The following is a 144,179-nucleotide window of genomic DNA, read 5'->3' on the forward strand; positions in this document are numbered from 1 at the left end:
TGGGATTCTGGGAAACATTAATATATACTTAAAGGACAGGTTAGCCAATACCTGCTGGTGTATTCATTTAGTTGTTTTAAAAATTCTGTTCTGTAGTTTAAATTATAAATTGCCTACAGAGATAATGTTTAGTCAGCAGAGCACTTTGTCTTTTGTTACAGTAAATAATTGTGCTATTCTTTTAGATAAAAATTGGAAGTTCAAATTTATTTTTAAAAGTTATCTGTCTCCATGGGAATTGTAATGATTTGTTCTCTCCACAAGATTTTTTGTCTTATAAACAGACCAGCTATGAACTTACCGAACGGCAGGGCAGATTGGAAGGGCTGAAAGGCCTACTTCTACTCATATTTCATATCTTTGTATAAATCCAGTTGGTGGAAGTGTGTCACTTCCTAAGATCCTGGTGTGTACCAAGGAAGGACACATTGAAGATTTTACCCTTTCCCTCAATCCACTGCGCCACTCAGATCTCTAAGATCTTTCTGTCATTATGGAAAAGATCATTGGTCACCATAAAGGGCATCCTAATATAAAGACAAAATATTGTGGATGCTGGAATCTGAAAGAAAACAGAAATTGCTGAAGAAACTCAGCAAGTCTGACAGCATTTATGGGGAGAGTAGAGCCAATGTTTCGAATCTGGATGACTCTTTAACAGAGCCCTGGCATCCTGATAATAGGCATCCTGTTGGCCTGCTCTCTAGCACAATCCTTTAAATGATCTCAAAATCCCTACTGAAAAATAGTCCCACTGTGTTTTCACACCAGTATCACTATTAACAGCAATATTCTTCGTTGTAGTTCACCTTCCAGAACAAGATGTGAGTTGGGGTCACGGTAGCTGAAGAACTCTGTGCCCATTACAGGTTGCTCTTACATCAAAGACACATGCACCATGCTTTGAACCCATTCTATCTTGACTCTGTTGTACCCGGATGAAGTACCAGTCGAACTCAAGGGGTGTTAAAATGAGAGGCTGAAGTTTAGTGAAAATGGTTTATAACCCAAAATGTTTGCACAACATCCTGAAAGTCCTACAATTGAAAAGGCACAATTATACAAACGACCAGTCCATTGCCAAGGCATCAGCGACAGGCTGTGTAATACCGCCATGTGTTAACACATGGGATGCACGATGCAGTTTTGAATCAATGATTCCAACATGATGACCACCTGGCTGGGGATTTTAAATGGGGGATAAAAATAATTTAAAGCTAATGATTCTGAGAAGGGAGAGCTGAATTAACCGTCACATATTTTTGATGGAGAATCCATCCAGTGAGCACACTCTGTAACACTGGGAAACAATTGTCTAATGCCTGAAGACAGCTGGGTTTCATTTTGAGTGTTTGAACACAGAGAGGCCCAATGATGTAAGATGAATCAATCACTCTGTCATGTACTTGAAATAGTTGCTCTTTGATTGTCTTCTGTTTCCCACCCACTGCCTACAGCTTACTCATATAACTATGCCACTCAATAAAACAGCTGTACACTCAGTACTGCGATCTGTATGAAAGACATTAGTCCCCATAACATTGATGTCTGGGTGCATATTTTCCATTTTAAATATTGGAATGTGACCAAAAAGGGAAATCCATCTATCCACAAAACAGCCTTTATCTTATCACTGTTGCTTGGGGGTTAAGGGATAAATGTCACTGCTGATGTTGCTGGTGAAAGGCCACAGGGCTTGGCTGGGGGCAGTGGCCCTGATCATTGTGCTCAATGGAGTGTGTTGTTAGTCAGGCTTGTACAGCAGACTGCTGGGGAGAGATTCGTCTCATGCGTCGCTCTACTCCCTTATGAAGCTGTGAATGGGATCAGTGTTCTGTCACTTACTTATTATTCAGCCATATTGCTGCCATGGAGATGCCGCCTCCCTCACAGCGATGGCCGACAATAGGACAAAGACATCAATTCTGACCAATGTGTTTATGTAGACAAAGGCTGAAAGCTTCAGATCACTCAGTAATAAAAAGACGAAGGAGGCTCCATGCCAGCCAGGGAAGTATTTAATGAAAAGCAGCACTGTGATATACCATTGGTAAACACTTCCAGTGTATTGCCCTTTATTATCATTAGAATAAAGTTGCTATATTTGCAGAGCATTACACTGCACCAGCAAGACTTAAGGTGCTTAATGTTAATGTTAATTGCTTGTTTCAATGGTAAAGTACGTCACATTTATAAAGTGACCACTAGCCCTGAAAATGGATGGCGCTGGAGCGGCGGGCCCACACCCGGACGTCACTGGCAACGGAAGGCCCGCAGGGGCTATGACGTGATGAGTAGGAGGGCCGCTGCGGTGAGCACGGAAGCCTAGGGCGTGAGCCCGGGTGGAGCCGCTGCTGGTGCAGATCTTGGTGGTAGTGGCAAATATTCAAATGAGAATTTTGAAGGACGAAGTGGAGAAAGGTTCCATGTGAACAGCAGTTGAACATGTGTCAGTCGGTCCTAAGACTCTTGGTTTGTCTAAAACAAGTCTCATGTCTTTATTATCTAAGGTCCGTGTCCACTGAGCTCTGTTGGTCCTTGATCTTATTACCTTCATCAGCTGAACAGAAAGTGTACACAAACGTCACTTTTCAACTGAAAAAAATGTAAATTATAGAAGCTTTTAAAAAGTGTAGATTGGAAGAGAGAAAATTGGTCAGAATAGAAAATTTACAGAATGCTGAGGCTTAGATAGAGTGGACATGGAGAGAATGTTTCCACTAATAGGAGAGATTAGAACTCAAGGGCTCAACCTCAGAGTGAAGGGATGTTCCTTTAACACTGCAATGAAGAGAAATTTGTTCAGACAAATCTGTGGAACTCATTTGGAAGCCAGGTCATTGAGTGTCTTTAAATAAAAGATAGATGGTTCTTCATCAATAAGGGGATCAAGGATTATGGGGAGAAGGCAGGAGAATGGGGATGAGAATCACGTCAGTCTTAGTTGAATGGCAAAGCAGACTCAATGGGCTGAATGGCCTAATTCTGTTTCTACATCTTATGGTCTTATGGTCTAAAACATGCTTAACATACAGCTTGTATGTGTGGCCACTATCTCGACGGTGAAATGTGCATTTCTCAACTGCTTTGGTTTTATCATGACCTTCATCTACTATCTGACATTCCCACTTCCCACAAATCCTTCATTTGAGATTCACCCAATGGTTTTTGCCAATAACATTGTTCTTTAACAAACTGGGCTGTAGAATTGTGTTCCCAAAGATGCATCATTAAAATGTTTTTCCCATGTCTCAAGTCAAAGCTCAAATGTTTCTATGAATATCATTTGGACCCTTGGGTGAACTGAAAGAATCAAAGAATCGATCACAAATTTGGAGTTCTGAATGATTTCGGTAAAGTTTTATTTGTGCATCAGATCTTTTCACGAACAGCCAACAGCACCAGCCCTTGGCCAGAGCCACACCCGACCTTTCCTCACCTGGTGAAATTTTGTTTCATGAAATGCTCCAAAGTTACACTCAAATTTTGTCCTTTTAACGTACATTTTTTTTTGTCCACGGCTTTAATTTATACTTTTGTAAACTTTCTTGAACCGATAAACAATGTGCACCTCCTCCTGAACTACATTCACAGAACAAAGTGTTTCTTTTTTATAATGCTAATACTGACTTTCACTGTAGACTGTGGAGGCTTATCTTTGTAAGAATGTTTTAACATAGTTGGCATCCAATGAAAGAAGCATGAAAAGTGTTGGGAATTATTTGGCACAAAGGATATTGTCAGATATTGTAACCATGTTCCAATTCCACTTTTGATCTTGCTAAAATGTACGGACATTTTTCAGTTCTGTACAAAGCTTTCCCTCTATTGCTTAATTTAAGATAACAGTGAATGCACAATTTCTATTGAAATATCTTTGGATTATGTTCAATTCAGTCAGTGTGTGTTCATCATGTTTTGATGTCCTGATGGTTTACAAGTTGGAGTTTCATGTCTGTCCACATCCTTCTCACTTTTGTTTATATTGGAGATGCTTTTTCAGCTTTGTCGCTGGTGTGAGAATTTCACCAATTGCCTACATTACTGCTGTGTACAGAGCTTGGAAAATAAAGACATGTGTTTCAAATAAGGCACAAGTAACTGTCCCAAGAAGAAGGAGATTCTCAACCTGAACCCTCCCCACCCCTCACTGATTTCAGTTCACTTTTTGTTTTTAATCATCCATATTATTTTCTCATTGTATTTGTTAACTCAGCTAAATTAGTAAACAGAAGCTCGAATATATTCCGTAAATCTTCGTGGTGATGTGTAAAGTTCAATTTGTGCTTGATTTTACGATGTGGTGATATTTATTCTCCTGGAATCGCATATAAAGAAAAGCTAATGTTTTATAATACAAAGTTCAGATCAGCTAGTCTACTGCAGTTTGATTTAACTTCATGAATCATCATCTTTATAATACTTTTCAACTTCAGTGTCATTCTGGACATAGAGCTCAGCCCTTCACCTTGGCCCCTCTGTGTGTGAAAAATAATAGCTGCAGATAAGCTTTACCATTCTCCTCACACACTCACACACATACACACTACATTGCATCATTCTCTGTCTCAAAGACATTGCTGTCGATGCTGGGAAAAGACCCCATTCAATTCTGGCCTTGGGTCACTGTCTGTGTGGAGTTTGCACATTCTACCCATGTCTGCATGGGGTTCCTCCAGAACACCAGTTTCCTCCCACACTCCAAAGATGTGCAAGTTAGGTGGCTTGGCCATGCTCAATTGTCCCTTACTGTCCAGGGATGTTTTGGTTAGGGGATCAACGGAGCACATACATGGAGTTGTGAGATGGGGTCTGTCAGAGAGTCTGCGCAGATTTGATGAGCCAAATGGCCTCCTTCTGCAGTGTAGGGATTCTATGACTCAGTCTAGAACTGAAGCTGGCCAGTGGCTCTGATAATGTGCCAACGGTTACTGCTCACCATATGCCTAAAAATGAACACAACTGTATGACGTTGTTTGATGTATATCAATAGAAAAGAATTGAAGATGGCGTCCTAGCCAATATTCATATGAACATACAAAACAGGAGAGGTAGGCCATTCAAGCCTTCAATTCCACGATTCCAAAGGATAATGGCTGATCTATTTGTTTCTTGGGTTCCACATTCACATCTACCCCTGCTAATCTTTGATTCCTTTGCCTAAAAGAATATATCTACTCTGCAGTGACCCCATTTTCATCGCCTTCTGAGGCAGAGGTCCAAAGTCACACAATCCTCAGAGAGAAAATCTTTTCCTCATCTCCGTTCTAAAAGGGTGATCCCTAATTTTAAAACAGTGCCTCCAAGTTCTGGACTCACCCACAAGACGAAACATCTTTTCCACGTCCACCTTGTCAAGATCATTCAGTATTTTATCTTTTTATTCTTCAAACAATATCACTAAAACAGAGTGTTTGGTCACTATCACACTGCTATTTGTAGGAGCTTGCTGTGCACAAATTGGCAGCCATGATTCTACATTATAACAGTGATTACTCTTCAAATGTATTTCACTGGCTGCAAAGAGCTTTGGGATGTCCTAAGATCACAAAGACAAAGGGTGAAATTTTCCAGCCCAACCTGCCAGTGGGATCTTCCAGTCCTGCTGAAGAACACCCCCTCGGGTGGCAGAAAGGCACAATGGTTCGTACTGCCGCTTCACAGCGCCAAGGACTCGGGTTCAATTCCCAGCTTGGGTCACTGTCTGTGTAGAATCTGCGCATTCTCCCCATGTCTGCATGGGTTTCCTCCAGGTGCTCCGGTTTCTTCCCACAGTCCAAAGATGTGCGGGTTAGATTGATTGGCCATGCTAAATTCTCTCTCAGTGTACCCGTACAGGTGCCAGAGTGTGGTGGCTAGGGGTTTTTCACAATAACTTCATTACAGTGTGAACATAAGCATACTTGTGATGAATAAATTAATAAACTATGGGGGAATCCCATAACACCACAGACAGTGGCAGGACCAGAAGATCCCGCTAGCTGCTGCTGGAAAACACACCACAGTGTTGGGGGAAGGTGTGGAAAGGGCAGAAAATTCTGCCCATTATATAAATGCAATTTTTTTCTTTTCTTTTACTGAGGAGGTCACATCAGTATCTATATGTAAAATAGCAGGACCAAATGCAATTCTTGTAGTTTTTTTTACAAAAGCAAGACAGATTTTCACTTCTTTGGCTGTTTGCCCTTTAAATAATCATCTGCATTTTTCCCACCCTTCAAAATCTCCAACAGTAAATAAATAGTCAGCCTAGGAGGGCATATGTTGCATTGTGAATTATATTTCTGTTCACATATGTCCTTGTTGATGGAAGTCCTTTACACGTGGTAATGATGTGCGGTTTAGGGTGGCTGCACAACTAATTTTGACACTACTTTAAAGAGAGAAGCGCTGGGAAATGTCTCTCAGTTAACCTCTCCATTGCCATCGCTCTCTCCTTCCTGACCTGAACTACATTTTTTTCAGAACTTAATCTGGAAAACTCCACAACTGGCTCATGTCACCAAGGTGGCAACATGTGATCTGCCCTGAAGTAAAGTATTTATTTTTTGATTTAACTGTGCAGCTGTGGAGTGCTGCATCAGTTCCTCATTCATTATCTTAACATGTTACAAACGGCTTTTACTGCATGGTGGATAAGCTTATCGAGGTATGAACCATGGGCAAATAATCCTTTATTGGGCTCTCAATCAATGTTGCATCACTTTGCACTGCAGCAGAGGGCAAATGGCCCATTCTTTATAATAGAATCATAGAATCCCTACAGTGCAGAAGGAGGGCATTTGGCCCATTGAACCTGCACTGACAACAATCCCCATAACCCCATGTATTTACCCTGCTAATCCCCTGACATCAAGACTGGAATTTTACCACCTTGCAGAATGAAAATCTCTGTTGGCCTCAGGTGGGATTTTAAGACCTTGCCCAAGCAAAGTCGCAAAATCCTGCTCTGAGGGTTAATTTAGCATGGCCAATCGACCAAACCTGCACATCTTTAAATAGTGGGAGGAAACCAGAGTACCTGGTGGAAACCCCACGCAGCCACTGGGAGAATGTGCAAACTCCACACAGTCACCCAATGCCGGAATTGAACCCAGGTCCCTGGCGCTGTGAGGTAGTAATGCTAACTAACCACTGTACCACCGTGTTGCAATGGATAAGGTCAGAGGTTGGGATGGGCCAGGTTGGAGAGTGCTGACCATATGTCTCTGCAGGACAGCCATGTGATTGGTTAGATGTTGTTGTGGTTCAGGAGATCCTGCGGGATAGTCACGTTAAGTTCCTTCCACAAACCCTTTGTGTTTAAACTTTAATGAAAATCTCCTATTACTGCACTGATTTCCAGACGCTGAAAAGTGATGTTTTAAATTTCACTTTTGTTTTTTATTTCATACTTTTACCCTTGCAAACACCAGCTGACTATTAAGTTTCCCTGAAATTGATTATTTCTTTTTACACAGTCTCAAAACTTAATCTTAATCCCTCAGAGTACTTTATTTGTGTCTTGTTGTGGTTGCTTGGTAACAGCCCAGCATCTGCCCGGACATTAATATCTTTACAGTACATTCTTAATGATCTCATAGTTGTCCAACCTGTATATTTCCTCATGAAAATCAATTTCACAACTACAAATGCACATCTGGACTTGAGTAATTCCAATGCAATGCAAGTCATAAAGATGAAACAGGTGTACTGAAACCGATAAGGGGGCTACATAAATAAAGTTTATTTATTAGTCACAAGTAAGGCTTACATTAACATTGCAGTGAAGTTACTGTGAAATTCCCCCAGTCCAGCACCTGTTTGGATAAATGCACCTAACCAGCACGGTCTTTCGTAATGTGGGAGAAAACCAGAGCACCCAGAGGAAACCTACGCACACAGAGGGAGAATGTGCAGACTCCACACAGACAGCGATCCAAGCTGAGAATCGAACCCATGCCCTGGCACTGTGAAGCAGCAGTGCTAACGACTGTGCCACCGTGCCAAACCCAAGACAAGAATGATTGATTAAATAAGAATGATAGAAGTGTAAGATTTTAAAGGAATAAGCCACTCGCTGAGACTGTTTAAATAGATAAAGTAAACATTGGGAATTGGAATGGATTTGGAAATTTGCTGGTGCATTTACTTAGGAAGAAGATTCAGCAGGACAAGTTGGCTGATTGTAAGTTTGTAGGACCTTTCTAATTTAAAGTTATTTCCAAGTTTTATGTAACCTAGTAAACTGATCAATCGAAGCAAATAATGGCCAAATAAATAACACCAGAGAAAATTGTGACAGAGGAAGGATGGAGGAATGGGGATCCTTTGCTGTGGTGTTGGTGAGACATTTTGGGGGTAACAGTACACTTTACCCCTCAACTTTGGAGAAATATAACTTTGTGCAAAGATCACTCTGGCAACTCTACATCCATATAGCAAAGATTGTATCAAGTATAAAAATAACTGGGAGAACACTAGCTTATGCATTCCTAAGACATTCAGCAGAGTACTTGTGATCACATCCAAAAATTAGTTAGTGGTCCAGATAGCCGCTGTTATTTCATTTCTTTCTTATCTCTGAATATACCCTCTACAAGCTAGTCTTGTCCAGATGACTCAACTCCTGCTCCCTCGATCCGGTTCCCACCACACTGCTGGCTGGACAACTCCCTTTCATGGTCTCCATGTTTTCTGCTGTTGTTAACAATTTCCTTTCTTCAGGCACTGCTCCACCATTCAACAAATTACCCACCTTAGCTCCTCAATCTTTGCACGCTATGGTCCCATGTCAAACCACCCCCCCACCGCACCCCCCCCCCCCCCCCCCCCCCCGCCACCCCCATTACCTTGACAAAGTCCTTTAATATATTGTCATCTCTGGGATTTTTACATGGAAAAGACCCTGTTGATTTTTTTGTTGGCCTTACCTCAAGAGCATTCAATCATCACACATTAATGATAAGTTCAAACAGTTTTGTACTAACTGCAATTTGGAACAGATTTCTGTTGCATGAATGTGCAAAAAATAACACATTTGTGTCTGGTTTTCAGCAATGTGCAACTGATTTTATAAAAGGTTAATGAACCCCAGGGATATGACACACACCTGATGTAGAATCATAGAGTCCCTACAACACAATCCCTACAACGAATGCCATTCAATCCATCAAGACTGTACCGACTAACCTCACACATTTACCCAGCTAATTCCCTGACACTAGAGTCAATTTAGCATAGCTAATCAACCTAACTCACACATCTTTGGATTGTGGGAAAAAACCAGAACACCCAGAGGAAACCCATGAAGACACAGGGAGAACATTCAAACTCCACACAGACAATGACCCAAGGCCAGAATTGAACCCAGATCTTTGATGTTGTGAAGCAGCAGTGGTAACCACGGTGCCACTGTGCTGCTCTTGTATGGAACAGCCTCTTGTTAATGTGATGTCTGATCATCTGCATGAAATTGTAATACTTTGGCTATGAAATACATGACCTCAGATGTTAATATCAGGTGCTAGCAGCACTTAATATGCTGATCATGACTAAAACTGTCTGAATACAGTGCACACGTTTGAAAATAATACCTATTATATTGTTAAATTATTTGTAAAGAGCCAGGAAATAATTGTTATGTGAATTTATATCCTGGGGTACAGCATTCACTGCTGCACTGCAGACATGTACTGATGGACAATGTATCAGTCTAGCAACCATATGGAGATTTGAAAACATACACTCAATGAAACTTCAACATTTTGAATCTGAAGTGTGATTTCTTTCCACTTCCAGGAACCAGGAGACATAATAGCTGATTTAATGATGATGTTTTGGAGAACGTACTTAAGGAAATCCAGTGAAGGGCAGCCCTTTTTGAGGCTGAACACCCTCTTTTAGCAAAGGGCAGTTCCACCCACAGAAAGAGTTAATGCTTCTTACCTGTACATTGAACCTGGGAGCAGGTGGAGGTAAAATGTTCTGGTCTCAGGAAGTTTGCCAAGATAAGGCCTGTTTACTTTTCTCTCATTTGTATAATATTGCCCTACAAGATGTCATAGAATCCCTACAGTGAGGAAGGAAGTCCATCAAGTCTGCCAAATCTCCAACAGAACACCTTACCCAGGCCCACCCTGCACCATATCCCCATAATCACATGCATTTATCACATTACTCCACTTAACCTACGCATCTTTGGTCACTAAGGGACAATTTACCATGGCCAATCCACCGATCCTGTAAATCTTTGGACTGTCAAGAGAAAACTGGAGCATGCAGAGGAAACTCACGCAGACATGGGGAAAAGGTACAAATTCCACACAGACAGTCACTCCAATGCTGGAATCAAAGCCAGGTCCCTGGCATTGTGAGTCAGCAGTGCTAACCACATGCCATTCACAAAATATTTCAGCACAGTCCCACATTAATTTGTTTGTTTACTGCTGTGAAATTATAAGACTTGACCCAAGATTTGACCTAAGGCAAATTACTGATACATTGCAAGGATGGGATAGGTAGATTTTCACAAGTTACAGATTAAACTTTGAACAGGTAAACCATGTCAGGGGTCAATTCAAATGACCTTTCTTATAAATGTAGATGAAATGCCAACTTCCTGAGAGAAGGAGTGAGTGACATGCGTAGATGTAATGTGGTCAGCACCGAGCAATCCCATATATGAAAGAAAAATCCTCTAAAATTAGTTTTCAATGTTTTGATAATGAAGAACGCCCTGTTCAGACAGCTGCTATTTATTTCCTATGTCTATGGATATGTTTGAGGGATGCAAGTAATAATGTCATTTTGGATCACAGAGTAAACAAAAGCATTGTTTTGACTGGCTGCTGCCATGCTATAAAATTTTAATTAAATGCATTAGCAACATTTTATTTCTTTTCTGCACATCTTGTTCTGTTATCTGAACTTAAGTTCATCTCCTTCCTCTCTTAGACACATCTTCCAAATGTCAGCATTTCATGTTGATAACACAATGTTTTACAGTGCTGCTTGCTGAGAGAAACTAGTCCTTCACTACTTTTGGCATTTCTTGATAAAAGTTCACCTGGGATTTTCTACAATTTGGTTGTGTGCATGCAAGGGGATCCTATAAATAAATTCACTTCTGAGCCATTTCTGTTCTCACTTTGAAAAAATCTGTTCTTCTCTCTGATGGGATTTCCCTTTGTGTCTTTTGCCCTACTTAAAATCAGTTACAACTCCAACATTTTCCACTTCAGATGAAATAATAATACAATAATGTTTGCGAATAGCGGGCAGATGTTAGATGATTGGATATCAGGTGACCTGGTGTCAGGGGATCAGACTTCCAGGAATATGCCTAACCAAATTTGATGACCCAGTAGTGTAGGCCTCTCTACTGGGGTAGATCCTGACATTATGCAAGAGGGTCAGGAGTCAGCAGTCTGAATTAAACTCTTCCGTATTTATTTCAACTGAGCTCAGTAGAAAGAATTCCAAGGAGTGATGTAAAATGGGACGTTAATTTGCCTTTTGCTTTACAGTATTATACATACCCAGTCTCCTGTGCACTTCTTTCTTCTAGCACAACACTCAAAAGTCTCTTGTGACTTGTCATTTTAATATTGAAAATACCCATAATTATTTCAAATTAAACTGCTTTCGCTTTTAAAAGATGAATTGATGCAAGTTACAAATGGTGAAAAATGTATCAAAAAACAGCCAAAATTAACATTTTCTGATACTTGCATTGGTCTTCAGTGCTTATTTTCCACTTCACATTTTTCCAATTCTCCAGTGAAAAATGTAACTTTCCTTCCATCACAAAGTCAGAAGTGGGGATGTTGGCTGATGATTTCACAATGTTCAGTACCATTCACAAGTCCTGAGATACTGAAGCAATCCATGTCTAAACACAGCAAAACCTGGACAAAATTCAGGCATGCGTTGACAGCTAGCAAATAACATTTGCAATGGCCATCTCCAGCAAGTGAGAATTTAACCATCACACCTTGATGTTCAATGGCATTACCATTATCAACATTCTGGAAGTTACCATTGATTAAAAACTGAACTGGATTAGCCACGTAAATACTGTGGCTACAAGAGCAGGTAAGAGGCAGCTCTAAAAATACTCAAGAAGCTTGACACCATCCAAGACAAAGCAGTTCATTTCATTGATGCCCCATCCACAAACATTCACTCCTTCCACCAGTGGCAACAGGATGTACCATCTAGAAGATGCACTGCAGGAGCTTACCAAGGCACTGAGACAGCACCCTCCAAGCCTACAACCACTATAATCTCGAAGGGCAAGGGCAGCAGACACACGGGAACATCACCACCTGGAGGTTCTCCTCAAAGCCCTCACCATGCTGACTTGGAAATATATTGGACTTCCTTTACTGTTGCTGGGTCAGAATCTTGGAATTTCCTCCCCAAGAGCACTTTTGGTGACATCTACACCACAGAGACTGCAGCAGTTCAAGAGGCAGCTCACCACCACCTTCTCAATAGCAATTAAGGATGGGCAATAAATGCTGGCCTAGCAGAGACGTCCATATCCCAAGAATCAATAAAAATAAAGCCAATTGTGAGCTATTTCTGTTCTCACTTTGAAAAAATCTGTTCTTCTGTCTGATGGGATTTCCCTTTGTGTCTTTTGTCCTATTTAAAATCAGTTATAACTCCAACATTTTCCACTTCAGGCGAAATAATAATACAATAATGTTTGCGAATGGCGGGCAGATGTTAGGTGATTGGATAAGGGATCAGACTTCCAGGAATACGTCTAACCAAGTTTGGTGACCCAGTAGTGTAGGCCTCTCAACTGGGGTAGATCCTGACATTGTGCAAGAGGGTAAGATAGATAGAACATAGAACATTACAGCGCAGAACAGGCCCTTCGGCCCACGATGTTGCGCCGACCAATTAAAAAGCAATGACCCTCTAACCTAAACCAATCCCTTTCCATCCATAAACCTATCCACGGATCTCTTAAACGCCCCCAAACTAGGTGCATTCACAACTGCAGCAGGCAGGGCATTCCAATCCCTCACCACCCTCTGGGTAAAGAACCTACCTCTGACATCCGTCCTATAACTACTTAATTTAAAGCTATGCCCCCTCGTGCTAGCTTTCTCCATCTGAGGAAAAAGGCTATTACTGTCACCCTATCTAAACCTCTAATCATCTTGTACGTTTCAATAAGGTCCCCTCTTATCCGCCTTCTTTCTAACAAAAACTTTTTTTTTCATTTCTTTTTTTTCTTTTACTGAGGGATTTGAGGTTGTTTTCGTTAAAACAATGGTCAAGAATCAGCAGCTGAAATAAACTCTTCCTTATTTATTTCAACTGAACTCATTAAAAAGAATTCCAGGGAGTGACGTAAAACGGGACGTTAATTTGCCTTTTGCTTTACAGTATTATACATACCCACTCTCCTGTGCACTTCTTTCTTATAGCACAACACTCAAAAGTCTCTTGTGACTTGTCATTTTAATATTGAAAGTACCCACAGTTATTTCAAATTAAATTGCTTTCACTTTCAAAAGACGAATTGTTGCAAGTTAGAAATGGTGAAAAATGTATCAAAAAACAGCCAAAATTAACATTTTCTGATATTTGAATATTGGCCTTCAGTGCTTATTTTCCACTTCACATTTTCCCAATTCTCCAGTGAAAAATGTAACTTTCTCTACAAGAGAAGTTTTGGATACAGGCAAAATACTGCAGATGCTGGGATCTGAAAGAAAAACAGAAAATGCTAGAAAATCTCAGCAGGTCTGACAGCATCTGTGGAGAGAGAACAAAGCCAATATTTCAAGGGTAATCTTTACTGGAAATATTGGCTTTGTTCTCTCTTCAAAGGTTTTGTACACAGTAGTTTAGAACTAGTGTCTTAAAAGAGGTGGCATGGTGGCACAGTAGCTAGTCCTGCTGCCTCACAGTGCCAAGAACCCAGGTTTACTTTTAGCCTTGGGTGACTGTGTATGTGGAGTTTGCATATTCTCCCAGTGCCTCTGGGTATTCAGATTTTCCTCCCACAGTCCAAAGATGTGCAGGTTAGGTGGATTACCCATGCTAAATTGCCTCTTAGTTTCCCAAGGTGTGTAAATTGGGGGAATTGATGGGGTAAATGTGTTGGATTACAAGGATAGGGTGGGATTTGGGCCTGGATGGAATGCTCTTTCGAAGAGTTAGCACAGATGTGATGGGCCAAATAGCACCCTTCTGCACTGTGGGAGATCTTCTCATTCTATGTGGAGGTAGTGGATCAGTTGCTTTGCAGAAATCTCAAGATTCTAGAATGGTCCCTGTGGATTGGAAGGTAGCAAATCTGACACCAATGTCCCGAAAAGACAAGAGAGAGTAAATTAGAAGAAATAGGTCAATAAGCCTGACAATAATAGGAAAAAAAATGCAAGAGTATGTTATAACAGGCAGATGGAAAGTCACAATGATTAGGCAGTCAATCAGGCAGTGTTATGAAAGTCATGTCTGACAAATCTTTTAACATTCTTTGAGTATGTAACTGGCAGAGTAGATAAAAGTGGAACTCGTGGATGATTCATTTGTTTCAGTATACTTGCATTTCCAATAATATTTGATAAGGTGCTTCACAGGAAATTGTTAGAAGAGTGAAAGGGAATCTCATAGCAACTTGTAAAATTCTAACAGGGTTAGCCAGGGTAGATTCAAAAAGAAAGTTCCCAATGGTGGGGAAGTCCAGAAATAGGGATCATTGTTTGAGGATAAGGGATAAACTTTTTAGAGCTGAGGTGAGGAGAAATTTCTTCACCCAGAGGGTGGTGAATATGTGGAATTCACTATCAGAGAAAGTAGTTGAGGCCAAAACATTGTCTAATTTCAAGAAGAAATTAGATATAGCTCTTGAGGCTAAAGGGATCAAGGGATATAGGGGGAAAGGGGATCAGGATATTGAACTCGATGATCAGCCATGATCAAAATGAGTGGCAGAGCAGGCTCAAAGGAATGAATGGCTTACTCCTGTTTCTAGTTTCTATGTTTCTAAGAGACATTAAAACTCATTATACCACATCCAATACCTTGCTGGCAAGACAAGTTAATGAAACTCAGATTAAGAGTTAAATTTGGTTCCTACCTGCATTGTGCTGTTTAGTATCGCACCACATGGGGATGGGTGGGTACAGCAATGTAGTGGCAGTATTACTGAACCAGTATTCCAGAACCCAGAATAATGCTTCAGAGACACCAGTTCAAATCTGAACACTTGTGAAAACTAAATTCAATTAATCAATAAATCAGGAATAAATAGCAAATAAATAATAATGCCGATCATGAAATTATTACTTTGTCAAAAACCCCATCTGGTTCACTCGTGCCCTTCAGGGAAGAAAGTCTGGCATTCTTACCCAGTCTGGCCTATGTGTGTGACATTGGAGCCTCGGCAAAGTAGCTGACCTTTAACTGATCCCTGAAATGGCTCAGCGAACCAACCCATTGTCCACATGAATTGCAGCTGTTCAAGAAGGTGGCTCCTTCCTAGGCTGGGCGACAAATGCTTTACATTACACTCTGTTATTGGCATAACTGATGTTTAGAAATGTCCGCTGATTTTCATTGCACTCTGTCAACTGGCATAACTAGATGCCAGTGACACTCCCATCCCCGTGAATGGATAAAACAAAATATTGTGATTTGGCCACTGAGCTTTTGTTGAAGCCCTAAAGAGTAAGTAAATGTCAGTATAATAAAAACTAAATAAAATGCCTTCAAAAAACAATCTGCTAGAAAAAAACCATCAAAAAAGATAGGATCAAGGAAAAGGTCTACGTGTTTTCTTGGTTTCATTGTGTAATTCAACATTTCTCTCGTGCAATCCTTTTCTATTGCTACATTACTTATTTCCCAATATCCTAATTGGGATTTACTATTTAACTACAGTAATGCAGTTGTTGGTCAATATTACACTATTGCCTTGGTGCACAATGCCTCTAAGTACAACAACTGCTTATGGGGGAGGAATTGGATACCCTGTTAATCTTATGGCATGTTGGCAGAAAATGAATACGCTGATGTTATCAATCTGAATTGGAGTTGAACTCTGATCCCAGATGTGAAAACACAACGTGGTAATCCACAACTATCAGGTGTTATGTTAACATGGATTTCCTGCGGAATGTCTAGGACACTATAGCATTATGCTGTTGTGGTTATTCTACAAGATATTAAGTACAGTTTACATGAGATTATGTGACATAGGTATTAATCTCACGTTTACACTACAGGTAAGATAAGTTTAAATGTAATAAATGTTAAAAAGGTGTAAATATCCCAGCAATTTGGAATTGGGTTCAGAAGTGAGGTGAAGGAAAGGGGGGTTGGTTGGCAAAAGAGTGGCAGAGAAACACTTTGGATCTCTACACTTTATAATCAGGGTGGCCTCACATCACTAACGGTATCCACCCAGTGGTGGCAGAAAGCCAATTAAAGGAGATGTGAGATACTTACAGAGTGTCCAATTCTTCCATGTTTTGTGGTATTGCTTCACATTTGAGGCAACTGTTCCTTGTCCTGGATTGAATGTTTCTGGGACAATGGATTTGCTGTAACTTGATTCTTGACATCTCACAATATCCACCCCATCCTGTTTGCATGCACTCGCAATTCTGAGGGCATTCCCTCCTCTCTCCCTTGCTCTTAAAGGTCCAGCAGCTGTCCCTCCCCCTGTCTCCTGCTCTTACGGCTCCGGCAGCACCCCATTATCAATGGACCTAATGCAAGAGTGTTCATTAAGTTTCTCCACAGAGTATGTCACCTTGGATAATTATGTTGCATCTTTCCCTGGAGATGATAGGAGCCCTGCAGTACATATGGCTTGCAGCTCACAGGAGGCAGGTGCACATTGGAAAGACCCAGTGCTTCTAACTTTACATGAGATTCGCAAATAATCAAAAGTAGACTGAAGCCTATCAGTATATCTCACATGGAGTCTGCTGCTATTGAGAGTTCTGAGAATTAAGAAAATCAGTGCAACTTCTTCCTCCTCATCTCCCTTTCTTTACATTGCTCTCATTGTGTCCCAATCACTGTAGCTGCAATCTCACTGCAGCCACTATGCAGCTGTCATCCTTCCTATCAGTCTGGCTTCTGATTGATGTTCATCATTCCTATTGTTGATGGTGAACACAGTGTCTGCCTTCTAACTGGCTGCCTCCCATGAAATAAAGCAGCAGGTGTGCCTGAAGCGCCTATGGCCAGGACCCAGAAATGGTCCCAATGTGACCTCTACCTGGAAGGACCAGGGCAGCAGACACATGAAAAAGCCATCACCTTCAAATTCCGGTCTAAACTACACACAATCGTGACTTGGCACTATATTGCCCTTCCTTCATTGTTACTGGCTCAAAAACCTGGCATGCCTAGGCTATATGGACTGCAGCAGACCACTATTTTCTCAGGATGCTTACGGATGAGTAGCAAGTGCTGGACATGTCAGCAATGCTCACATCCCATGAAAGAGCACAAAACTACGCTTCAGATGACTTCATTGTACAATTCTGTAAATGATAGTCATGAAATGTGCAAGCCTTTATTTTTCTGTCACCTTGGTCTAAGGATAGTAAAATATTTCCTTCCTCCCAACGAATCATTTAGTTGCCATTAAGTGGCCAAAGGAGTTTGTCTGGATAATCTGTTAATCATTAACTGAATCTTGAAAAAAGTAGATTCTGACTATTAGGAAATGAGTCATGTAAGGTAGAAGACTGCAATGAGAGAAATTCCCAACAAGCAAAATAAACTCATTTGTATCATTTGGTTACCGATGCAGCTGTATCTCTGTGCGCAATGGGAATATTTTAAGATTTGTGTTTTATAAGATCATTGTGCTATTTATAGGATTCTTAGTTGCAGAGCTGACATAATTACAGAATGACATTGAGAAACATTTCCTCAATGTTTTTATAAAGAATAAATTCTGATTGCAATTATTTTAAAATCCAAGGAAAATACTTAAGTCAATATGTCAAAAGCAAAACAGTTCTATTTTCGTCCGTATGAAACCAATAAATGCCACAGTTCCCCACTCCTTGCAGTTGTTGAATGATTCCAGATGGGGTATCCCGTTGACAATAGTGTACTTGGGAATAGATTGTGTTATAATTATTGACAACCACAATCATGTAGTTAACAAAAATGTTCATCATATTTACTCCGTTCTTGTTCACAACTATGGCAAAGTTGTGAACAAGAACTATCCCTCCTCACCCTTCTCAATCTGTGAAGTTCCTTGGGATATTTTACTCCATCAAATGTGCTTTATAAAAACAAGTTGTTGTTGTTATTGTCTGAAGCTCTTTGATTTAAGATTTCGCTAAGTCCCTTCTCAATCTTTCTACTGCTGTCCTTTATGGTTTTTTTGGTCTGTATTCACACCAATGGCTTAAAAAGCATCCATATTTAAGACCAAGAAAGTTTCTGATGGCCCATGATGTTTTCTGCAGAGTCTTAAAACTGCTCGTCAGTTGTATAGGAATGATTTATTATAGACTTCACACACATCCGCAGCGCAATATAACTGCCTCACTAGACAGGTTTGGGTGCAAAAGCCATCTTGACTGTTTGACCCTTGTCATTCACTTTTAGAGCTTTAAACATATTTCCTATGTTGATGATAAAGGCTGAACAGAGTTTGACTTTTGACTCTGTAACAAAATAGCTTTTTGAATGTATGATAATGTCAGTAGGTGGTCTGGCTCTGGACTCGAGAGGATTAGTTTGATCTTGCAGCCTGCAAACTTCAGCAAAAAGATAAGTGTTTCCTTATTCAGCCTCTGAAAACTGTTTATGCCAAATGATATCATTGTTGATGTTACTGCCTGTCTTTGGAACCAGATTAATAACTGAAAAAAATAGCACAGGACAAAAGGAGGGAAATAGTCTTTAAAACAAGAATTAAATTCCAGCATTTAAATGGATTATTTGGTTGGATCTTCTGTGCTGTATTATTGGAATCTGGGGCTAGTAGAAAGACAAGGAAAATAAACTATTTTCTTATGGAATTGTTCACAAAGTGACTTTCTCATAAAGCCAAGAATTTAATTATTAAGTGCTAAATTTGCAGGTTTTCAAGTTACATTCCAATTCTCTTCCTGCACCTAATGGTGCACTAAGGCAGTTCCCCTTCCAAATACATAATTCTGTGCATTACTCTCTTGCTTCAGTTTTGTAGAACCGTCATTTAGACTTGAATTGTTAACTTTGTTTCTCTCCACTGCTGCCAGACCTGCTGAGTTTATCAGGCATTTTCTGTTTTTATTTCAATAAAGGTTTAGGCAAGTCTGGCATCTTTTAATGGTATAATTTTGTCTTAAGTACTACTGAACAGCCTCTCTGGCACTGAGGATTAATATTTACATGTTTAGAGTTGCATTCTTTTAGGTTTTAGATATAGTTGGTGATTTAAAATATTAGAAAAACATTTTATTTTACTTTTGCTTTCAATTTTTTTTTATCTTTCTTAATCGCAATGCCATACATCTTTACCCATTACAGATTTTACCTTCTGTACATGATTTGACTTAGAGTTGGATATTCTGACCACCAGTCTCTGAATCATGCTTCATTAAGCTGTTTATTAATTATTCCTTAATTGGTTAAGGAGATGCATAATTTCACATGTGTCCCAGATGCTTTTTAGATAATGTTGCATTTGTGGTACATTAACTTACAGTGAATTCCAGTGCAAAACCACTTACAAAGCCTATGGACAAATGCAAGTGTAACTTAGCCCAGTCAGAGGGATGTGAAATATCCCATGATACCATCTGATGAAGAGTCAGAAATGTTCTTAGCCAATATTCTCAATTAATAACACTAAAGAGTGATCAACTGGCTAATTTGTTCTGTGTAAAAAATTAGTATTACGATATAATCCACTGATTATGTTGATGATAAATGCTTTGGAATGCCATGGGGTCGTGATAAGATATTCTCACGCTTCAGTATATTGTGAACTAACCAAATAATGTTTCAAATCTTTGGAACCAAACAGTCAATTAAAATGGTCACTGTAAATCATGTGACCTTTGGCATTTTGAGCTCTGGATATTCCTGAGTTTAAGCAAATGACTAATTAAGTGTGGGCTTCACGGCCAGCTGGAAATTCACAAATTCCTTTGTTTAGGGATGGACTATCAACAATGGAACTACAATGTGGAGTTGCCGGTGTTGGACGGGGTGGGCACAGTAAAGTCTCACAACACCAGGTTAAAGTCCAACAGGTTTATTTGGAATCACAAGCTTTCAGAGTGCTGCTCCTTCACTCACCTGATGAAGGAGTAGTGCTCTGAAAGGTCATGCTACCAAATAAACCTGTTAGACTTTAACAGAACTACAGCATCCCAGGCAATTCATCTTTCTTTTTCACCTGGGGCCAAAGAAACATTGATACTCAATGTGTGCTTGATGCATATACAAGAGATCCCACTGACCTTCCATTATAATATGATAGTTTTTAACCAAATGGACAGGATGAATTTCAAAGTGTCCAGAGATAACATTGGATGTGCAATCAACAGGTCACCTTGCTTTGGACAAAGGATTTTTGAACTTATGCAAACCACATGATGATCAAAACCATGTTTTCTGTCAGCTTTTAAAACAGCAAAAGCAGAATGCTAAGGGTGAGTTTCACCAAAGTCCAACAGAGATCAGCTGCAAGTCAACTACTCAGATAATTAACAGCAATGCCTTGAAGTTGGGAAGAAGGACTCTGACCAGCCTGTTCACCTGAGAGCTAACATCCTGGAAACTCAAGTACAAGAAACCTCATAACTTACTGAGAATTCTCTGCTTGCTGAGCCTTTAGTTGAACTCAAAGTATCTACTCATCTAAGAAACTACAGGTCTGCCGTAAAAGAGAGATTAAGACAATTATACTTTGTAATATTGTTTTTTCTCACATTCATATTTGTATGTATGTGTGATATGTGTGGGTGAGTCCAGTGAATGAAACATTGCATCTTTAAACTCTGGAGCAGTATGGGATAACAAATAACCCTTATTTTAAAACTCAAAAAAAAGCTTGCAGTTGAAATTATTTAAATTGGGCAAAACTTTGAGGGTAAGAAAATACACATACCTCACGCACAAAAGTCATTGATCACAGGCAGTAAGAGAGCACACATATTTTGTCTGTATAATATGATTACAAGAACTGTACGTGCAGACAGGATACATCTGATTGTAACATGTTTCCCATTTATGGTATTATGCATGGTGCTGTATGCAATTTGAGATTTCTGAGAAATCCTGAAGTACAGGATTTTCCTTTAAGTTAATCTTCGACATGTTATTCAAATTAAAATATGAACTAGTAATAGTGACTTGAAGAATGCCAGGTGTTGTTAAATGTGACATTATTTCTGACCAGTTTGCTCATCCTCCAAATTGGCAAAGCAGCATCTTACAATTTCAGTCAACTGTGTGGACATAGAATGAGCAATGAATGGTTAAGTATTCGCATCCTACATACAGAAAATTTCAGCTGTAACTATTGGTGAATGCAGAGTATTCAACACATAAGGCAATCTCTTATATTGAGTTAAGCATTGAAGTGTATTTCCAAGCTTTAAAGGTAATAAATCATTGTAAACTTTAATGCGTTTATGCAGTTGTTAAGTATCTGTAAATTTTTGGAATTTGTGTCGTGACAGAACGCATAACATGTTTGACTTCTCTGTGATTTAAGAAGAATCCTAATTATATGGACATGACTTTCAGGGAGTCTTATAAATTTTAAGACAAATTGTTGTTGCTTAGCTGCTAGTTACTCTTTAATCTCTTATTGCACTCTTAAAATCCTTTTGAAAAACCTATTGAATGCACGCATGCTGGAGATTAACATCAACAGAATTCCTATATGACTGTATGTTGATGTGTAGAACTCATGCTGATAACACAATCACCTTTATTTTCTTAAACTTTAGAACTGTTACTGTACCGGGCACAAGTTCTGTAAGCAGCAAGATCTGGAACAAGTAAAAAGAATTATTCGAACATCTGACACATCTGTGTAAATCAGTGCTAGATGATTAATGGTGTGTCAAAATTAATCCCATTGTGACCTGGCAAACATTTTAATAATTTCTTAAAGTATGACTTAACATTATAAATTATCCTACCAATGTTATAATGGGAAAAAGTAACATTTTATATAAAAACACCAGCATGATATTTAATGTAGCCAGTAATTTCTTTGCTGCTGATCCTTTGATCCATGTCTTCTTGGATACTCTTACTATTAGTGTCAGAAATTTGGGATAGGCTAGACTATGGACAGTTTCATTTACTTCTGCTAGAAGACCTTTAGAATGCAATGGGCTATCCTTCCCCACTTGAACAAAACTAAGGAAAACTATCACTTGAATGTTTAAGTGTAAAATCAGGTATAATGGGGGGCTGGGGTTGATATATTTCATATGTGTACAATATTTCTTTTTGAGATTCCTCCCTTTTTCATTCATAAATATGAGGCAATCAAAGTTGAAGATGAGTCGAATCACTGGCAGCCATGCACCCTCTCCAATGAGCTCAATGCATTCTATGCTCGTTTTGAGCAAGTGGTCAGCGAGAGGATGTCATTTGCCCCTTCGACCTCAGTTGAGCCAGTATCCAAGGTCACCATTGCAGACATCAGATAGGCCTTCTTGAAAGTTAGCCAATGTAAAGGGGCTAACGCGGATGGAGTACTTGAACATTCATATCCTGAGCAGACCAGCTGGTGGAGGTATTCACAGATGTCTTCAACCTATCTGATCTAAGGTCCCTACCTGCTTCAAGAAGATAAGCATCATCCATGTACCAAAGAAAAGCCAGGCAGTGTGCCTTAATGACTACTGGGGGCTCTTACATCCATCATCATGAATTGCTTCAAAACGTTAGCCATGGCACTCTGTTCTCCTAGATTGCCCTGGACTCACTACTGTTCACCTATTGCCCTAACAGGTCCACAGCAGATGCCATATCCATGATCATACACTAAACGCTGGAACATCTGGATGAAAGAACACATATGTCAGACTGCAGCTCAGCCTTCAATACCATTATCCCAACAAAACTCTGTGGCCTAGGGCTTGGCTCCTCCCTCTGTGACTGGATCCTGATCTTCCTAACCCACAGGCCACAATCAGGAAGGATAGGCAACAACACTTCCTCCATGATCATCCTCAACACTGGTGCCCCACAAGTCTATGTCCTCAGCTCCTCACTCTATCCTTATACTCCTATGACTGCATGGCCAAATTTTGCTCCAACATCGTTTTCAAGTTTGTTGATGACACCACTGTAGTGGGTCAGATCTCAGAGACGGAGCACAGAAAGGTGATAAAATGGTGCAATGACAATAATCTCTCCTCAATGTCAGTAAACTGAAAGAGATAATCATCAACTTCAGGAAATGTGGTGGAAGACGCGCCCCTGCATACATCAATGGTGATGAAGTGGAGATGGTCGAGAGCTTCAAATTTCTAGATGTTCAGATCACCAACAATCTGTTCTGGTCTCTCCAAGCTGATGCTATGGTTATAAAAGCCCACCAACATTGCTATTTTCTCAGGCTAAGGAAATTCAGCATGTCCATCATGATTCTCAACAATTTTTACAGATGCACCATAGAAAATATGCTTTCCGGATGTATCACAGTTTGAAATGGTTCCTGCTCTGACCAAGACTGCAAGAAACTGCAAAGAGTTGGGAACACAGCCCAGTCCATCATGCAAACCAGTCTCCCAACCATTGACTCTATCTACATTTCCTGCTGCCTCGAGAAAGCAGCCAGCATGATCACGGACCCCATGCACCCCCAGACATTCTCTCTTCCACCTTCTTCCATCAAGAAAAAGATACAAAAGCCTGAAAGCGTGTGCCAATTGACTCAAGAGCAGCTTCTTCACTGTTACCATCAGACTTTTGAATGGTCTTATCACATACTAATCTGATCTTTCTCATCACCCTATAGGTAACTGCAACACTATATTCGACACACTATTGTTTCCATTTCCCCAATATACTGTATGAACAGTATGCTTTGCTTGTGTAGCTTGCAAGAAACAATACTTTACACTATATCTCAAAACATGTGACAATAATAAATCAATTGAATTGAGTTGAATTCACTTTGGTTGTCTGCAATCTCAGACCATACTGAGCCAGACTGTAAGCTAGTCATCCTTGATCCCAAAGGACAATCCAAGAAGAAGAGCAAGAATGGCAGGGGGGGGGGGGGCGGGTAGGAGGAGGAAAAGAACTTTAATTCACAATCATATGTGCAATTAATTCAAAATTGTAGAAAATTGTAGCTTCTTGTAGAGAATTATTTGAACTCATAGCCAGCAATGACATAGCAAACAATGTCTCAGAGAATATTGGTTCCTGAAGTTTTCAACACGAACAATTGCAAAATAGTCAATATTTCCGTATGAACAGAACTAACCCTTACATGCACAATTAAAATACAATGGTCACCATGGTACGGTATTAACAAATAATATATTTCTCTGTTGGGGCAGACCTAATGTACTTGTACTGAAGTGTGCTGTTCTATGCAACCAGCCAATAATAAACAAATATTGTATCTAAGCAGGTAATTGCCAAAGGTCATAGTCCATGTTACACAGTATGTAATGCCACAGATGCTTTCTTTGCCTGTTATCACATGACATACATAGTGCTAAGTTCAATAATTGCTTTGAATTTTTCGTCCGTCCAAATTGCGTGACATTTTGAATTTAAATGTATTTATATTAATAAACACCACATTGTTCAAACACCATGAAGCAACAGCACCACTTGCAGTGGATATTTCTAGGTACATTCACTGTAGTCAAATAAAAACTGTCGCATTAAACTTTTGTATGTCAATTTATTGAAATGTAATCATTATACTTCATTATGACAGTGAGTGGAAGAGGAAACTATTTATGCAGCCAGTTGTTAAGATTTGTAATGCAGTAACTAATAGGGTGTGGAAAAAGCTTAAGTAGCAAGTTCCAAAAGGGAAAAATACTTGACAATGTTGAGATTGCAGGAAACAATTGAAAGAACAGCACCTTATCTTCTGATTATGCACTTTACAGCCTTCTGGATTCAACATTAAGTTTAATAACTTCAGACTGCATTGTGGGGAAGGGGTGGCATAGTAGTATTTCTACTGGACTGGTAATCCAGAGACCCAGGGTAAAATCTGTGGACCAGATCCCACCAGATGGTGAAATTTGGATTCAGTAACAAAATCTAGAATTAAAAGTTCACTGATGATCATGAAACTATTGTTGTAAAATCCCATTGGTTCACTAATGTGAAGCAAAATCTGCACTCTGACTGGTACAGCAATGTAGTTGACTCGCAAATGCTCTCTGAAATGGAGGGCAGTTAGGGGTGGGCAATAAATGTTGGCTCTGCCAGTGATACTCACATCCCATAGATGAACTTCATTGCAGTGTTAACATAAGCCTACTTGTGACACTAATAAATAAAACTTTAAAAAAATGAATTAAAAAAACTTTCCTTTAATTTGATTTCCCCCCTACCCTTTAAGTGCTATATCTTGTTCTTATGTTTTTGCTTTTATACAAAGCTGACCTTTATACTGCCATTAACACCTTCTTTTGCCCAAAGATTTACTTACTTACTCCAATTTAATTTCCATTACCACTTCTTTAGCTTTTTGATCCTTGACAGGCTGAATTTTGCAGCCATTTACATAAATGGGATTCTGTGGTCCTTCTGCAGTGAATGGAGATTTGGCTTACAGTGGCGGAGTGGCGTGAATGGCTGGAATTTTCCGACTGATATCGTTATCATTTAATTTCCCTTGTCCTCTAACCTATCCCTGATCTTCCCTTTTGATCCACCTGACCCCTTTCTTTTTCAACAGCATAAAACCAAACACATTTCCATCTTGCTTCAGTTCCAAAGGGTCTTATGAGACCCAAAATGTTACCTCTGGGTGGAATTTTACCCACATGTCCACCCAAGGTTTGTACAATCCCACCCGAGGCCAATGGAGAATGCCTTTCTCCGACCCTTGCTCGTAAGGCAGGTTGTGCCTTACGAGCCTAGTTGAGTTCTTTGAAAATGTGACTGAACACATTGACAAAGGAAGAGCGGTGGATGTGGTTTACATGGACTTCAGCAAGGCATTTGATAAGGTCCCCCATGCAAGATGTCTTGAGAAGGTGTGAGGGCATGGGATCCAACGGGCTTTGGCCTTGTGGATCCAGAACTGGCTTGCCTGCAGAAGGCAGGGAGTGGTTGTGGATGGGTCTTTTTCTGCATGGAGGTCAGTCACCAGTGGAGTGCCCCTGGGATCTGTTCTAGGACCCTTGCTGTTTGTCATTTTCATAAATGACCTGGATGAGGAAGTGGAGGGATGGGTTAGTAAGTTTGCTGATGATACGAAGGTTGGTGGTGTTGTGGATGGTCTGGAGGGATGTCAGAAGTTGCAACGTGACATAGATAGGATGCAAGACTGGGCGGAGAAGTGGCAGATAGACTTCAACGCGGATAAATGTGTAGTTGTCCATTTTGGCAGGACCAATGGGATGAAGGAGTACAATATCAAGGGTAGGAGTCTTAGCAGTGTTGAGGAGCAGAAGGATCTTGGAGTTCGGGTCCATAGGACTCTTAAATCGGCCTCGCAGGTGGAGGATGTGGTCAAGAAGGCGTATGGTGTACTGGTCTTCGTTAATCGAGGGATTGAGTTTAGGAGTCGGGAGGTAATGCTACAACTTTATAAGACCCTTGTCGGACCCCACTTGGACTACTGTGCGCAGTTCTGGTTGCTTCACTACAGGAAGGACGTGGAAGCTATTGAGAGGGTGCAGAGGAGATTGACAAGGATGTTGCCTGGATCGGGAGGCATGCCTTATGAAGATAGGTTGAGGGAGCTAGGTCTCTTCTCCCTGGAGAGACGAAGGTTGAGAGGCGACCTGATAGAGGTTTATAAAATGTTGAGAGGAATAGATAGGGTGGATTCTCGGAGGCTATTTCCCAGGGCTGAAATGGTCACTACGAGAGGACACAGGTTTAAGGTGCTGGGAAGCAAGTACAGAGGAGATGTTAGGGGTAAGTTTTTCACTCAGAGGGTGTATCATAGAACCCTTCAGTGCAGAAGGAGGCCCTTCGGCCCATCGAGTCTGCACTGACTACAATCCACCCAGGCCCTACCCCTATATCCCTACATATTATACCCACTAATCCCTCTAACCTACACATCCCTGGACACTACGTGGCAATTTCTTAGCATGGCCAATCAACTTAACCCCCACATCTTTGGACTGTGGGAGGAAACTGGAGCACCCGGAGGAAACCCACGCAGACACAAGGAGAATGTGCAAACTTCACACAGACAGTGACCCGAGCTGGGAATCGAACCCAGGTCCCTGGAGCTGTGAAGCAGCAGTGCTAATCCTGCTAATCCACAGTGCTACTGTGCCACCCCTGAGTGGTGAGTGAGTGGAATTGGCTGCCGTCGGTGGTGGCAGAGGCGAACTCGCTGGGGTCTTTTAAAAGACTTCTGGATGAGTATGTGGGATTTAATTGGGAGTTACAGATAATTCTATGGTCTGGTAGGTATGGATATGATCGGCGCAAGTTGTGGGCCGAAGGGCCTGTTTGTGCTGTAGTGTTCTATGTTCTATCCCTGGAATCCGGTAAAATTCTGGACTGTTTCTGTTGTGGTAGGGAAATTATTGGAGAGGATTCTTCAAAACAGGAGTTATTCCCCTTGGAAATAAGTGGACGTATTAGTGAGAGGCAACATGGTTTTGTGAAAGGGAGGGCGTGTCTCATGAACTTGATCGAGTTTTCGAGGAAGTGAGGAAGATGAGTGATGAGGAAAGGGCAGTGGATGTTGTCTGCTTGGACTTCAGTAAGGCCTTTGACAAGGTCCCTCATGGTAGACTGGTGCAGAAGGTGAAGTTGCGTGGGGTCAGAGATGAGCTGGCAAAGTGGATACAAAACTGGCTTGGTCAGAGAAGACAGAGGGTAGCAGTGGAAGGGTGCGTTTTTGAATGGAGGGCTGTGACAAGTGGTGTTCCTCAGGGATCAGTGCTGGGATCTTTGATGTTTGTAATATATATAAATGATAAATGATATATATATATAAATATATATATAAATGATATATAAATGTGCGCAGTTCTGGTCGCCTCACTATAGGAAAGATGTAGAAGCTATTGAAAGGGTGCAGAGGAGATTTACAAGGATGTTGCCTGGACTGGGAGGCATGCCTTATGAAGTTAGGTTGAGGGAGCTGGGACTCTTTTCCCTGGAGAGACGAAGGTTGAGAGGCGACCTGATAGAAGTTTACAAAATGTTGAGAGGGATAGATAGGGTGGACTCTCAGAGGCTATTTCCCCGGTTTGAAATGGTCGCTACGAGAGGACACAGATTTAAGGTGCGGGGAGGGAGGTTCAGAAGTGATGTTAGGGGTAAGTTTTTCACTCAGAGGGTGGTGAGTGAATGGAATCGGCTGCCGTCAGTGGTGGTGGAGGCGAACTCGCTGGGGTCTTTTAAAAGACTTCTGGATGAGTATATGGGGTTTAATGAGATTGAGGGTTATAGATAGGTCTGTAGGTTGGTAGGTGATGTGGTCGGCGCAACTTGTGGGCCGAAGGGCCTGTTTGTGCTGTAGTGTTCTATGTTCTATGTTCTATGATTTGGAGGAAAATGTAACTGGATTGATCAGTTAGTTTGCGGACGACACAAGGGTTGGTGCGTTTGTGGATAGCAATGAGGACCATCAGAGGATACAGCAGGATATAGATCAGTTGGAGACTTGGGCGGAGAGATGGTGGATGGAGTTTAATCTGGACAAATGTGAGGTAATGCATTTTGGAATGTCTAATAAAGATAGGAAATATACAGTAAATGGCAGAACCCTTAACAGTATTGATAAGCAAAGGAATCTGGGTGTACAGGTACACAGGTCATTGAAAGTAGCCATGCAGTTGAAGAAGATAGTCAAAAAGGCATACGGCATGCTTTCCTTCATTGGCCGGGGCATTGAGTTTAAAAATTGACAAGTCATGTTGCAGCTTTATAGAATCTTAGTTAGGCCGCTCTTGGATTATAGTGTTCAATTTTGGTCACCACACTACCAAAAGGATGTGGAGGCTTTGGAAAGGGTACAGAAAAGATTTACCAGGGTGTTGCCTGATATGGAGGGCATTATCTACGAGGAGGGGTGGGAGAAACTTGGTTTATTCTCATTGGAGCAACGGAGGTTGAGGGGAGACCTGATAGAAGTCTACAAGATTTTGAGAGGCATGGACAGAGTGGATAGTCAGAAGCTTTTTCCCAGGGTGGAAGAGTCAGTTACTAGGGGGCATAGGTTTAAAGTGTGAGGGGCAAGGTTTAAAGGCAGATTTTTTACACACATAGTGGGTGCCTGGAACTCGCTGCCTGGGGAGCTCATGGAAGTGGATACGGTAGTGACAATAAAGATAATAAAGAACAACACAGCACGGGAAACAGGCCCTTCGGCCCAACGAGCCCGCGCCGCCGTCCTACTTTTAAGGGACATCATGCCAAATACACAAATAGTTTGGGATTAGAGGGATATAGTCCCTGGAAGGGTAAGGAGTTTTACTTAAGTCAGGCAGCATCGTTGGTGCAAGCTTGGAGGGCCGAAGGTCCTGTTCCTGAGCTGTAATTTTCTTTGTTCTTTGTTCTCTATCCATGGATGCTGCCAGATTTGCTGAGTTTTTCCAGCACTTTCTGTTTTTATTGTAGGGATTGCAGAATTACGGGGAAAACCTGCAAAGTGGAATAATTGCTTTCAAAGAGCTAGCACAGAGACGCTGGGCTGAGTGGCCTTTGATGCTCTATAATTTTGTTAATTCTAATTTAACATGAGAACTTGGAAAATGTTCAGCTCACATTTTGCATATATGAAGATTATAAGGTCTCTTATTTCAGCTTGTATTTGGAATCTTCATATGATAGAATGCTAATTCAGAATTTGACAGATGATATTTTAAACTGGTTAGGGTAGGGCAATGGCCATTTCTCTGTAAAAAATTGCAATAGCAAAGGGATTTACGTGCACTGAAGCTGATGCATAAAATGTGCATATAATTGATTGATCACATGCATGGTTCTTAAGTTTCCTTTAGCAACCTGGAGCTGCCATAATCATCATTTTGTTAACTTTGTTTGCCTGCTCAAGTTAGAGCGTGAAAGAAGACAAATTTATTTTAAGACAAATTTATTTTAAGAATTTAAATTTGTTTTAATTTTAAATTTGTGGATTTAACTAAAATAAGTTGTTTGTTACTTACATGTTTAAGGTAAGCTTAGGATTCCAAAATGCCTTCTTAACTTGACAGACAATATATCGCTGAATAATTTCACATTGCACTTTACATAAGAGACAACATTTTTCATAACATTTGTGCACTGTATGCACATCTTTCAAACCATTTTTCAGTTTATTAAGAAAGTGGAGCTATCGTAAGAATCATTCAGTTTGGCTGAAGTGCAAGTATTTTCCTCTGTAAATGCAGAAATCACTTGTTCAACATATTGGGAGGGATTTTCCAGCTGGACTTACCTCAAAACTGGAAAATCCCTCCTGAGGTCAATAGACCTTTCCACAGTTCATCCTTTGCCTGCCAGAATTCCCATCGTAGACACAATGGGAAAATTTGCCCCATTGTTTAATGCAAATGCATTTTATACCTCATAGCACTAAATTAAGTATTTCTATTATGGTTAGTTAGCAGGTCCACTGGCATCTTGCATTTAGAAGACAGAATGCTCTGGTGGGGCCTCTAACTCAATGAATTTTGTTTACTTTGGCTTCAATACTCATGTATTGAAAGTGTGAAATAGAGAACTCTATTTGAAAAAATACCAGGAATGGTGCCTGGTTATCCAATAGTGATAACTGTTTCTTTTTGCACACATACAGCAAAGAAAACTTAATTTGTCTTCCAGTTTTACCAACAAATTCATTTATATTCTTGAAATGTTTTATCAGCTTGTACTGAATGTTGCAGGGCACAAGTCCAGAGTGTAATGGGATACTCTCCACATGCCTGGATGAATATGGCTCCAACTATTCTCAAGAAGTTCATCATCATCCAGCACAAAGCAGCCCGTTAATCAGCATTCCAACCCCCAAACTAAGCTTTCATTCCCTCCACCACAGACACGGTTGTAGCAATGCATACATATACAAGTTGCACTGCAGCAACTAACCACGCTCCTTCAATAGCTCCATGACTTCTGCCACCTAACAGGAAAGGGGAGTAGATGCATGGGAAGACTGCAAGTTCCCCTCCAAGCTGTATACGACCTTGGCTTGAAACTATATCATTATTCTTTTGTTGTCGCTGTTAGAGTGGGCATTAAATGTTGGCCTTACCTGTGACACCCATGTCCTATGAAAGAATTAAAAACATTTTTTCTCTCTCACAATTCCATTACATAGCAAAGGATACACAACACATCTTCTTGATGAGCAATACCTCTTTCCTTACAAGTACATCTTGGAATGTGGATCAATGCTTCTGCTTGGTTGTGGAATCTAAACACACTCCAAATGGGATTTGTTCCATGCCTGAGCTGGAAGCAGTGACAGCTGGGTTAACATAACACATAGACCAAAAATGTAATCGTCATAATTCAATGGAAGCCTGTAGTCAACATTGGATCCACAACAAATCACTGTAAAATGCAACAGAAAAGTAACTTAATAATGGCTGTGAGGCCCGAAAATGACTGAAGTTCACCGGAATATACAGGGAGCCAGCAGTTTACATTTTCTATTACTAATCCATGCCACCTGGCAATTTCTGTAGCAAATTAAGGAATTCCATCGCTGATACAGAAGCTATGGAATTTCAGAATTTCAAAATCACTGATTTTTTTTGGAGGGCATTTGAGGTTTTGAAATATTCCTTGTCTCTGTACTGGCCCTTCCTCACTGATTTGGAACATTTCATCCTGCACCAGATGATAGGAGCAGGAAAGTGCTCTTTCACGTGATGGCAATGTATTGTTTTCTCAATCCAACTGCTGGGCCCACTTGCTACTTTTATTTCTCTGCTTCACCAATGAAAAGCTCATGTCAGTAAATACCGGCATATCCCTCTGTTTTTCCCATTCTCTGGTTAGGATTGACAGCAGATGACTGGCATGACCTCAGTAAAATTCCAGCCCTTGCTCATTGAATAATTCTAGGAAATTTCAATCTAGTTAAAACCATCCTTGGCATAAAATTAAGTTTAAATTTACTGCTAATTTGGAAACCACATTAAGCTGGACTGTGATGAATGCAGGAATCCTGCTTTATTTGCATTTGCCAGATGTATCTTTCGGGATTCTTTGTGGTTACCCTCACTCTGTGGCAAAGTTCTACAACTGGCAACATTGTGACGATGTGCATTGGGTTATTAAATGTCTCTCCCTAAACTAAATGGGTTTAATTGTTTCAACCTGTGTTGGATTAGTATAAACAAATCTTTGTTTAAAAGCAAAATAAAATGGACACTGGAAATTTGAAATAAAAACCAGAAAATGCTGGAAATACATTATAGGTGAGGCAGGATCTGGGATGTGGGTAACAGAGTTAACGGGGTAAATTTTCAGGTTCTGCCTGTCGTGGGAATTATCGCGGGTGGGATTTGATGAACAACTGAAAAGTCCATTGACTTTGGGCAGGGAAGGTGGAATATCCCATCCAGGGGCAGGTGGCACCAGGAAATCCTGCCCAATGTTTCAATTCAAAAAACAAAGAACAAAGAAAATTACAGCACAGGAACAGGCCCTTCAGCCCTCCAACCTGCACCAACCAGGCTGCCCGACTGAACTAAAACCCCCCTACTCTTCTGGGCACCATATTTTTCTATTCCCATCCTATTCATGTATTTATCAAGATGCCTTTTAAAAGTCACTATCATTATCTGCTTTTATTACTTCTCCTGGCAACAAGCTCCGGCTGCCCACCACCCTCTGTGCAAAAAACCTGAAAAATTCAATGACTTTTCAGAACCAGAACACATTTCTAACTTTTATTCTCCAACTTGTCTAGTTCTGATGGAAGGTCATCGACCTGAAATGTTAACGTCAATTAAGGGCTACTTAAGAACCTTATCCCACAAGTGCTGATCCGGATTTCCTGCAGTCCCAGCAGTGGCCACCACAACCAGTGGCGCTTGTTGGTACTGAAGTGCTGCTGATTGGCCATCAGTACTTGGAGGTAGGCCTCTTCTGATGAGCAGTGACCTGCCAGATTGAAGTTTAAATCCATTGGGACTCCTGCATATGGTCGTGGCAGGTCTATCACAGGCTTCCAGCCAGTGGATGAGACCAACACTGGGGTCATTAAAATCAGCACTTAAGTCCAGGCTTGCGATTCCTCAGTTTTTAAACCAGTGTGATTTGTTAATGAGTGGAACACTCTATGCTCCCCCCTATTATTATTTATTCCATCACAGGGTTTGAGATTCACTGGCTAGATCAGCTAGCAATTCTCCCGCATGGTACTCTTTTGAAGGGTAGATATACAAAATCAGGAGAAGTACTTCTGATCCAGTCCACTGTGCTTCATATTGGTCTGTCCTGGAACGTAGAAGCAAAGGCTAATTTAGGCTAACAAGGCTACTTATATCAAGATAAATGCCTGGCATCAAAGCATCCTCTCAGGGAAGGTAAGTACCTCTTTAAAAAATCATTTGCACAGAAATGATAGTCAAAACTTAAAAAAAAATTGAAATACAGACTTCATTAATTTACTGATCCATTCCAGTTATTTCACTTCATTGGATCTGTATTTCACTTTTAACTAGAGGTAATGATCACAGCATATGGTCTGAAATGGCCTACAAAAATAGGTTGAACCTTTGGACAATCTTCCACAGACTGAATGGAACGACTGAAATTAAATCTAAATGAGTGATGTAGTTATAAGTTTCTCATTAAAAACAAAATGCATACTGATCTGTCAAGTTTGTTTTATTAAAAATAAATCCCACAATTCAGAACAGATTGACCTAGATAACTAAATACACATGTTCAATTGAATTTGCAAACTTTGTACTTTAGAAGCAGTTATATGACAAAAAAGTTGGGCTAGGGCATTTTTAATTAAGGATAGCACTGCAGCTCTTCCCCGTAGCAATTTTTCAGATGTAGGAAATATTCTTAAAGCAAATTTATATATAGAATCCTTACAGTGCAGAAGGAAGCTATTCAACCCACTGAATCTGCACTAACTCTCCGACAGATCATCCCACTCGGATCCTATCTCCATGACCCCACAGATATATCCCAATAATTCCCCTAACCTACGCACTAAGGGCAATCTAGGGGTTTGGCCAATCTATCTAACCTGCACTGCCTAATCTATCTAATCTTTTGACTGTGGGAGGAAACCGGAGCACCCAGAGGAAACCCATGTAGAACACAGAGAGCCATCTGGGTTCCTGGAAGTGTGAAACAGCAGTGTTAGCCACTGTGCCACCATTCCGCCCTGAGTTTCTGGAGTTTCTAACTAAATGCCAGTTTATCAACATGTGAACTACACTAAAACTTCTGGAAGAAAAGAAACTCAATTACATTGTCACAAAAAAATTGCCTAGAATTAAAAAAAGATTTTTTTTAAGAAGCCTAAATGGTCTCATTCTTTAATATTCTAAACTAGTTGCTAAGAGTGCTAAAATGGCCTGAAATCAGCGCCGAGCTGATAATCAGATTGAAATAAGCATGTCACTATAATTAGTAAGCCTGGGACGGTATTCTCCAGGCAAGTCGGGGTTCGTCATGGGGGAGGGTGTGGTCAGGACTGACTGGACTGTTGGGCGTTTGGGGCTAGCCAGGATGGGCAATACTGGTCATGGAAAGGAGTGGGGATTGGGGTTGGGTATCAGATGGAGGGGAGTCATGGCTACCGGGCGGAGGAGAGGGTCGAGGCTGGTCACTGTCGGGTGGGGGGGGCGGGACTGACAGGACTGTCATGGAGATGGGCGCCGGTCATTGGGGGGGAGTGGGGGCTGGGCTTAGATATCAGTGTGGGGAGTCAGGCTACTGGGAAGTGGGGGGTCGGGTCTGGTCATGTGGGTTTTGTGACTGATAGGACTGACACGGCTGGCCAGGGGGTTTTGGGGAGGTGGTTATAGGGGCTTGGCCCGGTGGGTTTGGGAGACTAGCAATCAGGAGGGTGGGGGTCATAAGGCTAGTGATCCAGGAGTTGCATGGCTGACCAGAGATCAGGAAGACCAATGATTGGGAGGTTGGCAATGGGGGGGCCACTGCACTTGGGCCGATCTCCGTGCTGACAGATTGGCACATGGGCAGTGACCTGCTCAGCCCCACCCACGCAGGTAGCCATTACTCACCCCACCCTGATACCCAACCCCCACCCCCACTTCCTCCCATGACCGACCTTCTGAGGTAGAAGTGGCCCCTCCCCCTACTTTGCAGAGTGAATCACACTGAGGCACTCTGCAGTGCTCAGAGTGTCAGAAATTTATTCTGGAAATCACACTAAAAAAAGAGACAGGATTACTCCTGTTTTCCCGCACATTGGGAACTTAAAATTTTTTTGGGAGAATCCCAGCCAACATCAGGCATTGTTTGAAGTGTGTGCAACTCTGAAATAAAGTTCTTAAAATATGCAGAGGCTTTGAGTTGTTGTTTGCTAGTGAATGCAGATGGCATGCAATCTGATCATGAACATGCTGCCAAAGTTTAGTTCCAGCATGTTTTTCTCCATAGATGGCCGGGGGGCAAGAACAGCCTTGGGTTTTGATGATGAATCCCTCTGTGCCCTCCCCTAGGCTGTCTCCATCAGGCATGAGGTCCTAATATCAGCGGCAGGAAAGGAGACTCCCTCTATAACCCATTTAGCCTGGGAGGAGGTGGCCACAGAAGTCAGCAGCATGGGCATTGTGCCTCAAGCCTGAAGCTAATACAGGAATAAACTGAGTCACCCCTTGAGATAGGCAAGGGTGAATATGTCCTCATTATATTATTGTGTCAAGAAGCTCCAGGGAAGGTCTGAAAATGCTGGAGACTTTTAGGATGTACTGGGGCCCAAGGCAGCATTATGCAGCAATGCCATTGTTTGTGGCCTTGGTGCCTCTGTGGAGATATCTTTGTTGTTTCAGGGACTGGGGGCAGGCCTTAGACATGAAGAAAGTTCACAGCAACATGTCTGCTAATTGCTGTGCAGATTCCTCTTTTAACTTGGCTTTGGGTTGAAATTAAATTACCTCAGAGTGATAATCATTGCAATGCTGCAACTAATTTCAGGAAATGCAGGTTTACACTTCAAGAGAAAGAAACGGCTGGAGGTAGAGTGCACAATCTGGCAATCCTTATGCTGGAGGATGTTGTTTTGCCACCGCAAGGAATGGACCCAATCCATCATCAAATGTAAGATTGCAGGAAGGTTTGCAGCTGATGAAATTGCAAGGGGCTGAAACCAGTTGTGGGAAACAGAGAAGGAAAAGGCAATGGAGAAAATTACTAATGCCAGGCATGCTTGCAAAAATAGCACATGCATAATTTATGTGTTCAAATGCAGGAAATGTCATAGTGGAAATATTGTGGGTGCAATTTTCCCAAACTTGCACAGAGCTATTGATTAGGTGAAAGAATCTGTGTGAAACTCACTGGCTTCACAGGTGACTTTTCTCACCTGATTTAACAGTACTCTGTGTAATTTTAAAGTACTAGTATGGATCACATAGCCATCTGGTGGGTTGGGCCTAAATACAGAGATTGGAGTGCCGAATCAAAGCTAAATTTAACCCCCCCCCCTCCAATGGACATCAGGACCTCCCCCATGGACATCAGAACCATCCCCATGGATACCGGGATCCTCCATGAATACCAAGACCCCCCCAGTGGACAGTGGGAACCCCCCCATGGACACCAAGACCCTCCCCCATGGACACTGGGACCCCCATGGACACCAAGACCTTCTCATGGACATCGGGACCTCCCCCATTGATGATTTTGCTGCAAGTGTGGTAAATGGTTGCAATGTGTCGTATCTCATAATAAACATGTTGTTAATTGTGTTTAACATAATGACCATGCACAGCTGTTGAAGGCTCTCAAATTCCAGTCAGTCATTTTTCCTGTGCATCCTGCATTGATGAACCCGCCAGATTTGAGGGATGGACAATTGCCTCTGAGGTTGAAGAAGAACCCTCGAAGACTGCAACATCACATCCTTTCCCTGCACCAAGCGCCAGCTCAGATATAGGCAGGTCTTAGCATGTTGGGACAAGAGTGGGCATAATCCAAGGGGCACTTCACAATCGGACTGGGCAGTTGGATGAGGTGATCCAGAAATTGATTCCAAGTTGGGTGATGAACATTTGGAATCATCTGTAAGCTGGTACATGTTGGATGTCCAGCACAAAGTATGTGGAGATTTGGTGGATAAAGCAGAGGGGTTGTATAATCTGGCTTGGACTTTGGTACGCATCCAAATCATGTGCATTGTGATCACCCACCCTCTGAAGCATCAAGCTTACTCCATGGACAAACTGGTGAGAGCACATGTAATCATGGGTATGTATCTGACCTGAATCTTTTGTTAGGGAAAGAAATCTGCTTCTCTTATGTGGTCTGGCCCACATGTGACTCCAGATCCACAGCTATGTGGTCGACTCTTAATTGCCCTCAGGGATGGGCAATCCACGTTTCACGAACGAATAAACAAAAAAAAATCACCTGGATCTAGGCTCAGGTGCCCAGAGCCAGGTGACAGGGGGGCTGAGAGCCTGGACACTGATCCTGCTCTGAAACCTCATGGGAAGGCAGTGAGAAGCATTTAGTTGTTGTGGCAGAGAATCAGTAGATGCTACCACCATCTAGAAGAACCTTTCAGGGCACTTTGGATGGGGGCAGCCTCTCCTCCATCCATCTACCATTGACAAAGTCTCTCTTGATTGCCGCAGTGACAAAAGCTATTCTTTCAACTCAGCAGGAGTCTTCTAATGTAGCAGAACTCACAAGGCCTCAGTCACACAGAGGAAGTCAGTCAAAGTCATCCAGAGCAAGTGGAGTAGCAGATTAGTAGCTTCTCTGAAGTGAGGCAGGAGTACTGCACCAAGCACAAAGAAATAATTTAACAAAACTTCATATTAGTCACCATTTGGTCCATATGAGCACACCTTGGATAAAGAACAATAAAAATGTTACAGCACAGGAGGCCTTTTGGCCTCTCTTGCCCATACTGGCATGAGGACATCCAGGTGCCTGTTCAAATCCCACTTCCTGCATCTGCCCCATAGCCCTGTAGTTTATAGCACTTAAGTTGTGACAGTTAAATGTGCCATGGGCAAGATGTCAAGAAACTTTACATTTACAATCCCTCATGCATTGGTTCATTCAATGTATAAGTGCAGTTGAATTTTTACTGGGAAAATATATTTGATTTGATTTATTATTGTCACAGGTATTGGTGTACAGTGAAAAGTATTGTTTCTTGCCTGCCATACAGACAAAGCACACTGGTCATAGAGTATATAGGGGAGAAGGAAAGGGTGTAGAATATAGTGTTACAGTCATAGCTAGGGTGTAAAGATCAACTTAATACAAGAAGACACCAGAGTGTTGTGATTTCTTGCAAGCTGTGCCCAGCATACCTTCATAATTCTATGGGAAAAAGATACAAAAGTCTGAGGACACATACCAACCCACTCAAGAACAGCTTTTTCCCTGCTGCCACCAGACTTTTGAATATTGCGACCTACGTCGCATTAAGTTGATCTTTCTCTACACCCTAGCTATGAATGTAACACTACAATCTGCACTCTCTCCTTTCCTTCCCTATGTACAGTATGCTTTGTCTGTATAGAGTGCAAGAAACAATACTTCTCATTGTGTACTAATACAGTGACAATAATAAATCAAATCATATTTACCCCACTAATCTCCCTAACCTACACATCTTGGGACACTAAGAGTCAATTTGGCATGACCAATTAACCTAACATGTCCATCTTTGGACTGCGGAAGGAAACTGGAGCACCCAAAGGAAATCCTGCAGTCATGGGGAGAACGTGCAAATTCCATACAGTTACCCAAGGCTAGAATTGAACATTGGTTCCTAACACTGTGAGACAGCAGTGCTAATCATTGTGCCACTACGCATTAGGAGCATCAGGACAAGGCTCCACAGCAGCTAAAGAAATTCAGAAGGGTGATTAATTGAGTTTTGCTTGGAATACTGGGTGTTTTGCTGGTATGGAATGGATATTTTGTGGTGGCTTTTATTCTGGCTTTGTGGCCTAGAGGTTGCTCTAATTGAATGTACTTGAGGGATAATAGGTTTGGAATTGTAACACAATGGGGATCAAGAGTTGAATCAGATGCTCATGGATGTACTGGCTACCTTCTCCCTTCCTTCTCCTTGTCCAAAAAATTTTAAAGGAATGTTGAGTGAAGAGAATGGATTACACTAAATTGCTAATGTGGAGAAAAACACTTGTGCAGATTTGCCAGGAAAAGTTGTCTGTTTCAGGACAAAAGAACAAAAAAAATTACAACACAGGAACAGGCTCTTTAGCCTCCAAGCCTGCACCGACCATGCTGCCTGACTGAACTAAAACCCCTACCCTTCTGGGCATCATAACCCTCTATTCCCCTCTCATTCACGCACTTGTCCGGCACCCTTTGAAAGTCACTACCATATCTGCTTCCACTACCTCCTCTGGCAACGAGTTCTAGGCACCCACCATTCTCTGTGTAAAAAATCTGCCTCATACATCTCTTTTAAACCTTGCCCCTCACACCTTAAACCTATGCCCCCTAGTAATTGACTCTTGCACCCTTGGAAAAAGCTTCTAACTATCTACTCTGTCCATGCCTCTCACAATCTTGTAGACTTCTATCAGGTCTCCCCTCAACCTCCGTTGGTCCAGTGAGAACAAACCAAGTTTCTCCCACCTCTCCTCATAACTAATACCCTCCTTACCAGGCAACATCCTGGTAAATCTTTTTTGTACCTTTTCCAAAGTCTCCACATCCTTCTGGTAGTATGGTGACCAGAATTGAACACCATATTCCAAGAGCAGCCTAACTAAGGTTCTATAAAGCTGCAACATGACTTGCCAATTTTTAAACTCAATACCCCGGCCAAGAAGGCAAGCATGCTGTATGTCTTCTTGACTACCTTCTCCACCTGCATTGTCACTTTCAGTGACCTATGTAACTGTACACCCAGATTCCTTAAGGGTCTTGCCATCTACTGTATATTTCCTATCTGTACTAGACCTTCCAAAATGCATTACCTCACATTTGTCTGGATTAAACTCCATCTGCCATCTCTTTCCCAAGTCTCCAACTGATCTATTTCCTGCTGTATCCTCCAACGGTCCTCACTGTTATCCACAAATCCACCAACACTTGTGTCACCCGCAAACTTAGTAATCAATCCAGTTACATTTTCTTCCAAATCATTTATATATATTACAAACAGCAAAGGTCCCAGCACTGATCCCTGAGGAACACCACTTGTCACAGCCTTCCATTCAAAAATGCACCCTTCCACTGCTACCCTCTGTCTTCTTTGACCGAGCCAGTTTTGCATCCACCTTGCCAGCTCATCTCTGATCCCATGCGACTTCACTTTCTGCACCAGTCTGCCAAAGGTCTTGCTAAAGCCCATGTAGACTACATCTACTGCCCTATCCTCAGCAATCATCTTTGTCACTTCCCGAAAAACCTGATCAAGTTCGTGAGACATGACCTCCCCTTCACAAAACCATGTTGCCTCTCACTACTACATCCACTTATTTCCAAGTGGGAATAAATTCTGTCTCGAAGAATCATCTCCAATAATTTCCCTACCACTGATGTAAGGCTCACCAGCCTGTAATTACCTGAATTATTCTTGCTACCCTTCTTAAACAAAGAAACAACATTCGCTATTTTCCAATCTTCTGGGACCTCCTCTATAGTTATGATGTGGAGATGCCGGCATTGAACTGGGGTAAACACAGTAAGAAGTCTCACAACACCAGGTTAAAGTCCAACATGTTTATTTGGTCGTAAAAGCCACTAGCTTTCAGAACGCTGCCTCTTCGTCAGGTGAGTGGGAGTTCTATTCACAAACAGGACATATAAAGACACAAACTCAATTTACAGACCTCTCCACTCACATTGTCTGTACCTTTAAGACTTCATTACCTGTAAACACTCGCATTCCAATCATTATTTTGTAAATTGAGTTTGTGTCTTTATATGCCCTTTTGTGAATAGAACTTGCACTCACCTGATGAAGGGGCAGCGCTCTGAAAGCTAGTGGCTTTTGCTATCAAATAAACCTGTTGGATTTTAACCTGGTGTTGTGAGACTTCTGTTTGTACCTCCCCTGCAGCCAGTGAGGATACAAAGATTTCGCTCAAGGTCTCAGCATTTTACTCCCTTAGAGTTCTCTAACATTCTTTGATAACTTTTATAAAAGGTTGAGAGGAAAATTATTTAATTTAGAATTTTCCGAAACTACCTTCTTGGAACTATACATTATCTAATTAAAAAATAATATTCATAGCACTTTAATGAGCCAGTTTAATGTGTCTTGCGGAACAGCATGCTTTTATATGGAACTTTAGTGTACATTTCAAATCAACAGGACATTTTGGCCTTAGAACATAGGACCAAATCACATTCATCACTCAAGGTTAAAGGTAATAAATTGCTGAAGGGTGAATGTGAAATGAAAAATACAGAAGAAAAAGCTCCAATATATCCGTGTCATTTTCTTTTAAATTCTCATCTACTGATCACTTACATAGCCATTTCTCAGAAAAAACATTCTCAAGACAATAATTACATATTGCACAAATGCATTTTAAACAAAAATGATTGAGATGCAGTGTTGACAAATAACGATAATTCAGCACAGTTTTGGAATCTCCCATTATTTTTGTACATAGAAATATTCAGTAAAGAGAGCGTAGCAGAGCTAAGGTTGGCAAGACATTAATATCCTTCTTTAATTCTTGTATCTTTTTGTTCAGAGATAGTATAAATTAGACTTACTGTCTGAAGAATAACTAGCTAAAGTTTGCTAGAAAGTTTAAAGAACATCCTCCATCCTGTGGGCTCCTTCCTTGTTTCTTTCAAGCACATTTGTTCAGTTATTTATTCCGTGTTGGTCTGTGCCTGAATAAATGCATAGAAGTTTTAGAAAGTTACCCATATGTTTGGAGCATGTTATATGAACAATAAGCTGTATTTCAGCCTTTCATTAACATTTTATTCCAAGTTCATGGTTAGAAGTTAACTCGCACAAATCACCATGATGATAAGGTCAATGCTGAATAGACAGGATGAAGTTTTACAGAAAGGCTGTTTCAGACTCTATGACACCATGTTTCTGCATTGGATCTTGCATATTGAAATGTTTGCCAACCTTTATAGATTACAGTAAGTGGAACATGACTAACATTAGTTCATAGAATCCTTATAGTGCAGAAGGAGGCCATTTGGCCAATCGAGTCTGCACTGACCACAATCCTATCCAAGCCCCATCCCATCCACCTGCTAGTTCCCCTGACATTAAGGGTCAATTTACCATGGCCAGTCAACCTAATCCACACATCTTTGGACGGTGGGAGGAAATTGGAGCACTCAGAGGAAACCCACGCACTCATGGGGTGAACATGCAAACTCCACACAGTCATTCGATGCTGAATTGAACCCAGGTCCCTGTCACTGGGAGGTAGCAGTGCTAACCACTGTGCTATGATGCTGCCCGTTAATACTTCCCCGCCCAAAAATAATGAAGTTAAACATGCACAATGCAGCATAATAGACATTAACCACAGGTACCAGAATTTGCTATTTTGCACTGAAAAAATTACATTGGAAGTAACTAACCAAATAACAAAATATGATAACTGTCTTCACTGGCCATATTTTATTTTGAAATTCCATTCATGACAGTACTGAAAATAAAATACTGTTTTGTGTATGTAATTATTATGAGGTCTGAAGACAATTATGTTGACTAACCTGAATCTGTTAATCCATAATAATTGCTGAGTGCAGTAAATAGTTTTACTAAATTCATTCAGGGGATGTGGACTTCGTTGGCTGGGCCAGCATGTAATGCCCATTCCTAATTTTCCTTGAATTGAATGATTAGCGAGGCCATTTCAGTGGGCATTTAAGAGTCAATCATATTTCTGTGGATCTGGAGTCACACGTGGGCCAAATCAATAAGGATTAAAGTACATCAGTGAATGAGGTGGGTTTTTTACGACAATCAACAATGGGTTCATGGTCATCATTAAACTTTTAATTCCAGATTTTTATTGAATTCAAATTTCTCCATCTGCCATGGTGAGATTTGAACCACAGCATTCCCCCAGGTCTCTGGATTACTAGTCCAGCAACTATACACTGCCTCCCCTTTATGTAACATGCAACTGTCTACTGAATAACAACTTGTAGTGATGCACAATTCATTGTCCTTATTAACAGAAAATATGTGCAGAATAACTGAAATGGAATAATTTGTTTTTGTGCTCACATGGACACAACTATCATTGCAGTTTAAGCCAATCCACAGGTGTCTTCTGGACTCTGGGTTAAATCAGCGTGTATCATCATAATTCTTAATTTTCAACTGCCTCAAAAGTTGGCAGTTGCACTGCAGTTAAAAGCATTGATTATTGCATTAATAGGATTCATGAACAACACTATATGATCACATTTTCAAGGTTTAATGCAATTTAAAAAAACTTTGCATGTATTTACATTCAACTTTCTGTATTAATTTTCATTCAGTTTCTTCAAATTAAACTAGATAGAAATACCTATTCAGAATAAATTGCATGAAATAATTTCTGAAACTGATTGTACAATGCAGAATCCAAAGGAAATCTAGGAAATCTTGTCATCTTTACACCAGCTACATTAGAGCCAGATATCGAGATCAATTTTTGGCTGAAGTGAGCTACAATATTGTGGTTGTCAACTTGAGCTCACTTTCCACGTATGGTTGATTTGGGTGATATTGGCAGAGTCTCAAAGGCAGATTTTTCACCTGCAAAGGAATGGTATATTGGTCAGGAACCCTAAATAGTGCACAGGAAATGGCAGAGGAGGTGAATACTTGACACAAGCATCTTTCACAAGAGTTCATTAGCAGGATCAAAGAATTGGAAACTGGTTTGCCTGCTGCAACCACCAGATTATTCATAAGAAGGGTAATTTAAAGCTCATCAAACCCATCCATATTCCAAATAAAATGTAACTAAAACTAGATCTAGAAAAGACTGCTGGTGCCAGTTCAATTCTGAACAAATTTTTAGATTACCTCTACCTCCTACTTATGATATTCACATAATACTTAAGATCAAATCTAGGATGTTTTTCTAAATTCATTTTTGGTTTTTCATTCAAATTTAAAAAATTATTAAAACATTCCTGTATATTTGTAAATTTTTAGATACTTTGAAAGTGCTATGAACCTTCAAGTTTTGAAAATATGATTTTTCAACTTTCAACCGACTGGAACATTTACAATTTTAACAATGACAGAACAAACTACTTAGAAATGCAAAGCCACTTTCTGAGGTGAAGGTGAGAAACCAACAAATCACCCTCAATGGAATGCAAAGGTACATACATTTCTTATAATTCAGACCCTCATCTAAACTCGTAGCTGTCTATGGAGGGGACATTAAAAATGCAAAGCGTTGGGTATTGAAAGAATAGGCTCCTCTCAGGGTCTCACTCCCTCTCTACCTTTTGAATTAAGAGTATTGTCCAGTTTGAGAAGCCAACTTTACCAGGAGCCTATCAACAAACTGAGATCTTTTAATAATTGCAAAATCTTCTACATCTGACTGCATCCAAGAAACCAGTAAATCTAAATTGGCCTCAACATTTAAAATCTATACCTTAAAGACAATCAAAAGACACTTTACCACCATACATTCATTTATCTTTTGTTTAATGGACTCTAACTCTCCTGATTTCTCATACATGTGCCCTAATGATAGCCTGAGGGCCAAATGGTTGACACTGTGTTTTTATTATTTTACTCAGGTTTAGTGATTGATAAATTGCTATTTCACTGACCCAAGAAAACCTTGTTTGATTGACATCTTATTGCTCACAGCCTAAATAGTAAAATATATTCTGATTTGCAAAAGGCATATCTTCATAAAAGGAAACTTAAACCTTTATTGTGACCAACCAAGGAGGATGAATAGAAGGGAGCCAGTTCACTCTTTCTCAGCTGGTCATCACGCTGGTGTAGTATTACTAATTATTTCTGTAGTGACATCAAAGATTGCAGACATCTACAATACATAAATTATTCCTCACTTGAATAGCTGCCAAGCCTATTCCATATATCATTTGAATAATCTTAATTTTAGTATTCTTGTGCAGTGACAATTTTTTAAATACAGAATCATAGATTACAAGAGGCCATTGGACCATCATGCCTGTGATAGTTCTCTGAAAGACCAGTCCAGTGAGTTCCATTTTGCTGCTCTTTCCCCACAACCATGTATTTTTTTCTTTTTTCAAATAATTACAATATTTTTTGATATTTACTATTCAGTCTATTTCCACCACCTTCTCTAGCAGCATATTCCAGATTATAATGCACTTCATAAAATAACTACTCTACTGCTCCAATCTGGTTCCTTTGCCAATTATCTTAAATCTGTGTTTTCTAGTTACTGACCCACCTGCCAGTGGAAATAGTTTTTCCTTTGCTATTAAAATCCCTCATAATGTTGCTTTATCAAGTTTTCCCTTAACCACCCCTTAACTTCCTAAATAATCCAGTGATCAGCTTTTTAACTGGCAGCATTACTGGTTGGCATGTGGTGACTTATTTCAGGCCATATGTACCCTTTAAATGTATTGTTTTTGATGAATATCTTGAGGTTTATCCAATAAGTTAGTTTGGCCACTGACAACTTAGTATACTGGTTTCCATAAACTGGATCCAAAGATCTTTGTTGTCTCTTTGTCATTCAACAAGAGTAAAATTCTCATTTGTGTTGCACTGTGAATTGTTCATGTGTGTATTCTCTTGGAGATTGTGGATATTGTACAGTTCTGCTTCCAAGTCATATATGGTTAAATCAACCATTCGACGGTTGGCATAACTGTTCTTTAATGGTTGTGGATGGTTTAATCTGTTCCAGGGATCTTCCAATATTTCAGAATACGAATTTTGTTCTATTGAATTTACATTAACTGCAGGAGCAGGAAGACTCTTCCATGCATGTGTTAATTTTCCCTGCATCTGATCTTTGAGTTTACTACCAGGTGGATATGCCCAGGCAGAATCTTTGATGCAGCAACCATTCTTCTCTTCCTGCTTTGTTTTAGTATTTTTGTCATTCTGTTTTTCCTTTAAATCTCCATTGGATTCAGCAAGATTCTGTGGAACATCTTCAAGAGGCTCCCTGTGAGATAAGTTAAAACAAAGATTTTTCAAATGACAAATACCAGTGTTTGTACCAATCATTCCATTTCCAGCAATTTTCCTTTAAACTGCTAATTTTATAAACATATGCTCCTGAACAGAGGCACTATATTTTAAAAGGGAATGTTCTACTGATACCTCAAGGTATAATAGTTTAATGTGTCAATAGTGTGGGACTTAACCATATGCATTACCAAAGTTTCAGGTTCAGTTCCTGGTGTGTGCTGTGTTAAACAGATCGCCATCAGAATGAAGATGGAAGGAGTGTGGACATGATAATTAGACACACAACTGTGAGCTTAGGAAGGGACAGACTGGGGAGCTAGCAATTCTGCTTCTGATTGCTATTCAGTTCTTCCATCTCTCCATTACAACTGTCATTATGTGAATTTTGCATGAGAATAAACTAGGCATAATGGTCTATAAGAGTTAAATAGCCAATTCAGATGAAAAGTAGTGGCTTCGGTAAGTAGATTATCTATGGCACAGCCTGCACCCTGAAATTGTTCCCCCAGCATGTATCTTTCTCTCCCTTCAGGAGATGTGGGGCAACGAAAGTGACCACCAGAGTTCTCCTCACCCAAAGCTGGGATTCTCCAGTCCCACTGTCCCACTGCAGTGAATGAAGATTTGACTGAGTGCCAAATTTTCTATTCTCGCTGGCAGCAGTGGCGCTCGGCGTAAATAGCTGATGTGTTCGTGTCCAGGTTTCATTTCAGTAACTGCTTATAGGATAGTACAGTGGATGTAATGTATTTGCATTATCAAAAGGCCTTTGATAAGGTACTATGTAGTACACTCACAACTAAGATCAGTACATTGGAATAAGGGGACAGATAGTAGAATAGGTAGCAAGCTGGCTACAAAATAGAACACAAAGTGCAACAGTTAAGGGTAGCTACTCAAATTGGTAAAATGCGAGAAGTGATGTTCAACAGGGATTAGTGCTAGAACCAGTGTGTCATAATTTATGTTAATGATTTGAACTCAGGAATCATAAGTTAATTTTCAAAGTTTGCATAAACACCAAATTCGGAGGTGCAGTTAAAATCAAGGCAAGAGTGTGACAAGAAGATATTGATAAGCTGGCAGAATAAGCAAGTAATTAGCAAATTAATTTCAACATAGCTAAGTGTGAGATAATACGTTTTGAAGGGGTAAATAAGAAGCCTTCACACAGTCTAGATAACAAGAGCCTGAATGGGGTAGGGAGCAAGATATTGAGAAATACAGGTATACATTCAGTCATACAGATGAATTAGTCAATAAAAAAGCAAACAAATCACTGGGATTCATTTCTAGAGAAATAGAACAAAAAAAGCAAAGACACTAAGTTAAACTTGTATAAAATATTGCCTGGAACACATTGGAAATATTGAGCACAGTTGCAGTCTCTATATTGAAAAAAGGATATTATCGGTACCGGAGGTGTAAAAAAGGATGATACTAGAACTTATCAGGAAAGGCTAAACAGGCTGGCAGTCTTTTCTCTAGACAAAGAAAAATGAGGGGTGACCTGATAAAAGTCTTTAATGTAATTAAAGGCTTTGACAGGGTTTCCATTTTTGGTGAAGTCCAAAACTAGAATTCATAACTACATATTAGTCTTTAATAAATCGAATAGGGATTTCAAGAGGAGTCTTTTAGCCAAAGACTGGAGTAATTGAGGCAGAAAGCGCGTGTTGAGGAGAAGCTAATTACTTTATGGAGTAAGGAATAAAAGGATATTCTGGGCAAGTTAGATAAATTTGGCTGAGAGCAGTCGGAGTATAAAAGCTTGCAAAGACTAGTTGGGGACACAGTCTGCTTCAATGCTGTACACTCAATGGCCTGAATTTTACCACTCTACCCACATGGAAATTGGAGCGGATGAGGGGTGACCAATGGGAAGGTCCGTTCACCTTGCGGTTTTGGGACGAGCTCCATTACTATGCTTGCAATGCTTTGTCAAACTAAACACTCCTAAAATCTACAGTACAAGTCACCATGCTAATTAATGAACCATTAATTAAACCATTTATGCTTTATAAAAAAAACACAAAAAATTATCTTGTTAATTAGAATACTTAAAATGGAATTGGGATTATTATGCGTTTATCAGAATTTATTGCAAATTTGGATTGTTGAAAGTAAAACGCTATTGATCCAAATTTCACTTCAGAGAAAATATGCAAGAGTCAAAAAGATTGTCATCATTTAGATTACTACATTTGAAAAAAAAAATGCTCTTAGTAAACACTGACCATTTTGTACAGTACTTATCATAATTTTCTATTTTAAAAAAAAAAGTTCCTTTGGGTTTCATTGATTGCATTCCTATTGCAGAAGCATCATTATTTAGTACCCACAATTGCTTTTTGTTTTTACATTATCTTAATATATTTGTACATGTAATCACAATATTAACTTTATATGTATGCAATTATTGTCAAGAGGTAAATTGAAACTATTTTGTAAATTAGTTATTACAAAATAATTTTAATTAAGTTGATTCTTTACAATTTTGTCACGGTGCAGTTAAATTTGGACTTTTGCTGCCTGAACTTTGTCAACTGGCATTGCCTTCCTATATTAGTTGCTAATTTGAAACACTCACATTCTTTAAATTGTTTGTAATTAAAGAAATGCTGAAAAAAATTAAATTAGTCTGAACATTTAAAGAAACAATTCAGATTCTAATTGACTTCTCTGCAATTGGACAATTGCTATAACTCTGAGTACCAATTCATTTTTACCATTTCAAGGTGACTGTTAATAGCAATTTTCAGTTTTGGCAAGTTAATTTGCAGGCTTTTGTGATATAATGCTGATGTTGAAATTGGTGATTAAAATTAAGTAGGACTTCTATTGGGATTTCTTTTTGAAAGGGTAATTAGGTTATTTCCTGTTCGACAATGGTTATCCTGCACTTCTAAAAGGTTTCAAAATAAAGCAACAGAAACCACTGATTTTTAAAAGTAGTTGTTGATTTGTTCGAAGCAATAAATGGGAGTATTCACATTAAAGTGGTTTTTGCCTTTAATGATATATTTTCATGCCAGTATTTGGATTATTGGAGAGGATGTAGAGACGGAAGGGTGAGAGGGTGTAGACAGGGGAAGCGGTTGGGGCGGTGTGGAAAGAGGCTCATAATTCTCAGCATTAAATTGCATTTACCAACAGTCTTTTCCACTAAAAGATGCTTTTTATAGTCTGCTTCATTGTTTGCCAAACCCCTTACAGTTGCAGTTTGGATTTTGTAATCCTTATGCTATAGTCTAAAACAGCCATATATACCAAGTACAAAAATGTAATCCCAACGCTGACTCCTGCAATATTTCACTTCCAAACTTTCTCCAGTTTGAGGAACCCAACCAGATGTTTTATTTCTTTCATTTATTCTTCAGTGTTGTTACATTTCTTCTTATACCATATGCTTCAGTTTTTCTGGTAAGCCTGTCATGACTCTCCTTATAAAACACCTTCTGGATTTCTACATGTCACATTTTTACATTTACTCTATCTCACCAATTAATCACTTTTTCAAGAGACTTGATTTTTGTTTGTAAAAATGCATATTGGCTATCCTCACTTAATGATAAATTTCAAAATGTTCTACAATCAAAACTTCATGTATTTAAAATAATGAAAGCAAATTACTGCGGATGCTGGCATCTGAAACCAGGAGCTTTGACAAAGGGTCATCTGGACTTGAAACTTCAGCTCTTTACTCTCTTTACAAATGCTGCCAGACCTGCTGAGATTTTCCAGCATTTTCTCTTTTGGCTTCATGTATCTATTCCTGACTTTTACAACAGGTTAAGATACCTTAGACTCCAGTGACTTATCTATTTCAGTGCTACCATTTTTTTTGAGAACCAATTCCTTTTCCATAATTGGAAAGGTGGGTATTGCAATGGCAGCACTGTCTAACTGACCCTTGATGAAGTCTCTACTGGCTGCCACGTAAGCTCCACTCAGCACAGGTTGAGACCTCCCAATTCTCAGTGCTGCAGTGAAAGCTCAGATGGAGGTCATGAGATTCCAAGTCACTGGTATGCAAATTTAGGTTTCTGGTATGCAGATACACACAGCTATCATTGTGGATGCGGTTCTAAGTGTTTATGAGGCATGCATTGTCTGACAGCATTTCAGCAGTCTGTGCTGCAGTTTATTAGAATCAACGAGGTGGTGCCCTTAGAAATGGCAGTGGCATTGTGGAGCACAAACCTGCAATCCTATCTCAGGATAATGATATTTGTGCTTTGAAAATGGTATCCTTGTTGTTGCTTCACAGCTTGCCAGCTCAGCCCACTGTGATCCATGCTAAAGTCATGCCATGCAAAGCTGGGCCCACAAAATCAAAGACTGATTGAAGACTATTTGCACTCTCCTTCAGTGAAACTCAGCAGTCTTCCACCAACCATGCTGCAGCCACTGGGGTGGCACTGCATAGGCCAGGTAAGCACACCTGCAAGACAGGAACTAAGGGGTGATAAGTTCTATTTTTTTGCATTACTGATGTGTTTCTGGATAAAATTGTTGAGTGAAAGTTTTTGCTGTTGGCCTTTGTTGAATGATATTGATTAGGAGATTTTGTGATCGGGAATCAGAAGTGGATGTACTGTTAGGGAATGATGGATCCATGTTGGTGGTTGGGCAGCTCATTTCTACTGAAGCAAAACATCACTCTGCCGAGTTGCATGTGGTAGATGTGGTCTTCTCTTCCCTACATGGTTTCCTGATTCCATGAGGTAAATACCGAGCCCTCATAAGTGAAGGTTGCTGAGGGTAAAGCACCATCACAACATTGACATTTTCTCCAGAATGTACTGTACAGATCCCCCTTTACAAAACATTTTGTTTTGTAGACCGGTCACTTGTTCCACGGTGTTGCAGGTGACTCCATAGCTATTATTGAAGACCTTCTGACCTCAAGTGTTAGGATGATGAAAGAGAATCATGAACCATGCGTGTAAAGGGTGGCTTTTGTCACCAAGCAGCCATCCTATCATGTGTTTTAAAGGCCTGAAGATGGTTTATATTGCTGACTGCAACCACTTTGTAAAGCTCTTGCATTATTTCATGTACTTCAATTAAATCTTCCCTCAACCTCCCCTATCTCAAAGACAAAAAACCCAGCCTATCCAATCTTGAAGCTTGGCAAAGTTAAAAAACAAACAGACAGAGAAAAAAGTGGTAATACAAAGAAATATGAAGCTTATGGTTTAATGAGAAGATTTGCAGGTAAGAGGAAAAAGCCAATGGAAAAAAACGGCATTCAAAAGCATTTCTGCCTTTTAAGAAGGGTCAGAGATTTGAAAAAAAATGCAGTATTAAAAAATCAGGCCAGTCAAAACACGTTTGGTTGAAAGAGGAAGCACTGTAGGCTTAATGGAGTGTGAACCGATTGTATGAATAATGAACTCTTTGATTTGCCCTGTAGTTGTCAGTCAAGAAAGCTTTTAGCAGCTAGTGGACTACCAGTAAACAAACCTCAGCAAATCCCTTCTTTGACCTGCTCTGGAGCTGTCAATCAAAGCACTTTAAAGAGGTTTCAGAGCAGCTATGACTTATGAGAGAAAGCAAGGGGATCTCTCTAGTGAAACTGAATGCTCCTGTCAATCACAGCACTTTAAAGAGGTCTGGTAGGACCTGGAGCTTTTGAAATCTACCAAGGGTAATCTCTACTGTAGGATCAAGTGCTGCTGTGATTTTGAATGCTTCCAGATTTTCAAGGGGCATGTTTTTTTAATGAGATCACACCACTTCAAAGGTTTTACAGAACACAGACAATAATAAAGAAGTTTACCAGAAAGTTGCCTCAAATCACTCTCCTGAGAGAGATTCCCAAGTTTTCCTGGCCATCAAGGAGAAGTCAACCATGAGAGCTCCATCTTGAGGGATACCCCCGAGCTCAACCCCTACCCACCAATCCAAGTTCCCCCAACCTCCAGGTGCCTGGAGAGATCACTGCCCTCTGCAGCCTGGCAGCAGCAGAAGTGCCCTTGACTGCACTGCCCTCATCTAGTTCTTGGTTACCCCTTCAAAAAGCTCAATCAAATTCATGAGACATAATTTTCCACTCACAAAGCTATGCCGACTGTCCTTAATCAGTCCTGCCTCTTTAAATACCAGTAGATCCTGTCGCTCATAATACCTTCTAACAACTTACCCATTACAGATGTTAGGCTCACGAGCCTGTAGTTGCAGGCTTTTCCTGCAGCCCTTCTTAAGCAAAAGCACAATATTTGCCACTCTTCAATTGTCAGGCCCCTCACCTGTGATCCATTTTCTGGTTTTTAGTTGTTCCCTTCTATTTTTACATTAAATTTAATTCAACATGATTATCATTTCTCAATTGTGAGACCAAATATCTCTGTAGCGAATCAATGTTGGTCTTCATTTAAAAATACTAAAGATCTCACTACACCCACACCACTGTGGGTGCACCTACACCACATGGACTGCAGTAGTTCAAGAAGGCAGCTCACCACCACCTTCTCAACGGCACCTAGGGATGGGCAATGAATGCTGACCTAGCCAGTATGGCCCACATCCCTTCAATGAATAAAAACGAACAAGGGGGCGATCTTACCTTTCCGTCCCACTGGTTGATGAGCGTGGCCAGTTGGTAAGATTGCACAAGAGGCGAAAAATCAGGTTTACACCCGATTTCTTGTCTCTGGAGATCTTACCATGCCCAGATTTTTGGCGAGATCAGCCAGATACGAGGCTCATTAGAATATATAAATCCATGGTAATATGGATTTAAATATTATTTGTGAACCTGGGAAACTATCATCTGGGCTCACTTGCCTTAGCAGCCTCGCAGGTGAAAGGTCCTCATCAGCAAGGATCATGTATGGTCCCCATCAACGTCGCTAGCCTGGCACCCTGTCAATACCAACCTGGCACTGCCACTGCCACTGCCAAGGGGCAGGACCTAAGTGGGATGGGGCCTTGATGGGGCAGGATCTAAGGGGTGTGGGGGGAAGGTGATGCTATGCACTCTGCAACAGGGACCGGCCCGGGTGGGGTGGTGGAGCTGCATGCGCTGCAACCGGCAATTAGCCAGAGGGGTGGGGGGTGAGCGACTGGATTGGGGGGTGGGGAGATGATCGACTGGGGGTAGGTAGTGGGCAATACTCAGGGGGATGGGGGTGCAATCAGAGAGATCTGCACATATGTGATTGCACCCTCTCCTGTGAGCAGATCGCTTTCCAGTGAGCTTAGGCCCTGCTCCCTCCCCTACTGGCAGAAAACAGATTGTTATCTTTTTTTTAAACACAGAGTGGCTTAGACTCCATTTTCAAATTTACCCAAAAAACAGGTCTGAAACTCTCCCATTTTCAAATCCATTCAGCACTTAGACTCGGAGGATGCTGGACTATCTACCTCACTAACAAGACCACTTTAAATGCCAGTCTCTGCACTGGTGCCTGCACTAATGTGTTGTTGCATCAAGATGCATATCCTCAATATTTACTGTAAAATGTACAAAAGATATATTTCTAGTAATAAAATATCTTAAGGGAAATAAACCATTGTTATAAACTTGCAATAAGCTCAGAGTGTTTAAGAAGCTATACTAGTGAATAAGGTTAAAGAACACTATCATAATGGGTATGAATTGTATACAGCCGTTTCTCATGGTGGATTACAGCTGTGTCACACTTTTGGCAATGTTAATTATTGGATGAGAAGTTAAACCAAGGCACTCTGTCCTGTCAGCTATACATAAAAAAATTTCCATGGCACCATCTGAAGGACAGCAGGGGAATTCTCACAGTCTCCAGTCCAACTTCTACCCTTAAACCAACTTTACTCAAACAGATTAGTTGGTTGTTTATTTCATTGGTTTGGTAACCTGGCAGTGAGCAAGATGGCTGCTTTGTTACTCGACACAGTAACAGCAAATGTACTTCACACAGTTTTAATTGGTTGTGAAGCACCTTGCGACATTCAGGATACATGAAATGCATATACACACAAGTTTTTCTGTGGCAAAAAAAAACTTGTTCATATAGCATAATAGCTAAATGGCCAAGGTGACTGGCAGGAAGGACTGTAAAACAACTCACCAAATCTGACAAACAAAAATGATGGCTGATATGAAGGGTGATTAACCAACATTGAAGCTACCCCACATAACATGAGGAAAGCTTAAAGAGGAAGAAATATAGCATAATAGGATTTACCCTGTGATTGTGAACTCCTCTTCCTCTTGAGCATCATGGGTAGGCAGGTAAAGGTGAAGTGTTTCACGGACAATTTCAGTCTGCTGACAGGGTGTTTCCATCACAACTTCTTTCCTTGAAAGATGATCTTCAGCATCAAGATTAAGTTTTGTAATGTCTTCTCCTATTAAAATTGAGTCAAAATATCAATTTTGATCCAGAGTCTCAGAACTACAGATTCTTATTTCATGTACCCAAGTAAAAGGATGAAGGATTAAATTAGAAATTGAAGAGAAGTTGTGCTGCAAATGATTGGTTATCAGAAAGGAAGAATCTAATTCATTTGTTCTTTGTATTATGTGCTGGAATCCCTCATCTTCCCTTATGATCTCCATGAGCTGCCTGGTCTTTCTGCAGGCATGTCTGACATTACCATACCACACTGGTCCAGATGTGTTCTGGACCAGCATGAAAACCCTCATGGTGGGAAATTTGGTTAGGGAGGGGTGCTGATTCCAATCAGGATTTCATGTACATGCCATTAATTGGATGCAAAATAGTTTTACATTGACCTCTGGTGAAATGGCAACCTGCCATGAAAGTTGGGAGCACACATCCTTGCTGTCATTTACGCAGGTGGAAAACCGACTTTTCACCTTCGACTACATTGCATCTGTGCCCTCACCCGCCACCAACCTGTTGAGAAGCTTGGGGCCTTGGGGGCGGGGTCTGGAAAGTTCTACCATGTTTGCTGCACTCTAAGCAACAGGAGGAATAATTATGATGTAATTGCAAGATCTTCATCAAGACATAATATTAAGATTTTCAGCAGGGTATGTTATCTTTGGTATAGATACTATAGAAAATCATACCAGGAGTGATCAATCTCTTAACTGCAGAGGCTGGAATTTTACCAATTCACTAGAAGTGGGATGGGAGGCAGGACAGGTGGTAAAACAGCAGTGGAAGGAAGCCCAACATACTCCTAATGCGACACAATATTTCCAAAGGTGTGAATAGTTCAATTAAGAGAATTAATTGACCAATCAACAGTCAGTTCACAACTACCATGGTTTTGCAGTCACCTGTGCAGGTGTAGGACACACATTTGGTGCTGACAATACAACACATAGAGTGCTGTAAAATCTCTAGCAAAGTTAAACAAAAATATCTACACACTGCAGCATAAAGTTTGAGGTATTTTATAGTCTACCTTTCATTTTGCTTTTGTGTTAACATTAGCAGCAGATGCTATGAGCCTTGTTTTGATAAGGGTTGACTGTCACTCTAAAGTAGAGGTTCCCAATCTTCTCCTTTAAGTGAACCACTCGATCATAATCAAAAGCTTTTGTGGACCATAACGTATGCAAGCTGCTTTAAACTTTTTTTTTAACATAGCCTATGGTTGACGGGAGTCAAACTTGTATCTCAACAAGTATTAAAAATACAGCTATCTAAATAGCTTATGATGCATACTCACAAATGCATTGCACTCCTCACAGCACATTTACATGCAGTAGGCCTACCAGCAGAAACTATAATGCTTACCTAATGAGAAGGCTGATGTTGTTTCACAGACATCAAGGGCCCTATTTTACCATTTTGATTCTAAGTGCTGGGTGGACTTGAAACTGGGAGTGTTTCAGATCTGACTTTTAGACTCATTCTCAGGTGCCCCCAAATATCAGGGAGTCCAAATTGCACTGCAGAAGCCTGTGGGCAGGGCTTAACGCGTCCAAAATCCTGTAACTCCAATCGATGCCTTCAACTGCACAGAAAAAAAGTGATAGAATACGGCTCCCCTGCGACATCGCTCCTGGGCCAGAAAATGCTTCCCACGGCTCTCACAGACAGTGCTCCACACCTTCAACATTACTGATCCCCTTATCCCCCGACCCACTCTGCCATCCCCCAGACCAATCGTGGGCCCCTCCTCCATTTCCACCCCCCCCACCAACCAATCTCAGGCAGAGTGGCAGCGGACCCCGCTTTACCCTCACTGATTATAGGCAGGGTGACAACGGACTCCCCTTCCCTCCCACTATCTCAGGCAGAGTGGCAGCAGGCACTCCCTTGCCCCCCACTGATCTCAGGCAGAGTGGCAGCAGACCTCCTTCCCCCTCACTGATCTCAGACAGTACAGCAGTGGGCCCCCCCTTCCTCTGCACTGACCTCAGGCAGAGTGGCAGTGGACCCCCCTTCCCTCCCACCGATCTCAAGCAGACAGCCATTGGACACTCGGCACTTATCTCCTCACTACCTGGAGCAGCCGAATAGGACATTTTAGAGCATGTCTATTTCATGCCAATTCTGGATGGGCAAATGCGGTGGTAAAGGGGGAAATTCTGGTAAGGTTGCAGCACATTAAGTGCATGCAAATGCATTTAAATGTTGGATGTCAGTTTCCAGGGATCACAGTCTCAATCAGAGCTCTGTTCAAAGTAACGTTTTTTCCAACCATCTTCAATGTGACAAGCCCTGAACATCCAGTTTTGTAAAGTTAGGTTATAAGAAGTGGCATCAGAAACTTTACTGCCTTATGAGTATTCCGAAGGCACTTTCAGCCAAAAGTCAGTCAGGCAGTTCTGAGAAAAATCCAGCTCTAAAGCACAGTCACAGGACAGTTCCACAGAGCTGTCGTGCTCTCTTGAGATCAGGTTTGCAAAGATGTCATTAAAAGGCTCGCAAATGTATTTTTTATCCAGTTGGACTTCGTATTGGGAACAGGAAAGTACTTGCATTGCTGTGTTTTCAAACTTTGCAGGTGCTCTTTAATGTCATGTTTCATACTGTTTTGAAGTTGCATTTCTCTCATGGCCAAAAAATCTGACAGATTTGCAAATAAGTTGTAATTTGACAGCTCAAATCATTTGGCTCAAATCACTATTTTCTTGATTATCACTTTTATTTTGTCTTGCGCATGAAAAACTGTCACTGATTTTCCTTGAAGATTCAGATTAAGACCATTCAAATAATTGAAAATATCTTAAATATCTGCTATGTATGTTAATTTGGCAAGCCACTGAAAATCACTGAAGTGCAGTGAGAATTCAAACCTTGAGTCAAATAAAATAATTCTCACTTCATCATGCAACTCAAAAAGATGTGCTAATACTTTTCTGCACGAGAACCAGTGGACCTCAGTGTGCAGAAGTTGTAGATGGTGATCACTGCCCATCTTGCAAATATTTGCAAATTCAGTGAAAGAACCTTGATAAAATTAACTGTTTCAACCGCTTCCTCCAAAACAGTCATGCAGTTAAAACCTCCCTATGGATGCTGTGGTAAATTGATCTTGCAAATGGAGCCACCACTCTTATACGCATATCAGCCCCACCATGTTGGCATAATATTGCATGTGGCCCACCTGTGCTAACACCTACACATTTTGAACAATCAATCCCATTTTGAATTATAAAAGTGTTCAACATACCAAAAATAATCTCTGCAATTGAACGTTTGGGCAACGATTTACAAAAACAAAGTCCTCATGTGCAGATCCACAAGAGATGGGTGAGATCCTAGATGAATATTTCTCGTCAGTATTTACTGCTGAGAAAAGCATGGATGTTCGGGAAATTGGGGAAATAAATAATGATGTCTTGAGGAGTGTACATAATACAGAGGAGGTGGTGCTGGAAGTCTTAAAGCGCATCAAGATAGATAAATCCCCAGGACCTGATGAGGTATATCCCAGGATGTTGTGGGAGGCTAGGGAAGAAATTGCAGGTCCCTAGCCGAGATATTTGAATCATCAATAGTCACAGGTGAGGTGCCTGAAAATTGGAGAGTGGTAAATGTTGTGCCTTTGTTTAAGAAGGGCTGCAGGGAAAAGCCTGGGAACTACAGGCCAGTGAGCTGTACATCTGTGGTGGGTAACTTGCTGGAAGGTATTTTGAGAGACAGGACCTACAGGCATTTAGAGATGCAAGAACTGATTAGAGACAGTCAGCATGGCTTTGTGAGTGGAAAATCATGTCTTACAACTTTAACTGAATTTTTTGAAGGGGTAACCAAGAAGGTGGATGAGAGCAGTGCAGTTGATGTTGTCTACATGGACTTTAGCAAGGCCTTTGACAAGGTACTGCATGGCAGGTTGTTGCATAAAGTTAAATATCACGGGATCCAGGGTGAGGTATCTAAATGGATACAAAATTGGCTTCTCCACAGAAGCCAGAGGGTAGTTGTAGAGAGTTGTTTTTCAAACTGGAGGCCTGTGACCAGTGGTGTGCCTCAGGGATCAGTGCTGGGCCCATTGTTATTTGTCGTTTATATTAATGATTTGGGTGAGAATATAGGGGACATCGTCAGTAAGTTTGCAGATAACACCAAGATTGGTGGCATAGTGGACAATGAAGAAAGTTGTCTCCAATTGCAATGGGATCTTGATCAATTGGGCCAGTGGGCTGACAAATGGCAAATAGATTTTAATTTAGACAAATGCATGGTGATGCATTTTGGTAGATTGAACCAGGTTAGGACTTACTCAATTAATGGTAGGGCGCTGGGGAGAGTTACAGAACAAAGAGATCTAGGCGTACATGTTCATTGCTCCTTGAAAGTGGAGACACAGGTGAACAGAATGGTGAAGAAGACATTTGGCATGCTTAGTTTCATCGGTCAGAACATTGAATACAGGAGTTGGGATGTCTTATTGAAGTTGTACAGGACATTGGTAAGGCCACACATGGAATACTGTGTGCAATTCTGGTTACTCTATTATAGAAAGGATATTATTAAACTAGAGAGAGTGCAGAAAAGATTTACTAGGATGCTACCGGGACTTGATGAATTGAGTTATAAGGAGAGGCTGGATAAACTAGGACTTTTTTCTCTGGAGCATAGGAGGCTGAGGGTTGATCTTATAGAGGTCTATAAAATAATGAGGGGCATAGACAAGGTAGATAGTCAATATATTTTCCCAAAGATAGGGGAGTCTAAAACTAGAGGGCATAGGTTTAAGGTGAGAGGGGAGAGATACAAAAGTATCCAGAGGGGCACTTTTTTCACAGAGGGTGGTGAGTGTCTGGAACAAGCTGCCAGAGGTAGTAGTAGAGGCAGGTACAATTTTATCTTTTAAAAAGCATTTAGATAGTTACATGGGTACAATGAGTATAGAGGGATGTGGGCCAAATGTGGGCAATTCGGATTTGCTTAGGGCTTTTAAAAAAAAGGGCGGCAAGAACAGGTTGTGCCGAAGAGCCTGTTTCCATGCTGTAAACCTCTGTGACCCTATCTCTCCACTGTGCTCATCCCTTACATAGGGGAGCAAGTTCGGAAATGCAGACTTATATGTTAACGTTTTTGTCTTTTTATTCCGCAGGTGGAGGTCCACCTTGTTGTCAAACAAGGGGCATGCACACAGTGGGTCGTGTGTGGGCTGCTCTTGGAGGTTCCGGGAGTGGCCTAGTACTTTGTGTCGGTGTGTGTGCTTGATCCTGGACCGGTAGACGGGCGCCGCAACAGCTCAGTGACTAGCACTGCTAGCTGTGCAGATACATGGATTTGGGCCTGTGTCTGTGGGAGTTTGCGCATTCTCCCTGTGGTTGCGTGGGTTTCCTCCGGGCGCTCCGGTTTCTTCCCACACCCCAAAGATGTGCTCTTAGGCTGATTGGTATACCAAATTGACACTATTCTCCCCTGAATCTGGCTAAGTTAGGGGTTCCACTCGCATACACGCAGGGCAGGGTAGGTGTAGGAGGATGCGGCGGCGCGGGCTCGTTGGGCCGAAGGGCCTGTTTCCCGTGCTGGGTTGTTCTTTGGTTTATAATGTCCAGTTATTCATCCAGTTTAAGTGCATAAAATCAACTTGCTTGTATTCTTGTTTTTAGCTGATCATTCACATTGTGGGCCAACTCATTGATTCTGCGTTGGACTGTGTTATCTGAGAATGAAATTATGTTAATTTGCTTGCAGGCCTTCTCTCCCACAGTAACGCCCACCACCACATCCTTAGCTGCTGGTAATATCAGCTCCTCCCTGATTGTGTGTAGCTTCCCTGTCTGTTATGAGCAGAGCATCCAATGCAAGTCCTTAACCGCCTTAGCATTATCACTGCCTGTCATTGTGCAATCCATAAGTTTCTTGCTACTCTGAAATTCTTTGAACTTGTATTTAAAAACTTAATTAGCTTGATACATATTCTGCATGTTTAGTCTCAAGATGATGCCGAAGAATAGCAGGCTTTAAGCTTTCATTCAACAGAGTTTTCATAACACATGACGCAGGCAGTGATTCATTTTCAGTGCCTGTGTAAGTAAATCCCAGTTCAAAGTGTTTACTAAGATAAATGCAAAATAGTGTACATGCTGGAATCTGAAACAAAAACATAAGAATGCTGGAAAATCTCAGCAGGTCTGACAGCATCAGTGGAGAGAGCAGAACCAATGTTTCAAATGTAGATGACCATTCATCAGAGCTAAGAAGAAAGACAGTCAGCAGGATTTATACTGTTCCCTTCGGAGACCTCCGTTATGCACCTCATGCCTGAATGAAATCTCCACATTTTGATCGGATAAGTGATCAACAGTGCTGAGGAAGCTGAGTTGTTTTGAGTCATTGTTTATCTGTATGTGCTTGTTGGAGATAATAAACAGGAAGTGGTCCCTGATGCATATTCAACCATGTTTATTTCTTTATTATCAAGAGAGCTTTACAGCTCTTGCTTTTGTTCTCCAATTGTATTGCCAATTTCAGGACCAATTTCTTCGGTCAGGTCAAATCTCTTTGTACTTACATCCTCTGCGCTCTGTAAGATCCCACTGGCAGCACAACTCAAATCATATAACTGGTTATCTGGCTCTGCAGTGAAGTTCAGCGCACTTCCCATCCATTTATCATTATCCCTTTTGAATCAGGTCATCTATTTCAGTTTGCTCATGTAGATTAGACTCCAAGAGACAGCCTGCAGAGGCATGAAAAGTCAGCTAATTGCTACAGCCAGAGGAACCATCTCCATGTGTCAGGAGGAGGGTTTTGTAGCTCCTTCTGCAGAACCAGATGAAGTGTATGGATAAGCAATGTCATGAAATCTGGGCATGATAGTACTGCAGTGCTTGTCAAGGCTGAGCTCATTCTGGTATTTTTCATAATGCTTATTGTATTTCTTAAGGCTGCATTGGAAGACCTTTCTATCTGTCCTGCTTAACTTCTTCAGTGATTGAATCTTTGATACTTTCTCCTTGTCACACAACACCCAGTATGCTGAATACTTCTGCAACTTTTATTTCACTTCACATTCATATAACTTCATGTCTTCAAAAAAGTATTCATTTATATGAAGCACACATGATTGCATTTTTTTTCCCACCGACCACCAGCAGTATCTTCCCACAGGCTGGGAAATACTGCTTTGAAGCATCAATAATTAACAAACATTGGACATTTATCTAGGTTTGTATTATTTCTCCCTCTCTGATCCCTAGGCTGGATAATAATGGTCCAACCGATTCTTACGCCGAGGATCTCAGTCCACTCGCTACAAATCTGCCACAAAATGTTCTATTCCTGGGTTAGAATTCTACAGTTGCAATTGGAAAATAAATTGCAGTTGAATGCAATAAGGGAAAATCCTGTGCTCAGTAAACATATTCAGGACCACTAAAATAAATACATTTTGCTGGCACTCACCTTCTAACTTTAGACACAAATTAATTGCCTTCAACAACGTTTCGAATGATTATACTTACTTGCTATATGCTTTTCATCAATAAACTGCTGAATAAGTTTTTCTAGTTCATCATCTAAACTTTTAAATGTGCGTTCTCTGATTTCTGATTCATTCTTTGCGCATGTAGGACTAAGACATGAAGACGGTCTGCTGCTTGTTCGCTCCAAAAGGCCACATTTTGTCCCATATGCTGCATTTGGAAATTTGGGGAGGAGGAGAATAAAATCAAACAGAGAAAAACTGTATTAAAAGTTTATCATCAAGGTAAAGCATATTGACTGCCATATAGTGTAATACCACAGCTGGTTATTAAGGTACCAAGTATTTGTTCTTCATGGAACACTCCCCAATTCACGTGCATAATTAGAAAAAAAACTATAGATTTTAAGAACATAATAGAAGCAGGAGTAAGCCATCTAGCCCCTTGAGCCTGCCTCGCCATTCAATAAGCTCGTGGCTGATCTGATAGTGGTTCAGTTCCACTTACCCGCCTGCTCCCCATTACTCTTAATTCCCTTATTGGTCAAAAATTTATCTATCTATCTGTGACTCAAACACATTTAACGAGGTAGCCTCCACTCCTTCAATGGGCAGAGAATTCCAAAGATTCACTACCATTTGGGAGAAGACGTTCCTCCTCAACTCTGTTGTAAATTAACTCCCCCGTATTTTGAGGCTGTGCCCTCTTGTTTCCATTCTAAGTGGAAATAATCTCGCTAATTCTACCCTGTCTAGCCCCTTCATTATCTTATATGTCTCCATAAGATCTCCCTTCAACCATCTAAACTCCAATGAGTACAGGCCCAGTCTACTCAATCTCTCCTCATAAGCTAACCCCCTCATCTCCGGAATCAACCTGGTGAACCTTCTCTGCACCCCCTCCTAAGCTAATATATCCTTTCTTAAATAAGGGGACCAAAATTGTACACAGGTGTGGCCTCACCATTACCGTGTAATATAATTTTGTAATACGATTGCATGTGAGACATTGTGGACATTGATTTTCATACTGAATTCTGGAAATAAGTTTGGCAGCTGCACTGACTCATCGTCTCCATTCAAGAGACTTAAGTGTGGATAGATTTAAGTCATTCAAGTAGAGGTTTTGTTATCAGAACTACTGCGTAGGAAATTCAGCACTTAGTTTAATGTATAGTTTAATAAAATTCTAATTCAAGACATGATTTCTTTCCCACTAAGGAATCAAACATTTTTTTGGAATATAAATCTTAAATTCAATTGCATTAGTACCATTACCTGTCATAACAGACATTTTGTCCTCAACTGGTGTTTTGGCTTTTGGATTTGTTGATCTGGAAGGACACCTTTGAGATTCTGTCACTGTGTGTCTACTTTGAGGAGTTTGCCTATTTAGTGATGCAGGCATGGAGTTTATACTTCTCCTTATAATTAAAATAAATAGGTACAAATTATTTATCAGCTTTTTAAAATAATGTATTACTTCGCAATAAAAGCTCATATCTCTTTTCTGTAGTTATATGTACAGAATAGCTTGCTTCCATGCTACCACCAATGCCACTGTATTAGGTTCAAAACCTATCTTACAGTAACTCAATAATTTCATCTCTTCTGGGTTTCATTTCTCCCAGTGAGAATAAGTAGAATTTCCATTCTTGGTTCCATGACAAAGAGGCACAGAGACCTCAATTCTTGGATAGTCGCACACCGATTTTTCTTTACATTTCTTGATTTAGATTTGACCACAAACATTGTTTTACTCACTTGAAGTAGAAGGAAACTTGACAAATAAGTACCATCATAAATTACAAATATTAACAAATACTTGACAGAAAATGCAACGTATTGCCATTCTGGTAGCTCTTAGTATTGGTTCCAAGAAGGTGCAGCTACCACTATTGTTAAGCATAACCCTCTCATGACAAACATACATAAAATACGTACAGGATGCACAGCAATTGGAGATCAGAAGAAAAAGCAATGTGGATTATTTTTGGGAAGCAATTCAAACTCCCACCCCTTCCTTCAACAGCTGGACTGTTACCAAGAAAAACTGACCGTCAATGTAAAAGTCAATAAGTCAATAAGAATTTCCCTTTGCACTATGTCCATGCAAACTCAAAGTTCTACAATGACACCTACATGGATGGAACATTTTTCAGAATCTGATTAAGGGTTATATTTCTTTAATCTATGTACTAATTATTGATATGTACCTTTCTAGCATTTAGTAGTTGCGTCCTAAAAGTTATTCTTAACTAGGTTTTCTTCACTGTAAACGCAAGTTTTTTTCCTCACTGTCTTGAAATTATCTCTTTTTAACTTGTATGTACCCAAGAATTAGTCTGTACTATCAGTTTGCCTGAAATGATCGAACATTTCTTCATAATTATTGCTATATGAGTGCTACCCAAGGAATGTTACTTACTATTTCCATTACCAGACTGCTGTGAGCTAGCATTCTCCCCTCAGTAATACATTAGGTCAGAAACCAGTGATGCATTACATTCAATTGATTATATTCTAGACTGCTTAGGCATTGCCATTTTCCCCTTATATGAACATATACCATGAACCCAAGAACAGAGAGTAAAGATGGAGATTGGCAATTAAAATCCAGGGTGAAGGGTATTCACAGAAGTTCTGTAATGTGATCAGTTTACTGCATAACTTATCTGTACTTCTTCTGGTTGCTTATCTGGGCCAATCCACATGTTACAGGGTTGACTTGTCGGGTTGTCTGGAGTTATGAGAAGGACTGCATCACTCGATGATGGGCAAATGCCTGAAGTTTTCATGAATGAATCAGATAAACAGGTCAACCACCTGCAGTGCTCTGGAGTACTATGGCTTGACCTGCTAAGTTTAAGTATCCAAAACACGAAATGAAAAAGACCTATTTACCATGCTTACAGCCAAGTTAGTATTATATTTAACAGTTTCTCAAAGATTCATTTTTACAAATTAAAAATGACTATTGATCACTTACCATGTTGTTACTTTACCTAGATTTAGTTGAGAAGAATCAGGAGGTTGTTTGAAAGATGGGCATTGTTCTGTGGTTCTAATTTCATACTTGTTCTTTATAGCAACTTTAAAGACCGTTGGCTTGATCAGTTGGAAGGCGTGTACACAATTTACAGAAGAATCTAACTGGCTCTAAAAAAGAAAGAATTATTTGTTAAGTCTCATAATATGCATTAACATCTGCTCATGTGTTCTGAAGTTCTGTTCCCTGACAATCTTTAACTGATGTCTTTCCATCATAAAACAGTACTACTCACAAACCAAAATGATGGGTCCTCATCGTGGCACAATGGGTATTAGAATACACTCTCATCATCAATGAAAATTGTTTTAAACCTTATTTTTATTGTTTATGTATGTGGTGAGGATAGGAAGTAAAACACTATGGGTGAAATTTTACCATCACGTTGCACCCATTTCTGGGTGCGAAAATATGGTAATGTCAGGCGTGAGGCGATTAGCACAATCTGCACCTGTTTTTGCGCCAGTTCCCACTTTATGAAGGGAAAAAATTTGGCACAATCGGGAACCTGCCCAAATGGGTGCAACGCCAATTTAAATACTTTTGCATTTATCTCAATGCAATTAGTGAGCTGTACGCCCCAATTTACCAGACTGCCTGCCTTTACCACCTCACTCGCCCCAGCCAGATCAGTCTGGAAAACACCTCCTCTTTAAAAATCGGCTTCTGGTCCTCCATCAGTGAGGGTTAGTGAAGAGATAAGTGCCTTCTGTCAGGTCACTCCATGCTGCTCACGGAGTGGGGGGGGGTCATTTCATGGAGGCCATGTTACGTTTCGGGTCGGGAGGTGTCTGTGAATGTTTGGGGAGGGTGGGGGGCTATTACTGATCATGGTGTCCAATGTCCGATTTTCAGAATGGATCCAGGTCTCAGCACTGATCTTGGGTCTTGAGGATGTTGCTGGATCTTAGTGTACGCAGCACTGTTGCAGGTAGGAGATGTGTTGGAAATACTTTGAAGTGGCAGTCTCAGGACTTCTCAAGCAGCACTATCTGTTGTCACTACTGCATGGGTTCTGGGTGTGTGTTACTCGGGGGGAGGATGGGGGAGACTGTGTTGCTGGGGGGCTGTCAGGAGAAGCAGGCTGCGTTGCTGGGAGGCTGTGAGGCGGGATGGGGGATTATGTTGCTGGGTGGCTGTGGGGGAGCTCAGGGAGCTGTTACTGGAGGCCTCTGTGGGGTATGAGCAGTGTGTGCTGCTGGGCTAAGGGGAAAGCAATGTTCCTTAACCCGTTCATCTGTCTCTCCCCTTCTCTAACCTTCTCCCCTTCAGACTGACAAGATGGCTTTTGCAATGCAACCAATTGGTTGCTGCTGGAGCTGAGGTGGAGGATGAATTGCAGGCAGAGGGGCACAGGCCTTACCACTCACAGGAATGGAGGGAAACGGCCACTGGAAGCAGGGCATGGTGCCATTTGCCCAGAGGAGGGGCACAGGAGAAGAAGGAAGTGGAGATCCCAGCAGTTCCGCGTGCGAATGTCCTTCGAGCAAATGTCAGACATCACGTGCCACCAATGGCTCTGAAAGGATTCAGTGCAACACCTGTGCCATTTGTTGCAGCACCTGGCACCTCGGGGCGGGGGGGTACCCACTCTCGGTGGCTGTGAAATTGACGGCTGCTTTAAACCTTTATGCCACCGGGTCCTTCCAGATCCCCAGTGGATCTATGTGGCATTTCGCAACTGTGTGAACGAGGTCACGGATGCCCTGTATGCCCCAGGCTGGCCAGTATCTTAAATTTGACTTGGACCAGGACCAACAGGAAGCCTGGGCTGCAGAATTCGCAGCCATTATGGAGATGCCAAATGTGCAGGGGCTTAGAGACTGCACCCATGTCCTCAAGGCCCTGCTTCAAACTCCATGATGATTCATTAATAGAAAGGGCTTCCATTCCCTCAATGTGTAATTGATGTGCAATAAGATGAACATCATGCGCACCAGTGACAGACACACTGGCAGGGTGCATGACAGCTTCATCTTGAGAAGCTCAGTCTTTGAAGAGGAGCCCAGGCTGCAGGGATGGCTGTGGGTAACATGGGGTACCCGCTGATGATGCCTGTGCGAAGGCCTGAGACCTGATATAATGAGGCCCACGTTGCCACCCTTTCAATAGTGGAGAGGTGCATAAGGCTCCTCAAAATGCAGTTCAGGTGCCTGGACTGTTCTGGTGGGGCCCTACAATATAGCTCCCTGATATCTTCCCGCATTGTGATGATGTGCTATGCCCTTCACAACCTGGCGCAGCAGTGAGGTGATCTTTTGGAGAAGGATGTGGAGGCCAAACGGCCAGGCATTGCTGGGGAAGAGGCCGCCCAGCAGGAAGAGGAGGAGGAGGACAACGCTGAGCAACACCACCCAGGTGCTGGAAGGCTGGCAGCAAGGATCAGGCATGTGAGGGTGGCAAGGGTGGCCCTGATTACTAGGCGCTTTGCTCACTAGGGGCTTGTCTTGCTGCACATGTTCCATTCTGCTCCCCCCCCACCCCGCCCCCTACTCCCCCAAAGTTCTACTATCTCCTGCAATGTTGTAACACCAGACTGGTGAGCTTGGATATGCTGTATTAGCAAGTTTCTTTGGCAGGCAGGAGGGCGATGATGACTCACTAAGCACCATTATGATGATGCCCTGGTGCAAACTACCTGAGCTCCACATTGTTGCTGGCACCTGGGCCCACATCTGTGTAGTGGGTAAGGGATCAGTAAACCTCCATATAGAGTCTCAGAGTAAGTAGGGTAGGGGAGGGGAGGGAATCTCTCATGGGTTCTGCAGATGCCATGCCTTCATTTTCTCAGTGACACACTGTTGAGGGGCCTTCCCCACTGACATCAGCATGAAGGATCCATCAGCCATGCTGACTGGGCCATGCTCTGCGACTCCTCAGCCATGACCTTCTGTGACTGGGCCACATTCTCATGGGCTGCTGCCGTTGCCCGCTATGTCTTTGCACTGTCCCGCTGGCTCTCCTGCAAGTTCTCGGGCCTCTTAGCCATGGCCGCAGAATCTAGAAAAACCTGTTGAGTCCCTCAACTGTGGCCTTCTGGGACTCTGCTGTGGCCTGCGTTGACTCGGCTATCACTTGGAGCCTGCCACTCATGGCGAGGATTCACTGCCCCAGACTTTCCACCATGTACGCCACCCTTGCGGTGTTGGCCTGGGAGCCATACAAGACAGGCAATAGCTGGTCTACCTGATAGCTTTGGGACTCTGCGAGGCTGTTGGAATGTTGGTCCAGTGTGACCATCAGCCTCTCCTGCAGTCCCTGACTCTTTTGTTGTATCTCCAGCAGTTGAGAGAGAAGTGATCTCAGAGACCCAGATGTAGCCTGAGGCCTGCTGAGTCCTTGCCTCTGGCAGGCCCCCGTGAGGCCTTGGATATTCCCTCCTCCAACCACTGTACATCAGCAGATGTGTTGTGCTCACACAGAGTGACCCAGATGCTTCACCACTAATTGGACCCACCAATGTGAAAGTCTCTGGGATGGTGAGTTGTGAGGTGGAAACTAATGCCTTTGATGTCCCTTCATCCGCTTCCTCCATCTTTGGAGCTGCAGGGACTAGATGGGCGGGGGCAGCAGTGGGAGACACGATGCCAGATGGCCCCACAGCGTCCGGGCCCCTTCCTGCAACATAGGACTCAAGGTTAAGTGCAAGGGAGGGACAGGAATCTGGGATGCAAGAAACTTGATTTCTTCATTGAACATAGAACAAACCACAAAGAAAATTACAGCACAGGAACAGGACCTTTGACGCTCCACGCTTGCACTGACCATGCTGCCCATCTGAATTAAGCCCCCCTATCCTTCTGGGGTCCACATCCCTTTATTCCCATCCTATTCGTGCATTTGTCAGGACGCCCCTTAAAAGTCACTATTGCATCTGCTTCCATAACCTCCCCCAGCAGCGAGTTCCAGGCACACCACTCTCCGATAAAAAAAACTGCCTTGTACATCTCCTTCATACCTTGCCTCTCTCACCTTAAACCTGTGCCCCCAGTAATTGACTTAAATTGAGCAGAGGATTGACAGGTGCTCACTTCTCCACTCAAGGCCAACCATGCTGTCGCTGATGGCCCGGATGTCCTCCTCTCCCTGCAAAGATCAGGTTCACCATCTCCTCTTCCGATAGTTATGGGCAGACTTTTCCTATGGGGACAGGAGTCATGAAAAAAATGATGGCATGACTCCTGCAGAGTATCGGGGATGGTCCTCAGCAGGCAAGCGATGTGATTCTCTTTGTGGGGGGGGGGGGGGGGTGAGGAAAGAGGTGCCTGGGGGTCAGGGATGGGAAGCATGCAGGGTGCTGGGGCTGCGTGTATCTGGGGGAAGATGCTAGATGGGGATAAACACTCATCCTTGCTGCCTGGATGAGGTAATTGACCTTTCTTTGGCAATGCTTGCCTGTTCTCTTGCCTCCACATTGTCCAGCAACCTGGTGAGGTCTAAATCCACAAGTCTGGGGGCTACCTAAAAAATACGTTTTCCAGCATTTCCAGCCTGTCTTTCCATTCTGGGGGTTTTATGGAGCTGCTCCTTGTTAGGGCAAATCAGCTGCAGGCAGTTTGGGAGAGCAAGTTAAATGCAGTTTTTTTGTTACCATTGAGGGGAAAGCAAGTGAACACTTGCAGGTGTGCTGAGGGAGGGATGGGGGAATCTGTGCCTCTGAGATGATTGGAGACAGGGGAGAAAGAGGGAGGTGTCAGGCAGCCATTGGAGCCAGGGGTAGATGGGGACCATATGGAGGTGGTTCTAGGGGCGGGGGGGTGAAACGACTGTTGCCACTCTGCTTGCGATCAGCGGGGGAGGGTGGGACCATTGCCACTCTGTCTGTAATCGGTTGGGGGGGAGAGGTGGTGTTACTGTCACTCTGCGTGTGATTGGTGGGGGAGGGGGGCATTGGTTTGGGTGGCAGGACCGCGATCGGTCTCGGTGGCGGGGTGATAGGGGAAAAGGGAGTCAGTAATGTTGGAGGAGGGATCAAATGTCCCTGGGGGCTGGGGGATGTATTATCTGGCCAGGGAAGGATCTGGCTGGGGAGCTGCTCTTAAAATTTTTCTTCGCATGCGCAGTCGGAGACTCTGATTGGAGCTGCAGGCTTTCGGGCATGTTAAGCCCCGCTCACAGGCTTCTGCAGTGAGCAACAGACCTGCTCAAAGTTTTTCAACAAGAATATGTATGGGGGGCCTGAAAATGTGTCCAAAAAACAGATCTGAAACTCTCCCAATTCTACGCCCATCCAGCACTTTGGCAAAAAATGGTAAAATACCATCCTATGGGCAGAATTTTCTATTTTTCAGACTATGTACCCACGCTGGCAGGGAAACAGAAGTGTTTCGTACTGGCACTGGGAGCACTTGTCAGGTGGGTTTCCACCACCTGAAAGATGCTAATGTGCTCATTTCCAGAAACCTGTCATCCAGTCCTGCTGTTCTAAGAGCAGATAGGCCCCCCCCCACCCCCAAAACATGAAAATGCATCTCAAGTTCTTCCATTGATATTACCTGCAACGTTGGCATTCACTCAAAGCCTGATTTACAGCCTGTGGTTTTGTCAGAAGGAATAAATAGTTTAACTTCCTCTTTTGCAAATCACTTGAGACGCATTCAAACGTGGAAGAAAAAGTCAATAAATGCAGCTGTCAACGGAGACCTCTTTCACAGCTGAACTTTGAAATTGACAAATCAAGGCTCTATAGTCAAATAAAGAGGGTTTCAAAGATTTTAGCTTGTTTGGAAACCTTAGAAACCTCATATAAAGCTGCATGCATACATTGGGGCTGGGTGCACAGCTGTACAGAATGGAACTGTACTGACCCCCCCCCCCCCACCCACACGAAATTAACATCTCCTCTCTGTCAGAGGACTTCAAAGAGTTCATACCTACAGCTTCTGATAGAGTGGAAAGGGAATCTCTGCTACAAAAAGGAGTGCTGCGGTGATTTAAAAGTCTGCCAGGTGACCAGACATTAAAGTGACCCAACCACTTCAAAATTTTTTCAGCTGACAAGCTGGGACGCAGATGTTGATCACAGAGCTGCCTGAAATCATCATGCCAGGGTGATCTTCAGGTCTGCCAGTGCTAGAAGAGACAGTCCAGCCACGACATTCCAATTCAAGGGAAAAGTGGCGAAGTCAACATCTTGCCCCCAGCCCAAGCCCACTCAAATCCAAGACCGTTGAGGGGCTGTTGCGCTGGAGACTGGCAGTGGCAAAGGGCAAATTGCCACTGGACATACCTCCTTGAGCTCCCTCAGGGTTCAAGACACCAGTCCAGGGTGTAAGTGCCAGAGTGCAGTGTACCATTGGCATTGCCAAGATGCATGGCTTGAATGGGGGACCTGAATGTGGAGGGGCTGAGTTGGGGTCTGTTGGGGGAGGGGGCTTGAGTAGGGGGTCTGAGGAGAGGTCGAGTTGGGTCACTGTCATGCCTACGTTGCATGGGCCGTGATGTGAGTGGGAGGACACCCCTATCTTCTGAGGGGGTTGGTGGTGCTCGCCTGGACCATTGGGATTCAGCATACCATGTTCTCATGTGGTTAACAACGGTAAAACCTGCCCAGTATTATTCCAGCTTGGGGGACCGGATGAATAGTGAGGGGCTGATGAATGGGCCATCAAATCTGCTAACTGTATTAAAATTAGCTAGTTTGCATAATTATTAGGTTGCCACCCACTGTGGCTGGGAAACTGATCGGGGCCGTCAGCTGGGGTTGAATGAATCCCGACATCCCTCACGCCCACTGGGAATTCCTGAAGGTCAGAAGTGGGATGTTCGCTGATGATTGCACGATGTTCAGCACCATTCGTGACTCCTCAGATACTGAAGCAGTCCATGTTCAAATGCAACCAGATCTGGACAACATCCAGGCTTGGGCTGAGAAGTGGCGAGTAACATTCAAAAATGCCAAGCAATGACCATCACCAATTAGAGACACTCTAACCACACCCCTTGACATTCAGTGGTGTTACCATCACTGAATCCCCCACTGTCAATATCCTTGGGGTTACCATTGATTAGAAACTCAACTGCCACATAAACACACTGCCTACAAGAGCAGGTCACAGGCTAGGAATACCTCAACGAGTAACTCACCTCCTGAATCACAGAGCCTGTCCACCATCTACAAGGCACAAGTCAGGAGTGTGATAGAATACTCTCCATTTGCTTGGGTGGGTGCAGCTCCAACAACACTCAAGAAGCTTGACACTATCCATGATAAAGCAGCCCGCTTGATTCACACTACATCTGCAAACATTCAATCCTTCAACCACCGATGTTCAGCAGCAGCAGTGTGTACTATCTACAAGATGCACTGCAGCAATTCACCAAAGATTCTTCAACAGCACCTTCCAAACCCACAACCACTTCCATCTAGAAGGACAAGGGCAGCAGATATGTGGGAGCACCACCACGTGCAAGTTCCCCTCCAAGACACTCACCATCCTAACTTGGAAATATATCGCTGTTCCTTCACAGTCACTGGGCCAAAATCCTGGAATTCCCTCTCTAATGGCATTGTGGGTCAACCCACAAAACATAGACTGCAGCAATTCCAAGAAGGCAGCTCACCACCATCTTCTCACCTTAGAGGTAGAGAGATTCTTCCCGCTTAGAAAGGATAGCAGGACTAGAGGACACAGCCTCAAGATAAGGGGGGGGGGGTGCAGTTTAGATCAGAGTTGAGGAGGAACTTCTTCACTCAAAGGATGGTGAATCTCTGGAATTCTCTGCCCGTTGAAGTGGTGGAGGCTACCTCGCTAAATATATTTAAGTCATGGGTAGATAGGTTTTTGATGGACAGGGGAATTAAGGGTTATGGGGAGAAAGTGGGAAAGTGGAACTGATCCACTTCAGATCAGCCATGATCTTACTGAATGGCGGGGCAGGCTCGAAGGGCTAGATGGCCTACTCCTGCTCCTATTTCTTACGTTCTTCTCAAGGGCAACTAGGGATGGGCAATAAATGCTGGCCAGCCAGCAACACCCATGTCTCATAAATGAATAAAAAAATTCAAATATTTAGCAGATGCCCAATTCAGCAGGGCATCAGTTTTCCTGCCAGCCATCTAAGGAGGGCAGTAAATCGCCCCCTTTCTCTGATAAAAATTTTCTCCAGGATCCTTGCTTTATTCATCTTTAATTGACGTTTATTTGTGATTTTAATTTTAAAGAAACCACAATGAAAACATTTTGGTGAACTGCATTTTTAAATAGTTTAAGGACATACAGAATGAAACAAAATTGTTTGAAGTGTTGTTGTGCCTGCCGCACAGTCTGTTTTAATCCTTATACAGTGGACAAATAACTACAAGTAGATGTCTTGTTAGTACAACCAGTACTTATTTAAGACACACAATCAACAATCACTCACCTAACCAACAATACATTATCTTACAGAAAATACTAGAGTTCAAGTCCAACACGAGACCTTAACTTAACTTTGCGTGACTGGCAAGTACCCAAAGAGATATTGGCCTTTGTCTGTGCACTGGTCTTGGTCGTCCTCTGCATAGTCATAGTCAAAGAAATTATAGACCGGTGAGCCTTACTTCTGCTGTGGGCAAAGTTTTGGAAAGGATTATAAGAGATAGGATTTATAATCTTCTAGAGAGAAATAATTTGATTAGGGATAGTCAACACGGGTTTGTGAAGGGTAGGTCGTGCCTCACAAACCTTATGAGTTTGTGAAGACGGTGACCAAAGAGGTGGATAAGGTAAAGCAGTTGACATGGTGCATATGGATTTCAGCAAAGCGTTTGATAAGGTTTCCCATGGTAAGCTACTGCAGAAAATACGGATGCATGGGATTGAGGGTGATTTAGCGGTTTGGATCAGGAATTGGCTAGCTGATAGAAGACAGAGGGTGGTGGTTGATGGGAAATATTCAGCCTGGAGTTCAGTTACTAGTGGAGTACCGCAGGGATCTGTTTTGGGGCCACTGCTGTTTGTCATTTTTGTCAATGACCTAGATGAGGGTGTAGAAGGATGGGTTAGTAAATTTGCAGATGACACTAAAGTCGGAGGAGTTGTAGACAGTAAGGATGGATGTTACAGTTTGCAGAGGGACATAGATAAGCTGCAGAGCTGGGCTGAGAGGTGGCAAATGGAGTTTAATGCAGAAAAGTGTGAGGTGATTCACTTTGAAAGGTGTAACAGGATTACAGAGTATTGGGCTAATGGAAGGACTCTTGGTAGTGTGGATGAGCAGAGATATCTTGGTGTACATGTGCATAGATCCCTGAAAGTTGGCACCCAGGTTGATAAGGCTGTTAAGAAGGCATATGGTGTGTTAGCTTTTATTGGTAGAGGGATTGAATTTCGGAGCCGTGGGATCATGTTGCAGCTGTACAAAACTCTGGTGCGGGCGCACTTGGAGTGTTGTGTACAGTTCTGGTCGCTGCATTAGAAGAAAGATGTGGAGGCACTGGAAAGGGTGCAGAGGAGGTTTACCAGGATGTTGCATTGTATGGTGGGAAGGTCTTATGAGGAAAGACTGAGGGACTTGAGATTGTTTTCGTTAGAGAGAAGAAGGTTAAGAGGTGACCTAAATGAGGCATACAAGATGATCAGAGGATTAGATAGGGTGGACAGTGAGAGCCTTTTTCCTTGGATGGTGATGGCTAACACGAGGGGACATAACTTTAAATTGAGGGGTGATAAATATAGGACAGATGTCAGAGGTAGGTTCTTTACTCAGAGGGTAGTAAGGGCGTGGAATGCCCTGCCTGCAGCAGTTGTGGACTCGCCAACTTTAAGGGCATTCAAATGGTCATTGGATAGGCATATGGATAATATTTGAATAGTTTAGGTTAGAGGGTCATTAGATTGGTTCCACTGGTCGGCGCAACATTGAGGGCCCAAGGGCCTGTACTGCGCTGTAATGTTCTATGTTCTAGTCTGGTCCTTTTGTCTGGTCTGGCATTCTGGCTCTGGTCTTCCTTCTTTCTCAGGTGTGGTGGCTCTCCTCGTGCCGGTCGTCGCTGGCGATGGTCACCTGTGTTGTAGCTTGTCCATGGGGTCAGAGAGAGATTCTTGGTTGTGCAGCACCCTTTACACCCCATTGGGTTTTGCGCTCCTTTTGGCCATTGCCAATCAATCAATTGGGACTTGTTCACCCCGATCGATAAAGTCCAATCGGATGCCTCCACACCAATCTCTGGATGTATCCCCAACGACCATATCTGCAGATGCTGGGGGCATGTAGGGTTCACACCTCCCTCCCAAGTAAGGGGTTGCGGCACCCTTATGTCTGGTAAGCAACCCAGTTTGACCAGAAAGTCTCGTTTGTCCTGGTGATGACCCATATTCTGTGTATTCGCCAGCCTGGGTTGCAGCCTGTTTAACTTTGTCTTTAAGGCTGCAGCTTGTCGTTTTAGTTCTTCCCAATTGTCCCGGAGTGCTTTACACATCACCATTTTAGATGGCCCGTTTGGCGACAGCGTGCTACAGATTAAAGATCAGGAGGGAATAGGCAGACTAGTGGAATGAAGCAGACATGCCAGGAGCATGACTAGGCATACCTAAAAATGAAAGGAAAATACTGCAGATGCAAGAAATCTGATATAAACACAGAAAATGCTAGAAAAATACAGCATGTTTGGTAACATCTGTGGAGAGTGAAGCAGAGTTAACATTTTGAGTCTGTATGACCCTTCTTCAGACCAGCTCCAAAGAAGAGTTATACAGACTCGCAATGTTAATTCTGTTTCTCTCTCTACAGATGCTGCCAGACCTGCTGGGTTTTTCCAACATTTCCTGTTTTTATTACCCAAAAATGAGTTGCCAACCTAGCGAAGCTACACTACAGGATTGCATGTCATACAACAGAAGCAGCATATGTTTAAGATAGAGCTAGGTGCCCCATAACTAACATATCAAATCAAAGCTCTGCAGTCTTGCCACGTCCACTTGTGAATGATAATATGAACAAACGAATTATGAGCAAGAATAGTCCACTTGTCCTTCAAGTTTGTTCCACTATTCAATGAGATCATGGCTAATCTGATTGTAGTCTCAGCTCCACATTCCCACCTTTCCCCAATAATCTTTGACTGCCTTGGTTATCAATAATCTATCCAACTCTGTCTTAAACATATTCAAAGATTCTGCTTCCACTGCCTTTTGAGAAGAATTCCAAAGATTCGTGCCTCAGAGAAAAAAATACTTCTCGTCTGTTTCTAAATAGGGAAATCCTTTAATTTTAAACAATGGCCCTGAGTACAAGCTTCTCACACAACAGGAAACATCCTCTTCATGTAAACCCTATCAAAACCCCTCAGGATTTTATGGGGGCGATTCTCCCACTCATTGCGCTGCTCTTACAGTGCAGCAGGCCAGGAGATTCAAGCACAGGCTGTTTAGTGGGCTTCCCGTTGGACGCCACGGCCTCCATGAGTCTCACGGTGCCGTCAGTTCCGTACCAATTTTTGGCATGGAGCTGTGTAAATTATTCAAATTCTCATTTAAATACAATTTGAACCCCATTAGCGGGCCTGAGACTGAAATCTCCAGGACTGCTATCCCCTACCCCTCCCCCAGCGGGGTTTACAATAGCTTCCCATTTGCGGGAAGCTGGCGGCCTGACCCTATTGGAGTGAAGGGGGGCCATAGAAGGCCCCCAGATGGTTGTGGGTATTGGGGACAGTGCCCCAGGCATTGCCAGCCCTGGTGCCCTGGCACTGCCCAGGGGTAAAGTGCCAATGCCCAGAGGGCATTGGGCAGTGCCAAGGGAGTGGGTCCCAGTGGAGGTAGGGCTTATATTCAGCTTGAATCTTGCGCTTCAAATCTTCTAGTTCAGCTCTGATGCAAAATTTCCTCTAGAATAGTTCATTTACTTCTTGCAATTTTTTTTTGTGTTACCTCAGATAGATTTTATTTGTTTTCCTCCAAATCATTTATATATATTACAAACAGTAAAGGTCCTAGCACTGATCCCTGAGGAATGCTACTAATCATAGCCATCCATTCAGAAATGCACCATTGACTACTACTCTGTCTTCTGTGACTGAGCCAGTTCTGTATCCATCATGTCAATTCATCCCTGATCCCATGCGACTTCACCTTCTGTACCAGTCTGCCATGAGAGACCTTGTCAGATACCTTACTGAAGTCCATGTAGACAATGTTCACTGCCCTACCCTCATCAATCATCTTTGTCACTTCCTCAAAAAACTCGATCAAGCTAGTGAGACACGACCTCTCCTTCACAAAACCATGTTGCCTCTTGCTAATATGTCACTTATTTCCAGGAAGGAGTAGATCCTGTCTCGAAAAATCCTCTCCAATAATTTCCCTACCACTGATGTAAGGCTCACTTGTAATTACCTGGATTATCTTTGCTACTCTTCTTAAACAAAGGAACAACACTGGCTTTTCTCCAATCCTCTGGGACATCCCCTGAAGTCATGATGTGGAGATGCTGGCGTTGGACTGGGGTAAACACAGTAAAAAATCTCACAAAACCAGGTTAAGTTCAACAGGTTTATTTGGTAGCAAATGCCACTAGCTTTCAGAGCGCTACTCCTTTGTCAGGTGATTGGGAGATCTGTGAGTGGCAGATCTCCACTCACCTGACGAAGCAGCTGCGCTCCAAAAGCTAGTGGTATTTGCTACCAAATAAACCTGTTGGATTTTAACCTGGTGTTGTGAGACTTCTTACTATGATCTCCCTTGTAGCCAGTGAAGATATAAAGATTTCTCTCAAGGCCCCAGCAATTTCCTCCTTTGCCTCTCTCAGTATTCTGGGGTATATCCTATCAGACTCTGGGGACTTTTCATCTTTATCATTTTCAAAACCTCTAATACCTCCTCCTTTTTGATCTCAACATGATCCCAAACTACCTACACATCCTTCCCCAGACTCATCATCCACCAAGTCCTTCTCTTTGGTGAACACTGACACAAAGTATTCATTTAATATCTCATGTATTTCCTCTGGCTCCACCCATAGATTCCCTCCCCTGTTCTTGAGTGGGCTGACCTTCTCCCTGGCTACCCTCCTGCTCTTTATATATGTAGTAAAAGCCTTGGGATTATCCTTATCCTGCTGGCCAATTACTTTTCCCCCTTTTAGCCCTCCTGACTCCTTGCTTAAGTTTGTTTCTACTTTCCTTGCTTCATGTGTTCCCAGCCTCCTAGCCTTGACAAATACTTCCTTTTTCTCTTTGACTAGGCTCACAATATGTCTCGTTATCCAAGGCTCTCAAAACTTGCCATACTTATCTTTCATCCTTTTAGGAACATGCTGGTCCTGAATTCTGATCAACTTGCACTTGAAAGCCTCCCTCATGCCAGATGTTGATTTGCCCTCAAACATCTGCTCCCAATCTACATTCTTCAGTTCCTGATTAATATTGTTGTAATTAGCCTTCCCCTAATTTAGCATCTCTACCTGAGGACTACACTTATCTTTAAGGTAGTGATGGATAAAGATAAGTGTAGTCCTCAGGTAGAGGACCACAATTCAGTAAACTTTAAGGTACTGATGGATAAAGTTTACTGAATTGTGGTCACTGTTCCCCAACTGCTCTCCTACTGAAATGTTGACTACCTTGCCAAGCTCATTACCTAATACCAGGTTCAACACAGCCCCTTCCCTGGTTGGACTATCTACATACGGTTTCAAGAAGCCCTCTGGATGCTCCTTACAAAGTCTGCTCCATCCATATCCCTAGCACTGAATGAGTCCAAGTCAATGTAGGGGAAGTTAAAATCACCACAACAACAGTAACTTTTATACCTTGCCAAAATCTGTCTCCATATCTGTTCCTCTAACTGGTGTTGGCTTTGGGAGGCCTACAGTCAACCCCAACATTGTGACTACACCTTTCCTATTCCTGCGTTCTACCCATATTGCCTCACTGTATGAGCCCTCCAAGGTGTCCACCTTGTTAAGCTGTGATAGTTTCCTGACTCATTAGCATAATTTCCCCACCACTTTTACATCTCCTGGTGCTATTCAGATCAAGTTCATGGGCCAAATTTACTGTCCCACACCCTATGAATCCCATGGTATGTGGGGCGGGAAATTTTCCACCCTCTGACTGGAATGTCCAATGGGAATTTCCCATCCTGCCGCAGTGAACGGCGGTTTGGCTGGCCAGCAAATTCTCTGACCAGGCTACAGCGGGAGCGTGGCGTGAACAGCAGGTAAGATCACGCCTTCTGGCTTTCCAGCAGGCATGAACACTTACCCTAAAGCTTATGAATTGTGGTCACCTAAGGGTAGGATTTTCCAGCCGTGTGTTCGCCCCAAGGCTGGAAAATCCTGCCTGAGGTCAAGGGACCATTGCATGGAAAATTCCCACCCTAAGACAGTTTGTTTGGGAACAATTCCGCCCGCTGGACAGAAAAGAAAATCAGCCGGGTGTGATCTCCCTCCTCTTTATTCCCTGCCGGGGAGCTGGTTTGTACCTTATTACGCGGCGCAGCCTGATTCCCGCTAATTCCTCTGAAGCTCGGTAAAGTCCTTCGCCTGCGGTTAATATCTGCGCATTTTTCCATCAGGTTTCCGCTCTTCGGGAGGGGGCAGTTGTTATCATCTGGTCCGAGCGGCGGAACCACCGAGCAGACTGAGTGCTCACGAATGGTCGTTGGTAGAAACCGCTCGAGCGTGTTCGCGGTCACCATGGTAACCGCGCTCGAGCGTGTTCGCGGTCGCCATGGTATTCGCGCTCGAGCGTACTAACGGACGCCCGGTTTGAATTTAGCCTTTATTTGCATTCAGGGTGGGGACTGATTCAAATAAAGAGTGCCACTGTCACTTTATTAAGTGCATTTCTCTGGGCACATCAACTTATACCTCGAAAATGTAAGTTTCAAATTTGGAACTGATAAAGAAAAATCCCCGATGTTCGCGCGAACTGTCGATGAGGTGATTGCGAGGGAGGCTCATCTCCAGTTGTGTCCATTGCCCTTTCTCCCTTTCATCCCTCTCCTCACGTTTTGCATCCCTCCCCCCAACCCAATGAGCTAAAGCTGCCTGTCGTACATTTTGTCACAAATGGTCATTTTTCACACAGCTCTGAGAAAATAGAAGCTACGGGGGTGGTTTTCCGACCTCGTGGTGCCGATCCTGGAAAATGGAGCGCAGGCTGAAAAATCATTTTCCTGCCCAAGCGCCAAACGATTTGCAATCGTCCCGGTCCCCCTTCTTCAAATGCCGCAAACCAGAGGGCATGAGGCCGATTAGCACGTTTAAAGTAACTTCTAAATATGTACAGCCCGTTTGGCACCCAGCTCCGGGAATCTTAGAATCATAGAATCCCTACAGGAAAAAAGGGGCCATTTGACCCTTCGAGTCTGTACCAATCACAATCCCATCTAGGCCCTATTCCTGCAACCGGACACATTTACCCTGCTAATTCCCCTGACACTAGGGTCAATTTTAGCATAGCCAATCCACCTAATCTGCACATCTTTGGATTGTGGAAGGAAACCGGAGCATCCAGAGGAAACCCACACAGACATGGGGAGAAAGTGCAAATTCCACACAAAGCGTGACCAAGGCCAAAATTGAACCTGGGTCCTTGTGAGGCAGCAGTGCCCATTGGGCAGTGCCTACATGGCACTCAGGCACTGCCCACTGGACACCGTGACATGCATACAGAGCACCCTAGTACTGCCTACTGGATACCATAACTGTGGGGGTGGGGTCTGAGTGGGTGTGGGGCTATGATGAGGGCAAGGGAAGCTCTGCAGGTAGGGGGGGAGCGCTCTGCAAAGGGGGCTCTGCAGAAGGGGAGACAAGATGGGAGCTCTGTGAAGGGAGGCAAGGGGGGCTCTGCAGGTGGAGGTCTCTGCACGGGGGAGTTCTGCAGACTGGGGAGTCAGGGGGAGCTCTGCATGGGTAGATAAGGGAGGAGCTCTGTAGGGAGAAGGCAAGGGGAAGCTCTGCACAGGGGAGGCAAGGAAGCAGCTCTGCAGGAGGGAGATCTGAAAGGGGATGATAAGGGGGAGCTCTGAAGGGGGAGGCAAGGGGGAGTTCAGCAGAGGGAGAGCTATGCAGGGAGGAAGCTCTGAAACAGGGGATTATCAACAGAATGGTGCGCAAGAAGGGTGATCATCTGAGGGGGGGAATGATTGGCAAAGGGGATGATTGGCAATGGGGGCAGGTTGACACAGGACCTGATTGGCAGATGTGGTGAGACCAGCAAAGCAGGGGGCATGGAGGGTGAGCGTGGAGCAGCCGTGATGGTGGACTCATCAGGAGGGTCCTGATGCCCCAATGCCATCGAGTGTTATTGACACTGATAATGATGAGGGGAAGGTGGGAGGTGGTCTCCCAATTCACTGGGAGATGTCTCAGCTGTGGCCACAGTGCGGGATGGGAGGGTTGCAAGGGTGCAGTGGCTTGGGAGGGCTCGTGCTGGACTGGAAACCCTGCAACAGGGGGTCACCACTGCTTTGGGACTCACGTTGCGCACATTCCCGCTGCCCACTGAACAACTCCCAAGAGTTTGCATATGAAATTGACCCCCAGCCACATATTGGGGGTCTCCATGATTACCCTGCCACCTGTCTGCTGGACAGGCTCTGTGGCTGATTGCTGACATTCCATCCTGCTAACTAACCAGCAACAGCTCTGTCAGCTGTTGTCCCAATCGAGGGAACTTGGCAGGTGCAAGACCAGCCTGGGCCAGAGGCTGCAGCAGGAGGACAGGGGCCACCTGTTTGGGCCAGGAGGCAGGGCCAGGGCACAGAGAAGATGGCAGTTCAGGACATGCATATCCTTTAATGAGCTGACAGATGCCATGTGCCACCGTAGATACAGCACCTGTGTCAGGTTTTGCAGACATGGCACCTCAAAGGACAGGGGAACACATGCTCCTGGTGGCAGTGAAGGTTATGGCAGCTCTCAACTTCTACGTAACCAAGTCCTTTCAGGTTGCCAGTGGGGGCCTCTGTGGGATGTGTCTGCAAAGTGACAGAAGCCCTATTCACCAGGGAAGGCCTGTATATCAATTTCAACCTGGGCCAGTTCTAGCAGGAAGCCTAGGTTGCAAGCGTTGCTGCCATTGTAGGCATGCCAAAGGTACCGGAGCTGATCGATTGCATGCATGTTGCCCTGCGGTCCCCAAAATATCATACATTGTTGTTTGTCAACAGAAAGGGGTTCCACTTTCTGAACGTTCAGATCGTATGTGACCACAGAATGAACATTATGATCTGGGAACTATACATGATAGCTTCCTCCTGCAGAGCTCAGACATCTCCAGGCTGCTGGGATGGCTCATAGGGGACAAGGAGTGCCCACTAAGTACTTGGCTGGTGATGCCACTGTGGAGGCCAGAGACTGAGAAGAGACCTGATACAATGAAGTCCACACAGCTAACCAGTCCATTGTGGAGTGGAGCTTGGGTTCTGAAAGATGTGGTCCCATTGCCTGGATTGCGCTGGCGGGGCATTCCAGTACAGCCCCTAGAGTGACTCCTGCATTGAGGTGGTCAGCTTTGTGCTCTACAACATGGCGCAGCAGTGGAGAGATTTTCTGCAGGAGGAGGAGGAAGGAGAGCAGGCAGACACCTCTGAGGATAGGGGGCCTATGAGGATGTGGAGGAGGAGGTAGCTGAGGAGGAGCCGGGGGATGTGGAGGACATGTAGTGGCAAGGTCTGACAGGGCAGGGCAACGAGGGAAGCCGTCATCACCACAAGATTGTACAACTGGGGATATGGGGGTGTGCGATCCATCACCTCCTAACACCAGCCCCTGGAGCCAGCAACCCCACTCCCCTACGCATGTCCGTACACCACCACCACCACCACCTCCTCCCTCCCCCATTGACATCACATCAGAGTGATAGCCTTCGGTTAACTGTGTTAGTGAGTTACTGGTCCAGGCAGGAGGGTGATAATGACTTGCCATGTGGCACACTGTGATGCAGACCCAGTGCTACTCAAGTCTGACTCCTGCTGTACACTGGTGCCTAGGCCCACATCTGAGTGATGGTTGGTGGCACAAACTGTCAGGGGTGGGATGGGGCTGCTTAGGGTGAGGGGCAGCATGGTCCCAGGGACAGGCAGGTGATGGAGATGCCCTGTCAGTTTTTCTGACACAGTGGGCCTACAGAGCACCCACGGCTTGGACAGCTTAAGATGAGCACTTGGAGATCCACACCAGTCAGGAGTCTAGCACAAGTCCTGCAAAATGGGGATCACATACTTGGTTGGCTGAAGGGCCTCTCCTGTGCATCATGATGCTCTGAGCTGCTCCGTTTGAGAGGTGAATGACAGACAGATTAGTCACAGCTGTGAGGAGCAATAACATTTATTGGTGAAACAAGTAGGAGCAATAACATTAAGTGGTGATATTTAACAGTGCAACGTGATTCTAAACAGTACCTATTTTCAATGCAGCCCTTCACTTGTGCCCTCTAGGTGACCTTACAACTTCTTACTCTTAGGAACCCTAGGTATCAGCCTGCATATTCATCAAAGGTGGAGCAGTCAGCTGCATTCCATGTCCCATAGCCTATGATGCCCTTGGCGGGTGTCCCCAGGAGGGCAGGGACCTGGGCGGCCCCATTTGGCTTTCTGGTGTCACAGATACATTCGTGCCACCCTGTTATCCCGCCGCCATGAGATGCACTGGTGTCAGGAAGAGGGGATTTGGAAGGCTTGGCGATGGTGGGAGTGTCCCAGTTGGAAGGCCTGACACATGGACACATGGAAGGCCCGACATATTTGAATTTTCTGAATGATAGTTTCTTGTTTTATTTTTATTTGTTCATGGTAATAAGGCCATAATGTATTGCTTTTCCCTAACTGACCTTGAGAAGTTTGTGATGAAGTTGTCTGTTTCCTAAAGCAACTTACGTGCCAAGGCAACCATAGTGTGGCTTAAAGGGAAAGAAGAGATGAACGCATTTTTCAGTTTGTAATCCCTAACATGCACCAGTCAAAAATGGGATTATCAGCATCTGGTTCATTCAGAAGATTAATATTGTTTAGGGAATTGGTTATATTCATTGCCTAGAGGGTGGATAGTTTAGATTGTACATAATATAGACTTTACAGCTATGTAGCATTTTCAGATAATAAAACATTATTATAACAAATATCTTTTCATCTCAAAGGATTTGAATTGATTTTGCAGTTCTCTAAAAGTATCATGTTAAGGTGGTAGTAGAAAGATGTGGACAGTCAAACATAATGGGGGGGATTTTCTCAAAAATATTAAGTGTTGAACAGGTGAGAGAACAATCGATTTTTTCATCCGCTTTTTCAGTGAAGTAGGTAATGATATTTATGACACTGTGCAATATAGAAGCTGTAGTATGAATCTGGCTGGGGGTTTGGAGTGTCAGCTTGCCTGCTGAGTTCTAGGGGCACTAAGATCTCCCAGTGTACACTGTATACCTACCTGCCACCTATCCATCCCCCACAAAAATCCCCCCCCCAATTGCTGCCTCAGCCGGTAGCCCTCCCCCAATTGTCACCCCGGCCAATTGCCCGCCTCCTAAGCCTGATTGCTGCCACCAATCCTGATCACTGCGTCCATCCTGGGATCACTACCCCCACCCTATTTGCCACCCCCACCAATTCACGCCCTCTCTGCAGTGTTCCCCTCTTCTATCCCCTCCTATGCACCTCCCCCTGCTTCTCCCATCAGGCTCTGTCCCCATCAAGGTCCACTCCATCAGTCCCTGCCCCATGGGCACTGCCCGCCCTGCCCCTGGCCACCCATGGGGCTTTGATGGCCTCTGGTCCCACTAGCAAGGCCACCACAACTTATCCCCATTCATAGGGACCATCGGTGATCCTTGCCGGCCAATCCACCTAACCTGCACACCTTTGGACTGTGGGAGGAAACTGGAGCACCCGGATGAAACGTACACAGAAATGGAGAGAATGTACAAACTGCATACAGTCACCCAAGGCTGGAATTAAACCTGGGTTCCTGGTGTTGTGAGGCAACAGTGCCACCATGCCACCCTGGAGATGGAGATAAAGAGAATTTGTTTTCTCCCTGAGGATCATTAGACTGTGGAATTCTTTTCCCCAGAAAGCAGTGGAATCTGGGTGATTTAATTTATTCAGGGCTTTGTTAGATTTTTGATAAGCCAGTGTTGTGACGCCTGACAAAAGTTGAGTTGAGTTCGCAATCAGATCAACCATGATCTTATTTAAAGGTGGAGTAAGTTTGAAGGGCCAAATGGCCAACCTTCTTCTGCTCCTCAGACCTATCTTTCCATATAACTTTTTGAGAGGCTTGACAAAGTAGGTGCTGTTGGGATTTCTTTCCTCATGGTGGAATTCAGAACCAGGGAGCACAGTTTCAGAATAAAGGATCTCCCATTTAAAACAGAGATTGGGAGTTTTTTTCTGTCAGACGGTTGTTAATTTGTGGAGTTTTCAACCACAGTGGAGCAGTGGAGGCTAGGTCATTGAATATATTCAATTCTGAATTCAAACCCTTCAACCTACCAAAATTATATCAGAAATGAGATTACTTAAACAAATTGTCAATAATCTAAAATCATTTTTTCCTAATTTTTTTTAGCCTAAATGTGATGCTTTGTTTTTAACACTGATATCCAAAGCTCCATGAATTAGCACATCTCATAACATACCAGATATCGGTTGTACATTAGAAACGATTCTGTTCACAGGGTATTACCAACTGTAGTGTTTCCAATATCAGATTATAATTGATGATAATGTAGCACATTAACAGATATGTTTAGTCTTATGTCTATCCTTGTTTCCTCTCAAAGTCGTGGTTATTAAATATGTATTATCACACAAAAACAAAAAAAGCCAATGATTTTGTTTTAGAAAGGTGAAAATACTTGATCTAATTTTTGTAGGTTTTCCCGTGCTTGTGACTTGACACTTGTGTTTATTGATCCTTGATATATAAAAAAATTAATTATTTCTCAATTTTTTTGAGAGCATGGTGGTAAGAAGAAGAAGAAATCAGGTAGCATTCCTTCAGTTAAATTCTTGCTAACTGAAAAGATTGAACAGGTACTCCCTGAGGAAGGGTCTTGAACCTACAGCATTGACTGGCTTCTATTTCTACACAGTTGTTGCCTGACCTGCTGAGTATTTCCATCTTCTTCTGTTTTTGTTTTTTGATTTCTAGCATCTGTTGTGTTTTGCTAATTATTTAGAGTCAAAAAGTAACATGGTTATCCTTTCAATCCACATGGGGGTGCTGTTGTAACTGACATCAACCAAAATTCTGAAAAAGACCTGGGGCAGAATTTTCCCAAAATATTTGTCATTACAGCGAGAAGCATGGGGTGAACCATGCTGGACTCTCAGACACACTCCACACTGCAATCCTTTGACACTCAGTGCGATGAAAGAGCTTCCTTGCAAATCATGTTGTCATGGAGGCTCCAGGCATGAAACTTAAATGCTCCTGCTGCAGCCACAGTCAGTTACACCAGGAATATGGCAGCATGCTGAGCAGTTCCATGCTGGGATAGTTGCTAGACACTAGAGAGGGAATGTCCATCTTTTTACCTGAGATGGTTGACAAATTGGGTCAGGTCAGCAATGCGGCTTGGAAAATGGGGGCAGCAGCAGTCAGTGCCCACACACTGAATGGAGGACTGGCGGCCAACACTGAAACAAAATGAACGACCTTGTTCAGGCAGCAAAAGTGAGTGTCCATTCCATTAGTCCCGTCCATTGCACCTGGACTGCCCACATTGATCCATGATCAGACACCCCACAGCCTTCCAGCACAAAACCCCTACCACCTTCCTCCAAACTCTCTGGCAGCCTCCTCCACAACCCCTGCCTCTAGAGGCACGATCCCAACAAACACCACCCAATTGCCACCACAACTGACACCTGCGTCCTTCCAGCCATCAGGCTTTCAATCCACCCTTTTGTCCTCGCAGAAGAAGATGGCCCATAACAGAAGAGGGTAGGAGCAGACCAAGTCCCAGAGCTGCATCTCCTGACTCCCTTTGAAGAGCATGTGATGAAGCAGTCAGGGGAGGCCAGGGAGAGAGCTGTGACCAACAGCCAGGTCATTGTGTGCCATGGAAGTGAGGAGTCACAAAACCTTCATTAATATGACTGTTTTTAAGTATGTTGCAACCTGCCCAGACACTTATTGTTGCTGCACCAGTTCACCTGATTCTCTATCTCATTCCTGTACTCTGTCTCGTCATGGTTTCAGATCCGACCCACTATGGTGATGGCATCAGCAAACTTGAAAATCAAATTGGAGGGGAATTTGGCCGCACAGTCATAGATGTATCAGGAGGATAGTAGGGGATTGAGAACATAGCCTGTGGGGCACCGGCGTTGAGGATGATCGTGAGGGAGATATTGTTGCCTATCCTTACTGATTGTGGTTTGTGAGTTAGGAAGTTTAGGATACAGTCACAGCTGGAGGTGCCGAGGCCCACGAGTTTGGAGGTGAGTTTCATGGGACTAGTGGTGTTGAAGGCTGAACTGTAGTCAGTAGTAGTTTGCACCCAGTATTTTCTAAATAATTACAGTAGTTTATATTTTCATGATATGAATACATATATATATATATTAGGATGACACTTCAGTATCCCATTGCTCCATTGCTGGAGATGCCACCTTTGTAGATAAGATGTTAAAGTGAAGTCTCATCTGTCTCTGCAAATGAATATCAAAGACCCATGTCAAGATTCAAAAAAGTAGGGACTATGTCACTGGCAACGTTCTTTCTAAGCTTGCTCACACACAACCATTATGAAGATACTGCATAGGCTATGCGTAAGAATCATAGAATCCCTACAGTACAGAAGAAGGCATTCAGCCCATCAAGTTTGAACTGAACACAATCCCACTCAGACCCTATTCCCATAACCCCTCATATTTAACCTGTTAATCCCCCTAACAGTAGGCCAATCAACCTAACCCCGCACATCTTTGGACTGTGGGAGGTACCAGAGCACCTAGAGGAAGCCCACGCAGACACAGAGAGAATGTGCAAACTCCAGACAGTGACCCGAGGTCAGAATTGAACCCAGGTTGCTGGCACTGTGAGGCAGCAGTGCTAACCACTGTGCCACCATGCCGTTCCTTTCAGTTGTCATTTCAGATATCACAAATGCACTGTTGTGTGTTTAAAGGTACCACACATTGAAATAAATAGGTCATGGACAACAAAGAAAATTCAGAAGGATCATATTAGTCACTGACCAAAGTAGCTTTCTTAACGAACAGCAGCAAAACTGATAAACAGGCCACTTAAACAGGGATTGGTTTAGATTAGTGGGTTAATGTTTTTTTTTAAAAATAAGACTGGTCGGCGCAACATTGTGGGCCGAAGGGCCTGTTCCGCGCTGTAATGTTCTATGTTCTATGTTCTATGTTCTTATTGCTTTGCTGTTCCCAGGAGCTGTGTATAAAATAAGTGATAACTTTCTCTATATAACAGTGGCAGCACTGAAGTGCTATCAACATTTCTGAGGGAAGTGATCAGATGCCAGTTAAATGCAAGTCCTATTTTGTTGCATATTGGCATGTGGGCTTTGATCCATTGCCTTTCCCTTCCTTCAGTGTTCTGTTGAGGGTAGAGACCAGCTTAGATCAGCAACAGTTATGGTAAGGAAATAGTTAAGAACTACTTGTTGTACTTAGTAATCAGGAAGTGATGGATTTGGAGAAAACTATAGAAATCAATGTGTGTGGTAACCCATGGTTGGGTTCCATCCTGAAGGATGGGTCTTCAGCCCATCCTGAAAGGCTGAATTCAGGATTCAGAAATCCTGAATTTCTGTCAGGAAATTCTAAGTGAAAATCCTAAGTGAAAGGTACTACATTTTGCAGACCTGGGGAAATATTGGGCTCTGCAGTGCAGAACAGAAATGCATATTTTCACAGAGCCTCTTTGATGCTTAGTGTAAATTGACTCTATCGTGCATCTTAATATTAAGGAAATACTTATGGTGGGTTTGAAAGAGTGGAAAGGAGATCAAAGAATCATTTATTTTTACAGCTAGATGTACCTGTCTAATCTGTTTATATACTCACACTTGCATAACTATGTCTTTGGGTCAAATATAGAGAGCTTCAAAAACTATTTTTTTCTTGTCAAATGGAATTTCCTCAGTCTGTTTCTCATCTGTGTTCTTGGCAAGAATTGCAGTTTTACTAAAAATATAATTTTGTTTTGTTCTTCAAACGTATAGCTGGACTTTATGAAAGCAGTTTCAGAAGTGGACATTAATTAGCACAAATGTTTGAAACAGCATTGTATGTATTTTATAGTGCGTTAATTTGAGAATTGTATAATTCAAAAGCTGAAGCCTGTATCTTCAAGCAAAAAGAAAACCACCTATGATTATCTATGGTTAACATCGTTGAAAAAAAAGTTAATTCATTTTACATTTAAATATTCCCCAAATGGACAAATCTTTTAATGAACATTTTGTCAGGGACCCAGGCAGAAACTCCAAAGTAGATTATGAAGTTAACCTAGATCCCAACTTCTTTTGATTTTGGCATTAGTACGAGCATAAGATGCTTCTCTCCAGGGGTTATTCTATTGACCCACTAGGTAGTTTTTTTTTAATTAAAACAAACTTTATTGAACAACACAATTAAATATAACAAAAAGAATTAGCATAACTTTTAACAATTAAAATACTTAAACACAACAAGGTATAATCCTTGACAGCTATCAATCTCTATAGTTGCATTTTAAACAATATCGCCCACAGACATACATAGTCCTCCAGAATCAGCTAGCACAAAACACATAACTCACATAGATGCTAGGTTTACTGCCTTTTAGCACCTCTGGACAGAGATCCAGAAAGATACCTATCTTCTGACTCCCATAGAGTAGTCTCCAGAGAAGAATATATCCACAAACAGCAGAAATTTCAGAGAAAGAGACCTATTTTCTAGCAGATCCCAATCTCTAATCTTCAGAGGAAGAAAAAACTTCCTCTCTAAAGATCCCAAGCAGCAACTTAGCTTGTTTTTCACTCTCTGTGAGCCTAGCCCCACCCAGTCACATGACATTTCCTATCAATCAACCCAATCAATCCCCAATCTGAAAAACCCTATTGGAAAACACCAACATAACTCTATTAGCCCATTATGCCTCTGCAGCATTATGGACGAAGTGGCACTTGTAAAGAGAAACTGACTGAAAAGCAAATCCCCACATAAGAAACATGATACAAATGCATTTCTTAAAGGCACAGTATCATCACAATATGTACTTTCTTTCCCATTACAATTTTTGGTCCCACTCTGTGAGACCCTCAGAGTAGATCCCAAATATGTGACCTGCATCTAATTAAACAGGATTATTAAAGAAAAAGCTAGTTCCAACATAGAACAAATAATATTAGGAGCAACAGGTTGAAACAGAAGTACAGAATTACTTACTTAAATTCAGTTCCAGAAGCTTTCCATTTTAATCTCTTTGAAAATAAAATCTACTTGACTCAATTTTTATTGCTGGATGTGCTCATATTCTTGTGCTGCTGAGTGCATTTATATTACATCTTTCACAACAACACTGTTAGACTTGTGCTTGTCATGTACTTTAGCAAATCACTACTAAGTGCATTAATGCCGCCTCGACAACTTCCAAATAGTCTAATAGTAGTTTATAATGCTTAAGACTTCAAAAATACATTTAAGTTAGAAATCATTTAGCATAATTATATGAAATGTTTTAGTGTCTTTCTCCATTTCGTCATTCCCTTATTCTGTCCCTTTCCATTTCTTGCTTTTCCTCCCTCCCACTCTGTCCCAGTCTGCATCATCACTTCCTAGTAAGAAGTCTCACAACACCAAGTTAAAGTCCAACATGTTTATTTGGTAGCAAAAACCACTAGCTTTCGGATCTCTGACCCTTTGTCAGGTGAATGGAGAGTTCCTCCCCATATCTACCTCTTTAAAAATCATCTTACCATCTGCTTCATTACTCCTTTTCTAGTTTGTCACCTCTCATTTTGTTACCTTTTCTTTTCTCTGTCACCTGTCCTCACCATCTCACTACCTTTGCTGACAATTGCATCACTGAACAGTTATTCTCTTACTTCCTCTTTACCAGCACTTTTATCATCCACCTGCATGAATCTGCAATTCTTTTGCTGCTACCCTCTGAATTTCCTCACCTCCTCTGTGCAACAGTCTCATTAGATGTTAGTCTTGCACTAACTTGTACAGCCTCATTAAAATCAAAGCTGCAAGTATTCAATAAAGAATTTTGTTACTAACATTTACAACTTGAAAAATGCAATGTGGTGTAAACACACATGTACATAAATCTGCATGATTTTGGAATGTTTGGCTTGCTTTCCCTTTGAGATTGTGCGTTACGCAGTTTAGCATTGCTCCTGTGGTTCCTTTTCATTAAATTACAACATTCCTTATTGTTTTCATAATATTTTAAACAGAATTTTTCACTCTGTGACCACCATTTGCTGCCTATAATGGCATTAACGATGAAGACCTGAGGCTGTGAAGCAGAGGGAGAGGACCAACTTGAAGATCTGCCACTGGGATAAAGGTAACCTGTCCATTTATTATCTCAGCGACTGCCAACATTATGTACCAGAACTCTGTAATGGAGTTTGACTTTTATACATTACATATATTATAGAAATAATGTAACAGTCTAACATATTCAAAAATGATTGAAATACATGCCCAGTTAGTTTGCAATATTTGTTTTGTTTACAACATTGTGGTAATCCTGAGGGAGTTTTAAATGCTCTTGCAATAATAGTGTGCTTTCCCTCAACATTACACATTGTTTCCATGAGTAGAATCTGGCAGGCTCTTTTACTGAATGTGTGGTTTGTCCTTCTGTGTTGCCTCATGGGACACACACTGATAACAGTTTGTTGTGTTGAGACCACACCTACACAACATAGAGGATTTGAAAGTCATGTGGAGATGCAAAGCTTTGCATGATTTGGATCTCTGTATAACTTTTATTTTAATTTTCAGTGTTTCCATTATATACCTTTGTTATTTTTTCCACTCTTTCACTATGTTTACTTAGTCAGATAAGGACATGCAGGTGACTAATTCAGTTATATAGTGACAGAAAAAGTATTTTCTGAATCTTGCCCACATTTATAAAAATTGACATAGTGATAATGATACTTGCAATGAAATTTCTTAATAGGTCATGATTGCCTCAGTTCCTGAAATTTCCTCCAGTGAAACCACAGCTGGAATTTTTTTTGGAATTGGTAGTACTGTCCCCCGGCTTAAAAGTCAGAAGCAAACCCGCCTCCGTAAACTATGAAGGCATGATCAAATTCAATGGCTGTCATGCTGCTACTTGCCTGAAGTTGTGGCTTCTGCTCCCATGTAGGAGGATGTTTCCATTCCAGAGGTGACAGCCAGTCAGATGCCAACAGCTGTCTAATCTCAGCAATACCATTGGGAGGGGTAGTCACTCCTGGGACTGCAATCAGACCCCAATGAGAAGCCAGTGGAGGAGACTGAACTGCATACTAAGTGGGCTGCTTTGCTGGGGCCAGTCAGACTGGCCCAAATGAGAGTAGTGGGGTCCTTTGATTAGGTGGCAACAAATGGATGTGGCAAAAACTGTTCAGAACCTCCATTGGGCACAAGGTACCCAAATAGGAGGGATTTTACATTGAACCTGCAGCCAGTCCACCAGGGCTTGCATGGCTGCCTCACCACTTGGGGCCTCAATTGGCCCAAGAGTAAGTGAGCTGTGAGTAATTGGCACTGTGCCCTCAGCCATGCTACCCGATTTTATGTGCCGTCCTACCCCTGCCTGTCAGCCTGCTCCAGTAGTGGACTTGGTGGTGTTTCTTAAGTATACATTTGCATCTCTCAGGTCACTGATGCTCTATTTGTGAGAACAGGACAGTGTGTACAATTCAAACAGATGGGGCTTTGCAGTCACCAAGGGCAGTGGGATTTGCCTCCATTGCTGGATTTCCACAGGTGCAATACATCACTGATTGCAATCATATGGCTGTCAAGCTGTGAGTGAGATTCATCAATAGAAAGGGTTTCCACTCCCTAAATGCTCAGCTGGTCTGTGACCACAACAAGAGCTTCCTGCATATGTATTCTCACTTTCGTGACAGCTGCCATGAGCCTTCATCCATTGGCAGTTAAGGATGCCCACAGCTACTCATGTCATCAACAAAACTCCATGGGTAGCTACTAGAAGACAAGGACTGTCCCTTAAAGAGATGGATATATATCCCTAAATGTGACCTCAAAACAGAGATAGTGAGGCATTACAGCCAGTCACTGGCTCATAAGCCATTTGGCTTTTGAAGATGCAGTTTTGGTGCCTCAACTAGTATGAGGATGTTCTGCAGTATATTCCAGCAAGGGTCTCACATATTGTGATGGTCTACTGTGCTCTTCATAACAAGGGCCTCTAGAGAGAACTAGACCTTGAAGAGCAGAAGGTGTTAGAAGATCATAGCTCATCTCAGGAGGAAGAGGAAGATGACGAGCAGAGAGGTGCCTAGGCTGAGTATGGAGATGGCCAGGGTTGGATCAGGACTCCAAGCTTTCATCAATAAATATCTGATAGAGGCATGTTTCATTTGAGCACTTCTCACCCAGCAGGACTGCAAGCTGTGGAGTCAGTTTAATCTGCCTGAGAGAAAATTTCCATTGAAGACATGACCTTGAGTAAATCCACATTTATTACAGATGCATGCTGTACATTTGTTCAGAGATCCTACTGTCTCTGTTCAAAGAGGTGAGGTGAGAGTGACTACCTTTGGCATCAAGGCAGCTTTTGGCTGAGGGTAGCATCGAAGAGCCCAAGCACAATTGGAGTCAATGGGAATCAGTGGAAAATCCTCTGCTGATTGGAGTCATACGTAACACAATGGAAGATGGTTGTGATAGTTGGATATCAACCATCTCAGGTTGGCAGGAGTCCTGAGGGTAGTGTCCTAGGCTCAAGCATGTTCAGCTGCTTTGTTAATGACCTTCCTTTCATCATAGGACTAGGAGTGTGGATGTTCGCTGATGATTACACAATGTTCAGCACCATTCACAACTCTTCATTTACTGCAGCAGTTCATATCTGAATGCAGCAAGACCATAATACCATAAGACCATAAGACATAGCAGCAGAATTAGGCTACTCAGCCCATTGAGTCTGCTCTGCCATTCAATCATGGCTGATATTTTCTCATCCCCATTCTCCTGTCTTTTCCCCATAACCTCTGAAGCCCTTATTAACCAAGAACCTGTCTATCTGTCTTAAAGGCACTCAATGACCCGACCTCCACAGCCTTCTGCAGTAAAGAGTGCCGCAGATTCACGATTATCTGGCTGAAGAAATTGCTCCTCATCTCTGTTTTAAAGGATCGTCCCTTTAGCCTGAGATTGTGCCCTCTGATTCTAAGTTTTCCTACCCAGTGGAAACATTGTCTCCACATTCACTTTATCCAGGCCTTGCAGTATCCTGCAAGTTTTAATAAGATCACCTCACAACCTTCTAAACTCCAACGAGTACAGACTCAGAGTCCTCAACCGTCCCTCATACAACAGGCTCTTTATACCAGGGATCATTCTTGTGAACCTCCTCTGGACCCTTTCCAAGGCCAGCACATCCTTCCTTAGATATGGGGCCCAAAGCTGCTCACATTACTCCAAATGGAGTCTGACTAGAGTCTTATACAGCCTCAGAAGTACATCCCTGCTCTTGTATTCTAGCCCTCGCGACATGAATGCTAACATCGCATTTGCCTTCCTAACTGCCGACTGAACCTGCACATTAAGAGAATCTTGAACACGGACTCCCAAGTTCCTTTGTGTTTCTGATTTCCTGAGCATTTTCCCATTTAGAATATTGTCCATGCCTCCATTCCTCTTTCCAAAGTGCATAACCTCACACTTTTCCACATTGTATTCCATCTGCCACTTCTTTGCCCACTCTTCTAACCTAACCAAATCCTTCTGCAGCCCCCCTGCTTCTTCAATACTACCTGTCCCTCTACATATCTTTGTATCATCTGCAAACAGTGCCTTCAATTCTTTTTTTCAAATCGTTAATGTATATTGTGAAAAGTTGTGGTCCGAGCACTGACCCCTGAGGCACACTGTTAGTCACCAGCTGCCATTCTGAAAAAGACCCCTTTATCCCCACTCTCTGCCTTCTGCCAGTCAGCCAATCCTCTTTCCATGCCAGGATCTTACCCTTAACACCATGGGCACTTAACTTATTTAACAGTCTCCTATGCGGCACCTTGTCAAAGGCCTTCTGAAAATCTAAATAAATCACGTCCACTGGTTCTCCTTTATCTAATTTCCTTGTTACCTCCTCAAAGAACTCTAACAGGTTTGTCAGACATGACCTTCTCTTGACAAAGCGTGCTGACTCAGTCCTATTTTATCATGCACTTCCAAGTACTCTGCGATCTCATCTTTAATAATGGATCCTAAAATCTTGCCAATGACCGAAGTCAAGCAAACCGGCCTATAATTTCCCGTCTGCTGTCTCTCTCCCTTTTTAAACAGTGGTGTTACATTAGCTACTTTCCAGTCCTCTGGTACCCTCCCTGTCCCCAGTGTTTCCTGATCACTGGAATGCCTCCACTATTTCCTCAGCTGTCTCTTTTAGAATCCTGGGTGTAGTCCATCCAGTCAAGGTGATTTATCCACCTTCAGATCTTTCAGTTTCCCCAGAACCTTCTCCTTAGTGATGGCCACTACACTCACCTGTGTCCCTGACTGTTCTGGAGCTCTGTCTTCCACTGGTGTCTTCCACTGTGAAGACTGATGCAAAGTAACTATTCAGTTCCTCTGCCATTGCTTTGTTTCCAATTATTACTTCTCCAGCCTCATTTTCCAGTGGTCCAATGGCTATTTTTGCCTCTCTTTTACCTTCTATATATTGAAAAAAACTCTTCCTATCTTCTTCTTTATTACTAGCTAGCTTACACTCATATTTCATCCCCCCCCCCCGCCATTGGTTTTTTTAAATTGCCTTCTGCTCACTTTTAAAGTCTTCCCAATCCTCTGGCTCCCCACTAGCCCTTGTCACTTTGTATGCTTTTTCTTTTGCTTTTTTGCTGTCCTTGACTTCCCTCAGTAAAAAGTCTTACAACACCAGGTTAAAGTCCAACAGGTTTATTTGGTAGCAAACACCACTAGCTCTCAGAGCGCTTGCTGCTCCTTCATCAGGTGAGTGGGAGACCTTTTCACAAACAGGGCATATAAAAGCACAAACTCAATTGACCTGTTTGTGAAAAGATCTCCCACTCACCTGACGAAAGAGCAGCAAGCGCTCCGAAAGCTAGTGGTGTTTGCTACCAAATAAACCTGTTGGACTTTAACCTGGTGTTGTAAGACTTTTTACTGTGCTTACCCCAGTCCAACCCGCATCTCCATATCTTGACTTCCCTCATCAGCCATGGATGCCTCGTCTCCCCTTAACATGTTTCCTCCTCCTTTGGATGAATTTCTGTTGTACCTCCTGAATAACTCTCAAAAACTCCTGCCATTGCTGTTTCACTGTCTTCCCTGCTAGGCTCCCTTTCCAATCAACTCTGGCCAGCCCCTTCCTCATGTCTTTAAAGTTATCTTTATTTAATTGTAATACCGTTATATCTGATTTCAGCTTCTCCGTCTCAAACTGTAGGGTAAATTCTATCATATTGTAGTCACTGCTCCCTAAGAGTTCCTCCACCTCAAGCTCCCTAATCAAGTCTGCCTCATTACACATCACCAAATCCAGAATTGTTTTTTCCCTAACAGGCTCTGTCACAAGCTGCTCCAAAAAAAACATCTCTTAGACATTCCACAAATTCCTTTTCTTGGGATCCATTACCTACCTGATTTTCCCAGTCCACCTGCATACTGGAATCCCCCATGATTAGCGTAATATTGCCTTTTTTATATGCCTTTTCTATCTCCTGATGTATTTTCTGCCCCACACCCTGACTACTGCTCGGGGGCCTGTACACAACTCCCATCAGGGTCTTTTTACCTTTGCGATTCCTCAACTCTACCAACAGAGATTCTGTGCCTTCTGATCCTATATCACTTATTGCTATCGATTTAACTTCATTCCTTATAACAGTGCAACCCCTCCCCTTTTGTCCATTTGCCTGTCCTTCTGATAGGACACATATCCTTGAATATTTAGATGCTAGCCCTATTTACCCTTGCAGCCATGTTTCTGTGATGCCCACAACATCGTACTGGCCAATTTCAAATTGCGCAACAAGCTCACTTACCTTGTTCGATATACCGCGTGCATTTAGATACAACACCCTCAGCCCTGCATTGACCACCTCCCTTCTCATACTTGTCACCTTTTTTGCTCTGCCTGAGGTTAGATTCCTGCCACCTTCTGTACTATCTATTAATGGTCTGGAAACTTTACTAACCTCTCCTGAGCCTTCAGCTCCATTAACCTGCACTTCTATCCTCTCCTTTAACTTTGATTTTCTAATTCGCTATACAACTGAACCCTCCCCCCACTATTTAGTTTAAAGCCCTATCAACAGCCGTAATTAGACGATTTGTGAGGACTCTGGTCCCAGCCCGATTCAGATGAAGACCATCCCATCGGAACAGGTCCCCTGTTCCCCAATACTGGTGCCAATGTCCCGGAGGGTGCGAGGGTAGGTGACGCTACGAGGTCTAAAGTTAAGGATAGGGTACAGGTAAGGGAAGAGGCCAAGGATGTCCCAATTGGTGGCGTTACGGCAAATAGGGTCCAGGTGAAGGCTGGGATGAAAGCGCTTTATCTGAATGCACGAAGCATTCGGAATAAAGTGGATGAGCTGGTGGCGCAGATCGACACAAATGGATACGATCTGGTGGCCATTACAGAGACGTGGCTGCAAGGTGACAGGGACTGGGAGATGAATGTACAGGGCTATCAAGTGTTTAGGAAGGATAGGCAGGAGGAAAGAGGGGGTGGCGTAGCTCTGCTGATTAAGGATAGTATCAAGGTGGTAGCAAGGGATGATATTGGAGCCAAAGAGCAGAACGTGGAATCGTTGTGGGTGGAGATTAGGAACAGCAAAGGGAGGAAGACGCTGGTGGGTGTCGTCTATAGGCCCCCGAATAATGATCTGGAGGTGGGGCGGGCTGTTAACACGCAAATAAGTGCGGCGTGCAGGAATGGGACGGCAGTAGTTATGGGAGATTTCAATCTGCATATTGATTGGTCGACCCATGTTGGACGAGGTGGGCTCGAGGAGGAATTCTTGGAATGCTGCCGGGATAATTTCCTTGAACAGTGTGTGTTGGAGCCGACGAGGGAGCGAGCTATCTTGGATCTGGTGCTATGTAATGAGGCGGGTAGAATTAGGGACCTTGCGGTGAAGGATCCTCTTGGAGAGAGTGATCATTGTATGGTGGAGTTTCTGGTGCAGATGGAGGAGGAGAAAGTGGGTTCCCGGACACACGTCCTTTGTTTGAATAGAGGGGAGTATGGTAGGATGAGAGAAGAATTGGCGAATGTGGACTGGGGGAGTGCGTTGGAAGGTAGGTCTGCTGAGGAGCAGTGGAGGATCTTTAAGGAGATCTTTCTTGGTGCTCAGCAGAAATTTATTCCGATGGTTAAAAAGGACAGTAGGAAGAGAGGTAATAAGCCGTGGATAACGAAGGAGGTGAAGGAAAGTGTTAAATTAAAAGCGGAGGAATTTAGAGTAGCTAAGAGCAGTGGGCGAGAAGAGGATTGGGAAAGGTTTAAATGTCAACAAAGATTGACAAAGAAGTTGATAAAGGAGGGTAGGAGAAGCTATGAGGCTAGGCTAGCACTTAATATAAAAAAGGATAGCAAGAGTTTTTATAAATATATAAAAAGGAAGAGGCTGGCTAGGGTGAACGTTGGTCCTTTAGAGAATGAGAAAGGGGAGCTAGTGGTAGGGGATGGGGATATGGCTAAGGTCTTGAATAACTTTTTTGTTTCTGTCTTCACGGAAGAGGACGTGAATAATTTGCCGGGTGTTAGCGATGGAAAGGTGGTAGGAATGGAGGGTCTTAATGACATTACTGTTACTAGAGAGGTGGTGCTCGACAGACTGGAGGGGCTGATTGTGGACAAGTCCCCAGGACCGGGTGGAATGCATCCGAGGGTTCTGAAAGAAATGGCGGAGGTTATAGTGGATGCCTTGGTGGTTATTTTCCAGACGTCGCTGGATTCCGGGGAAGTGCCGGAAGATTGGAAAACGGCTAATGTTACGCCGTTGTTTAAGAAGGGTGCCAGGCAAAAGGTGGGGAATTATAGGCCGGTTAGTTTAACGTCTGTGGTAGGTAAAATGTTAGAATCCGTCATTAAGGAGGAAATTGCGAGGCATCTTGAAGGGAATTGCTTGATAGGGCGGACGCAACACAGTTTCATTAAAGGGAAGTTGTGTCTGACAAATTTACTGGAGTTCTATGAGGATGTGTCTAGGGCAGTGGATAGAGGAGAGCCGGTGGATGTGGTCTTTCTGGATTTTCAGAAGGCGTTTGACAAGGTACCTCACAAGAGGTTATTGCAGAAGGTCAGGGGACATGGAGTTGGGGGTAGGGTGTTAGCGTGGATAGAGGATTGGTTGTCAAATAGGAGGCAGAGAGTGGGGGTCAATGGGTGCTATTCGGATTGGCGGTTGGTGACTAGTGGGGTGCCCCAGGGGTCGGTGCTGGGGCCTCAGCTATTTACCATTTATATAGATGACCTGGAGGAGGGAACCGAGTGCAGGGTGTCGAAATTTGCTGATGACACCAAGATTGGGGGAAAGGCAAATTGTGCGGAGGGTGTGGAGAGTCTGCAGAAGGATCTAGATAGGCTGGGCGAATGGGCCAGGAAATGGCAAATGGAATTTAATGTTGGCAAGTGTGAGGTGGTCCACTTTGGTAGGAAGAATGGTAGGAAGGACTATTACTTACGTGGCGAAAAACTGCAGCAGACGACGGTGCAGAGGGACCTCGGGGTCCTTGTGCATGAGTCGCAAAAACCCAGCTTGCAGGTGCAGCAGGTGGTCAGGAAGGCGAATGGGATGCTGGCCTTCATAGCGAGGGGGATTGAATATAAAAGTAGGGAGGTCTTGCTGCAGCTGTATAGGGCATTGGTGAGGCCGCAGCTGGAGTACTGTGTGCAGTTTTGGGCGCCGCACCTGTGCAAGGATATTTTGGCCCTGGAGGGAGTGCAGAGGAGGTTTACTAGGCTGATACCGGAGTTGAGGGGGTTGAGCTATGAGGAGAGGCTGAATAAACTAGGCTTGTACTCGCTAGAGTTTAGAAGAATGAGGGGAGATCTCATTGAGACTTATAAGATGTTGAATGGGATGGATAGGATAGAGGTGGAGAGACTCTTCCCGCTCAAAAAAGACAGTAGGACTAGGGGGCACAGCCTCAAGATAAAGGGGAGGCGGTTTAGAATGGAGTTGAGGAGGAACTTCTTCACTCAAAGGGTGGTGAATCTCTGGAATTCTCTGCCCGTTGAAGTGGTGGAGGCTGCCTCGCTAAATATTTTTAAGAAGCGGGTTGATGGGTTTTTGATAAGAGAGGGGATTAAGGGTTATGGGGAGAGGGCGGGAAAGTGGAACTGAGCCACAACAGATCAGCCATGATCTTATTGAATGGCGGGGCAGGCTCGAAGGGCTAGATGGCCTACTCCTGCTCCTATTTCTTATGTTCTTATTTCTTATGAATTCAAACCCATTCCTCCCACACCAATCTTTGAGCCACGTGTTTACCTCCTTAATCTCATTGACCCTGTGTCAATTAGCTCATGGCTCAGGTAGCAATCCAGAGGTTATCTTTTCGGTTCTGCTTTTTAATTTAAATCCTAGCTGTTCATACTCCCCTAGCAGAACCTTTGTTCCTGTTCTACGTATGTTATTGGTACATATATGGACCACGACAACTGGGTCTTTACCCTCCCACTCCAAGTTCCTCTGCAGCCCAGATGAGATATCCCCAACCCGAGCACCAGGCAGGCAACACAACCTGCAGAATTCTCGTTTCTGGTCACAGAGAAGTGTCAATGGACAATATCTACACTTGGCTGACAAGTGACAAGTAACATTCATTTCACTCAAGTGCCAGACAATAACTATCTCCAGCAAGAGAGAATCGAACCTCCTTCCATTGATATCAATGGCATTGCTGAATCCCTCACTAGCAATATTCTAGGGGTTACTATTGACCAGAAACAGACTAGTCAGATAAATACTGTGGCTACAAGAGCAGGTCAGCAGCTAGTAATCCAACAGTGCATAAATCACTTGACTTCCAAAAGCCTGTTCACAATCTACAAGGCACAAGTCAGGAGTGTGATGGAATACTCTCCACTTGCTTGGATGAATGCAGCTCCAACAACACTCAAGAAGTTTACCACCATCCAGCACAAAGCAGACTGCTTAATTGAAATCCCATCCAGAAACATTCACTCCCTTCACCATCAACCCAGTGGCAGCAGTATGTAAGTCTACAAGATGCATTGCAGCAACTTACCCAGGCTCCTTAGGCAGCATATTCCAAACCCATGACTGCTACCATCCGAAAGGACAAGGGCACCAGACAGATGGGAACATCACCACCTGGAAGTTCCCCTTCGAGTGACATACCATCCTGATGTGAAAATATATTCTTCACTGTGTCTGGGTCAAAATCCTGGAACTCTAACAGCACTGTGTGTGTACCTAAATCACAGGGACTGCAGTGCCTCAAGAAGCTCACTTTTATCTTCTCAATGCTGAACTAGCCAGCAAAAGCCACATCATATAAATACTTTTTTCAAAGACTGCTTCCTTTTACAACTTCAAGGACACAATGTTCATATTTACAAATGAAATTAAATCTGGTGAACCACTCAATGTTTTGATCTATGCTTGACTTCTGATCTCAGCCACTTCTAAGAGGTGCTAACTTTGTAGCTTGAGATGAGGTGGAGGCAGCCTGCTTATGCGTATCTGCTTGTGGCTGAGATGCATGTGTCAGTAGAGGCATCTCCACAGAGACAGCTGCAGCGCATCAATATAGGGCAATCTGCTGCGTAGATGGTACCTCAGTTGTTATGTTCTTCTCTTCAATTTAAAGGTATTATAAACAAGGATTGATGAAACAATAAAGTGGGTTCTTTGTTTGAAGATAAGGTTATATATAGATATATTTAACTAGAGACTAAGTATCGAACATTTATCCTCTACTTTGGCTACTTGAAGGACTGACTACAAGTTATAGAACCATTACATCACATCCTGTCAAGTTAGTAACGATTGACAGTCATTTAAGATATGCTCCCTTAAAAGTGCATGGCATCATATCACAACAACAGACAGGGGCCAAGAGGGCTAATGATGATGATGCCCTGTGAGTGGTGGCACCCTCGTCTTCCTTGGTGATGGCCACAGTCAGCCCTGTATGGTTTTTTGGAGCACAATTGTTTTCCACTCCCTGCTTCTTTGTGCAGTAGGCGCCACTGATTAATCCATGCTACTGATAATTTGCATGCATCCTGTGAACATCATGTGCAGTTCCTGCATCTATTCAGAGTATTGCCACATAGCTCTTCATGAAGTTGGCCACTCGTGAAGGAGGGCCTCAAGCATTCAAACTCATCAGCTATTGTCATGCATATAAGCTGAATGAATTTCTCCATTCTCAGCCCATGACCACGCACTGCCTTGGGGAACACTGACATGTGGGTACAAGGAATTATTGCTAGTTAAAATGGAATCACAGATGGAGACAGAAAATGTTTTCCTAGTGCTGAAATTTGCTTTTTCAGATAAAGTTGGAAATTCTAAATTGTATTAATGCTTAACTTAAAATGTTTGTATAATTTATCACAGAGATCAATTTCTACACTGTAACTTACAAAGGGAGAGCAGAAAGATGATCAAGTAACCTTTTTCAGTTCTCAGTGGGCAAATACTGAATCAGTATATTTGAATTTTTGAGACCATTTTTAGGCCAACAATCAGGGGATTAGCTTTTACGTGGATGATGTTTTTGAAGGGTTGACATGCATGCATGATTTGGGCCCAAGAAATGTCATCACAATGGAAGAAAATAAAAACCAGCTGCTCTAAAGAATTCATGTTAATTCTCTAATATGGATTTATTTTGTAACGCGATAAATTATATGTCCTGGATTCCCACGTCCATCCCCCTGCTCTCCCCGTGGCATGTTTTGGAGTGGTGGAGGTGGCTTGCCATTGATCTTACGGTCTTGCTGCTGTCAACAGGTTTCCTGTTATTTGTATCTCCTGCTGCCAGGGAACCCACAGTGGGAGTTTGCCATCAACAGGAGCAGAAGAACCCACCAGCGGGAATGGCTCAGAAAATCCCTGTCTACATTTGATCCAAAATATATACTATAATGAATTAACTATAACACTTCGTGCTTAAATGCTTCAAAATCATTCTGATTATTGTCTGAATCACTGAACAATTAATCCCAATAGCCAGGATGTTTATCATCATCATAAGGATCTTCCGCAATCATCATCATCTTCATCACTGGTAGCTCCAGTAACTTTAGAATCATCATTCTCCAAGTATTTGTCCTTGATACTGTTGCACGCATTTAATATTCCACATTTTAGAACTGGTTTAATGACAATATCTGGATGAAGTTAATTCCAAACATTCTTGATCCATTGACACACTGTTGCACATGAGAGTACTCAGACACTCCCATCTTTAATGAATTACTTTCACCTTCAATATCCAATTGTTTCACATCTTTTGGATACTGCCCTTGAGAAGTTTATTTGTACACATATTCAAGAACTGAACAATATTCACAAGACTGCCAGAAATAACTGCTATTTCAGTCTTCATTGATCTCATGTAATTGTTGACTAGGTGGGATTTGAACATTTCCCAGATGAGCAAACTTTATCTTTGTATAATCTTCCTGTTGTCAAATTCTATGCATTGATAATCCATTCTTTGCAACTGCCCTCATTCATCCAGGATTTCTCATGAAAATGGACAACACCTTTCTGAATAAAAGCAAATTACTGCTGGAATCTGAAATGAAAAGAGAAAATGCTGGAAATCTCAGCAGGTCTGGCAGCATTGGTAAGGAGAGAAAAGAGCTGACGTTTTGAGTCCAGATGACACTTTGCACACAGACTGGAATACTCAGCAAAGTGATCACCCAGTATATATTTGGTCTTTCTAGAGGAGACAACAATGGGAGCAGCGAATGCAGGAGAAAGAGGTTCAAGTGAAATACCACTTAACCTGGAATGAGTGTTTTGGACCTTGGATGGTAAGCATGGAAGAGGTAAAGAGGTGTTACACCTTCTGCAATTGCATGGGAAGGTGCCATGGGTGATGAGAGAGGTGTTGGGTATAGTGGAGGAGTGGACTAGGTTATCCCGGAGAGAGCAGAATTTGTGGAATGCTGACAGAAGGAATGAAAGGAAGATGTGTTTGGTGGTGGCGTTACACTGGAGTTGGCGAAAACGTCAGAGGATTATGCTTTACGTGCGGAGGCTGGTAGGGTAAAATGTGAGAACAAGAGGGACTCTATCCTTGTTCTGGGAGGGAGGGGAGGGGGGTGAGGGTCGTGGCAAGGGAGATGGATTGCATGCTGTTGAGGGTTCTGTCAACAATGAAGGTGGAAAACCACAGTTGAGGAAGAAGGAGCACATATTAGAAGCATCACTTTGGAAAATGGCATCATTGGAAGAAATGCAACGGAGGCAAAGGAGCGGGGAGAAAGTGATGGAGTCCTTATAGGATGTAGGATGCGAAAAGCTGTAATCCAGATAGCCGTGGGAGTCAGTGGTCTTGTAATGCATACTGGTTGATAGTCTATTGCCGGAAATGGAGACAGGAAGGTCAAGAAAGGGAAGGAAAGTGTCTGAGATGGATCAGATGAAGTTGATGGAGGGGTGGAAACTGGAAGCGAAGTTGAAGTTTGGGTTCTGCTTGGCCAACCAACTCCTGACCTCATTACAGCCTCGGTCCAAATCTGGACAAAAAAGCTGATTTCAAGAGGTGGTGAGAAAGACTGCCCTTGACATGAAAGCAGATTTCAACTGAGTGTGATATCAAGGAACCCTACCAGAATTGAGGTCAATGGGAATCAGGGGAAAACTTAGAGTCATACCTGGCACAACTAAAAATGGTTATGGTTGTTGGAGGCCAATCACCTCAATCCCAGGACATTTCTGCAAGCGTCCCTCAGGATGTCTTAGGCTGAACCATCTTCAGATGTTTCATCAATGCCTCAAATCGTAAGATCACAAGTGGGATGTTAGCTGACGGTTGTGCAGTGTTCAGTACCATTCCAGGTTTCGCTGATACTTAAGATGTCCTTGTTGCCATGCAACATAATGGGAGTTGTATAGATCAGAAACTGAACTGGACCAGCCATATAAATACTGTAGTTAGAAGAGCATGTCAGAGGCTGGGAGTAACTCATCTTCTGATTCCCCAAAGGCTGTAAACTATCTGCAAAGCTCAAGCCAGAATGTGATGAAATGCTGTCCACTTGTCTGGATTTGTACAGCTCCAGCAACACTGAAGAAGCTGAACGCTATCCAGAACAATTCACTTGATCGGAACCCCATCCACCAACTTGAACATTCACTCTGTCCACCATCGATGCACTGGGGTAGCCGTGTGTACCATACTCTGGAGCAACTTACCAAGCCTTCTTCAACAGCACTTTTCAAACCAGTGATCTCTACCACTTAGAAGGACAAGGGCAGCAGATGTATGGGAACACTACCATCTGCGAGCTCCCCTCAAAGCCAAACATCACCCTTCCTTCACTGTCAATGGGTCAAAATTCTGGAACTCCCTTCCTAACAGCACTGTATACTTACACCACAAAGACTGCAGCAGTTCAAGAAGGTGGCTCACCAGCACATTCTCAAAGACAGTTAGGGTTGGGAAATGCTCGCATCCTACAAAATAATTTTAAAAATTGTTTAACGCTTGAATGTCACCATCAGTTTCAATTTTGTGCCATCTGCCAAACAAGATGGAACCACAGTGAACTGTATCATTTATAAGGATCCTTTTTTCACCAGTCTTGGCAATTATCTTGTTTGCTGGTATGTCAAATTTCAGTAAGAAGTCTCACAACACTAGGTTAAAGTCCAATAGGTTTATCTGACAGCACAAGCTTTCAGAGTGTCATTCCTTCTTCAGGTGAGCGAGTTGGGCATATACAGACACAAACTCAATTTACAAGATAATGGTTGGAATGCGAGTCTTTACAGATAATCAAGTCTTAAAGGTACAGACAATGTGAGTGGAGAGAGGGTTAAGGACAGATTAAAGAGGTGTGTATTGTCTCCAGCCAGGACAGTTAGTAAGATTTTGCAAGCCCAGGCAAGTCATGGGGGTTACAGATGGTGCGACATGAATCCAAGATCCTGGTTGAGGCTGTCCTCATGTGTGCGGAGCTGGGCTATCAGTTTCTGCTCAGTGATTCTGCATTGTCGTGTGTCGTGAAGGCCGCCTTGGAGAACACTTACCTGATGATCAGAAGCTGAAAGCCCCTGACTGCTGAAGTGTTCCCTAAATGGAAGGGAACACTCCTGCCTGGTGATCGTTGAGTGGTGATCATTCATTTATTGTCGTAGCGTCTGCACGGTCTCCCCAATGTACCATGCCTCGGGTCATTCTTTCCTACAGCATATCAGGTAGACAATGTTGGCCGAGTTGCAAGTGTATGCACTGTGTACCTGATGGATGGTGTTTTCATGTGAGATGATGGCATCCGTGTCGATGACATGACATGTCTTGCAGAGGTTGCTGTGGCGGGGTTGTGTGGTGTCATCACTATTCTCCTGAAGGCTGGGTAGTTTGCTGTGGACAATGGTCTGTTTGAGGTTGTGCGGTAGTTTGAAGGCAAGAAATTGGGGTGTGGGGATGTCCTTGGCGAGAGTTTTGTCTTCATTGATGACATGTTGAAGATTCCAGAGAATGTGCCTTAGCTTCTCTGCTCCAGGGAAGTACTGGACGGTGAAGGATACTCTGTCCACCATATCCCGTGCTTGTCTTCTGAGGAGGTTGGTGCGGTTTTTCGCTGTGGCGTGTCAGAACTGTCGATCAATGAGTCGAGTGCCACATCCTGTTCTTATGAGGGCATCTTTCAGTGTCTGTAGGTGTCTGTTGCAATCCTCCTTATCTGAGCAGATCCTGTGTGCACAGAGGGCTTGTCCGTTGGGGATGGCTTCTTTAACGTGTTTAGGGTGGAAGCTGGAGAAATGGAGCATTATGAGGTTATCTGGGGCTTGTGGTACAGTGAAGTGCTGAGGTGATCATCCTTGATGGAGACGCGTGTGTCCTAGAATTCAACTGATTCTGGATAGTAGTCCATGGTGAGTCTGATCGTGGGATGGAACTTGTTGATTCATCAAATAGTTGTTTCGGTGATTGTTTGCCATGAGTCCAAAGGAAGAAAATGTTATCAATGTATCTAGTGTATTGCATCGATTAAAGGTCCTGTGCGGTCTCTGGAATCAGTTGCATTCTTGGACACACGCATTTCTATCAAGGACAGTCACCTCAGCACTTTATTGTACCACAAGCCCACAAATAGTGTCACGATGCTCCACTTTTCCAGCTTCCACCCTAAACACATTAAAGAAGCCATCCCCTATGCACAAGCCCTCTGTATACACAGGATCTGCTCAGATCAGGAGGATCGCAACAGAGACCTACAGACACTGAAAGATGCCCTTATAAGAACAAGATATGGTGCTCGACTCATCAAATGACAGTTCCGACATGCCACAGCCAAAAACTGCAACGACCTCCTCAGAAGACAAACACCGGACACGGTGGACAGAATACCTTTCGTCATCCAGTACTTCCCCGCAGCAGAGACGCTACGACATTCACTGATGACTACAATGTTCAGTACTGTCATTGTAGCGGATCTCTGTCTCGGTCTCGGGCCTCCACACACTGTCATCAGCCATTACTTTAGCAGGTAACATTTGTCACCCAGCAGCCATCCCTGGAGCCTTGGCTGGTCTTCAAAGAGGCCAGGGATGTCCAACTGCCTGAGGACAAAGTTGTCATGGACACTCCCTAGGTGGCCTGCATCGACCTGCATGATCCTCATTAGATGGTCACATACGATCTGCATATCAAGGGAGTGGAACCCTTTCCTGTTGACAAATTGCTGTGGTCCTGCATGTGGGGCCAGCAAGGCGATGTGTGTCCTGTCCATTGCTCCCTGGAAATTGGGAATCCCAGCAATGGCAGTGAAACCTCGAATCCGGGCCTCCTGCTGTGTATAGCCCACATCAAAGTTTGTATACTGCCCTGCCCGGGCATACAGGGCATCTATGACCTGCTGCACACGTCTATGCATGAAAGCCCAGGAGATCCCAACGAGGTCATCACTGGGTGCCTAAAATGATGTAGAGCAGGTTTGCTGTAAAGACTTGCATTCTAATCAGTATTCTGTAAACTGTGTGTGACTTTATATGCCCTTCTCTGATCAGAACCTTCCACACACCTGATGAAGGAAGACCATTTCCGAAAGCTTGTGAGATTACTATCAAATAAACTGGTTGGACTCTAACCTGGTGTTGTGAGACTTCTTACTGTGCCTAAAATGACCCAGATGCAACAAAATTCAGGGCAGCCGTCACTTCACATCCATAGGGAGTGGGTGGCTGCCCCTCTCCTGAGGTACCAGGTGTGCAAGCACCTCAAAGGTGCCACACCGTGCTCTTGGAGAGCTGCAGCCCACAATGGCACATCTCTGAGAGGGCGTCAAATGAATTGCAGGGCTTGTGCCACCTTGCCCTCAGCACCCTCCTGTTTACCCTTTTGGGAGCCTGCTGTTCCATCTTTTGGCCCTCAGAGGCAACCCCTTGCCCTCCTTCCTGAGGGACTGGTAATGGCTGCTCCTGCAGTGGTCTCTCCAGGCCCGCCACCTCCTGAGCCGTCTCCTCCTCCTCCTTCCCCGCCACCATAATGGCCAGCTTCAAATCAATCAGTCCAAGATCCATCTGCACACTGGGCTTGGAAAGAGCATAGAATGATGGATTAGTGTCATTGGCTGCATAGACCAGCAACACCCCAATCTCTCACTTGGGCCAGTGCCCCCACTTGTGGTTGCTGGCAACACCACGCAATCCATGGTGCGATGCGTGACCTGATTAGGTTGTGTGACATTCCCATCATGACAAACACTGGCACAGATTATTGCAAGTCGGTGTGCAGCCGTGGGCACTGCATGCCCTTGAATCATTGCCACGCGTGCAACTGCAGCATCTGTTACAGACATGTGTTGCTGGTCCATGTTACAGGGAGGGACAGACTGCAAATCATCACCAGATGAGTGCCCAGCAACAGCAGATTCTATGTCTGAACCTCAGCACCCCGGCCTGGAGCAGCAGCTGCTTCATCCGGTTAGGCTTCAGTCAGCACATGGTGCACTCCTCCTCCACCTCGGAATCCCAGCACTTAGTGCAGTCCCTCACCACACCCCGCAGCAAGACAATGCCACTGCATGGTGCCTTGGAGGGGAAGGTGAGGACCCTCACCCACTGAGCCACAGCACTGCCCTTAAGGAGAATGCTGAGCAGGATTCCTTCAGGGACCCTCACCCAGAGAGCTCTGAGAAAAAGACCCTCACCCCACCTCACCCCAGATATCACTGGTCCATGGGCCAGCACCTGAAGACAGCAGGAGGAAGCCCACCAAGCATCTCCAGGGTCCAGAGTGCAACAACCCTGCACTCCATTAGCACTTACATCCTCACACCAGTTCAAGGCTGCCAGGCCAGGTTGAGACTTTTATATACCTATTCCGATGCACACCAAAGTGACATCATGCTAAAAAAGTGGGAGATGCTAACGTGGGCAGAGATTGCTGTGTCGATTCCAATAATGGTATGCTAAAGTATGGTAATTGATGCAAATCAGCGGTACGCTGGTTTTCAGCACTTCCCGGCGGCGCCATTTTTTCCTGGGAGATGTGCGCGGTTCATAAACGCTCATGGGGAACCCATGGGAAAGGGCGACATGCGTATCTCCTGACCCGACTGCCAAAAAACGTGCACATCATGAATCACCTCCTATATTGTAAAAATAAAATTAAAGTATGCCCTTCTTCATGCAAGACAAATAAGATGTTTTGCCAGTGGACTGTTGTCTTGTCCAGATGACCAATAAAATTGGCAAGATTTAGTACAGGTCCTTTATTAGTTTTAGCATTTGTTCACATCAAGCAAACTGGAGTTGCCACGTACAGCTAAATCTAAACTACCAGCTGTTAAATGTTGTGTTTTTGTCTTAAGTCGGTGTTCAATGAATGTTTTGCTCTCAGTGGGGGTCCTGAATCAGCATAAAATGAGGACTGTGGGAATTAGTGTTAGCTGATTTTTTGTAACCATACTGCAATCTTAGGACAAGACTTTAGAAGTTTCCATATGGAAACACTGCTGTGTCTTTACTTTCCTTGCTGTTTACCCATTGTTCCTATAGTTAAGTACAGTTCAGCAAAAGATATTCAAGAAGAGATAGGAGTTATGTTCTTAATCTAATATATTCTGCTCGGCTAAAGTGCATTTTGTGTTTTATTAATCATTGGACCAATTTTCAAAGCTTTCTTAATTTACTGAATATGAAGTAATTATTGATTGCATTTATCTCAAATGCTTGTTGCCTTCTTATTATGGACAAATTACTGTTTAAAACATATTTTTAATATTTGTTTAGGCCATACAATAATTTATCTTTGCTATTTTATTTGTTACATAACAAGTTGATGATATGACTTGTTTCTGCTTTATGAAGTATGCCAATAAAGGGTCTTTTGCATTTATATGTGAGAATTGGATTATCCTGTTGCTACATTATGGCTAGCAACTCACTGCATTACTTAGAATAAAGGAAGATAGTTGGGTTTATTAGAGGTCGATTATCTTGGCCCAAGCAGATGAAGGAGTTCTTTAGAATAGTGTTTGAGGTTCACCCATCTTCAGATGGTACATCAATTCCCCTTTTTCTGTTATTAAGTCAAAAGTGGGGAAGTTCAGTGCCATTCGCAACTACTCATATATTGAAGCAGTAACTGTCTGCATGCAGCAGGACCTGGACAACACTCAGGTTTAGATTAATAGGTGGCAAGTAACATTCACAACACACAAGTACCAGGCAATGACTGTCTCCAACAGGAGAGAATCTAGACATTTCCCTTACTATCTTTGTAATCTCCAGTCCTACTATCATCTAAGGTACTTGCTCTACTCCAATTCTGGCCTTATGAACAAACTCAATGCTAATTGCTCCACCATTGGTGCCATGATTTCGCCTGCCAAGGTCCTAAACTCATTTTCCTCCCTTAAGGTTCTCCTTAAAACCTACTTCTTTAACCAATCTTTGGATCATCCACATTAACATAATCTTATGTGGCATAGTGTGAAATTTTGTTTCATAAGTCTTGCTTCATGAGGTCAGAAGTGTGGATGTATGGTCATCAGTGTGCAATGTTCAGCATCACTCATGATTTTTCAGATACTTAATCAGTTACTTAATCCAGACCTGGACAACATTCAAGCCATATTTAGTAAGTGGCAAATTACATTTGTGCCACAAAGTTGGCAGGCAATGACCACCTCCAACATCAGAGAATTCAACTAACTACACTTGACATTCAATAGCTTCACCACCGCTGAATCATCCACTATCAACATTCTTGGGAATACCATTCACCAGAAACCAGCTGGTGTGAACCCAGTTTTTGACCTCTCTAGCAATCTTATCAGCTTGTGACACCGATCAACTGGTGTGACAAACTAGCAAGATTGCCCCCCCGCCAAACCCCCAAGTCTTTAATTTAAAGCAATATGAAGTGGATCATGTGACCTGTTCAAAGGTCTGCCTGATGGCAAGCCTGGGTGGTTTGATTGTTAATGATTTGAGGAGGCCCAGATTGTTTTACGGAAAGAAGGTGCATGGTGTTACACTTGGGGCCAATGCCTGCAGCCTGTGAGCTAACAGTGTGTCTCCAAAGCCCTAGAGATATGTTGAGAATGCTAAGCAATTATGACTGGGTGGCCAACAACAACAACAATGGAAATATATACTGTGAAAGTATTCGTTACAACGAGAGTCAAGCATGCTGGGAACTTTGGTCAAGTTATAATTAAACACAGATGCAGGTTAGAAGGCTAAAGCAAATCATGACCTGCTCTATGAGCTGTGACCTGATGCTTCCTGTGTAAGGATTCTTGTTTGGACTATGCTGGACACACCAGAGCCATTCTTACATATATGGTGAAGCTATGTAATTTACATGCAACTTGGTATAAACATTTGGGAGTTGTTGAGTAGTAACTCCATTGACTAAAATTGAACATTATGATCGGGTTCAGATGATATCATTGGTTGAGTATCGTAATAAGTCTTTGGAGGCAGAAGTCCCTTCATCAAAATCCCTTTATTTCCAAACTCTAACAACAGAATAGAGTGTTAGCAGTCAAAAGTCTACCTCCGGGCATGTCAGAGGAACTGATGGGCTCGGTTAAGTACAAGGCAAAGACTCCCTGAATGGCCTATGAATTGGATCCTTAATCAGGGAGCTCATACTCCAATAGGCCAACCTCAATGGCCTAATTGAAGCCATGACAAGTATCAGAGAACTTTCTGGAAGAATGTGAGAAATTTGAGATAAAGAGATGTGTTTGAGTCTTTGGGCGGTATTTTGTGACCGAATCGCACTGTTTTCAAGCGCAACATGGTCATAAAATGGTGCGTAAAGTGAATAGCATGATTGGTGCCAGTTTACATGGTCAGTGCCATTTTATGAGCGCAGGATTTCCAGCGCAGCCAGCCTCTTGGGCAAGAGGCTGACTATTTAAATTTATTAAAATGTTGTTTTGAATGTGTTTAGCGAGTCCAGTGCTCAGTTGTCCGGGCTTACCTGCCTTTATGGCCTCGCTGGCAGAGGTTCTCGCTGGCGAGGAACCGACATCAAAATACAGGGAGGCAGTCGTCTTAGAACCGGAGGCCATTGAGGACCACCCCCCCCCCCCCCGCCCCCCCCCAGGAGAGTGAGGGCAAGGGAAGTGCCCCTTAGACAGTGCCAGACTGGCAGTGCCATCCTGGCAGCAGGGCAATGCCCGCTGGGCACCTGGGCAATGCCCACCTGGGAGGGCCAGTGGGGGCAGGGCAAACAGGAGTGGCAGTGATGGCAGGGCTAATTGGCAGAGGGGCCCTGCTGCCACTCTGCAGCGATTGGTGGAAGAAAAGAGAGGGAGGGGGTCCACTGCCACTCTGCAACGATCGGTGGGGGGAAGGAATGAAAGGCGGCCTGCTGCCACTCTGCAGCAATTGATGGGGGAGGGTGGAGGGTCTGCGATTGGTCTGGACCGCGGGCCCCCCTCATTGCAGGGTGAGTAGCTCCTTCAGGCTGCTTGCACTAGCAGGGGCCTGACAGCTCTTTTCTCCTGACAGAATCCTGCTACTGCTAATGCACATGTGCAGCATCAGAGGTCTGTACATATGCACTACCTCCCCTTGCAGGCTTTCTGGCTTGTTAAGCCCCACCCACAGGCTTCTGCAGCAAGCAACACATTTGGTCAAACTTTTGCAGCCAGAGTGCATATGGGAGGGATTGAAAATGCATCCAAAATACGGATCTGAAACTCCCAGTTCTATGCTGTCCGGCGCTTAGAAACAAAATGGTAAAATTCCAACCTATCTCTCCAGCAACAGATCGAGACCCACCGTCACAAATGTGTCCTGGAGAACATCTTCACAGAAGACAAAAAACCATGAGGGAAGGTCTATATCAGAGAATAGCCTGGCCAGTTCACTCAAAACCAGGCTCCAATCCAGGGGTATCCACTGAGGTCTTGGCTGATGACACCAATGCAGAGGCCCCAGACCAAGATGAGACCCTCTACAATGAGGTCAAGGCTGCTACCCAGGCCATTATCAAGTGTACATCAGCCTGTTGAAGATGTGGTTCCATGAGTTACTTCTAATTTGATTTGATTTATTATTATCACATGTATTGGTGTAAAGCAAAATGTATTGTTTCTTATGCTATACAGACAAAGCATACCATTCATAGAGTACATAGGGGAAGAGGAAAGGAGAGGGTGAAGAGTGTGGTGTTACAGTCATAGTTAGGATGTAGAAAAAAATCAACTTAACATAAGCTACGTCAGTTCAAAAGTCTGATGGCAGCAGAGAAGAAGCTGTTCTTGAGTCAGTTGGTATGTGATCTCAGACTTTTGTATCTTTTTCTCGATGAAAGAGAGTATGTCCGGGGTGCATGGGGTTCCTGATTGTGATGGCTGTTTTTCTGGGGCACCGGGGAGTGTATACAGAGTCATTGGATAGGAGGCTGGATTGTGTGATTCTACATTCACAACCCTTTGTAGTTTCTTATGGCCTTGGTCAGAGTTAGAGCCATACCAAGCTGTGATACATCCAGAAAGGATGTTTTCTGTGGTGCGTCTGTGAAAATTGATGAGAGCCATAGTGGACATGCCAAATTTTCTTAGTCTCCTGAGAAAGTAGAGTCTTAAATATAGCGTCAGTGTGGAGGGATCAGGACAGGTTGTTGGTGATCTGGACAGCTAGAAATTTGAAGCTGTCAGCCATTTTTACTTCATGCCCATTGATGTAGTGAAGTTGATAACTATTTCCTTCATTTTACTGATCCAGGCGGGGGGGTGATGATAACTCGCTATATGGCATGCTGTGATGCAGCCCTGGTACTACACAAGTCTGATTTCTACCTGTTGTCTGACTGCACACTGGCACCCAGCCGCATGCCCTAGTGAAGGTTGGGGGCACCATCGTCTGATTCAATTTCTTGATGTTCAGGAGTGGGGGGCTGGTGGGGAGGGCCAATCCCAGGGTCTGGGTCCGGTGGATGTTGGGTATGACATACCAAGCTCTCTGTCACTGTGCGCACATAGGGCCACCACTGCTGCAACTGCTTGGGATGAGGGCTTGGAGTCCCATGTCACTCAGGGATTTGGCCCAACTGCTGGGAGCTGGGCATTGCAGACTTGGGCCAAAGTATATCTCTTGCACAGTACAGCGCTCAGAGTGTCAATGTGGTTGGTTGACGTACAGTTATCCCTGTGGGAGGCAGATCACAGACAGATTAGTCACAGCTGTGTGGTGCAATAACACTTATTTGTGAATTTCTAAGTGACAATTAACAGAACCCTAATTAATGCATGCCTTCAACCATACTTCCTTGGTGACACTACAACTTCTTAACCTTACATGTCCTATTGCTACGACTGGGTGCCTCCCTCAGGATTCACATCAGAGGTGGAGGAGGTCAGCTATGTTCTGCACACCATGACCTGTGATGCCCTTGGCTGTTGGGAGGTCCAGGACCTGGAGGAGCCTGGTGCCACCATATTCATCCCACTACTCAGGAGATGTACCGATGTCAAGAAGGGAGGATTCGGAAGCATATGGCTGGGATTTCCTGGGTAGTAGGTCCCTGCCTGGGCTCTGGTGCTTCCTCCTCCCTCAAGATGCCCATGGATCCCTGCATCAATCCTTGGGACAGTGGGGAAACTGAGCTCTGATCCTGCCAGTCCAAGAGGCCCAGCTGTGTCTGCACCATGGTGTGCAAACCCTCAGCATTTCCTTCTGAGTCTGGACCAAGCTCTGGATCGTCTTAGTGATTGCCCTCTGAGACTGCACTATGCTCTAGATCCTCTGATCAATCTTGCTGTATCTCGAACATGCCTCTGAGGCCCTCAGTGATGGCCTTCTGTGTTTTGAGCGTGCTCCCGGGACCCTCAGACATAGTCTCTAGCAACTCGGCTGTGCCTTAGACCATGCCCCCATGGTGACCATTTCCTGCCTGAAGCTTTCCATTGCAGTTGCCATCCTTGCAGTGTTGTCCTGGGTGCCATGCAATGCCGACATGCGACTGAAGGCTGCTGAACTCCTCCAAACAGTCTTGCAATTGCTGCAATATTGATGACAGCCCCTCTTGCAATCCCCGGCAAGGGTCTCAACATTGATCCCTGGGAACACCACTTCCAACTCCTCTTCAGTTTGAGAAATGCCCATCCATATCTACCCTCTGTTTCCTTTCTCTTAGCCAACTTCTAATCCATGCTGTCAAGGGTCGATCAATCCCTAATGTTTCTAATTTGCTAAGCAACCTGCCATGTGGCACTTCTGAAAGTCCAAATATCCAACATCCTTGGCACTAGTCTCATCCAATGCCTGTGTCACATCATCAAAGAACTCAGTTAAATTTGTCAGACGTGACCTGCCCTTGACAAAGCCATGTTGATAATTTAGTATTAACTTATTTTTCTCTAAGTATATATTTATCTTATCCCGTATTATGGATGTGTTATAAATGTAGTACATTTAAGGCATAGAAGGAGGTGATTTGGCCCATCATGTTGGTACCAGCTGCAGTTAGAATTATTCTGCCTAATGGCACTTTCCAGCTCTTGGTCCATAGCCTATAGGCTGCAGCACTTCAGGTGTATATCTAAGTATTTTTACATGTAATGAAGACCCCTAGTATTCTGAGGCAGTGAGCACCAGATGCACCCCTCCCTCATTTCTCAACTCCCCTCAAATCCTCTGCCAGTTATTTTAAGCTAGTTATTGATGCCTCTGCTAAGAGAAATACAATCTTTCTATTTACTCTAAGCCCCTCATAATTTTGCAGACTTCCTCTGCATGGCGGTTTTCTTTTCCTTTTTCATGAATATAATTTTTTCTTCCTTCTGACATTGCTGCTTGCTCCTTTCTCCCGATGTTGATCATGGGGATTGAATACCATTGAACACAATGACCAGAAATTCCTGATCTCATCAGAATTCCTGTTCATATTCAGCAGCTTTCAAATCCTTGGAGCAACAATAGAAAGCAGGAATTAGGAGTGATTTCAATTTTAATTCAGCAATGCAGCCAAGAAAATACTTTCTTGAAAATTGTCAGTTGATCACAGTTTTTGATTTTTCAACATGAGCATATTATACATCAGTCATTAGGTAACTTGGCATTTGGATTTATCTAAAACTTGCAGTTGGCAAAGATAAGATCTGACTCAAAACATTATAAAACTGCAACCGTGAACTCTGCTGTGTCTGAATGTCTTACATTTATCTGCAGATTTCTTTATTAAACAACTCATGCTGAGTTTGTTTTCATGACTATCCAAACAAAACCAGGTGACTTTCGTTTGACTTGAAAAAAATCAAAGCTACTGCAGAAAAGTTTCGAAATTTCTTTACAGAGCACAGTTTCTTACCCTTTGAAATCAATTGTTGTTTTAAATTGAATGTCTCAAAATAGAAAATTGCAGAACCTCAATTCCAAAACGTGTACTTGGCTTCTTATTAAAACTTCAATTCTTCTCAACTGCCATGTAATTATGTTCTCCTGATACAAATTTAGGAGTTTAAAATGCTTATTTATTGAATTATTATGCATTAAATGCTTATTGTCATAGTAAGCAGCATGCTTTTGTTGTGGAGATGATTATCAGGTGTAGCTTTTATATTTATGTCGCATGTCTCTCTTTGCCTCAGAATTCCTCTGTATCTCATAACTGGAACCATCGCTGCACATTGAAGACCAATAGCAGGAATTGTTGGTCCACATTATCATAAAAAACATCAATACCTTGTTTATAAACAGGATCAGAAAGTGTCTGCTAATTCCATTCATAAAATCTAACTTTTGGCTGACTATGCAACATATTTAATATGAACCTCATCCTTTTAAAGGCAGCAGAACAACTTGTTGTACAGTGCGGTTCCATTATAATGCGATGGTTGGGGTCCATAAAATGTTATCGTGAAAAAAGCGGGGTTGTGCTAAATCGGGGTTCAAGAAAATCAGCGTTCAAACTGACCCAGTGTTGACCTAACATCCTAAAACACCCCTATTATCGCCATATTTGACCTATTTTTTGCACGTTTACCATCTGGCAAGTAAGTTACCTTTTAATTAAAAAATTCCACAAATAAATCATTGTTGTTACAGTAGAAATTAAAACACAAATTAATTTTTAGTAAAGCTTTTTAATAAACAAAACAACAAGTTTATTTCTTAAAAAAGTGATCAAGTGTTCCTTGCTTGAACGTAGCATTTCGCTGACTGCGAGCAAAATCTAGAATGCTTCTGAGTTGGACGATTTTTATCTGGTCCACCTCCTGGGTCTCCAGCCAACGGAGGCTAGTCTCGAGGTGTTCAATGGCTTCAATCACTTTTGGGGGCGGAGGCTCTTTGTTATCATCTTCTTGTGGCTCGAGAACCGGTAAACTTGCCGCCGCCAGCCCTATAGTTACGTTATGGATGATCTCGGCGTCCATCAGATGCTCATATGTTGGGCATTCGTCGTCAGAGCAAAAAAAAGTCCAATGATTCATTGCGTTATATCCAAATTCACGCTAAATTGGGGCGCGTAAAATCAGAGTTTCACGGTACTTTCTAACCTTTTAAGAGAATTCCATTGTTCGTCTTGATTTTGTAATTGCTTCATATTATTTGGAATATGTTCCTTATGTTACATCTGGAAGCATAAATGAATAATGTAAATCTTGATGCAGCTTCATTAAACTAAAGCTAAAGGACAACTTTTCCTACATTAATGCAATGTCTTTTGTTTGCCAAGGTTTGTTTTATTTAGTGATCTATGCTGCACGGTACTGCATTCTGTGGCAAACCAGAATGCCGATCTGCAAAATGAAAACATTGATAAAAAAGGCCTTTCCATTTTCAAATAAAAGCTTTGCTATGCACTACTATGTTCTGTTCAACATTCTTTATGGACAACAGCATAAACCTAAATTACATAGTTACATCTCAAACAAAATGTGTTTATTTTCTTTGTGCAGATATGTTTCATTTAATAATAGTTCATTCTACAAACTGAACGGTACATATTTGGTTTACAAAGTATAGTCACTGGAATTTTGTTGGACTGGTAAGCATCTTGCTCATCAGTTGGAAAACCAATGGAGCAACCCCTGTCAGCTTTGTGGGGGAGGTCCAATGGAATCAAGTATTATTTAGGCACCTTATTAGCGACTGGCATGCCTTCCCACAGTTGCGTTCCCTGGTGGCAGAAGCCCCACCTACTGAGAACTGCCACCCAACTATTGGCAATTCCTCACGCTGCCAGTGCTAGTAGGAGCGGTCGTTGCTGGTGGCACTGCACCCAACAGAGCCCAGGTTGAAGGTAGGACCCCAGAACAAAAAGGAGTGAGGGCAGGATGGAGATCATGGAGTGAGAGTGGCAGGGGGAGGGGAGTTGGAAGCAAGGGCAGGGGTTGGCTGTTTACAATCATCCCTTTACCCAATTTCAGAATTTTGCTGGATGGCTCCCAGCATGACGAAGACAGGAAAGCCATATGACTCCCATTTAGTCCCTGAGCCGCCACTAAATTACAGTGGGCTGAGTGATAAAGAATCCTACCTCAACCCCTTCCACCTTCCCACTTAATTGGGGATAGTTTTGCTGCTGCCAAGAAATTGACCATGGGGACTCTCTCATGATTAAATGGCCCCATGTTTCCAGCACAACAGGATACATTAAATCCAGCCCAATGTGTGAGCAAAACTAAACCAAATAAACATTTGTAGTGTTTTGTGCTTATACATCTGGTACTACTTTAGACACTTAGGAGAATTTAGTTCTGATGTTGTAGTGACTTTAAAAAAATCTTTGTGAAGAAACAACAAACTTGCTGTTGCTGCACACTTGTTGCGTGGTGAGCTGCTCCCTCTATGACACTGAACTCTAAACATCATGATTCTATTAGTTCAGTAATGTGCAGAAAGCAATCTTAGCAAATCAGCAGAAGATAAATTCTACTGCAGATGCACAATTGCAGAGCCACAGTCATGAAACAAAAGGGATAGCATGCACTGCTCTGCTTAACAATATTTGTGCTATTTGCAACATTTAAAAATTGGTTCAGGTGAGAACAGATGAAGAAAAAGTAGTCATTGACAGGAAACAAGGAAGAAATTTTATCAGCAATAATATGCTTGTGAATGGCATTTGCAGAATGTTCATTTCTTTAAAAATGGCACTTGGCCCAGTGTTGTCCTTCAGTGACCTTGTACAGATGAAAGTTTCTGCATGGGAAATATGTTCTGAGTGTTTATTAGTGTACTGCTTTAACTGGTAGTTTCAGTATTTGGGATCTGGGGATGTGTGTCTGCTTTTATATCGTGAGAAAAGTTACAGCCCTTTTTCACATGCGATTTATTTTCTAAGTTATTTTAATCTTTTAGACTGCAGTTTATTTTTAAACTATATCTTGCACTTCAAAAGCTTTATAATCTATCCAGATTAACATATAATAACAATATACTGATACCGACTTTATGAATGTGACAAAATGTTTGATGTGAATCTTATGGACCACCAGCAGCCACTTCACCTGCTCTCATTAGTATAACTGATGCTTTGCAAATTCATTCAAGAAGAACATTTGTTTCAACGTTACAGTGCACCAAAATTGCAAAATGGTCCAAAAGTTTATCTTGACCTTCAGGTAGTCTGAATATTAACTTAGCTAACCTCATGAAATATAATTAGATGTGAATGATTTGCAGAGTAGTTAAATATTTTATTTTTATATTGTTTATATTCTAAAATAATGTTATAAACTCCACTGATGTTACCTATGAGAATGTCTCAAAACCCCGAAGGATAACTTGAAACGATGGGTTCCATATTTGTTTGGAATATTGTGAGGAACAATATACAACCCGGTGAGGAACCAATCAAGTCATTGTGTAAACAATTAATCAAGAGTACTTATTAAAGTACAAAATGAGAAAAATACACAAGAAAGACTAATACGCACATGACATTTAAGTATATTAACTAAACATGCCATTTTATCTGAAATTACCTATTATTCATGAAATAAACCTATGTTTTCTGACCTCACTAAACAACATCCACTTTAATAACACAATGGCTGGAATTTTACAGGCATGCCAGCCCCGATTCTGGGGGGCGGGCTCGGCTCGGAGAATGGCATTCTCCGTTGGCCTCGAGTGGGATCATGCGAAACTTGGACGGATGTGCCAGTAAAATTCTGCCAGTAAGTCAAATTCAGCTTACCACGCAATACATCTTAGATGACCAATTCTGGGAAATGATTTTCCCTGGCTCGGTAAAAGTATGAAATTGCTTTTTTTAGAGTAGATTATCTACAATTTGCTGTGGCTCTAAATGTTAGGTAGAACAGGCTCCGTGGCTCTTATCATAGATGGCACTGGCCTCTCTGAAGATTTTTAGCCTATCTGGCTGTTGGATGGAAAACTAGTCTCCCTTGCCAATCAGGGTGCTAACAGTTATGCTGTTCAGCCATCTTGATATACCACCCTGTGAATTTGGCAAATCTCTCAAATTCTTTGCGTTTAGAAGTTATTAATTTTGTATAGCCTGCTGATCTCAGGTAAACAATGTTTCTGATGTGGCAATTTGCTCTCAATGCCTGCTAATCTTGTTACCGGACAAATTGCAGGTCAGTATTTCTCCAGACGCCTACTAACTATGTTACTTGTTTGTTGTTTGTTATTTTTGTTTTCATCTCAAGTTCACTGTTAAACTTGTTAACTTCCATATTCCTAGCAAATACTTCAGAATTATTGGTAATATAGATGTAAAAGTGGCAGACACATCCTAAGTTTTAGCTTGATCTTTGAGGAGATTCAAGAATTAACTAAAGTAAGATTGTTGTAGTTGAGATTAATTTTATTCTCTTATCTGGTCTGATGGTTTTTATGACATTGGATAATGTGTACATAAGTCCACATTTTCTGTCCTATGAGATTGCTTGACGAGGTCGTGAGGGGGAATGGAGGTGATGGTGTAACAAAATTACACAGCGCAGAATGGGATGGGTTTAGTGAATTAATTTGCCAGTCATTTTGAGTTTTTTATACATTCATTACTTTTACAGTGCATTTCAGTATATATGAAAAAGATCTTTTATTAAAAATGTGTTTGTTGCTATTGGCTTCCATGATTTTCTTTTATAAATATCACAATTAATAAAGTTTTTACTGAGACTCATTTTCAGCAATTTTACACAAGATTTCCTCAACCGTCATTAGTAAGAGTCCAGGAAAGAACACATTTAATGGTCAGATGTTACTCAAAGTAATTTTGGTTCCTAGATTTTGGCACCTTTTGAAGATTCTGAAGCCTGGTGGCAAACTGATTTTTGCTAAAGATATATTTATTTGCTCTAAATGAACACTGATTAGCAGAGACTGTAAACTCAACTCTTACGCAAAATCCATCCTATGTAGATCAGTAGGTACAGTCATGTTTGAATGACTCACACTGAGCGATACCACTGTTCTTGTACTGCATTTATTTATAACACATTTTCCTAACAGGAACACACTTCTGCAATGCACCTGAAGCCTTCCTGACCGACTCTAACATGTGCTATCTGATCCATATGTGACCCCATATGTAGTATAGAGTGTACTGTATAGCATCTGATAGTGGACTTCACAACCCCCAGTGAGCTATTATTATGACATTTCCCTTTTTTTAAACCAAAAAACACTTTAGACTAGTTTCTATTAGAACAAAATAGGCTGTGAATATAACCTAGTCAAGTACACAAAGTCTCCTATCTATTCTTTCTCATTCTGATTTGATCAGTCTGTTTTGTTGTTTACTCATCTCTGTAGCCCTGTGATTTTTTTTGCCACAATTCATCCATTGGATGTTCTGAATGGTGACTGAGGTGATTTTGAAGGATAAGAAGCCTTTGCCAGCTCTATGTCATGTTCACCCTATAGATTGTTTTCAGGACTCTCAGGTTTTGTCGGGTTATCTATTGCTTCCCTGATGAATTCTGGTTCTTGGTCTTTAGCTATACTTTCTGGTCTGAGTAGGATCACATTTCATTTGTTTTCCTTAGGAATTTCTGGTTTCTCCCATAGTGTTGTCTGTTTGGAGACTGCATTTTGTAAGACCTCGGTTCTCCTGTGATTCCTGTGACAACAGCTGGATTCCAGATCCCTTCATGCTGAATCCTCATTGTCTCTCCCATGTTCAGTTCAGACAGAGGTTAGGCATCTCAAGTATTGCTTCTGCTTCTGCTCTTGCAGTTTGAACTGTGCCTGCATGCTGTAACTCACTGACTGTGGAAACAGCAGATAGGGCACAGTTCTAAGCCTAATTCTTAATCTTCTGTCCAATCAGGAGGTGTGCTGGAGATGTTCCAATATGCCTGAATGGAATATTCCTGAAATGCAGCACAGTCTGCGACAGGTATTTTAAGGTCTGCTTAGTATGCTCCATCATTTTGTTAGATTGTGGATATTTGGGACTTGTAGTGTGGCAAAACTCCCAGTCCTGTGCAAACTTGTGAAACTCAGTGCCTGAGAATCTATTGTTTGAGATGAGCAAAAATACAACAATTTGAGGACATGTACCAACTGACTCAAGAACAACTCCTTTCCTGCTGCCATCAGACTTTTGAATGAACCTCCCTTGTATTAAGTTGACCTTCCTCTACGCCCTAGCTATGACTGTCACATGACATTTTGTACTGTCTTCTTTCCTTCTCTACGTACAATATGCTTTATGCAGCACGCAAGAAACTATACTTTTCACTGTATACTAATACATGTGACAATAATAAATCAAATCACTTCAAGTATTCTGTGGTGATCAAAAGTTGATGTGAGATGATTTATTACAGTGATGCTCTTACTGTCATCTTTCCACAGCACAGATTCAAAAACTTTGAGTAATAACCTACTGCTAGGGACTTACTGTTGTCGAATGCAAACAAGTCCACACCAATATTCTGCCAGTGTCCTTCTGGAACACTGTGTGGTTGAAGTGGTGCTTTTTGTTGTGGTTTACTCACTTTGGGACACTGTACCCACATTCATCATTTCTCTGACTATTGCTCCCATTCCAGACCAATACAGTATATCTCGAGCTCTTCTTCTGTATGTTTCTATGCCGAAGTAACTTTCATGTAAGAATTGTAGCATTTTTTTCTTTGGTGTTGCAGAAATTATTATAATTTCTCCCTTGAAAAGTATTCCCTCTACTATATCAAATTCCTCACTAAATTTCTAGTACCCTTGTTCAGCAGAACGGAGCTCTGCTTCAATTTGTGGGCCAGCCAATTTGCACAATTTCCTGCAGTTTTCTCAGGGTGGTATCATTCTGTAAATTTTTAAAGTTTATATATTAATCACAAGTAGGCTTACATTAACACTGCAATGAAGTTACGGCGAAAATTCCTTAATCGCCACATTCTGGCACCTGTTCGGGTACACTGAGGAGAATTAACATGGTCAATACATTTAACAGCACATCTTTTGGACTGTGGAAGGAAACCAGAGCACCCAGAGGAAACCCATGCAGACACAGGGAGAATATACAGACTCCACACAGACAGTGATTCAGTGGCCTATTCCTCATAAGTACCAGTGTGCTTCATCATGTGAAGTTACTTCATTGTCAGCTTCCAGAGACATTGATTGTTGCACTGTAGTAGCATCTGAATTTGGTTCTGTAGTTATCCTTGGTTTCGGAAATTTCATAAACATGGGTGACTGATGTAAGCCTTTCTGACACTGTCGATTTTCCTTTTGTATGCTATTTCAACACACCACCCTGCTCACCCATCTATGTATCCATTCTTGCAATGTTCAAGTGAAGTCCAATGAAAACTGGAGGAACAGCATCTCATCTTCTGATTGGCTCTCTACAGAACATTGAGTTCAATAACTTAAAAGCATGAACTCTCTCCTCCACTTCCATTTCTATTTATTTAATTTCTTTTCTTCTTATTCATCCATTTTTATCACTTCATGTTTTTTTTTCACCTCTGAAATCTCGCTCTCCATGTTGTTTTCTAAACCACCACCACCACAACATCCCACCCCTCAATGGGGCCAACTGCCTCATTTCTTAGGTTGTCCTTTGACAATCTGAATCTTTGTTCTGCCGTTCACACATTCTGATGTTTTATCATCACAATTCACATTCTCTTTGTCCAATTACAGCTCCCCCCACACCCCCCAACCATCATTGTGTAAATCTTGTCTGATTTTCTTCATCTTCAGTCCTGGCGAAGAAGCATTGGCGCTATTCTTTCTCCACAGATGCTGTCAGACTTGCTAAATTTCTCCAGCATTTTCTGCTTTTGTTTCAGATTCCAGCATCTGCAGTATTTTGCCTTTATCTTCATCTTTTGATGCTTTGATAGCATGTTCCAGTGAAGGTATTAACCTCTCCACCAATCTGTTAGTGGACGAATGATATAGGGAAGCCCTTATATGCTGTATATCAATGTTCTTAAGGTAATCCACAAATTCCTGGGAAGTGAATTGCATCCCATTATCACTGACCAGTTGTTCGACCATCCAAATCTTGCGAGAACACATCCAACTCCATTATTGTTCTTACTGTGATACTGGATTTTATCATCCTGACTCTGGGCCACCTTGAATGCACATCCACTCAAACAAGAAACATGTAGCCTTAGATGAGTCCCACAAAGCTGATAAGTATCCTCTGCCAAGGTTGTTTTGGCCAATCCCATGGGTGAAGTGGTTGTAGAGATGGAGCATTCCATATTGTAATGCATGATTGGCATTGCTCCACTTCTTCTTCTATTTGAGAGTCAATTCATAGAATAGAATCATAGAATTTCTGCAGTGCAGAAGGAGGACATTCAGCCCATCGAATCTGCACTGATTCTCCAACAGAGCTACCCAGGCTCACACTGCTACCCTATTCGCATAACCCTACACATTTATCTCACCTAGTCCAAGTCCTGGCAACCAAAAATAACTTTGTGCAAGCTCTTTCATCTGCACTGCCCCGGGATGACCCTCATGAGTTAATCCAGGATGCAGCTTCGTAAGCATGGAGGGATGATCGCCGTGAGCAATACTCCATTTTGGACAGTTAATTCAAGTACCCTCATTGTTGCAAGATTTGGAATAAATTCTCCATTTATTTCTTTCAGGTAATTTTGTTTCTCATCACTTTCAAATGTTACAAACGTCTAGAGCTTCTTCCCCTGTTACGTGAAGTAAGATGGAAGACTCTACCTGCGGGTCTTTCTTATCACTCCCTGTCGCTGTGAGGTATAGATTGAACCACTGCAGAATCTCCTCCAGTTTTCAGTGACATTGTGTTCCAAACTGAACTTTCTCAGTAGTTTCAGGGCCTCAATTATTCTTTTTAATTATAGTAGAAAGTTGGGAAAAAAAAAATGGGCCCGATTTTATGATCAAGTTGCGCCCGTTTTTGGGTGCAAAAGCTTGGTAAAATCGGGCGTGAGGCAAGTAGTATGCTCCATGCCTACCTGCATGCTAGTTCCCCCTTCAAGGCCCGAAAATGGCTGCGATTGGGTCTGCGCCCGAAAAGGGCATGACAGCCATTTAAATGCATTTGCATGCATTTAAATTGACTTAATGGGCTGCATGCCCACTCTTATAAGCACTTCCCCCTTTACCACCACATTCGCCCATTGGAGTCGGTGTGAAGCAAACATGCTCCACAAAAGTCTGATTTGGGTGCTCCAGTTAGTGAATAGATAAGTGCCGAGCATCCGACAGCTCTGTGCTTGAGATTGGTAGGGTGGATGGTGGGTGGGGGGGCAGTGATGGGGGGGAGCGGGGTAGGGGAGGGAAAGTAGGTCTGATGGCTGTCTGCTTGAGGTCGGGGGGGGGAAGGGGAGGGTCTGCTACCAGTCTGCCTGAGATCAGTGAGGGGGAAGAAGGGTCTGCTGCCATTCTGCCTGAGATTAGTTGGGCAAAGGGGATCCGCTGCCCCTCTGCCTGACATTAGTGAAAGAAAGAAAGGTCCGCAATCAGTTGGGTGGCAGAGGGGATGGGGGGGATAAGTAATATTTGGGGGGGGGCAGGTGGAGCAATGTCTGTGGGGGCTGGGGGAGGCATTATCCGGCCTGGGAGGGATGTGGCAGGAGAGCCGCATCTATCTTTTTTTTCTGCGCATGTGTATTTAGAAGTGTCAATCAGAGCTGCAGGATTTTGGGCACGTTAAGTCCCGCCCACTGGCTTGTGCAACATGATCCGGAATCACTGATATGTTTTCAGGCAAAGTGCTTATGGGGGCACCTGAAAATGAGTCTAAAGTTGGATCTGAAACACTCCCAATTTCAAGTCCACCCAGCACTTAGAATCAGAATGGTAAAATAGGGACCAATATGGCTGTGGACATTAGATTATTCCTAAAATAACTGCCTTGTTTAGTTGGATATGATGGATGATTTAGAAAGATTGAAGTCAGTCTACTTGAATTAAGTCCCATGGGAGATTTCAAAACAAATGAGCAAAACCTTGCACTTTCCATAAATTCTTTAATTTATGCAACTACTTTATGGATCCCTAATATATTCAAGAGGATTAGTTGTGAAGTTTTGCATACAATGCAAGATGTCAGTTGTATTCTCAAAATTTAAGACATGAAAATGAAATTGAGTTTGGAAATTTCTGACACTAGACACTAAAGCAAAATTTAAATGAAATGGATGTAACCTTCTCAGTTAAAGCCAGTTTTCTTTCCAGAAAGTGAATAGTGGTGAGTAGTGCTACTTCTGCCAACATAAAGTTCAAGACATATCTACTTCCTGATTTGTGCTTATGCCATGTCCTTTATATGATTAATTTTTGAATGAAAACTTCTTATTATACATATTTAATGGTTGTTAGGAAACCTGATGAATTGTATTTTCCTTTCAGGTTCGTGAACATCCATTGTAGCTACATTCTCTGCTTTAAAAATCTCCAGTTTAGTTTTGACACCAGTTGATATGGTTTAAATGATGTCTAGGAATAAGCTATTATACATGCGTGAAATATTCAGATTAATTGTACTCCTTGATAGGTGAGAGCGTTAATCTATCAGTCATGGTCTGTTTATTTAATAATGTGAATGAAAGTAATTAATAGTTCTTCAGATGGCAATTTATATTGGCAAACTTTTCTTTTAAATCTTGTTTAGTGAGAGTTCTTTGTAGGTACAAATTATCAGATTTATTAGGAAAGGGATCTATACAAATGGCTCCGTTTTTGCATTACTTTTATCTCCTATAAAAACTCAAGACAATTAGTACTTATACCTTTAATGACTTCAGCATACGTTTACAAACCAGACAAATAAAAATATAATTAGCTTGGCTTTCCGAGCATCAATAGTTAGATAATCCTTATAATGGAGTGTGTCCTGTTAGACATCTTATGAAATTTTTTCTTAGTACCCAACTAGTCTGAAAATGGGAGAGTTCCAGGTCAGTTTGTCAGGCGAGTTTTCAGGCCCAATTTTATGCACTCTGTCTCTGAAATTTTGGACTAGTCTGTTTCTTGCCAGAGAGGCTGTGGGTGGAGCTTAACTCACCAGACAGCCTGAGGAGGGAGGTATTGCGTGTATGCAGACATCTGATGCTGCACACGTGTATTAACAGTAGCAGGGGTCTGACAGACAGAGAGAGAGCTGTCAGGTCCCTGCTACTCAGGCAGTCTCAGCCAGCTCCCAACGCCCCGCATTCGTGGGGGCCCATGGCCTGAGATGCAGGACCAGCTGCCCCCTTCCGCTGCCACCCAGATTGACTGTGGACCCCCCTGCCTCCCCCATCAATCATGCCCTGCTACCTCCCCCATCGATCATGGCCTTGCCACCCTCCCCCATTGATCATGTGCAGAATGGCAGCGGACACCCTCCCCCACTGGCCCTGCACTCATTGACCCCTCCTTACTGTTCCCTGCAAGCCCTGTCCCCAGTGGCCCTGCCCCTGGCATGCCAAGTGGCATTACCCAGGTGCCAGGCTAGCATTGTCCAGGTGCCAGGTTGGCACTGCCAGTCTGTCACTGCCCCAGGGGTACCCCACCTTATGTTCTGCCCCCCTGGAAGGCCTCAATGGCCTCCAGGTCAACCAGCGAGTTCAACACGACTGTTCCCCATTCATGGGGCAGGTATTTTTCTTGCCAGAGAGAACCTCTCCCTGCAGCGCTATAAAGCCAAGTGAGCCCAGATGATTGAGTGCCAGGCTTGCTAATCACAGTCAAAACACTATTTTAATACATTTAAATAAATTAATCAGCCTCTCGCCCATTTCCGAAGAATGGCTGACCATGATGGAAATCTGGATGTCGTAAAATTGCGCCGTTGCGAAAAGTGGCACCATTCGCGCTGCCACTTTACTCCCAATCTTATGGCATTTTCCTGCCGCAAAATGAGCGTAAAGTGGCTGTAAATTTCCAGCCATTATGTTCAGTTCAAAGAGAAAAGAAAGCTAGTCAAAATTGAACTAATTCCTTTCACAATTTGCTTTTTCTATTAATTGTGACTAAATTACAGAAATGGATTCTAAGATAACCCCCCTGAGTTCCATGGGGTAATCTCTAATTGATTTTCTTGTGGGGCTCGTTGAATACGAGTTCCCCAGTAACAGGCAAAGGCTTGCCCAGGTGGAACTCATCACCTGAGCCCTTTAGAAGGCAAACACTGTGACAAGTCTGCAGAACTATTGCCCCTCCTTGGGATTTGAGATTCTAGAGGAGACCTGCTTGGAGTCACCTGCCTGCAATTAACTGCTGCTGAACTCCATCATTTCAGAGTTCGAAGAGTCATAGAATCTCTACAGTACAGAAGGAGGCCATTTGGCCCATTGAGTTTGTACCGACTACAATCTCACCTAGGCCTTATTCCTGTAACTCCACACATTTACCATGCTAATGCCCCTGATGCTAGAGTCAATTTAGCATAGCCAATCAATCCAACCCACACATCTTTGGACTGTGGGAGGAAACCAGAGCATCCAGAGGAAACCCACGCAGACATGGGGAGAATGTGCACACTCCACATAGCTCGGAATTGAACCTGGGACCCTGGCGCTGTGAGGCAGCAGTGCTAACTACTGTGCCACATGCCGCCCTGTTGTGCTAAGAGCTGTACAGAAGAGAGACCATAGGAGCTTGGGGCCTAGAGGCTCAAAGGCACATAGCCTGCAGGAGGAGGGAAGAACGGGGGGATGTCCCGTAAGCTGGGCTTACTGTCCTGTATTTTAAGATTGGTGGAGGGCAAGGCTTGATCTTTTTTTTCCCAACTGCAGGGGGGACAGGAGAAGACTATGTTTGAACTTATAGCCATGCCTCTCCTGGGCTGAAGACTTTCAAGTCCTCTCAACCCTTCCCTGACCAAGGAACACCTTATTGGTACCCTTTCTGCCTGACCTGGGGCACCTGCCCACCTTGGTGCCCCATCCATCCAATGTCCTCCCTCCTGTTCTTTCCTCTCTCCTTCTACCCACTCCCATGCCTAAGGGAGAGCACGTCAGTTCACATTCCACCAACCACTCCACTCCTTCTGTTACATACATTGAGTCATATCATTACTTGGGGTGGGTAGAGTGCTGCCTGAATGGTGACGGCACCTCCAGCACTGCCTATGTGGGCAGAAGTGGTGCCTTCCTGAATCCCTACTGCTCCTGCAGCCTCATCACCCTTTCAATTACTGACCAAATGCCTGAGGGTTAAGTGCTAAACGCATCCCAACATGACCATCGAGGCATGCATTAAGACAATGTCTGGGGTTGCCAACCCCTCGGCTATTGTCATAGCCTCAAAGATGCACTATAAAGCCATCTTCTTTTTGAAGGCTAATCAGGAGGTCACCTTGCCCTTAAAGGCAGTCATAGTGGATGTGACCTTCCTGGTGGTGAATACTCTAAAGGCCACCGCCCAGAGAATTATTATATCAAATGTCCTGCCCTTTGTCCCTGTAGAGCACCTCCTCCCCACTTTCTTCAGCTGGGGGAGGTGTTATCTGAAGTGATGCTAATTCCGCTTAACCCCAAGGAAGCCTCCTCTGACTTATTTATTACTTCCGATGCCAGGTCTTCATCTGCCTGGCCTGGAAAGACTGCCTGGAGGGAAGCTTCAACATCACCCCCATGAGGAGGTCAACATCGTGTCCTTTGGCTAACAAAAGATATGTGGTGCCATACATGTGAGGAGGTCGGGCACATACAGAGGAATTGCCTCACCTCCAAGATTGCTGAAACCACCAAGGTGGCCACAGCCGGTGCATGGGACTGAGCTGCCACTACCCTCTGAACTAGAACCACAGAAGACTCCTCTGTCATTGATCCTAGGGGTGGGATCGGGGCAGAGACAGGGCTGTTTGGTGGGTCAGTGACACCTGACACACTCGGAAGGTGACTGCCCAGAAGTGGGCATGGGGGAAGAGTTAGTCTGCAGTGAGGTGGTGGACTCCCTCGTGCTCCCCCACTGTTGCCGCTTATGCCCTAGGGAACTCTGGGATATTTTGTTGCAAAATCGTGGTGGGAGTGAGGCTAAACCTTGACTGTTGGTCTGGTCCATGCATACCTTCTCAAAGGTGGTGCAGGATTCAAATCGTAATTAGTAGCACTGGAGTTTTAGGAACATAGAACAAAGGGATTAATAGCAGAAGTAGGCAAATTTAACATTTCGTGCCTTTTCTGCCATTCAGTCAGATCATTGTTGATCTCTCCCTGGTATCAAATCCACCTCCCTACCTGTTCCCCATATCACTCTTCCCCTTTTTATTAGAAATATGTCTATCTTCCTCTTGAAACCATTCAATGATTCAGATTCCTCTGCACTATGGGACAACAAGTTCCATAAATTCACCATCCTCTGCAAGAAGTAGTTCATTCTCATCTCAGTTTTAAATCTACCACCTTGCAACCTATACCTGTGACTTCTTGTTCTAGATCACCCCAGAAGAGAAAACATTTGGTCTACATTTACTTTATCAATTCCTTTTAAAATGTTATATACCCTGATCAAATCCCCCCACTCCTCCTAAACTCCAGTGAGCAAGAGCCCAAACTGTTTAATCGTTCCTCATATGTCACCCCTTCATCCCTGGAATCAATCTGGTGAACTGCCTGCCATGCAACCATACCCTTAAATGAGGAGACAAAAACTAGACACAATGATCCAAATTAGTCTCATCAGCACCCTATTCAATTGCTTTTATTTGATTTATTTGTGTCACGTATATTAACATACAGTGAAAAGTGTTGGTATTTGCACACTATCCAGGCAACACATACCATATGGAGAGAAGAAAGGGAGAGAGTGCAGAATGTAGTGTTACACTCATACCTATAATGTAGAGAAAGATCAACTCCTTTGTTTGAATAGAGGGGAGTATGGTAGGATGAGAGAAGAATTGGCGAATGTGGACTGGGGGAGTGCGTTGGAAGGTAGGTCTGCTGAGGAGCAGTGGAGGATCTTTAAGGAGATCTTTCTTGGTGCTCAGCAGAAATTTATTCCGATGGTTAAAAAGGACAGTAGGAAGAGAGGTAATAAGCCGTGGATAACGAAGGAGGTGAAGGAAAGTGTTAAATTAAAAGCGGAGGAATTTAGAGTAGCTAAGAGCAGTGGGTGAGAAGAGGATTGGGAAAGGTTTAAATGTCAACAAAGATTGACAAAGAAGTTGATAAAGGAGGGCAGGAGAAGCTATGAGGCTGGGCTAGCACTTAATATAAAAAAGGATAGCAAGAGTTTTTATAAATATATAGAAAGGAAGAGGCTGGCTAGGGTGAACGTTGGTCCTTTAGAGGATGAGAAAGGGGAGCTAGTGGTAGGGGATGGGGATATGGCTAAGGTCTTGAATAACTTTTTTGTTTCTGTCTTCACGGAGGAGGACGTGAATAATTTGCCGGGTGTTAGAGATGGAAAGGTGGTAGGAATGGAGGGTCTTAATGACATTACTGTTACTAGAGAGGTGGTGCTCGACAGACTGGAGGGGCTGATTGTGGACAAGTCCCCAGGACCGGATGGAATGCATCCGAGGGTTCTGAAAGAAATGGCGGAGGTTATAGTGGATGCCTTGGTGGTTATTTTCCAGACGTTGCTGGATTCCGGGGAAGTGCTGGAAGATTGGAAAACGGCTAATGTTACGCCGTTGTTTAAGAAGGGCGCCAGGCAAAAGGCGGGGAATTATAGGCCGGTTAGTTTAACGTCTGTGGTAGGTAAAATGTTAGAATCCGTCATTAAGGAGGAAATTGCGAGGCATCTTGAAGGGAATTGCTTGATAGGGCGGACGCAACACGGTTTCATTAAAGGGAAGTCGTGTCTGACAAATTTACTGGAGTTCTATGAGGATGTGTCTAGGACAGTGGATAGAGGAGAGCCGGTGGATGTGGTCTTTCTGGATTTTCAGAAGGCGTTTGACAAGATACCTCACAAGAGGTTATTGCAGAAGGTCAGGGGACATGGAGTTGGGGGTAGGGTGTTAGCGTGGATAGAGGATTGGTTGTCAAATAGGAGGCAGAGAGTGGGGGTCAATGGGTGCTATTCGGATTGGCGGTTGGTGACTAGTGGGGTGCCCCAGGGGTCAGTGCTGGGGCCTCAGCTATTTACCATTTATATAGATGATCTGGAGGAGGGAACCGAGTGCAGGGTGTCGAAATTTGCTGATGACACCAAGATTGGGGGAAAGGCAAATTGTGCGGAGGGTGTGGAGAGTCTGCAGAAGGATCTAGATAGGCTGGGCGAATGGGCCAGGAAATGGCAAATGGAATTTAATGTTGGCAAGTGTGAGGTGGTCCACTTTGGTAGGAAGAATGGTAGGAAGGACTATTACTTACGAGGCGAAAAACTGCAGCAGGCGACGGTGCAGAGGGACCTCGGGGTCCTTGTGCATGAGTCGCAAAAACCCAGCTTGCAGGTGCAGCAGGTGGTCAGGAAGGCGAATGGGATGCTGGCCTTCATAGCGAGGGGGATTGAATATAAAAGTAGGGAGGTCTTGCTGCAGCTGTATAGGGCATTGGTGAGGCCGCAGCTGGAGTACTGTGTGCAGTTTTGGGCGCTGCACCTGTGCAAGGATATTTTGGCCCTGGAGGGAGTGCAGAGGAGGTTTACTAGGCTGATACCGGAGTTGAGGGGATTGAGCTATGAGGAGAGGCTGAATAAACTAGGCTTGTACTCGTTAGAGTTTAGAAGAATGAGGGGAGATCTCATTGAGACGTATAAGATGATGAATGGGATGGATAGGATAGAGGTGGAGAGACTCTTCCCGCTCAAAAAAGACAGTAGGACTAGGGGGCACAGCCTCAAGATAAAGGGGAGGCGGTTTAGAACGGAGTTGAGGAGGAACTTCTTCACTCAAAGGGTGGTGAATCTCTGGAATTCTCTGCCCGTTGAAGTGGTGGAGGCTGCCTCGCTAAATATTTTTAAGACGCGGGTTGATGGGTTTTTGATAAGAGAGGGGATTAAGGGTTATGGGGAGAGGGCGGGAAAGTGGAACTGAGCCACAACAGATCAGCCATGATCTTATTGAATGGCGGGGCAGGCTCGAAGGGCTAGATGGCCTACTCCTGCTCCTATTTCTTATGTTCTTATGTTCTTATGTTCTTAATGAGGTAAATCTGTTCAGAAGTCTGTGGTAGCAGGAAAGAAGCTGTTCTTGAGTCGATTGTAAGTGACTTCAGACTTATGTATCTTTTTCCCAATTGGAAGAAGGTGGAAGAGTATGTCAGGGGTGTGTGGGGTCCTTGATTACGCTGGCTCCTTTTCCAAAGCAGTGGGAAGTGTAAACAGAATCAATGAATTAGAGGCTTGTTTGCATGATAGACTGGGCTTCGTTTAAGACTCTTTGTAGTTACTTGTGGTCTTGGACAGAGCAGAAGCCATACCAAACTGTGATACAACGAGAAAGAATGCTTTCTATGAGGCATCTGTAAACATTGGCGAGAGTTGTAGATGACATGCCAAATTTCCTTAGTCTTCTGAGAAAATAGAGGTGTCGGTCGGCTTTCTTAACTATAGCATTGGCATGGAGGGATCAGGACAGATTGTTGGTGATCTGAACACCTAGAAGCTTGAAGCTCTTGGCCATTTCCACTTCATGCCAGTTTTGTAGACAGGGGCATATCCTCCACTACACTTCCTGAAGTTGATGACTATCTCCTTTGTTTTGTTGACATTGAGGGGTGATTATTGTCATCACACCAGTTCACCAGATTCGCTATCTCTTTCCTGTACTCCATCTCAACATTTCTGTTGTTGGACTCTCATTTGCGTCAATTCCATGGCAGGTGAGGTGGTAGAATACCAGCCTATGTGTCTGCTGTCCTTGTCCTTCTAGATGGTAGTGTCATGGATTTGGCAAATGCTGTTGAAGAAGCCTTGATGAGTTTCTGCTGTGCATCTTGATGCACACTGCTGCCACTGTGCAACAGTGGTGGAGGGAGTGAATATTTTGTAGGTGAGGTGCCAGTCAAACAGGCTGTTCTGTCCTGGATGATGTCAAGGCTATTGAATGTTTTTGGAGCTGCACAAATCCAGAGAAGTGGAGAACATTCCATCAGACTTGTGCCTTGAAGATGGTGGACAGGCTTTGGGGATTCAGGACATGAATTGCTCTCTGTAGGATTTCTAGCCTCTAACCTGCTTTTGCAACCACAGTATCTATATGATTGTCCAGTTTGTTTTTAGTCAATGGTAACCCTCAGGTTGTTGTTAATGATGGATTGGTGATGCCATAGAATGTTAAGGGTGATCATTCCGCTTGTCGGAAATGATCATTGCTTGACACATGTGTGGCACAAATGTTACTTGCCACTTGTTAGCCCAAGCCTTGATATTGTCCATGTCTTGCTGTATCTGAACATGGACTGCTTCAGTATCTGAGTCTGTGCAATCATCCGCGATCTTCCCCACTTCTGACCTCATGATGGAAGGAAGGTTATTGATGAAGCAGCTGAAGAAGATAGTTGAGCCTGAGGTATTCCTGCAGTGATGCCCTGCTATTGAAATGATTGACTTCCAACAACTGCAACCTTCTTTCTTTGCACTAGGTATGACTCAGCCTAGTGGAAGATTTTCCCCTGATTTCCATTTGCTCCATTTTTTGCTAGGGCTCCTTGATGCTACAGTCTGCCAAAAAATGATCTTGATTTCAAGGGCACTCACTCACACCTCAACTCACTTAATTACTGGACAAACTCTAGTAGTCATGATGATGGAATTTTCCATTCTGGTGACTAAGTGTGGTGATGGGTGGGGATGTTGGCATAATTTCTGCTGTCTGGCAGGGCAGGTTCTTGCACAAAATCATCCACTTTTCCGCTCATTGCTTATGCATCAACAGGGAACTTGTTGAATCTCGTGGGGGTATGGATTGGGTTATAGTACACATTATTTACTGTTCCTGTTAATGCTGATCCAGTGGAAGCATCTCAGAGTACAAAATAACACCTCTCCAGATAAAACAGAAAAATCCTCAGACTAACAATTTAATTGTGCAACTCATGTGTATAACATTTAGAGCTGAGTAACTTATAAAGGAGTTAAAAGGAGAGAGATATAGTGATGATCCTTTTAAGGAGAGGGTCAACCTAACTTTAGGGACCAATTGGGATGAGAGTGGGTTTCACCCCAGGGGGTTGCGAACTCTCTTCAGGCAGAAGGCAGTCTGAAAATATGTAGGGATTGGGGCACCTACTGGGTTGCTTCAGGACAGGAGGTGGGGTGGGAAGTGGGGGTGGGGGAGGGGTGGGGATGGGGGACAGAGGGGTGGTGGGAGGGGATCTAAAAACCTCTATACAATTTTCCTTGTTAATAAATACCTTTGTGTTCCTGCATCATTAAGTTTGCATCATTACACTGCGAGACTGCAAATCCGATGTAATGGTCTGCTTCCTTTCACAGTCACCTCTGCCAAGCATCCTAAGAACAATATCTGTGCGGAGTCCACACGTTCTCCCAATGTCTGTGTTGGTTTCTTCTGAGTACTCCAGTTTCCTCCCACAGTCTAAAAGATGCACTGGTTAAGTCTGTTAGCCATACTAAATTCTCCCTCTGTGTACCTGAATAGGCGTTGGAGTGTGGCGACTAGGGCATTTTCGCAGAAACTTCGCTGCATGTTAATATAAACCTATTTGTCACGCTGACAAATAAACTTAAAGCTATTATAATCTCAGATGTTGTGCCATGGATTCTCTTGTCATTTCCCAGAAGATGGTCTAAAAAGCTCCCCAGGAAGATGCAACATTATTGAAAACCAACAATTTGCGTGCAACACATGAATAAACTAAATATTGTTTCTACAGGAATATTTTTCATCCTTACCACTTCTCAGACCTAATGATCCTCTGATACAAACTAATATAAGACTGGTTCCGCATTTTTAGTTACCAGCTGCATGAGCTCCCTTTACCATCTCATAGTTCTGAGAGTGAGAGAATGAACAAGTGGGAGTGCTCCAATCCATTCCTTAATCATGTTTATTTTGGATTTGGCCTGTTCAGCTGTCAATTCTGTATCTACAGTCTACATGCACCATGGCTGAAGAAAAGAAAGTATACACTTCCAAGGAGGGTGCTCAGAAAGCCAAGAAGAAGCCGTCAATGAAAAGCAGCAAGAAGAGGAGGAGGTCCAGGAAGGAGAGTTTCTACATCTACAACGTGATGAAGCAGGTTAACCCTGACACTGGCATCTCCTCCAAGGCTATGAGCATCATGAACTTGTCAACAACATCTTCAAGTGCATTGTGGGTGAGGCTTCCCACCTGGCCCATTACAACAAGAAGCATACCATCAGCTCCCGGGAAATCCAGACCACCATGAGTCTGCTGCTGCCTGAAGAACCGGCTAAGCATGCCGTGTTGGAGGGGACAAAGGCAGTGACCGAGTACAGTAACTCTTAGTAAAACTGTACAATGTACTGAAAACTCACCAAAGGGTATAAATTGAATCAGTTTTAAGAAACAACATTGTCCAATTAAGTCAGGCTTTCTACCGAACATGAAAAGCAGCTCATCACATTATTGTGATTTGGGCCACAGAAAAGATAGTAAAAAGTCTGACAACACCAGGTTTTAGCCCAACCGATTTATTTGATAATACTCACAAGCTTTCGAGGTTTCCTTCTTCGTCAGGTGAATGGAGAGTTCTGGCCTCAGACAGAGCATATAAAGCACAGACAGTTTAGAGATTACTGATTAGAATGCGAATCCTTACACCTAATCTGCTGTTCAAGACCTGAAGTGGCTGACAATGTGAGTGGAAGGAGCACTGATCACAGGTTACAGAGATGTGTATTGTCTCCAGACAGTACAATAAGTGAGGTTTTGCAAACCTAGGCAAGTCACGGGGGTTACAGATAGTGCGACATGAACCCAAGATCCCTGTTGAGACCGTCCTCATGTGTGCGGAACTTGGCTGTCAGTCTCTGTTCAGTGACTCTGCGCTGTCGTGTGTCGTGAAGGCCGCCTTGGAGAATGCTTACCCGAAGGTCAGAGGCTGAATGCCCGTGACCACTGAAGTATTCGCCAACAGGAAGGGAACAGTCTTGCCTGGTGATTGTCGAGCGATGTTCATTCATCCATTGTCGTAGCGTCTGCATGGTCTCCCCAATGTACCATGCTTCGGGACATCCTTTCTTGCAACGTATCAGGTAGACAATGTTGGCCGAGTTGCAAGAGTATTTACCATTGGATGAATCACCTGACGAAGAGGGAAACCTCGAAAGCTTGTGAGTATTATCAAATAAATCGGTTGGACTAAAACCTGGTGTTGTCAGACTTTTTACTGTGTTTACGCCAGTACAACGCCGGCATACCCACATCATGACCACAGAAAAGATTCCAGGATGGTATGCTGCCTCCCTGGTACTGGGGCCAAGGATGTCTTGGAGCAGGACATTCTGAAGGGGGAGGGTGAACAGTTGTTGTGTGGTACATATTGGTACAAATGGCATGGGTAAAAAAAGGGATGCAATCCTAAAAGCAGAATATAGGGAGCTAGGAAGCAAGTTGAAAAGTAGGACCTCAAAAGTAATTATCTCACAATTACCGCCAATGCAACATGCTAGCCAGAGTAGAAACAACAGGTTATATATTAAAAATATGTGGTTGAAAAGATGGTGTGAGGGGGAGGGGTTCAGATTCCTGGAGGAAGATGGGAGAGGTGGCACCTGTATAAACTGGATGGGTTACAGCTGCCAAGAATGGGTCTGATGTTCTTGGGGAGGGCGTACTTTCTAGAGTGGTTGGGGAGTGCTTAACCTATGTAAGGATTCAGACCAGGGAGAATCAAAAACAAGAGAAGAAGAAAACAACAGCAAGGAGAATGAGAAAAGTGATGGGTAGAGAAATGCAGGGCCTGAATTAGAGAGGACATGGCAAAAAATAGTAGGAATGGGACAAGGAGTGTTAAAAGGACTGGTCTTAAGGAAACAAAATGGATGAATCAGTTGCACAGATAGATGTAAGGGGAGATGATATAGTTGGGATTATGGAAACATGGCTCCAAGGTGACCAAGGATGGGAACTAAACATTTAGAGCTGATCAATGTTTTGGATGGACAGATATAAAAGGAAAGGTGGTGGAGTTGCATTGTTGATTAAAGAAGATATTGATACACTATTGAGAAAAGATGTTAGCACAGATGATGTGGAATCTGTATGAGTTGAATTAAGAAACATCAAAGGACAAAAAAAAATTGTGGGGGGTAGAATGCAGACCACCAAACTAGTTTGGAATAGCATTAGATAGGAAGTGCATGTAATAAAGGAACATCTGTGATTATGAGTGACTTTAATCTGCATATGCATTTCTTCCATATAAAGGACTGTTGCACTGAGTGTGAGGGATTCCTGCAGAGAGAGTGGTACAGTTGTGAACTTGCATCTCTCACTGGTGCACATGGCCTTCTAAATCTGTAGGGTGTGTGAGACCATGAGTGTTGCACTGGAAACAGAAGAGCCCTGCCCACCAACCACATCCCAGCATCTTCCATTGATGAGGCTGACTGCACAAAGTGAAAGGTATTTGGGTTTGAAGTGAATGGTGTTTTACTGATGAAAGTGTACATTTGATGCTCTCTCCTTCATAACTGACCCTTTTATATTTCACCATGCCAACTCAGCACTCCGGCAACTTTTTGACTTTCCAAGGTGTCTCACTCCTTCTAGATCCCTCAGACTGCACATTTCAAGTGGAGGCAGTCTACAACGTTCCATAGCCTGTGATGTCCTTGGTTGGCTGCCTTTCGAGAGCCTGGGACTTGGAGGGGCCCAAGTCGGGGAAGTTCAGGAGACATGACCTTCAGATGTCACTGGTGACATGTATCACTACTTTCTTCCCAAATTGCAGTAGGTGCGCTGTTGTCAGGAAAAGGTGTTCAGAGGGGCTAAAGACCGCCAGGAGCTACCTCGTGGAAAGCCCCAGGCTGTGCTCTAGCACTTCCTCCTCCCAGTGGCTCCTGGATCACTCCATGGGATGGAGAGGAGGCAGGCATAAGATCCAGCTGGCTCACTGTCATCTCGTGATGCTAGTCCTGGAGGCCTTCTATTGTCTGAGAAATGTGGGCAATGCCCTTAGCTGTGGCCTGGTGTGACTGGCCTCTTGAGCACTTCTGCAAAATCCAGGGTCTTTGACAGGCCTGTAAGAATGCTGGACATGCTGTCTCAGTAATGGAAAGCACCGAGTGAGCCAGGCCTTGGATGTCGTCAGTCATTGCTTGCAGCTTGCATCCTCAATGGTACGGACAACATTAAACTCACTTGAGATGTGGTTGAATGTGCTTTGGACTCTCACTTGCTCAGGCCATCCAGACCTCGCAGTTGGCTACTGACCACTCCTGGCCCTCTACTGCAATTTCCAGTGTCTTTCTTTGACGGGGCTAAGGAGTCTCAGCCTGGATATGCACCCACTCGTCTTCCTTCTCTCCCTCCTGTTATGTACAGTTTTATCCTTTTGGGAGAGGAAAAGGAGATTTTGAAAAGGTGGCCAGGTGGATTTGGGGATTTAACATCAGCGCAATAAGCGAGATCTGCGGCAAGGCTGTGAGCGATCTTGATGAGTGTCATGGGGAGGAGGTGAAGCTGATGGGGATCATTCTGGGGCTGAGGGGGAGGATATGGTGTTTTGACAGAGGTGCTGGTAGGCCGGTTGGTTGTAGACTTGAAATGCTTATTATAACATGACTGTGTTAGCACTGGGAATGATGCTGGGAAGAACAAGTTGGTACTCACTCTTGCAGCTCTAATGAGGTTGTTAATTTTCTTCCTACATTGAAAGCTGTGCTCAGAAAGCTGCTGCTGACAGCCTCAGCCACTGCATCCCAGGCTTGGAGTCATAGAAGTTTACAGCATGGAAACAGGTCCTTTTGCCCAACTTGTCCATGCTGCGCAGCTCTACTATTAAGTCCCATTTGCCTGCATTTGGCCCATATTCCTTTATACCAATCTTAGCCATGTAACTATCCGAATGCTTTTTAAAAGACAAAATAGTACCCCTCCTCTATTACTACCTCTGGCAGCTTGTTCCAGACACTCAACACCCTCTATGTGAAAAAATTGTCCATTTGACCCTTTTGTATCTCTCCCCTTTCACCTTAAACCTATGACCTCTAGTTTTAGACTCCCCAGCCTTTGGGAAATGACATTGACTATCCACCTTGTCTATGCCCCTCATTATTTTATAGACCGATAAGATCACCCTTAAGCCTCCTACGCTCTGGGAAAAAAGCCCCAGTCTATCCAGCCTCTCCTTATAACTCAATCCATTAAGTCCCAGTAGCATCCTAGTAAATATTTTCTGCATCCTTTCTAGTTTAATAATATCCTTTCTATAGTAGGGTAACCAGAACAGTACACAGTATTCCAAGTATGGCCTTACCAATGTTTTGTACAACTTCAACAAGACGTCCCAACTCCTGTATTCAAAGTTCTCACCGATGAAACCAATCATACTGAATGGGTTCTTCACCACGCTATCCATCTGTCATTCCACTTTCAAGCAGCTATTAGCCTGTACTCCTAGATCGCTTAGTTCTATAACTCTCCCCAATGCCCTACCATTATCTAAGTAAGTCCTGCCCTGGTTCGATTTACCAAAATGCATCACCTCACATTTATCTAAATTAAACTCTATCTGCCATTTATCAGCCCATTGGCCCAATTGATCAAGATCCTGATGCAATCCTAGATAACCTTCTTTGCTGTCCACTCTGCCACCAATGTTGCTGTCATGCCTCCTAAATTCTCATCAAATCATTAATATGAATGTCAAATAATAGTGAACACAGCACTGATCCCTGAGGTACACCGCTGGTCATAGGCCTTTAGTTTGAAAAACAACTCTACAACCACCCACTTCTTTCATCAAGTCAGTTTTGGCTACCTCACCTTGGATCCCGTGAGATTTAACCTTATGCAACAACTTACCATGTGATACCTTGTCAAAGGCCTTGCTAAAATCCATGTAGACAATGTTGGCTGCACTGCCCTCATCTATCTTCTTGGCTACCCCTTCAAAAAACTCAATGAAATTCAGAAGACATGATTTTCCACTCACAAAGCCATGTTAACTGCTCTTCTAAATGCTTGTAGGTCCTGTCTCTCAGAATACATTCCAACAACTTATCCTCTACAGACGCTAGGCTCTTCAGCCAGTAGTTCCCAGGCTTTTCTGCGCAGCCCTTCTTAAACAAAGGCACAACATTTGCTAACGTCCAATCTTCAGGCACCCCACCTTTGGCTGCCAATGAGTCAAATATCTCTGTTAGGAGACGCACAATTTCCTCTCTAACCTCTCACAACATCCTTGAATACACTTCATCAGATCCCAGGGCTTTATCTACCTTGATGCACTTTAAGACTTCCAGCACTTCCTTCTCTGTAATAAGTAACACTCCTCAAGACATCACTATTTATTTCCCCAAGTTCCCTAACATCCATGCTATTCTTAGCAGTAAATATTGATGAGAAATATTAATTTAGGATCTCACCCTGTGGTAGCTGCTGCCACCATATTAGCAGATAGTCTCCTGCCTATCTGGGGAAAAGGGTGGCTCTCCTCTTCTCGATGGCATCTAACATCCAGTCAATATCTGCATCTAGGAAGAATAGGGCCGGTCTCCTTCTGGCCCTCTTCCCTCATGATGTGACTGTGGGGTGTGCAAGGAGTGCTTTTAAGCCACTTCTGCTTATCGCTCATCCAAGTCCAAAGATGTGCGGGTTAGATTGATTGGCCATGCTAAAACTGCCCCTTAGTGTCCTGAGATGCGTAGGTTAAAGGAATTAACAGGTAAATATGGAGGGATATGGGATAGGGCCTGGGTGGAATTGTGGTCGGCACAGACTTGATGGGCCAAATGGCCTCTTTCTGCACTGTAGGGTTTCTATGATTCTATGAAGTGATTCCTAATGCCAGTGAGTCAGCCACCACTGGAGTCAGAGAATTTGCATGTTTTACATGGGGGCGAATTAGCCCATTTGAACAGGTAGGGGTGGCTTGTGAACACTGCTGCCAGCGGAAGCGCGAATCACTCCCGTTTTCTCGCTAGCATGAGAACTATAGTTTCAAAATGAGAGAATCAGGCTCTAGATTCTTTGCCTGTTATCAATGAATTCCTATCCCTGACACAAGTTATTTATATTAAAGATTTCTATAACCGTTGTGTTTATATCACTCCGTCAACTTTCGTTATTTCATAGAATTATAGAATCCTACATTGCAGAAGGAGGCCATTTGGCCCATCGAGTCTGCACCAACCACAATCCCATTCAGGCCCTATCTCCATAGCCCTATCTATTCCCCTTGACACTAAGGGACACTGATGAAGGGAAAGAGTTAATGAATTTTGTACCTGGAACTTGTGCAAGAGCATTGCAAACCTTATCTGTTCATGCAGGCTTGTGTGCTGCAGCTGTATAGGGCATTGGTGAGGCCGCAGCTGGAGTACTGTGTGCAGTTTTGGTCACCGTACTTACGCAAGGATATTTTGGCCTTGGAGGGAGTGCAGAGGAGGTTTACTAGGCTGATACTGGAGTTGAGGGGGTTGAGCTATGAGGAGAGGCTGAATAAACTAGGCTTGTACTCGTTAGAGTTTAGAAGAATGAGGGGAGATCTCATTGGGACGTATAAGATGATGAATGGGATGGATAGGATAGAGGTGGAGAGACTCTTCCCCCTCAGAAAGGACAGTAGGACTACGGGGCACAGCCTCAAGATAAAGGG

The 144,179-nt window shown here is 43.1% G+C and overlaps 1 protein-coding gene across 1 annotated transcript; it reads right to left on the reverse strand.

Annotated features, from left to right (window-relative positions):
- Nucleotides 1-44,420: 44,420 nt before the first annotated feature.
- LOC145358291 (uncharacterized) lies at nucleotides 44,421-79,821 on the reverse strand. The gene is made up of 6 exons (XM_080212190.1): nucleotides 79,703-79,821; nucleotides 65,238-65,407; nucleotides 63,527-63,672; nucleotides 62,289-62,459; nucleotides 54,622-54,784; nucleotides 44,421-46,421 (listed from the first exon to the last, which is right to left on the reverse strand). The coding sequence occupies exons 1-6, from the start codon at nucleotides 79,790-79,792 to the stop codon at nucleotides 45,980-45,982; spliced, it is 1,182 nt and encodes a 393-aa protein (XP_080068316.1). The 5' UTR covers nucleotides 79,793-79,821; the 3' UTR covers nucleotides 44,421-45,979.
- Nucleotides 79,822-144,179: the final 64,358 nt, after the last annotated feature.

Source organism: Carcharhinus amblyrhynchos, chromosome 25 (genome assembly GCF_965287045.1).
Source record: "Carcharhinus amblyrhynchos chromosome 25, sCarAmb.v2.hapA, whole genome shotgun sequence".
Taxonomy (NCBI): domain Eukaryota; kingdom Metazoa; phylum Chordata; class Chondrichthyes; order Carcharhiniformes; family Carcharhinidae; genus Carcharhinus; species Carcharhinus amblyrhynchos.

Excerpts from the sequence above, each read along its gene's own strand:
- LOC145358291 (XM_080212190.1), bottom strand. The coding sequence starts at position 79,792 with ATGGAAAAATGCGCAGATATTAACCGCAGGCGAAGGACTTTACCGAGC. Across the intron at positions 63,673-65,237 it reads CTAGGTAAAGTAACAACATG|GAGAAGTATAAACTCCATGC; the intron begins GTAAGTGATCAA and ends TTTAATTATAAG. Across the intron at positions 54,785-62,288 it reads TGATGAAAAGCATATAGCAA|GAGAAGACATTACAAAACTT; the intron begins GTAAGTATAATC and ends CAATTTTAATAG.